At 47.1% G+C, this 144,179-nt stretch overlaps 3 protein-coding genes and 2 long non-coding RNA genes across 6 annotated transcripts; 4 read left to right on the top strand and 1 right to left on the bottom strand.

Moving 5' to 3' along the window:
* Positions 1–44,407: 44,407 nt before the first annotated feature.
* Positions 44,408–68,245, top strand: LOC123087611 (uncharacterized). The gene is made up of 3 exons (XM_044509648.1): positions 44,408–54,603; positions 54,706–54,772; positions 67,495–68,245. The coding sequence occupies exons 1-3, from the start codon at positions 53,593–53,595 to the stop codon at positions 68,094–68,096; spliced, it is 1,680 nt and encodes a 559-aa protein (XP_044365583.1). The 5' UTR covers positions 44,408–53,592; the 3' UTR covers positions 68,097–68,245.
* A 459-nt stretch (positions 68,246–68,704) lies between these two features.
* Positions 68,705–74,705, bottom strand: LOC123082640 (uncharacterized). Of its 2 annotated transcripts, XR_006439086.1 has the most exons (7): positions 74,370–74,705; positions 74,091–74,262; positions 73,109–73,306; positions 72,325–72,540; positions 72,098–72,207; positions 71,116–71,277; positions 68,705–69,981 (listed from the first exon to the last, which is right to left on the bottom strand). It is a non-coding gene; the product is annotated as an uncharacterized lncRNA (long non-coding RNA). The 2 variants fall into 2 exon arrangements; XR_006439085.1 differs by having other exon boundaries at positions 73,109–74,262.
* A 2,571-nt stretch (positions 74,706–77,276) lies between these two features.
* On the top strand, positions 77,277–83,250 carry LOC123084077 (sucrose transport protein SUT5-like). The gene is made up of 8 exons (XM_044505869.1): positions 77,277–77,357; positions 77,444–77,509; positions 77,973–78,255; positions 78,323–78,501; positions 78,819–79,004; positions 79,094–79,598; positions 82,050–82,181; positions 83,015–83,250. The coding sequence occupies exons 1-8, from the start codon at positions 77,292–77,294 to the stop codon at positions 83,248–83,250; spliced, it is 1,653 nt and encodes a 550-aa protein (XP_044361804.1). The 5' UTR covers positions 77,277–77,291.
* Positions 83,251–94,122: 10,872 nt separating this feature from the next.
* Positions 94,123–96,571, top strand: LOC123082639 (uncharacterized). The gene is made up of 4 exons (XR_006439084.1): positions 94,123–94,251; positions 94,331–94,439; positions 94,517–94,974; positions 95,149–96,571. It is a non-coding gene; the product is annotated as an uncharacterized lncRNA (long non-coding RNA).
* Positions 96,572–134,980: 38,409 nt separating this feature from the next.
* On the top strand, positions 134,981–140,010 carry LOC123084076 (aspartokinase 2, chloroplastic). The gene is made up of 13 exons (XM_044505868.1): positions 134,981–135,115; positions 135,246–135,369; positions 136,810–136,964; positions 137,074–137,166; positions 137,435–137,530; positions 138,005–138,132; positions 138,298–138,406; positions 138,499–138,589; positions 138,676–138,788; positions 138,824–138,838; positions 138,939–139,055; positions 139,202–139,264; positions 139,405–140,010. The coding sequence occupies exons 1-13, from the start codon at positions 134,987–134,989 to the stop codon at positions 140,008–140,010; spliced, it is 1,839 nt and encodes a 612-aa protein (XP_044361803.1). The 5' UTR covers positions 134,981–134,986.
* Positions 140,011–144,179: the final 4,169 nt, after the last annotated feature.

Genomic DNA, 144,179 nt, shown 5'->3' with positions numbered 1-144,179 from the left:
ATCCCGCAACTAACTCATTAGTTGGAATGCTTGCAAGGCTTATGTGATGTGCATTACCGAGAGGGCCCAGAGATACCTCTTCGACAATCGGAGTGACAAATCCTAATCTCGAAATACGCCAACCCAACATCTACCATTGGAGACACCTGTAGAGCTCCTTTATAATCACCCAGTTACGTTGTGATGTTTGGTAGCACACAAAGTGTTCCTCCGGCAAACGGGAGTTGCATAATCTCATAGTCATAGGAACATGTATAAGTCATGAAGAAAGCAATAGCAACATACTAAACGATCGGGTGCTAAGCTAATGGAATGGGTCATGTCAATCAGATCATTCAACTAATGATGTGACCTCGTTAATCAAATAACAACTCTTTGCTCATGGTTAGGAAACCTAACCATCTTTGATTAACGAGCTAGTCAAGTAGAGGCATACTAGTGACACTCTATTTGTCTATGTATTCACACATGTATTATGTTTCCGATTAATACAATTCTAGCATGAATAATAAACATTTGTCATGATATAAGGAAATAAATAATAACTTTATTATTGCCTCTAGGGCATATTTCCTTCAGTCTCCCACTTGCACTAGAGTCAATAATCTAGATTACACAGTAATGATTCTAACACCCATGGAGCCTTGGTGCTGATCATGTTTTGCTCGTGGAAGAGGCTTAGTCAACGGGTCTGCAACATTCAGATCCGTATGTATCTTGCAAATCTCTATGTCTCCCCCTTGGACTAGATCCCAGATGGAATTGAAGCGTCTCTTGATGTGTTTGGTCCTCTTGTGAAATCTGGATTCCTTTGCCAAGGCAATTGCACCAGTATTGTCACAAAAGATTTTCATTGGACCCGATGCACTAGGTATGACACCTAGATCGGATATGAACTCCTTCATCCAGACTCCTTCGTTCGCTGCTTCCGAAGCAGCTATGTACTCCGCTTCACATGTAGATCCCGCTACGACGCTTTGTTTAGAACTGCACCAACTGACAGCTCCACCGTTTAAAGTAAACACGTATCCGGTTTGCGATTTAGAATCGTCCGGATCGGTGTCAAAGCTTGCATCAACGTAACCTCTTACGGTGAGCTCTTTGTCACCTCCATATACGAGAAACATATCCTTAGTCCTTTTCAGGTATTCCAGGATGTTCTTGACCGCTGTCCAGTGATCCACTCCTGGATTACTTTGGTACCTCCCTGCTAAACTTATAGCAAGGCACACATCAGGTCTGGTACACAGCATTGCATACATGATAGAGCCTATGGCTGAAGCATAGGGAACATCTTTCATTTTCTCTCTATCTTCTGCAGTGGTCGGGCATTGAGTCTGACTCAACTTCACACCTTGTAACACAGGAAAGAACCCTTTCTTTGCTTGATCCATTTTGAACTTCTTCAAAATCTTGTCAAGGTATGTGCTTTGTGAAAGTCCAATTAAGCATCTTGATCTATCTCTATAGATCTTTATGCCTAATATGTAAGCAGCTTCACCGAGGTCTTTCATTGAAAAACTCTTATTCAAGTATCCCTTTATGCTATCCAGAAATTCTATATCATTTCCAATCAGTAATATGTCATCCACATATAATATCAGAAATGCTACAGAGCTCCCACTCACTTTCTTGTAAATACAGGCTTCTCCGAAAGTCTGTATAAAACCAAATGCTTTGATCACACTATCAAAGCGTTTATTTCAACTCCGAGAGGCTTGCACCAGTCCATTAATGGATCGCTGGAGCTTGCACACTTTGTTAGCTCCCTTTGGATCGACAAAACCTTCCGGTTGCATCATATACAACTCTTCTCCCAGAAATCCATTCAGGAATGCAGTTTTGACATCCATCTGCCAAATTTCATAATCATAAAATGCGGCAATTGCTAACATGATTCGGACAGACTTAAGCATCGCTATGGGTGAGAATGTCTCATCGTAGTCAACCCCTTGAACTTGTCGAAAACCTTTTGCGACAAGTCGAGCTTTGTAGACAGTAATATTACCGTCAGCGTCAATCTTCTTCTTGAAGATCCATTTATTCTCAATTGCTTGCCGATCATCAGGCAAGTCAACCAAAGTCCATACTTTGTTCTCATACATGGATCCCATCTCAGATTTCATGGCTTCAAGCCACTTTGCGGAATCTGGGCTCACCATCGCTTCTTCATAGATCGTAGGTTCATCATGATCTAGTAGCATGATCTCCAGAACAGGATTACCGTACCACTCTAGTGCGGATCTCGCTCTGGTTGATCTACGAGGTTCAGTAGTATCTTGTCCTGAAGTTTCATGATCATCATCATTAGCTTCCTCACTTATTGGTATAGGTGTCGCAGAAACAGTTTTCTGTGATGTACTACTTTCCAATAAGGGAGCAGGTACAGTTACCTCGTCAAGTTCTACTTTCCTCCCACTCACTTCTTTCGAGAGAAACTCCTTCTCTAGAAAGGATCCATTCTTAGCAACGAATATCTTGCCTTCGGATCTGTGATAGAAGGTGTACCCAATAGTCTCCTTTGGGTATCCTATGAAGACACATTTCTCCGATTTGGGTTCGAGCTTATCAGGTTGAAGCTTTTTCACATAAGCATCGCAGCCCCAAACTTTAAGAAACGACAACTTTGGTTTCTTGCCAAACCACAGTTCATAAGGCATCGTCTCAACGGATTTTGATGGTGCCCTATTTAACGTGAATGCGGCCGTTTCTAAAGCATAACCCCAAAACGATAGCGGTAGATCAGTAAGAGACATCATAGATTGCACCATATCTAGTAAAGTACGATTACGACATTCGGACACACCATTACGCTGTGTGGTGTTCTGGGTGGCGTGAGTTGCGAAACTATTCCACAATTTTTCAAATGTACACCAAACTCGTAACTCAAATATTCTCCTCCACGATCAGATCGTAGAAACTTTATTTTCTTGTTACGATGATTTTCAACTTCACTCTGAAATTCTTTGAACTTTTCAAATGTTTCAGACTTGTGTTTCATTAAGTAGATATACCCATATCTGCTTAAGTCATCTGTGAAGGTGAGAAAATAATGATATCCGCCACGAGCCTCAATATTCATCGGACCACATACATCGGTATGTATGATTTCCAACAAATCTGTTGCTCTCTCCATAGTACCGGAGAACGGTGTTTTAGTCATCTTGCCCATAAGGCACGGTTCGCAAGTACCAAGTGATTCATAATCAAGTGGTTCCAAAGTCCATCGGTATGGAGTTTCTTCATGCGCTTTACACCGATATGACCTAAACGGCAGCGCCACAAATAAGTTGCACTATCATTATCAACTCTGCATCTTTTGGCTTCAACATTACGAATATGTGTGTTACTACTATCGAGATTCACCAAGAATAGACCACTCTTCAAAGGTGCATGACCATAAAAGATATTACTCATATAAATAGAACAACCATTATTCTCTGATTTAAATGAATAACCGTATCGCATCAAACAAGATCCAGATATAATGTTCATGCTTAACGCTGGCACCAAATAACAATTATTTAGGTCTAATATTAATCCCGAAGGTAGATGTAGAGGTAGCGTGCCGACCGCGATCACATCGACTTTGGAACCGTTTCCCACGTGCATCGTCACCTCATCCTTTGCCAGTGTTCGCTTAATCCGTAGTCCCTATTTGGAGTTGCAAATATTAGCAACAAAACCAGTATCAAATACCCAGGTGCTACTGCGAGCTCTAGTAAGGTACACATCAATAACATGTATATCACATATACCTTTGTTCACCTTGCCATCCTTCTTATCCGCCAAATACTTGGGGCAGTTCCGCTTCGAGTGACCAGTCTGCTTGCAGTAGAAGCACTCAGTTTTAGGCTTAGGTCCAGACTTGGGTTTCTTCTCCTGAGCAGCAACTTGTTTGCCGTTCTTCTTGAAGTTCCCCTTCTTCTTTCCTTTGCCCTTTTTATTGAAACTAGTGGTCTTGTTAACCATCAACACTTGATGCTCCTTCTTGATTTCTACCTCCGCAGCTTTCAGCATTGCGAAGAGCTCGGGAATAGTCTTATTCATCCCTTGCATATTATAGTTCATCACGAAGCTCTTGTAGCTTGGTGGCAGTGATTGGAGAATTCTGTCAATGACGCAATCATCTGGAAGATTAACTCCCATCTGAATCAAGTGATTATTATACCCAGACATTTTGAGTATATGCTCACTGACAGAACTGTTCTCCTCCATCTTGCAGCGATAGAACTTATTGGAGACTTCATATCTCTCAGTCCGGGCATTTGCTTGAAATATTAACTTCAACTCCTGGAACATCTCATATGCTCCATGACGTTCAAAACGTCGTTGAAGTCCCGATTCTAAGCCGTAAAGCATGGCACACTGAACTATCGAGTAGTCATCAGCTTTGCTCTGCCAGACGTTCATAACATCTGGTGTTGCTCCAGCAGTAGGCCTGGCACCCAGCGGTGCTTCCAGGACGTAATTCTTCTGAGCAGCAATGAGGATAATCCTCAAGTTACGGACCCAGTCCGTGTAATTTCTACCATCATCTTTCAAATTTGCTTTCTCAAGGAACGCATTAAAATTCAACGGAACAACAGCACGAGCCATCTATCTACAATCAACATAAACAAGCAAGATACTATCAGGTACTAAGTTCATGATAAGTGTAAGTTCAATTAATCAAATTACTTAAGAACTTCCACTTAGATAGACATCCCTCTAATCCTCTAAGTGATCACGTGATCCAAATCAACTAAACCATAACCGATCATCACGTGAGATGGAGTAGTTTTCAATGGTGAACATCGTTATGTTGATCATATCTACTATATGATTCACGCTCGACCTTTCGGTCTCTGTGTTCCGAGGCCATATCTGCATATGCTAGGCTCGTCAAGTTTAACTTGAGTATTCTGCGTGTGCAAAAACTGGCTTGCACCCGTTGTAGATGGACATAGAGCTTATCACACCCGATCATCACGTGGTGTCTGGGCACGACGAACTTTGGCAACGGTGCATACTCAGGGAGAACACTTCTTGATAATTTAGTGAGAGATCATCTTATAATGCTACCGTCAATCAAAGCAAGATAAGATGCATAAAAAGATAAACATCACATGCAATCAATATAAGTGATATGATATGGCCATCATCATCTTGTGCTTGTGATCTCCATCTCCGAAGCACCGTCATGATCACCATTGTCACCGGCGCGACACCTTGATCTCCATCGTAGCATCATTGTCGTCTCGCCAATCTTATGCTTCCACGACTATCGCTACCGCTTAGTGATAAAGTAAAGCATTACATCGCGATTGCATTGCATACAATAAAGCGACAACCATATGGCTCCTGCCAGTTGCCGATAACTTGGTTACAAAACATGATCATCTCATAAAATAAAATTTAGCATCATGCCTTGACCATATCACATCACAACATGCCCTGCAAAAACAAGTTAGACGTCCTCTACTTTGTTGTTGCAAGTTTTACGTGGCTGCTACGGGCTTAAGCAAGAACCAATATCACCTACGCATCAAAACCACAATGATAGTTTGTCAAATAGACTCCGTTTTAACCTTCGCAAGGACCGGGCGTAGCCACACTTGGTTCAACTAAAGTTGGAGAGACAGTCACCCGCAAGCCACCTGTGTGCAAAGCACGTCGGGGGAACCGGTCTCGCGTAAGCGTACGCGTAATGTTGGTCCGAGTCGTCTCGTCCAACAATACGGCTGAACCAAAGTATGACATGCTGGTAGGCAGTATGACTTATATCGCCCACAACTCACTTGTGTTCTACTCGTGCAAATAACATCAAACCATAAAACCAGGCTCTGATACCACTATTGGGGAACGTAGTAATTTCAAAAAATTTCCTACGCACACGCAAGATCATGGCGATGCATAGCAAAGAGAGGGGAGAGTGTTGTCTACGTACCCACGCAGACCGACTGCGGAAGCGATCACACAACGTAGAGGAAGTAGTCGCACGTCTTCCCGATCCGACCGATCCAAGCACCGTTACTCTGGCACCTCCGAGTTCTTAGCACACGTACAGCTCGATGACGATCCCCGGGCTCCGATCCAGCAAAGCGTCGGGGAAGAGTTCCGTCAGCACGACGGCGTGGTGACGATCTTGATGTTCTACCGTCGCAGGGCTTCGCCTAAGCACCGCTACAATATGATCGAGGTGGAATATGGTGGCAGGGGGCACAACACACGGCTATGGAACAATCTGAAGGATCAACTTGTGTGTCTAGAGGTGCCCCCCTGCCCCTGTATATAAAGGAGCAAGGGGGGAGAGGTGCGGCCAGCCTTGGGGCGCGCCAGGAGGAGTCCTACTCCTACCGGGAGTAGGACTCCCCCCCAATCCTAGTTGGAATAGGAATCCTCAAGTGGGGAGAGAGAGAAGGGGGGCCGGCCACCTCTCCTAGTCCTAATAGGACTAGGGGAGGGGGAGGCGCGCAGCCACCTTGGGCTGGCCCTTTCACCTTTCCACTAAAGCCCACTAAGGCCCATATGGTTCCCGGGGGGTTCCGGTAACCTCTCGGTACTCCGGTAAAATCCCGATTTCACCCGGAACACTTCCGTTATCCAAACATAGGCTTCCAATATATCAATCTTTATGTCTCAACCCTTTCGAGACTCCTCGTCATGTCCGTGATCACATCCGGGACTCCAAACAACCTTCAGTACATCAAAATGCACAAACTCATAATAACTGTCATCGTAACGTTAAGCGTGCGGACCCTACGGTTCGAGAACAATGTAGACATGACCGAGACACATCTCCGGTCAATAACCAATAGCGGGACCTGGATGCCCATATTGGCTCCTACATATTCTACGAAGATCTTTATCGGTCAGACCGCATAACAACATACGTTGTTCCCTTTGTCATCGGTATGTTACTTGCCCGAGATTCGATCGTCGGTATCCAATACCTAGTTCAATCTCGTTACTGGCAAGTCTCTTTACTCGTTCCGTAATACATCATCCCGCAACTAACTCATTAGTTGCAATGGAATGGGTGCTAAGCGATAGCAACATACTGAACGATTGGGTGCTAAGCTAATGGAATGGGTTATGTCAATCAGATCATTCAACTAATGATGTGACCTCATTAATCAAATAACAACTCTTTGTTCATGGTTAGGAAACATAACCATCTTTGATTAACGAGCTAGTCAAGTAGAGGCATACTAGTGACACTCTGTTTGTCTATGTATTCACACATGTATTATGTTTCCGGTTAATACAATTCTAGCATGAATAATAAACATTTATCATGATATAAGGAAATAAATAATAACTTTATTATTGCCTCTAGGGCATATTTCCTTCATGTTCTACTTGGAGCTATTCTAAATTGTTGCTCCATTATACGTATGCGGTATCTCTACTCAGAGCTATCCGGATAGGTGTTAAGCTTGCATCGATGTAACTCTTTATGTCGAACTCTTTATCACCTCCACAACCGAGAAACATATCCTTATTCCTCTAAGGATAATTTTGACCGCTATCTGGTGATCTACTCCTAGATCACCTTTGTACCCTCTTACCAGACATGTGGCAAGGCACACATCAGGTGCGGTACTCAGCATGGCATACCGTATAGAGCCTATGAAAAAAGCATAGGGGACGACCTTCGTCCTTCCTCTTTCTCCTACCGTGGTCGAGCTTTAAGTCTTAACTTCATACCTTACAACTCAGGCAAGAACTCCTTCTTTGGCTGATCCATCTTGAATACCTTCAAGATCATGTCAAGGTATGTGCTCATTTGAAAGTACCATTAAGCGTTTTTGATCTATCCTTATAGATCTTGATGCTCAATGTTCAAGTAGCTTAATCAAGGTTTTTCATTGAAAAACACTTTTCAAATAACCCTATATGCTTTCCAGAAGTTCTTCATCATTTCGGATCAACACTATGTCATCCACATATACTTATCAGAAATGTTGTAGTGCTCCCACTCACTTTATTGTAAATACAAGTTTCTAACAAACTTTGTATAAACCCATAAACTTTGATTACTCTATCAAAGTGTATATTCCGACTCCGAGATGCTAGCTCTAGTTCAGGAAAGGATCGCTGGAGCTTGCATACCTTTTAGCATCCTTAGGATCGACAAAACCTTTCTGATTGTATCAAATACAACCTTTCCTTACGAAAACTGGTAAGGAAACTTGTTTTGACATCCATCTGCCAGATTTCATAAATGCAGCTTATGCTAACATGATTCCGACGGACTTAAGCATCGCTACGGGTGAGAAAATCTCATCGTGGTCAACTGCTTGAACTTGTGAAAAACTCTTCGCCACAAGTCGAGCTTCATAGACGATAACATTACCGTCCACGTCCGTCTTCTTCTTAAAATCCACATGTACCTAACAGCCTTACGACCATCAAGTAGTTCTTCCAAACTCTACACTTTGTTTTCATACATGGATCCTCTCTCGGATTTTATGGTCTCGAGCCAATTTTCGGAATCCGGGCCCACCATCGCTTCTCCATAGCTCGTAGGTTCATTGTTGTCTAGCAACATGACTTCCAAGACAGGATTACGTACCACTCTGATGTAGTACGCATCCTTGTCGTCCTATGAGGTTTGGTAGTGACTTGATCCGAAGTTTCATGATCACTATAATAAGCTTCCACTTCAATTGGTGTAGGTGCCACAGGAACAACTCCTGTGCCCTGCTACACACCAGTTGAAGTGACGGTTCAATAACCTCATCAAGTCTCCACCATCCTCCCACTCAATTCTTTCAAGAGAAACTTTTCCTCGAGAAAGGACCCGATTCGAGAAACAATCCCTATTGCTTTCGGATCTGAGACAGGAGGTATACCCAACTGTTTTGGGTGTCCTATGAAGATGCATTTATCCGCTTTGGGTTCGAGCTTAACAGCCTGAAACTTTTTCACATAAGCGTCACAGCCCCAAACTTTTAAGAAATGACATCTTAGGTTTCTCTAAACCATAGTTCATACGGTGTCATCTCATTGGAATTGCCTGGTGCCCTATTTAAAGTGAATGTGGTTGTCTCTAATGCCTAACCCATAAACTATAGTGGTAATTCGATAAGAGACATCATGGTATGCATCATATCCAATAGGGTGCAGTTATGATGTTCGGACACACCATCACACTATGGTGTTCCAGGCTGTATCAGTTTGTGAAACCATTTCCACAATATCTTAATTCTGTGCCAAACTCGTAATTCAGATATTCATCTCTATGATCATATCATAGATATTTTATCCTCTTGTCACGACGATCTTTCAACTTCACCCTAAAATTACTTGAACCTTTCAATAATTCAGACTCGTGATTCATCAAGTAAATATACTCAACATCTCCTCAAATCATCTGTGAAGTAAGAACACAACGATATCCATCATTGGACTGTACACCCCAAGATGTATTACTTCCAACAAGTTGCTTTCTTGTTCCATCTTACTGAAAAACGAGGCCTTTCAGTCATCTTGCCTATGTGGTATGATTTGCATGTCTCAAGTGATTCAAAATCAAGTGAGTCCAAAGATCCATCAACATGGAGCTTCTTCATGTGTTTTATACCAATATGACTCAAATTGCAGCGCCACAAGTATGTGGTAATATCATTGCTATCTTATATCTTTTGGCATAAACATGTGTATCACTATGATCGGGATTCAATAAACCATTTATTTAAGGTGCAAGACCATTGAAGGTATTATTCAAATAAACAGAGTAACCATTATTCTCCTTAAATGAATAATCGTATTGCGATAAACACAATCCAATCATGTCTATGCTCAACGCAAACATCAATCCCGATGGCACACGGGGCGTGCGATGTTTGATCACATCAACCTTGGAAACTATTCCAACACATATCGTCGTCTCACCTTTGGCTAGTCTCCGTTTATTCTGTAGCCTTTTATTTCGAGTTACTAACACTTAGCAACCGAACAGGTATCTAATACCCTGCTGCTACTAGGAGTACTAGTAGAGTACACATTTATAATTTATGTCCAATACATACTTCTGTCAACCTTGTCAGCCTTCTCATCTACCAAGTATCTAAGGTGGTTCTGCTTCAGTGACTGTTCCCCTTATTAAAGAAGCACTTAGTCTCGGGCTTGGGTTCAACTTTGGGTTTCTTTACTAGAACGGCAACTGATTTGTCGTTTCATGAAGTATCCCTTTCTTGCTCTTGCCCTTCGTGAAACTAGTGGTTTTACTAACCATCAACAATTGATGCTCCTATTTGATTTCTACTTTCGCGGTGTCGCGAATAGCTCAAGGATCATATCTATCCCTGATATGTTATAGTTCATCACGAAGCTCCAGTAGCTTGGTGACAGTGACTTTGGAGAACCATCACTATCTCATCTGGAAGATTAACTCCCACTCGATTCAAGCGATTTTAGCACTCATACAATCTGAGCACATGCTCAACGATTGAGCTTTTCTCCTTAGTTTGCAGGCTTAGGAAACTTTTCAGAGGTCTCATACCTCTTGACGTGGGCACTAGCCTAAAATCCCAATTTCAGTCCTTGGAACATCTCATATGTTCTGCGATGTTTCAGAAACGTCTTTCGTGCCACAATTCTAAACCATTTAGCATTACGCACTAAACTATCATGTAGTCATCAAAACATGTATGTCAGATGTTCGCAACATCCACAACTGACGCTTCAGGTTCAACTCACTGAGCGGTGCATTAAGGACATTAACCTTCTGCGCAGCAATGAGGACAATCCTTAGTTTACGGACCCAGTCCCCACAATTGCTACTTTCAACTAAATTTTCTCTAGGAACATATCTAAAACAGTAGAACTAAAGCGTAAGCTACAACATAATTTGCAAAGTCCTTTTGACTATATTCATGATAATTGAGTTCATCTGATTATTTCATGAACTCCCACTCAGATAGACATCCCTCTAGTCATCTAAGTGATACATGATCCGAATCAACTAGGCCGTGTCCGATCATCACGTGAGACGGACTAGTCATCATCGGTGAACATCTCATGTTGATCGCATCTTCTATACGACTCATGTTCGACCTTTCGATCCTCCGTGTTCCGAGGCCATGTCTGTACATGCTAGGCTCGTCAAGTTAACCTAAGTGTTTCGCATGTGTTCCGAGGCCATGTCTGTACATGCTAGGCTCGTCAACACCCGTTGTATTCGAACATAAGAATCTATCACACCCGATCATCACGTGGTGCTTCGAAACGACGAACCTTCGCAACGGTGCACAGTTAGGGAGAACACTTTTCTTGAAATTTTAGTGAGGGATCATCTTATTTAAGCTACCGTCGTTCTAAGAAAATAAGATGTAAAAACATGATAAACATCACATGCAATCAAATAGTGACGTGATATGGCCATCATCACTTTGCTCCTTTTGATATCCATCTTCGGGGCTCCACGATCATCATCGTCACCGGCATGACACCATGATCTCCATCATCATGATCTCCATCATCGTGTCTTCACGAAGCTGTCTCGCCAACTACTACTTCTACTACTACAGCTAACGGTTAGCAATAAAGTAAAGTAATTACATGACGTTTATGTTGACACGCAGGTCATAAATAAATTAAGACAACTCCTATGGCTCCTGCCGGTTGTCAAACTCATCGACATGCAAGTCGTGATTCCTATTACAAGAACATGATCAATCTCATACATCACATATATCATTCATCACATCCTTTTTGGCCATATCACATCACACGACATATGCTGCAAAAACAAGTTAGACGTCCTCTAATTGTTGTTGCAAATTTTTACGTGGCTGCTATAGGTTTCTTAGCAAGAATGTTTCTTACCTACGCCAAAACCACAATGTGATATGCCAATTTATATTTACCCTTCATAAGGACCATTTTCATCAAATCCGATCTGACTGAAGTGGGAGAGACAGACACCCGCTAGCCACCTTATGAAACTAGTTCATGTCAGTCGGTGGAACCTGTCTCACGTAAGAGTACGTGTAAGGTCGGTCCGGGCCGCTTCATCCCACGATGCCGCCGAATCAAAATAAGACTAGTAATGGCAAGTAAATTGACAAAATCGACGCCCACAACTACTTTGTGTTCTACTCGTGCATAGAAACTACGCATAGACCTAGCTCTGATGCCACTGTTGGGGATCGTAGCAGAATTTTAAAATTTTCTACGCATCACCAAGATCAATCTATGGAGTCATCTAGCAACGAGGGAGAGGGGAGTGCATCTACATACCCTTATAGATCGCTAAGCGGAAGTGTTCAAGTGAACGGGGTTGATGGAGTCGTACTCGTCGTGATCCAAATCACCGATGATCCTAGTGCCGAACGGACGGCACCTCCGCGTTCAACACATGTACAGCCCGGGGACGTCTCCTCCTTCTTGATCCATCAAGGGGAGAGGAGAAGTTGAGGGAAACCTCCGACAACACGATGGCATGGTGGTGATGGAGCTCGTGGTTCTCCGGCAGGGCTTCGCCAAGTACTACGGAGGAGGACGAGGTGTTGGAGGAGGGAGAGGGCTGCGCCAGGGGAAGGGTGCGGCTGCCCTCTCTCTCCCTCACTATATATAGGGGGAAGGGAGGAGGGGGAGGCGCCCTAGGGTTCCCTAGGGGAGGGGCGGCGGCCACAGGGGAAATCCTAGATGGGTTTGGGCGCCCCCACCCCCTAGGAAACTTGCCCCCCAAGCTGGGAGGGGCGGCTGCCCTAGGGGTGGCGCCCCCACCTCTCTTGGTTACGTGAGATGGGGTGGGAGAGGCGCTCAGCCCCTTAGTGGGCTGATGTGCCCTCTCCCCTTGGCCCATAAGGCCCCCCAACGCTTGCCGGGGCCTCCGAAACCCCTTTCGGACACGCTGGTCATCACCTGGTACCCCCGGAACAATTCCGGACTCCAATACCCTTCGTCGAATATACCGATCTTCACCTCCGGACCATTCTGGAGATCCTCGTCATGTCCGGGATCTCATCCGGGACTCCGAACAACCTTAGGTAACCACATAGTATTTCCCATAACAACTCTAGCGTCACCGAACCTTAAGTGTGTAGACCCTACGGGTTCGGGAACCATGCAGACATGACCGAGACGTTCTCCGGTCAATAACCAACAGCGGGATCTGGATACCCATGTTGGCTCCCACATGTTCCACGATGATCTCATCGGATGAACCACGATGTCGAGGATTCAATCAATCCCGTATTCAATTCTCTTTGTCTATCAGTATGATACTTGCCCGAGATTCGATCGTCGGTATCCCGATACCTTGTTCAATCTCGTTACCGGCAAGTCTCTTTACTCGTTCCGTAACACATCATCCCGTGATCAACTCCTTGGTCACATTGTGCACATTATGATGATGTCCTACCGAGTGGGCCTAGAGATACCTCCCCGTCATATGGAGTGACAAATCCCAGTCTCGATTCGTGCCAACCCAACAGACACTTTCGGAGATACCCGTAGTGTACCTTTATAGCCACCCAGTTACGTTGTGACGTTTGGTACACCCAAAGCATTCCTACGGTATCCGGGAGTTGCACAATCTCATGGTCTAAGGAAATGATACTTGACATTAGAAAAGCTTTAGCATACGAACTACACGATCTTTGTGCTAGGCTTAGGATTGGGTCTTGTCCATCACATCATTCTCCTAATGATGTGATCCCGTTATCAACGACATCCAATGTCCATGGTCAGGAAACCGTAACCATCTATTGATCAACAAGCTAGTCAACTAGAGGCTTACTAGGGACATGGTGTTGTCTATGTATCCACACATGTATCTGAGTTTCCTATCAATACAATTCTAGCATGGATAATAAACGATTATCATGAACAAGGAAATATAATAATAACTAATTTGTTATTGCCTCTAGAGCATATTTCCAACATGTAGTTCATACGGTGTCGTCTCAATGGATTTAGACGGTGCCGTATTTAACGTGAATGCAGTTGTCTCTAATGCATAACCCCAAAACGATAGTGGTAAATTGGTAAGAGACATCATAGATCACACCATATCTAATAAAGTATGGTTACAACATTCAGACACACCATTATGTTGTGGTGTTCCAGGTGGCGTGAGTTGTGAAACTATTCCACATTGTTTTAAATGAAGGACAAAATCATAACTCAAATATTTGCCTCCGCGATCAGATCGTAGAAACTTTATTTTCTTGTTACGATGATTCTCCACTTCACTCTGAAATTCTTTGAACTTTTCAAATGTTTTCGACTTGTGTTTCATTAAGTAGATATGCCCATATCTGCTCAAGTAATCTGTGAAGGTCAGAAAATAACGATACCCGCCACGAGCCTCAACACTCATCAGACCGCATACATCAGTATGCATTATTTCCAATAAGTCATTAGCTCGTTCCTTTGTTCTGGAGAACAGAGTTTTAGTCATCTTACCCATGAGGCATGGTTCGCAAGTATCAAAAGATTTATAATCAAGTGATTCCAAAATCCACTACAGGAATCAGGTAATTTGCCGTCTGTGGATCCCAGACGGCAAAGACCTAAATACAGACGGCAAAGAATTTGCCGTCAGGAAGCAGACGGCAAAGTCAGACGGCAAAGATAAGTCGGCAAAGAATACTTTGCCGTCAGCATTTCATCGGGCAGACGGCAAAGATTTTGCCGTCAGCCAACTATAGATTTGTCGTCTGTCACAAAAATAGTAGATGGCAAAACCCTGTTCTTTGCCGTCAGTCAAAACTTGTTCTTTGTTGTCATCTAGACTAAATTACAGACGGCAAAGATTGTTTTTCAATTAAAAAAATGACGTCAGTGCAGAGCATCTTGCCGGACACATGAACGTTAAGCCAAGACAGCAGGTTCAGCTCAAGTAACGGTGTGCTACCTTTCATTCATCGTAGCTGGAGTTACAGAGAAGAAACAAAGCTGTCCTAAAAATTTACACAAGGGACCCTAGAAAGTAAAAATAAAAGCAATCAAGTCCTCCACTTCAGCACCGTCGGCCATCCTTCTCAACTGTAGCACCGCCGGCCGTCCTTCTTCTGGCCAGGGACAAAAGCACAGGGATTCCACTGCCGCCGCCTTGCCCTGCCCACGCCGGCCCGCAGCACCAATAGGAGCCGTACGAAGGAGACACTATCCGCTTTACCCGCGCCGGCCGGAAGCCCCAACCGGAGTTGTTCCCCTGCCCGCAGTGGCCTCCCGCGTTGGCCGTGTCATGCTCACACCGCACGCCCGCAGCCCGCTCGCGCATCGCATGCAGCGGCCTCCCGCGCCGGCCGTTCTGCCTGCACCGACCATGTCCTGCTCACCTCGCTGGAGAAGCTATTGCGGCCTCGCGCGCCGGCCGCTCTGCCCGCACTGGCCAAGCCTGGCTCGTGCCGCCCGCGCCGCTAGAGAAGCTAGTGCGACCTCGCGCGTCGGCCGATCTGCCTGAACCGGCCAAGCCCGGCTCGCGCCGGCCGCTCCGTTGGAGAAGCTGATGCGGCCTCACGCGCCGGCCGCTCTGCCTGCACCGGCCAAGCCTAGCTCGCGCCGCCGCCCTGCTGGAGGAGCCGAAGCGGCCTCCCGCGCTGGCCGCCCTGCCCACAGCCACACGAAGGGGAAGGAGGGAGCCGGAGGAGGATTAGCATAGGAAGGGGAGGATGAAGGTCTGCCGGCGGTGGCGGAGGGTTTGCCGGCCGGAGGAGCCGCGGCTGGTGGCGCCGGCGATTGGATCTGGATGCGGGCGAGGTGGTGGGTGTGGGCTGCCTGCGGGCGTCAGAGAGAGAGACAGGTACGAGAGAGAGGGAGAGATCGTGTGGGAGGGAGAGAATCGTGCGGGATATGGGAGAGAGAGCGTGGTGGGGTCGGGCGTGGGAGAGTGGTTGGGTGGGCTGCGATTGTGCCCGGGGCTATGTGGGTTGAGATGCTGCCACGTCATCGATCCGCGTGGTGTGCTTTCTCTTTGCCGTCTGTATTTTTTATTACAGACGGCAAAGATCTCAGTTTGCCGTCTGCAATAAAAAAACAGATGGCAAAGATCTTTGCCGTCTGCGTTTAATACTATAGACGGCAAAGTGAGCTCTTTGCCGTCTGTATTTTTTTGCAGACGGCAAAGTAAGCTCTTTGCCGTCTGTAATAAAAAAAATATAGACGGCAAAGTCTATTTTACCGTTACTTTTTCTTTGTCGTCTGCTGATGACGGCAAACCCTTTCTCTGCCGTCTGCCCCGACGAAATGCTGACGGCAAAGAAAGTACTGACGACAAATCTCCTGTTTCCCGTAGTGATCCCATCTGTATGGAGTTTCTTCATGCGCTTTACACTAATATGACCTAAACGGCAGTGCCACAAATATGTTGAACTATCATTATTAACTTTACATCTTTTGGCATCAATATTATGAATATGTGTATCACCACAATCGAGATTCAACAAAAATAGACCACTCTTAAGGGTGCATGACCATAAAATATATTACTCATATAAATAGAGCAACCATTATTCTCTGATTTAAGTGAATAACTGTCTCGCATTAAACAAGATCCAGATATAATGTTCATGCTCAATGCTGGCACCAAATAACAATTATTCAGGTCCAAAACTGATCCCGAAGGTAGATGTAGAGGTAGCGTGCCGACGACAATCACATCGACTTTGGAACCATTTCCCACGCGCATCGTCACCTCGTCCAATCTTCGTTTGATCCGTAGCCCCTGTTTCGAGTTACAAATGTGAGCAACTGAACCAGTATCAAATACCCAGGCGCTACTACGAGCATTAGTAAGGTACACATCAATAACATGTATATTGAATATACCTTTGTTCACTTTGCCATACTTCTTATCCGCCAAATACTTGGGGAAGTTCCACTTCCAGTGACCAGTCCCTTTGTAGTAGAAGCACTCAGTTTCAGGCTTAGGTCCAGACTTGGGTTTCTTTCCGGGAGTGGCAACTTGCTTGCCATTCTTCTTGAAGTTCCCCTTCTTTCCCTTGCCCTTTTTCTTGAAACTAGTGGTCTTGTTAACCATCAACACTTGATGCTCCTTTTTGATTTCTACCTGCGTAGCTTTGAGCATTGCGAAGAGCTCGGGAATTGTCTTCTCCATCCCTTGCATATTATAGTTCATCACGAAGCCTTTGTAGCTAGGTGGCAGTGATGGGAGAACTCTGTCAATGACACTATCATCTAGAAGATTAACTCTCAGCTGAGTCAAGTGATTATGATATCCAGACATTCTGAGTATGTGTTCACTGACAGAACTATTCTCCTGCATCTTGCAGCTATAGAACTTGTTGGCGACTTCATATCTCTCAACTCGGGCATTTGCTTAAAATATTAATTTCAACTCCAGGAACATCTCATATGCTCCATGACGTTCAAAACATCTTTGAAGTCCCGATTCTAAGCCGTAAAGCATGGCACACTGAACTATAGAGTAGCCATCAGATCGCGTCTGCCAGACGTTCGAAGCGTCCACATTAGCAGGAGGGGGCTTGTCACCTAGCGGTGCATCAAGGTCATAATTCTTCTGTGCAGCAATGAAGATAATCCTCAAGTTATGGACCCAGTCCGTGTAGTTGCTACCATCATCTTTCAACTTAGCTTTCTCTAGGAGCGCATTAAAATTCAAGGGAAGGGTAGCACGGGCCATTGATCTACAACATAGATATGCAAAAACTATCAGGACTAAGTACATGATAAATTAAGTTCAATTAATCATATTACTTAAGAACTCCCACTTAGATAGACATCCCTCAAGTCATCTAAATGATACGTGATCCAAATCAACTAAACCATGTCCGGTCATCACGTGAGATGGAGTACTCATCAATGGTGAACATCTCTATGTTGATCATATCTACTATATGATTCACGTTCGACCTTTTGGTCTCCAGTGTTCCGAGGCCATGTCTGTACATGCTAGACTCGTCAAGTTTAACCCGAGTATTCCACATGTGCAAAACTGTCTTGCACCCGTTGTATGTGAACGTAGAGCTTATCACACCCGATCATCACGTGGTGTCTCGGCACGACGAACTGTCGCAACAGTGCATACTCAGGGAGAACACTTATACCTTGAATTCTAGTAAGGGGTCATCTTATAATGCTACTGCCGTTCTAAGTAAAATAAGATGCATAAAAGATAAACATCACATGCAATCAAAATATGTGACATGATATGGCCATAATCCTCTTGTGCTTTTGATCTCCATCTCCAAAGCATCGTTGTGATCTCCATCGTCACCGGCTTGACACCTTGATCTCCATCGTAGCGTCGTGGTCGTCTTGCCAACTATTGCCACTACAACTATTGCTTACTCATAGCGATAAAGTAAAGCAATTACATGGCATTTTCATTTCATACAATAAAGAGACAACCATAAGGCTCCTGCCGGTTGTCAGATATCTTACAAAACAGGATCATCTCATAGAGTAACGTATAACTCATCACGTCTTGACCATATCACATCACAACATGCCCTGCAAAAACAAGTTAGACGTCCTCTACTTTGTCGTTGCAATTTTTACGTGGCTGCTACGGGCTTCTAGCAAGAACTGTTCTTACTTACGCATCAAAACCACAACGGTGTTTCATCAAGTTTGCTATTTTAACCTTCAACAAGGACCGGTCGTAGTCAAATTCAATTCAATTAAAGTAGGAGAAACAGACACCCGCTAGCCACCTTTATTCAAAACTAGTTGCATGTCTGTCGGTGGAACCGGTCTGATGAACGCGGTCATGTAAGGTTGGTCTGGACAGCTTCATCCCATAATACCGTCGAATCAAAATAATACGTTGGTGGTAAGTATTATGACTATCAGCACGCACAACTCTTTGTGTTCTACTCGTGCATATCATCTACACATAGACCTGGCTCTGATACCACTGTTGGGGAATGTAGCATGCAGATTCAAAAAATTTCCTACGCTCACGCAAGATCTATCTAGGAGATGCATAGCAACGAGAGGGGGAGAGTGTGTCCACATACCCTCGTAGACCGAAAGCGGAAGCATTTGTTAATGCAGTTGATGTAGTCGAACTTCTTCTTGTTCCAACCGATCAAGCACTGAACGTACGATGCCTCCGAGTTCTGCACACGTTCAGCTCGATGACGTCCCTCAAACTCTTGATCCAGCAAAGTGTCGAGGAAGAGTTCCGTCAGCATGATGGCGTGGTGACGGTGATTGAGGGAGTCCTGGATTAGGGGGTGTCCGGATAGCCGGACTATACCTTCAGCCGGACTCCTGGACTATGAAGATATAAGATTGAAGACTCTGTCCCATGTCCGGAAGGGACTTTCCTTGGCATGGAAGGCAAGCTTGGCGATACGGATATGTAGATCTCCTACCATTGTAACCGACTCTGTGTAACCCTAACCTTCTCCGGTGTCTATATAAGTCGGAGGGTTTTAGTCCGTAGGAGAACATAACAATCATACCATAGGCTAGCTTCTAGGGTTTAGCCTCCTTGATCTCGTGGTAGATCTACTCTTGTACTACCCATATCATCAATATTAATCAAGCAGGACGTAGGGTTTCACCTCCATCAAGAGGGCCCGAACCTGGGTAAAACATCATGTCCCTTGTCTCCTGTTACCATCCGCCTAGACGCACAGTTTGGGACCCCCTACCCGAGATCCGCCGGTTTTGACACCGACATTGGTGCTTTCATTGAGAGTTCCTCTGTGTCGTCACTTTTAGGCCCGATGGCTCCTCCGATCATCAATAGCGATGCAGTCCAGGGTGAGAATTTTCTCCCCGGACAGATCTTCACCTTCGGCGGCTTCGCACTGCGGGCCAATTCGCTTGGCCATCCGGAGTAGATCAAAAGCTACGCCCCTGGCCATCAGGTCAGGTTTGGAAGTTTAAACTACACGGCTGACGTCCGCGGGGACTTGATCTTCGATGGATTCGAGCCACAGCCGAGCGTGCCGCACTGTCACGATAGGCATGATCTAGCTCTGCCACCGAACAGTGCCCTGAAGGCCGCACTCGCGTCGGCTCCGACCCTTAATTTGGAGCCAACTGCGTCGATCGAGGATGGGTGTTTGGACGCCGCCTCGGGGGCTGCGATCCCAACGGCGATCGAGCCGAACACTAGCCCCACGCTCCGCAAGGCCCGTGACTCCGGGAGGGCGGACTCCTCTCCGGACTCCGAACCCTCCGTGCCCCTGCTGATCGAATCCGATTGGGCGCCGATCATGGAGTTTACCGCCGCGGACATCTTTCAGCACTCGCCCTTCGGTGACATTCTGAAGTCACTGAAGTCTCTCTCTTTATTAGGAGAGCCCTGGCCGGACTACGGTCAGCAAGGTTGGGATACGGACAATGAAGAAATTCAAAGCCCACCCACCACCCATTTGGTAGCCACTGTCGATAATTTAAACAACGTGCTCAATTTTGACTCCGAAGACATCAACGGTATGGACGACGATGTAGGAGACGCACATGAACCAACGCCTATAGGGCACTGGACAGTCACCTCATCTCATGATGTGTACATGGTGGACACACCTAAAGGAAGCGACGACGAGGAACACAGGGATGCAACGAGGGATCGTTCTCTCGAAAAGTAATCAAAGTGGCAGCATAAACGCTACTCCAAGCCGTGCCTCGATAAAGACAGCAGCCATACAGACCCAGCCACAGAGCAGGACGAACCGGTGGACGACAAATAGGACAACTTGGATAAACAAACCGAACAACCCGCCCCCGGTGAGAAGAGCATTCCAGACGAACTTACGCCGGACAAGCTAATGAAGCAGAACAACCTCCACCGAAGGCTCGTTGCCACTGCACGTAGCCTGAAAAAGCTGAAGTGGAAGCTCAAAACTGCGGAAGATGCACTCAGAATCAGATGGAGCAAAGTACTCAACACCGCAGACAAATACGGCGGCAGTCGCCACACCAAAAGCTATCCGAAGCGAAAGCTACTGCCTGAATTTGATGAGGAGGCTGTAGAACCCCCGCAATCAAAAAATAAGAACGCCACCAGGTCGGATAGACGACCCCATGGCCAGCATAGAGCGGCAAATGGCGCCGCACACAAGCCGGCATGCGATCCACTTAAGGATTTGCATAAAAAAGATGGCCCAGCCATATCTATCTATGGGCCAAGAAAGCAAGCTCTCGTAAGCAATGCAACACAACTAGTATCCGAACATCACGGCACACCCAGATACAGGGGTGCCGCACACCCCCTATGTTTCACCGATGAGGTTTTGGACCATGAATTTCCAACAGGATTCAAGCCCGTAAACATAGAGGCGTATGACAGAACAACAGACCCTGGAGTCTAGATTGAGGATTATATCCTCCACATACATATGGCAAGAGGAGACGACCTCCACGCCATAAAATACTTACCCCTCAAACTTAAAGGGCCAGCTCGGCATTGGCTCAAAAGCCTTCCTGAAAACACCATTGGAAGTTGGGAGGAGCTCGAGGATGCTTTCCGGGCAAATTTTCAAGGGACTTATGTCCGCCCTCCGGACGCAGATGATCTAAGTCACATAACTCAACAGCCCGGAGAGTCAGCCCAGAAATTCTGGAACAGATTCCTTACTAAGAAGAATCAGATAGTCGACTGTCCGGACGCCGAAGCCTTAGCAGCTTTTAAGCATAACGTTCGAGACGAATGGCTCGCCAGGCACCTCGGCCAAGAAAAGCCAAGAACAATGGCCGCACTAACAAGCCTCATTACCGCTTTTGTGTAGGAGAGGATAGCTGGTTGGCAAGATGTAGCACCAGCGACCCAAGTACATCCGAAACTAGGGATGGAAACGGAAAACCATGACGCAACAAGGACCAGAAACGGACTAAGGAAAACAGTCCGAAGAGCACGGCAGTCAATGCCAGATTCAAAAGCTCGCGGCAGAATCAGAAAAAGCCGTCCCTCAAGGATAACAGGGACAAGCTATCCAACTTAAACAAAATCTTGGACAAGATCTGTCAAATACACAGTACTCCCCGGAAGCCTGCAAACCATACCCACAGAGATTGTTGGGTTTTCAAGCAATCCGGCAAACTCAACGCCGAACACAAGGGGCTCGACACACCAAGTGAAGACGATGACGAACCCCAAAAGCAGCGCACCAGGAAACAAAAGAATTTTCCACAAGAAGTAAAAATAGTAAACTTACTTCACATAACAAAACGAGCGGCGCCCATAGAGGTACGCGCCATATGGCCTACCCCAAAGGAGTCTCGCCACTGGTTGTTAAAACCAATCACCTTCGATCATCTGGATTACTCTAGAAGTATCAAGAACGCAGGCTGGACTAGCTTGGTACTTAATCCAATAATCAGCGGACTCCACTTTACAAAGATCCTGATGGACGGCGGCAGTGGTCTAAACTTGATATATCAGGACACAATCCGTCACATGGGGATAGACCCAACAAAAATTCGCCATAGCAAAACCTCCTTTCAAGGGGCAACGCCAGGTCCGGATACCCATTGCATGGGTTTTCTCCGGCTAGAAGTTATGTTCGGATCATCCGATAACTTCCGTCGCAAAAAGCTAACTTTTCACATCATCCCATTCTCAAGTAGCTATCAAGCACTGCTGGGACGCGAAGCTTTCGCCCGCTTTAACGCAATACCACATTATGCATCTCTTACGCTTAAGATGCCCAGTCCACGAGGCATCATCTCACTAAAGGGAAACATGGAATGCGCCCCCTGCACGGAAGATTGTGCGGCTGCCTTAACAGCCCCACAATAAAACGGCTTCACCAGCCAAAACATCCAAACAGGTCGTTAAGACCACGGACATGGCTAGACAAGTCCGGCATAAACATATAATTGATAACGGCTTAATAGTCGTATACCCCTGCACTAGGGGCTCCATGCATATAAAATACGAGACAATCAAGCTCAATTTTACCCATTTCAATTTATACTTTGTTTATTTAGTATAACTACTGTTCGACATGACCCTTTTTCAACCAAGTTCCTCTCTTTTACAGATGAACACCGTGCTGCGCCCATCCAGGATACGGCACAACGGAGACACAGGCGCAGACGTGCAGCAGGGACCCGTTCCAAGGATTCTTTTCAGATTAAGACCCTGCGTAAACCTTTTTTACTGTCTCTTGTTGATACACATCCTCCGGATTTTTGGTATAATCAAGGAGGAGGCTGGCGTCTTGGCATGTGGCCACATCAGAATTTTGCGCGTACCTGGACACTAGGGGCTTATAACTAAGGGCGTTGTCCCGCCCGCACTCATAAAGACCAAATACCTTAGGGAGTGTTCGGCGTCGCGAGTTTGGCCTTATATGCATCAGCTCCGAATCATGTCTTTGGTCAAATGTTGGGTTGCCCAGCTCCTGTGTTTTGCTGCCTTACGTTCCGCTCTATCGGCTAAGGCGGCACCAGGAGAACTACTTCGATTGTGCCTCCGTTCGGCCAGGCGAGCACCTTAGTAGAGAAAGCCGAAAACTGACTATCATGATATAACGTGAGACTGGTCAACCACTCGATGACTTACCGGAATCTATAGGATTCCTCCGTATTAACGAAGAGCCGTTTCTCGGCCAGGCACATACGCGCCCCGAATTCGGGTGAGCGCAGGCGCCACCAGGGGCTATCTAAGTAGCCTCACTATCAAGCTCCTATGGCTAAGTGAAAGTGATAAAGCATTATAGTCCGATTGCCTAGCTCGCTGCGCTATCACCTCCTTTGTAGGACCAAGACGTTGGATCAAGTGTGAAAATGCGCCTTTTGCGAACACCCCCACATAATTTGCGTGGGGGCTGAAGCCGACGACTGCCATCTTTCAGGTTATACATATTTCTTTAAAAACGGCCGCACAGGAGGTGTTACAAATACTTGAAGGCACAAGTATAAAAAGCTTCTACAATTTATTAAAATATTGTTTTACAATAACATATGCTATTCGAACATAGCATCCTTCGAGCACTGCGTCTCTATTACACGAGCGCCTTGAAGGACTTCCTCAAAATAGTGCTCGGCAGGTACTCGGCTTTCGTCCGAATCTCGGGATGCAACAATGGTGGTCTCCATCTCCGCCCAGTATGTCTTGACACGGGCAAGAGCCATCCGTGCACCCTCTATGCATACTGACCTCTTTATTGCACTAATACGTGGCACCGCACCAAGGAGCTGCTGCACCAAGCTGAAATAACTTTTCGGCTCCGATCTCTCCGGCCACAGATGACTCATGACGCACTTCATGGCGAGTCCAGACAACCTATTCAGCTCAGCCCATTCGGCCAAACGATCGGCCACTAACAGTGGACGCTCTGGATTGTGGAACTGCAACCAGAAGAGTTTTTCCACTTCGCGATCTTCTTGATCTCGAAAGTGTTCGGTCGCATCAGCAGCACTCGCTGCCAAATCCAGATAGGTATCCGTCGTACTCCACAACTGGTCTAATGGAGCATGCTTCGGATCACAAAACTTCCTCCGCAGCATAAAGGGCTTTCCAGCCGCGATCTCTCCGGCCTGACGCAGCTCCTCCTTCGTAGCTCTCATCGCAGAGCGAGCATCCTTGGCATCGGCAACGGCCTTTTCCAAGTTCGTCTGTTCCGCACGGTCTTCTTTTTCAAGAAGCATGCAACGGTCGGCAGTGCTCTTCAACTTCACGGCCATCTCGGCCATATCTTTCTTGCTTCAGCAGTGAGCAGCCTGTTCGGCTCTCAGCTCTTCAAGGGCCTTCACGGCAGTCGCATCACTTTTTCTGGCTTGCTCCTTGGCTCGGGCAAGTTCTGCCAGAAGACTCTCCATGGCAGCAGCACCGTCTGCATCAAGCCCACACACTGTAAGATAATGGCATAAAAAGCTCCTCTTACCAGGTGCCACCGGAGGGATTACATACCTTGTGCCTCGTCAAGCCGCTTGTTAACAAGCACGATGTCGGCATCTGTCACGTCAAGTTGCCGCTTTAGCTTGGCAAATTCATCAGTCCAGCCGGACACTTCGCCACCTACACACAAAGGCGGCATTTTAGACCTGGGGTTATGATCCTCTGCGCGTTGTCACTTTTTGACAACGCACAGAGTCTCAGGGGCTACTATCTACACAGGGCACATCTTATTTATGCGCAAACTGTCAAAAAGGGTGCGTTATTCCGCGTACCTCAAAACCCGTCAGTAAACTTCTGACGACCTCATGCAATCTGCTTTCCGCGGACGAAATCCTTTCAATCACCGTGCCCATCAATGCACGGTGCTCCTCTGAGATAGATGCTCGCCCTAGCAGATCCTTCAGCTCCTCCGACCGCGCACCGGACGGTGCCGGACTCGTCCTATGGCCTTTTTTGAAGGCCGGACGCGGAGAGCCTTGGGGGGCCATATGGCTGCCTCCCGGCCCTGCCGGATTCAGAGAAACCCTCGGCAACGATACCTCAGGGTCGCCTGCCTCGCTAGGCGGTTCGGCGGGGGGAGGCGTTCCGCTCTCCATCATCTCCGGAAGAAGATCCCCCGAAGACGAGCTCTGCTGAGAAGGGCTGAGGTCCGAACTACAAGGTAAATTTTCGGTTACTCTTCTCAGATATAAAACAAGGATTCCTCTCAAAGAAAAAAAAACCTCTCTCTACTTACGGCTCGGTGGAGGGCTGACCCCCTTGAGGGCATAATTCGGCCGAGGTATCCCCCGGCGCAGGACCCTCTGACAAGGATTTCTTCCCCCGTTTTGGGGCCATGGTCTCCGGGTCTTCAGAGGCGGTCCTCTTCTTTCCCTAAGGAGAGGAATTTTTGATTCCTTCCCTCCGAACAGCCTCCTTCGAGGAGGCCGTAGTTTCCTTGTCCCCTCCCTTGCTTTCCTCCAAAGGCACAATCTTCAACATCCTGACCAGCACGGGATCCGACGTGGTCTCGGGGAGGGGAGTCGGACACCTGATAAGCTTTGCTTTCGCTATCCACTCCTGTTTAAGGAACATCTCTTTAGAGGCAAGTTTTATGACAAATAGCGAGTCCGGGCACAAGGCTACTTACTTGAGCATCCGGGCGGTTGTAGCTCAGACTTGCGTCCTCGGTCAAGTCCGGACACGTTGCTCGTGATCCGAAGAACAATTTATACATCTCCGCGGGCATTGCTCCCATGAAATGCTGGAGACCTCGCGGTCCCTCCGGATTAAACTCCCACAGGCGAAGGCAGCGATGTTTGTCGGGCAGGGTTCGGCGGATCAGCATGACCTGCGTCACTTTGACTAGGCTGAGGTCTCTTTCTAAGAGATCCCTGATGCGACCCTGCAGCAAGGGCACGTCCTTGGATGACCCCCAGTCTAGTCCTTTATTGACCCATGATGCTAGCTGTGGTGGGGGATCCGAGCGAAAGGCAGGTGGCGCCACCCACTTGGTTCCCCTGGGAGCGGTGATATAGAACCACTCTCGTTGCCATAAGCCGAGCTCCTCTTGAAAAGAGCCCTCGGGCCATGGAGCATCGGCATTCTTGCTTATAACAGCGCCTCCGCACTCTACGTGCCGCCCCTCGATCATCTTCGGCACTACTTTGAAGGTCTTGAGCCATAGTCCAAAGTGAGGAGTAACATGGAGGAAGGCTTCACACACGACGATGAAAGAGGAAATGTGGAGGATGGACTCCGGAGCTAAGTCATGAAATTCCAGCCCATAATAAAACATGAGCCCCCTCACGAAGGGATCCATCGGGAAGCCTAGCCCCCGAAGGAAGTGAGACATGAACACCACGCTCTCACTAGGCTTGGGAGTAGGAATGACCCGCCCTTGAGCAGGCAACCTATGCGTGATTTCGCCGGTCAAGAGCCTGGCCTCTCTCAGCTTTAGCACGTCCTCCTCTGTAACGGAAGAGGGCACCCATCGGCCTCGAAGTTCGGAACCGGACATTGTCGAAGATCCGAAGCGCCTGAAATCTGGAGCCTTGGGTGTTGGAACTCGAGGCGAAGGGCGAAATCGTTTGAGATTGAAAGAAAGGAGTAAGGCCTTGGTCTCTTTATAAGAGGTTGAATACTAAGGGCCCTCCCCGTAACCGTTTGGGACTCACCTTTAATCGAGAAAACATGCCAACGGGTACGATTGGGTTACCCACGTCCGTATTGATGAGAATCCCGTAAATAAAGGGGACACGACCTCCGCTTTGACAAGACGTGCCAAGGTAACCGCCTCGCAAAACACGCTGAGGTGGGGGAGTAAAAACGATTCGAATAAAGGCTTGGCTGTAGTGTGATGTCACGCTACGGAATACGTCAGCAGATTAGATTTGTGTAAATGTTATTCTCTCTATGGAAATATGTGGAAACTTATTTTGCAGAGCCGGACACTATCCTTAGTGTTCAAAATCTTCTATGAAGTACTTGGAGGAGGAACCCGCCTTGCAATGCCGAAGACAATCTGCGCGCCGGACTCGTCGTCATTGAAGCCTGGTTCAGGGGCTACTGAGGGAGTCCTAGATTACGGGGTGTCCGGATAGCCGGACTATACCTTCAGCCGGACTCCTGGACTATGAAGATATAAGATTGAAGACTCTGTCCCGTGTCCGGAAGGGACTTTCCTTGGCGTGGAAGGCAAGCTTGGCGATACGGATATGTAGATCTCCTACCATTGTAACCGACCCTGTGAAACCCTAACCTTCTCCGGTGTCTATATAAGACGGAGGGTTTTAGTCCGTAGGAGAACATAACAATCATACCATAGGCTAGCTTCTAGGGTTTAGCCTCCTTGATCTCATGGTAGATCTACTCTTGTACTACCCATATCATCAATATTAATCAAGCACGATGTAGGGTTTTACCTCCATCAAGCGGGCCCGAACCTGGGTAAAACATCCTGTCCCTTGTCTCCTGTTACCATCCGCCTAGACGCACAGTTTCGGGACCCCCTACCCAAGATCCGCCGGTTTTGACACCGACAGTGATGGTGAAGTGATCCGCGCAGGGCTTCGCCTAAGCACTACGTGAATATGACCGGAGGCGTAAACTGTGGAGGGGGAGCGCCGCACACGGCTAAAAATGTTTCATGTGTGTTCTAGGCGCCCCCTCCCCACGTATATAAAGGAGGGAAGGGGAGGGAGCCAGCCCTAGGCGCGCCCAAGTAGGAGGAATCCTACTTGGGCTCCTAGTAGGATCCCCCCCCCCCGCTTTCCTTTTACTAGAAGGGGAAAGAGGGGAAGAGAGGTGGGGAGAAGGAAAGAGGGGGTGCCGCCCCCTCCTCCTAGTCCTATTCGGACTCCTTCCTTGGGGGGCCCTTGTGGGCTGGTGTGCCTCCCTCCTATGGCCCATATCTTCCCCCGGAGGATTCCGGTAACCCCCCCCCCCCCCCGGTACTCCGATATGTACCCAATACATCCTGGAACACTTCCAGTGTCCTAATACTATCATCCAATATATCAATCTTTACATCTAGACCATTTCGAGACTCATCTTCATGTTTGTGATCTCATCCGGGACTCTGAACAACATTCAGTCACCAAATCACATAACTCATATAATACAAATTGTCATCGAATGTTAAGCATGCGGACCCTACGGGTTCGAGAATTATGTAGACATGACCGAGACTCCTCTCCGGTCAATAACCAATAGCGGAACCTGGATGCTCATATTGGCTCCTACATATTCTACGAAGATCTTTATCAGCCGTACCGTAATGACAACATACATTATTCCTTTTTTCATCGGTATGTTACTTGCCCGAGATTCGATAGTCGGTATCTTCATACCTAGTTCAATCTCGTTACTGGAAAGTCTCTTTACTCGTTCTGTAATGCACCATCCCGCAACTAACTCATTCGTCACATTGCTTGCAAGGCTTCTTATGATGTGCATTACCGAGAGGGCCAGAGAAACCTCTCCGATACTTGGAGTGACAAATCCAAATCTTGATCTATGCCAACCCAACAACCACCTTCAGAGATACCTGTAGAGCATCTTTATAATCACACAGTTACGCTGTGACGTTTGATAGCACACAAGGCATTCCTCCGGTATCCGGGAGTTGCATAATCTCATAGTCAGAGGAATATGTATTTGACATGAAGAATGCAGTAGCAATAAAATTGAACGATCAATATGCTGAGCTAACGGATGTGTCTTGTCCATCACATCATTCTCCTAATGCTGTCATCCCATTTATCAAATGACAAAACTCTCTGTTGTACTCTTGTACAACTCTCTTCTTCCTATATATGAATGATACGCAAGCCGTTGCGTATTCGCGAAAAAATATATTGACGAGCTAGTCTAGTAGAGGCTTACTAGGGACACTGTGTTTTGTCTATGTATCCACACATGTATCAAGTTTCCGGTTAATACAATTCTAGCATTAATAATAAACATTTATCATGAATAAGGAAATATAAAATAACAACTTTATTATTGCCTCTAGGGCATATTTCCTTCAGATCTCGCCGGCGTGGTGGCGGCGAAGACCGTGAGCGCAAGCGTTGTATCATCGCTGACGCGGCGCGCAAGCGCTCGGCCAAACGATACACCAACTACAGGCTCCCGCGTGTGCAACTATGCTAAAGAGAGTGTGCAACTCTACGGTTGTGCGCGATCTAATAATATGATGAGAGTGAGCACCTCCATGGCACGTTTGTGCGACTGCGCTGACCAGATTGTGTAACTCTCTGGCTATGCGTGTGCGACCATGTACACAAGTGTGCAACTCTGCGGCCCAACTCCATGGCCATGTGTGAGTTACTATGCCAACGAGAGTGTGCAACTTCATGGTCCTATGTGTACAACCACAAATCACTAGTCAATCTATAGAAAAAATACAAGAAAGAACAAACATGCACATATCACAAATGCACATCGGTCAAAAGAAAGAGCAGATCTGTGTCTGCATCGCCGGCGCAGGTCCGCCTCGTCTCCGGTGGCTCTAGGCCATGGAGGCGCGGTAGATCCTGGCAAGGGCCGGCGGGAGGGCTCCATTTTTAGTCGTTTTTTTCAATCTTGCTAGGGTTTGTGTCATACTCAGGAAGGCGAGACGGCGGCGGCTCCCTGAAGATGGAATAAAGGTCTCCCCGCCTAGTCCCCGTTCCGGCGGTGCGTCTAGCAAAGTTGGTGGGCGTGTGGAGGTGTGTCTCCTATCTTTGGTGGATTTGCTCGGATTTCGTCATTGTTCGTCTACGTTCGTGTGTCTTCGGTTTGGATCCTTCCGATCTACGTTATTTTTCATCGGCGGCGGTTGCTGTTCTGGGGTGCTGGTCCTATGGGGCCTTAGCATGACGACTTCCCGACTGTCTACTACAACAAGTTGTCCCCGGTTCTAGCGATGGAGGGGTGATGACGGTGGCGCGCCTTCGGCTCGCTTCGGTGCTTGTAGTCGTTGCTAGGTGGTTTACGAATCTGGATGTAATTTTTATTGCTAGGTGTTCGCTGTTCTGCCATGATTGAAGATGAATAGATTGAAAGTTTTCAAAAAAAATCTGCACACGCATCACGCATGAGACTAAAAGATCTGAACAGTCATGTGAGAAATACTAATCTGAATTTCTGAACGCAGCCACACGTACACATGATTACACGCATCAGTACACATCTAGTACACCTCGAATCAGCCGTGAGTTGACAGACTCGATGCGCCGGAGAACGACGGCAACCTTGATGCAGCCACACCCCCTCAACGCAACCACTCTTTGGAAGGAAGCAGACAGCATGCAGGTCACCGGAGAGGTACACGACGACGAGTTTAATGCGGCAGAGGGGACGAGGCGCGGCGGACAGGGATTAGGCCGGAGGCAGAGCGGCCGCGGATAGAACACACCTTTGCAGCCGCTGCCGAGACATCCATGGGGGATACGACTGGAGGAGCGACCGGGTATTTCGAGGATACAGAGTCACCGGGACGGGGAAGAGATGGACCAACGGCGATGGGAAGAGGAGGAGGGAGTAGTGACGAAGTTCATCTGGTGGTGGCCGCCGAGATCCATGGTGGTCGCCGTCGAACTCCTTGGTGTGGTGGCCGCCCGGTCGTCGCCTGAGTTTGCGGCTGATGCGAGGGAAATGGGTACGATGGATGGGAACGCATGCGGGTGGGCTGCCTTCCGCCCGACCAGGTAACACCTGAAGCCCGTGGCCGCACGATTCGCTTGCATCGGGCGGTCACGACGCGGCTGCTCGCTGTAACGAAATCGTGCGCGCGCAATTTTTAGGTCTTAGGAAGAAATATAAGAGCGACTAGTGATCTAAACGTTTTTATATTTGTTTACAGAGGAAGTATTATTGTAGATGGGATGCCGAAGTGTTCAATAGAGATTATGCTATGAAGCGGAGTCCGTGGATCCCCAGCAGGCGAGGAAGTGGAGGGAGTTTCGCTTTCGCCGTCGAGACCCCACTGCTTCGGGAGAGTTCGAGGTGGGTCCCATCGGCGTGGACAATGGCGGGCCGACAAGACTGATGACCTGGTTTGGTGGCGAATTTAATTAAGATTCGGGTGCATGGTTTTCGGACGGTGGAGGTGTTAAATGATGGACTGTACCGGTGACAACGGGAGGACTGTCCAGAACGTCAAAATCGGTGTGTGCCTGTGGGCCCGAAGCAAGTTCGTACTCCAGGGAGAAGGCCAGTTGGCAGACTGACTCGAGAGAGGCGTCGTCTCCTGTCCTCCCTCAACCCTCAGTCCCTAGTCCATTAATATTTCACACGGAGATCTGCAACACCCTGCCTAGGGCGTACGCATTTTTTGAAGCCTAAATCCGCCTCTGAAGAATCCACCACCATGAGCACCCAGTCAGACTCCGTGCATGCCCTGTACACAAAACTAGCGCCCGAACAACGGCCCCGTCGGCTGCCTCGCTCGGCCCCGATGCCGGTTTGTCGGTCTGGTGAGCACCGCCTAGAGGAGGACGGCGCCGTTGTCCTCCTCAAGCACGTCCAAGGCTGCCGGCGCCCACACTGCGCTCCCGCATCGGCATGGACTTCCCTGGCCAAAACTGTCCGCGCTAGTAAGTTCACCTTCTTGCCTTTTAATTACTACCTCTATCCGGGTGTATTAGCCCTCATTGTATTTTAAATCCAACTTTGAACATGTATTTAACTAAAAATATATGAAGTATATACTATAAAAAGTATATTGTTGGATTATGTATTTGAAAGAGGTTTCTTTTTTTTTTTACGGGTGAAAGAGGTTTCTATGACATCAGGTTTATGAAATTTAGTTTATATTTTATTAATAAAATTCATGATCAAATTTTATTTTAACATAAAAGAGGTCTAATAAACCTAGACGGAGGGCATATGACTTCGCAAGCGTTTAACTCAACCCCAACGTTTTTTCCCCTACGCGCCCGTTCCACGCCGCCGCTCGCCATATTGTCATTTGCGTGCGAGCGTGCGACCATCTACATAACACCGCACTGGATCACTCGCACGCACACGTTTCAGTTTCATCAGGCCTCGCCCAGTCGCCAGTTCCGCCGGCGTCGAGCACGATCCACTGCTCGGCTATGGCTGTTCTCCTGTCCTCCGTACCACTACCAACCGGCAGCCGCTCAACGCCCAAATAAATTGAGGTTTGTACAATTATTAAGTGGGGACAGATCTGCAGAGCGATTATACTACCCTCACGTGATCTTGTTGCGGCGCTATCTTTAGGCTAGTTACAATCACGGTGATAATGTAACTACCAGATTTATGTGTGGTTCACCCGCAAAAAAAAGAGATTAATGTGTGCTAAACTTTTTTAATACTTCTTCCGTTTCAGTTTACAAGTCCTACGTGTATAGCTAGGTTACCAATTTTATCGCTCTAATATAAACTATATAACACAAAAATTAGACCATCTGAAAATAGAACATATAAAGTTTATATTGATATATTTTTTGTAATATATGACTTGTATTAGGTTCGTCAAATTGACGACCTAGAGGTATGCGCACGCTCTGTAAACTGAGAGAGAGGGAGTATTAGAGTACAATCGTAGATGTTTGCATACACTCACCTCTATAAATGCATGCACGCACACTCTATTTTATGAGCACCCTTGAGATATTGAGCCGGCACAACATCTTAGATTGCTGAAGTTACCATATCTCATAGTCGACTGGGACGTCTCCTCCCACTAAACGAACAACAATAGCAAATCTGAAATAATTTCAAGAAAATGCAAACATCAATGTCTAGTCTAGGACTTGAACTCTGGTGTGCTTGTTCCACCACCTAACCATCGCAATTATATCTTAAGTTGGTACACATGATACAATAATCTTCTACTACTCCCTTCGACCCATGACATAGTGCACATCTTTTTTTTATCAAACGGTAAGTTTCAAAAACTTTGACTGAGAGTGGAATTTTTGATCTCCGGCTCAATTGAGCCTGACATTTTCCAAAAAAATAAACTTTTTAAGTTTAAAAAAATCCAAAAATAAGTACGCAAGTACTTTTATATGTATAGTAGATGCACCTGAAATTTCATCACGAAATACACTTAGTTATGAGTTATAAAAATACAAAAATCATGCATTTTTATAATGAATAATACATGTGCTAGAAATACATGATTTTGTCATTTTTGCGTAGCTCGCATAAAAACGTATTTCACCATAAACTTTGCAGACAAGTAGTATACATCCATATGTATGTGCGTATTTTTTGCAAAAAAATTCTAACCTAAAAATTTAAGTTTTGAACTTATCAAATAAAGGGCTCCATGGAGCACCAGCTCATTTTGCAATTTCCGAACATTGATCAATTTATAAAGAAAATATCTATATCTACAATACCTACTGCAATTAGCAGATGTCGTAGTCACCATGATGGTTAACATTAGTTAACACCAGGCTTTTGGGTATTGGGTGAAAATTTTGTATACCGTGTGCCAACCTTCGAATCCAACTCTTGTTTCTTCTGTGTTATATATAGTATACTGACGCTGAGGAAATGCGACAAAACTAAAAGTGGGCAAGCAAGGTTCAAAACTAGCGACCTTAGGGCATGTCCAACGCGGGCGCTTAGAACGAGCGATAGGATTAGATTCCCAGCCAATTAGCAGTTAATTCATTGAATCCTGATGTTCTATGAAGCGGTCGATGCAACATGAGGCGTTGAGCGCTTGCCTATTTTTCTGCCTGCTCTAAGTGCCTGATTGCTTAATTTACTGCACGAACTTGGCGCCTCCCGTTGTAAGCCTGGGCGCCTAGGTGTTTTTCCTATTTTATAATCTTTTTTTTCTAAGCACCTCTATAAGCAGCTGCCATTGTAGATGCCCTTAGGGCATCTCCAACGCTGATCCTCAAACTGGACACCACATCTGTCCGCGGGTCAAGGGATCAGTCTGCGGGTTGGAGGATCAGTCTGCAAACACTGACGAGGAAACCTGATGCGCTATTTTGTTCACGTCAGGTGGTTGCTGGGTTGTGGCACGGCTTTTTGCCATGGCGCTCTTGGCCGAGTATCATGATTTGGTTGTCTGCCTGGCATTTTAATTCCATGGTCTGTCCGGATGCTCTGGAGTCGTCTCTTCTGCCATGAGCTGCAAGTTTCAACTGTTCAGGTCATGTACTGTAGGGTGGTGTAGTCGGCCTTTCTATTAACCCATCTATTAGGCTTCCCAGATAGTTCATTTACCACCCATCTTATGTTTCAAATACGGAGTAGTTCACTTAATGTCCAGGCTGTAGCTGGTCTCTGAGCCAATGGCGCGGCGGTGGCCGCTCGAATGGGAATGACGGTGCAGACTTAAATGGGAAAGTTGATGGTTTCAGGTCGTCTCTTTTGTTCCGGGTAGGATGTTTTGGCATTTTAGGCCATCTACCGTAGGTGATTATGATCGGGCTTGCTATTGACCTAACCGTGAGGTTACCCTTTCGGGCCAGGGGCGGGCATGGGTAGGCAGATAGGGTCGCTTGCCTAACTTTTGGTAGTAGCTGGTCTTTCCGTAGTTTCCGAAAAAACTCCATCATGAAAGGAGTCTCATGTCATCATAAGTAGATCATGAAGGAAAGCATCGTCAAGGCAAATAAGAACGTATTATATGTATGATCATTTGCAGAAAGTTGAGGGGGAAATGCTTCAAATAATTAGCTTAACTTCTAGCATCCAGTTTATCTCCACGCCAATTGGCGCAATGGGTTGTCTAATTCAAATAAATACCGCCATATCTTGATGTAGACGTGAAAGTAACCACCCCCGGCTTAAGATTTTGCAAGCCCAAACCGGCAAGAAAATTGTGGCGGCTGGTAGAGTTTGGAGCCCATCCATGGCTCCACTCGAAGAAGTTGTTCACCAAGTACGCTGAAGTGTCTCGAAGGGACTCGGCGAGGTTGATCATGTTGCCGATGGAGCCTTCAAGGTTGTAGATGTAACCGTACGTGGTGTAGGACACTTCCTCTGGTACATCATCTTGGGGCTCCTCCTCCTCTTCATCCATGGCAAGTTTGTCTTTGCTCACCTCTTCCGGTGTGGACTCCTCTTGGTTGAACGCTTCATCTCCTTCCTGTGGGACCTAATGCAAAATTCCGTCCTCTATCGAGAAAGGATTAAGCATGGGAGTAGCAAACAAGTGCCAAACTTCAGGAATTCGAATAAAATGACGACCTTGGCAGCAATTACCATCCCCGCACTGGTAAGAACACGAATATTAACAAGGGTATTACCGACAACTGGGCGTAGGTTGGTGAAGTTCAAGCCAGGAGATTTAGCGAGCATAATGATCACTCCTCTGCAAGCGATATCTTCTTGTGCACAATTTGCTTGCTGTGGAAGGTGAAGCAAAACTATCGCACCCATGTTGGGCGAGTAGTTGATGCCTGGAATTGAGGTCTTCCCAAGAATGAGCATGGTCTCTTCGTTAACATTTGAAACTTCTCCTCCTGCCCGCAACGAGTTAGTGATAACATAGTACAAATAACGTACAACAAGATACTCAATGCAACTTGCCCTATGCTTATAGAATTGGTAACTCATTTAACCAAACAAGTCAAGTGGATGAGGTTTGAGCATGTCGTAAGCATAGTGGTAGTGCTCTTGGTCGTTGGGGAAGCCAAGTAGTCGCACCACTCCGTGAGAATGATGTCAAAATTTTGGTCCAAGAGACGTAAAGTGATCCACTCTTTCGTTTTCACAGCCTCTTTGGATTGAAGGATTTTCATAGGAATATTAGAGGATTCCAATCCATTGGATTTTTTCCTAAAAAAGCCCTTTGGATCAAAGGAACGGCACCTCCAAAATTCCTATGGATTGCATTCCTACACCTCAATCCTATAGGAATTTCAAATCCACTCTAACCTCGTTTTTACACTGATTCGTGTAGGATCGAGGCACTTTTCGGGCTTCTTTGGATCACAGGATTATAAAACACAGGAATTTAAAAACACACAGGAATTTGACGGGATTGTAGGTGCAAAACAGAGGATTACAAAACAGAGCAAAACTACATGAATGGTCATTTGGGTGGAACACAGGATAAACACAGGAAAAGTGCCTCGATCCTACACGAATCAGTGTAAAAACGAGGTTAGAGTGGATTTGAAATTCCTATAGGATTGAGGTGTAGGAATGCAATCCATAGGAATTTTGGAGGTGCCGTTCCTTTGATCCAAAGGGCTTTTTTAGGAAAAAATCCAATGGATTGGAATCCTCTAATATTCCTATGAAAATCCTTCAATCCAAAGAGGCTGTTCCTGTGTTTATCCTGTGTTCCACCCAAATGACCATTCATGTAGTTTTGCTCTGTTTTGTAATCCTCTGTTTTGCACCTACAATCCCGTCAAATTCCTGTGTGTTTTTAAATTCCTGTGTTTTATAATCCTGTGATCCAAAGAAGCCCTCGGTGGAGCTCATCCTAACATTATGCGAGAGAATGCTAAGAAACTCAAGAGTCAGCTGATGATATGTGACAAAGCCCTGAAACACAAAGTGTTGCAAACCAATATTAGCACATAACAAGTTGAAATCGTTACCTATGCCAAGCATTGCTATCGTGGACGAACACGCCCACTTGGTGGTTTTCATCTTCTTCTCATGAAGCACTAAGTATTTCTTCTTTCCATCATGGTCAGTCGACAAAGTTGATTCCCTGAAAATAAGCTTGTTGTTTTCATGCACGTTCATCGTGAAAGTAGTTGGCTACCATCATATGTTGTTTCATGGTGGTAATCTACCCATCTGCCTACTTGTGGCCAAGCTTGTGGCATAGGATTGTTTCCTATACTCCATTCATAAATCACGGGATGGCTTGTTCATGTGAGCACTGGTCAATGAGTTCCCTTTTTTTAGCGAGCGAGTGGTGAAATATCGCATTAGTTCTTTGTCTCCCTAGATGTAATAATGGAGGTCATATGCACTGTCTGGGAGCTGATATGTGCCTTCAATATTGTTGATCTAGACGTCATCAAGATCTTTCCATTAGCAGATTGTACTCGGGGGAAGCCCATTGAGCCATGTCTAGGCTGATCTAGTTAAGTAGAGAGGTACATATCATAGGGCTTTGCCCACATCGCCTCCCACTATGTTGACAGCCATGAGGTAATCGTTTAGCCAGCGGTCCCGCTTTGTGTCTCCGGTGTACTTATCGACACCACGTATGATGAACATCTTGGGAAAGAGTGTGTGATTACTTCGTAGGAGAAACATGGCGAGGCTATATGCTCATGGTGTGAGGTGTTGAGGTTGTTGTTGGCTCATAATTGTAGTTGTATCCTTCCTTCTGACGAGCCTGAATTTGATCGCGGAGATCAGGCCCATGGACGAGGTTCTCGTGATCTGTGGGAGGTCTAAGTGCCAGGAGTGGGAGGACCCCGGTCATGGCTGGGGTGAGTCGGATATTGGTTGAGATTTTTCGGCTTGTTCGCATATGTTACGACTACTCTGAGCTGGGAACTGGGGTGATTATGCTGTTGCGGCTGACCAGCCGCTAAAAGTACATTGTTTGTATTTCCAAGGCAGAGTCATGACTTGATGATGTTCTCCTGGAGCTCCATGGTGTTGCGCAGTAGGGTTTGCAAGGTAGTGATGAGATTAGTTCCTGTTTCTCCTATTGTGGCTTGAAGTTGACCTTCCATGACAGTTGCAGCTTGAAAATTGCCAGTTGAGGTTTGAAAGTGTAGGGGAACATGCTACGCAACAAAATTTTATGCTACATGATCACCCCCAGGAACACTATGAAGATGGTGCTAATGATCAAATTCTCCGGCGAGTAGAGTACCGAAAGTAGTGAAGAGTCAGTGTAGCACGACGATTTACCACAGCTATGTTACACCTCCCAACCGCGAGAAAGTTCTCTGAGACAAGAGTCGAAGTAGACAACCCCTCCAAGGTATCCATGCATTCCGTGGTAGTAGTGCGACAGACCTTCGACAACCAGGAAGAAGAATTGCGAGAGAACTTGAGAGAGAGAGAAAGCCTAGCGGCGCTTCTCGTATAGTTAGGAGTCTAATTCTAGCAGACCAATTAGACCAAGATTAGAGGCCGTCTAATTAGGAGCCTAAACACTTAGTCCAATTATACTGGAAGAGCATGGAGCTATGAGGGAGAGAGTCCCTTGTATATGATGTGCTTCAAGAGGGAGGCCTCCCACATATATATAGGTGGAGGAAGGAGGAGGGGGCACCAAGGAGGGAAATCCATCTCCCCTTCCACTTGGTAGGAGGGATGGTCTCGCTCGTATTCCAATTCGGTCTAGGGGCGTGCCATGCCCTATGGCGCCCCATGTAGGCCCAATGGGGCCCACTAGGGGTCATCATCTCATGACGGTCCTTCACAAGTTTCTTCAACAAGTAAAAAGCCAGATTTTCTGGATGTCTCTGGAACCCATTCCGATGACCCCGAAAACTTTCCACATATAGATCGTAACTCTCCAAAATCATGTTATGCCTTTCCAGAATTCCCAGAACCCTTCTAGAACCATCCAAAACAAGTTTGAAACCATTCGAAACACTTTCGGTGCTCTTTTAAGCCATTTATCATTTCTCTGGTAATCAGGACTAAAACCTGTTAAGCATGTGACTCTATAGGCTCAGAAATAAGTGGATATGACCCAGAACCCCTTCCGGTCAATAGTTAACAGCGGGATCTGGACACCCTTATGAACTCCCTCATATTCACGAAGTTCTCGAGAGAAGCTTTGATTATGAATACCATTCCCTTTGCTTCGCGATACGTTTACAAAACCCGAGGTTAGATAATTTGATATGCTTGTGATTCAACTCCTTGATCACTATACTTGTCCTTGTTACCAGTTTCGTTCTCTTTACTCGTGTCTGTGTTCTGGTATCCGTGATCTCCATCACAAGTGTCTGGCAAGATGATAATAATATTGTAACGTCGAGTGGGCCCAGAGAGTATCCCTCTATGAGAGGAGCAAATCCCAATCTTGAACTATCGATACCGAGACAAACATTTCAAGAATACCCGTAAGTCACCTTTATGTACATCCAATTACGGAGTGGACTAAACCCCAAAGTAACCATCTGGTATGCTAGCATATGATATTCTCATGGTCTAAGGAACTAAGTAATCATTAAATTGTTATATTAAAATACTCACAACACAACAAAGATAAATATCTCGGTAATTCATAACTTGGGTCTATCCTACACCATTGTTGCACCAACAATATGTTCTCATTATTAATAGCATTCTTGTTACTCCTAACAATGTTGTTGATCAGAAAATAATATCATCATCAATCATGAGCTAGTCCTAGAGGCAAAACTAGAGATTACTTGTTGTTTACATTTCCACACATGTATTTGGGTTTTCCTTTGAATCTCATATTCAAGAACCAATACAATTATTGCATATAAATCTATTAATAATGAAAATGGAAATATAATAATACAGTGTTATTGCCTCTAGGGCATATTTCCAACAGTCTCTCACTTGCACTAGAGTCAATAATCTAGTTACATAAGTTCTCTAACACCAATGGCATTTCGGTGTTGCTCACGTTTTGGTCATGGAAGAGGCTTCATCAGCAGATCAGACACCTTCAGATCTGTATGAATCTTGCATATCTTCACGTCTCCATGCACCACAAAATCTCGTATTATGTGGAATTGGCGTTCAATATGTTTGGACCTCTGGTGAGACCTTGGTTTCCTAGACCATGCCACGGCACCACTATTGTCGCAATAGATCTCCATTGGGTCCAGCGCACTAGGAACCACACCAAGCTCAGTGACAAAATTGTTGATCGAATAGCCCTTGCTTGTTGCTTCCAAAGCAGGCATATATTCTGGCTTCGTTGCATAATCCGCCACATTACTTTGCTTAGAACTCTTCCAGCTGACTGCGCCACCATTTAGTGTTAATACAAACCCTGATTGAGATATAAAGTTGTCTGGATTAGTCATGAAGCTTGCATCAGTGTAACACCTTACAATGAGCTCTTCATCTCCTCCAAACACCAGGAACATTTCCTCGGTCCTTTTGAGGTACTTTAGAATATTTTTAACTGATGTCCAATGATCCAAACCTGCATCACTCTGGTATCTTCTCGCAACACTTAGAGAGTAGGACACATCTGTTCTTGTACAAATCATGCCATACATGCTAGATCCAATTGTCAAAGCATATGGAACCTTAGTCATTTTGTTCCGCTCATCAGTGGACGTCATGCACCAACTCTTGCATAATGCAGCCATGTGACATAGGCAAGAACCCCTTCTTTGCATTATCCATACTAAACAACTATAGTATGTTGTCAATGTACATGATTTGGATTAGCCCTATTAGCCACTGGGATCTATCTCTATAGATCTTGATGCCTAATATGTAAGTTGCTTCACCTAAGTCTTGTATTGAAAAACTCTTCTTGAACGAATCTTTAACTGGTTTAAGAAATTCCTTGTCATTCCCAATAAACAATATGTCATCTACATAGAGTATTAAAAATGCAATTGTGCTCCCACTTAATTTCTTGTAAATGCAAGCCCACTTAATTGAAACAAAAAGTCTAACTTGTTGATGCTTGCTTCAGTCCGTAGATGGTCTCTGGAGCTTCCACACCTTTCCAGCATCCTTAGGATTGACAGAACCCTCGGGATGTATAATATACATGTCTTCGGTTAAATTTCCGTTGAGGTAAGCCATTTTGACATCCATCTACCATATCTCATAATCGAATTATGCAACAATTTATAGTAAAATCCAAACAGAACCACTACTAGGGAAAATCTTAGCAGTAGCGCGGGTCAAAGGGACATTAGTAGTGCGGGGGGCGGCGCTACTTCTACGGCGCTACAGCTAACTTTTAGTTTTAGTATGTTTTGACCTGCGCTACTGCTATGTAGGGCTAGCATAGCGTTTGTTATAGAAACGCGCTACTGCTAAGAGCACGCTGCTACTAAAGTCATGCCCCTTGCTACTGTTATTAGTTTCTGAATTTTTTCTGCTGCATATTTTCCTTTGTATTTATACATCGTTATACAAAATTTGGTCACATGAAGGAATGTTATATCATTATGATCATGTTGAGTTATTATATTATTAGGTGGAAGAAACACAGATTAGATTCATGTGACCAAAAGTTGGATTAGTAGGATGACTAATCCAACTTTTTTGACATGAATCTAATCCGTGTTTCTTCCACCAAATGACATAATAACTCAACATGATCATAATAACTCATCATCATATTCATATAAGAACTCATATATCATCATCATCATTATAATAACAACTCATCATCATAGTCATATATATAGGAATTAGCTCATCATTCTAGCACAAGGTAGCACATAACTCATCATCATCATCAAGATAACAACTCATCATCATAGTCATATAAGAACTAGCTCATCATTCTAGCACAATGTAGCACATAACTACCTAAGACCTCCTAATCTCTCGAAGGTAAAATAGCATAAAATAGGTAAGCCCCTGATTCTCCATTATGGAGAATATAGATGAACCCGTCTCCCATTTGTGGGCTGCGCTTGGTGTTGCCCCCAAGTAGTTCTCTGCAATTTTTCAGAACTTTTCTCCAATCTTTGATTGTGAGGATGTCATCGCTTCGATGAATCGTGTATGCACTGCGGTGAATCGTAGGCCAACTTGGCCGTAAGCTAACAACGTTCATGTCACCTTTCATTTCCATAAGATTAGGTATACAATCCGTTGGGAGTTTCTGTTGAAGAACATCATAATAACATACTTAGCAAAATGTAGTTTAGCTTAAAAGAATCTATGCAAAAAATGCGTTGATGGCATAATAGGAAAATCTTACCATGACATCTCGATGGATGTTACTGTAGTTCAACACTTGCACTAGTGGCACGCATTGAGAATAACTTGGAGGGATATGATAATTCACCTTAAAATTCTCAACATCTTTAGTCCATGAAACAAAATGATTTGTCTCACAATTTAGCTCAGACCCATAACTATAGTAGGTTTTGTCTACTACTTTCCGTACATTATAAACTATTTTTACAAAAACAATATAAATTAATTATTGAATATGTTTGAGAAACTCACATAGAGGTAGAAGTGGAAGTGTATGAACATCGACCCAAATGTCGATATTAGCTTCATCGATATTATCTCCGTCGACATTATCTTCATCTATGTCATCTTGAGGATCATCACCCAGATCGAAGGTGACATACATACCCTCCTGAAAACCATACGCCTTTCATAGTGTTACCTAATTCGAGCAACCAAAATGGGAGTACGTCACCGCATTGTATAGCTTTACGTTAAAAGCATAACCATGATGGGTCCTCAGGTGAACTCTCTTTATCTGCATATTCTCATGATCTTCGAAATCCAGCTTCTCCAAGACATAACATCTTGCATGGCAGGAGATGCACTAGTCGAATTATAGAAAGCGGAAATTATACGTTGAAGAAACATAAGTCATGCTTAATTACGGTAAAAGGCTTGTCGTCGTTGCATACCGTATAAACACCGAAGGTCTCGTCGAGCTAATACTGAAGCGCTGACCGCCTTCCAGGTGAGGCCTATCGCACAGACACCGGTCGTCGCCGCAGTACTCGCACTCAGGGATCCTATCATCGTCATCAGAAATTTCCTATGTTCATAATTCAAAGATTAAAGTTATGAAATTCAATATATGTACTACAAAAACTAAATTAGATCATTACTATTCATCATGGGTTGGCTATCAGTATGTCGGGTCTTTTCTTGAAAACTCTCAGCTCACTTTGTGTATATATTCAACCGTCGATGATGGTTGCTCCTCCCTTCGTTCCCGAGTGCATTACACCAAAATGTCCAGTACACCGAAACGAAGGAGAAGCGACCCCCACAACACCTATCGGGGTTCTTCTTCCTCTCTAACATTTGCGACCGTTGGTGATGGAAGCTCCTACTTTCATTCGAAAGTGCATTACACCTAAATGTCTTGCACCTTCGAATGAATAAGAAGCTCCCCTCACGACAACAGACGGGATTCTTCTTCTCTCATATATGGTGGACACTCTCCCTCATTGTTTTTTTTACTCTCATGTATGGAGCCCCGACAGACTTAAAGTCAACCAAAATGTCGTTTAATTCTATTTCCGGCAAATCCAAGGCACCCAATATTTCCTACATTCTAGCACAAGTCATACTAAAACTCACGGAAAAATCCAGCATGACCTTTGCTAAAAAGGACATATCGAGCGCCTGAAATTTGTCGGAATGGAAATTAATCAGCACTCTGACAAAACATAGGCCAGTAGGTTCGGAGGTGTTCCCTGGAAACATGGGCCACTTGGGCAAGCACTAGTACAACACCACACTACATATCCCATGCCTAAATCTCCATCATATTTGAAAGACCTAAATTGAAATAATCTATCTCCTATTGTATTGAAAAATCATTAAAAACTAGCTTCATCGCATTGTCACAGCTACTCATCTACTACTCTACTACATCTATCAAAACATCTACATCATCATCGACATGGGGATTTGGCTGGTCTCACCTCGAGGTCGGAGGGGGTCGGTGACGAGACGACGACGAGGATGATGCAGGGTCTCCTTGTTTTCTGCAAAAACAAAATATAGAAAAACATTATTATCCTCACTTTAGGACTTAGTGAAACCCTATAATCTATGAACTAAACATTACTATGCTGATTCAAAAGATCTACATTTACTAAAAAACTGTAAAACCAAGTTCTAACCCTAACAGCTATCCATCCATCCATCTATATATCCAAGGCTTTACTACAAAACCTAGTTTAATCCATCTGTTAATCCATCTATCTATCCAAGCATTACAAAAAAACCTAATTTCATCCACCCATATATATGAACACCTAGGGTTACATATATCTACATTCTATTGTACTCAAAAAACCTATTTAGTGCTCTAATGATGAAATGGGCTCATATCTATGAAAATAATTAGTAAAAAATCTGAACATATTGCATTTGCTAAATATTACTAGGAGCCCCTGCATGTCGATGATTGGGAGATGGTGGGAGGGGGAGGGAGGGAAGAGGGACAGGGTCAGAGGGAGGGAGGGAGGGAGGGGAGGGAGGAGGGACAGGGTCGGAGGGAGGGAGGGAGGGATGGAGGAGGGAGCTAGGGAGGGAGGAAGGGATGGAGGAGGGAGGACGGTCAGAGGGACGGGGAGAGACATACCGGGGCTGATGGCAGCAGCGACGAGATGGTAGCGGCAGCGACGAGAGGGATGGAGATGGAGAGTGGGGAGGGGAGAGTGAGGACCGCACGCGGGTGAAGGTAAGTTAGACTTACCAGTAGCGCGGTACTGGAAAACGTGCTACTGCTACTTCCTTAGCTGTAGCGCGTGTACTAGAATGGCGCTACTACTATACCTAGCTTGACGGCAATGGTATGGCCAAAATAGTAGTAGCGCATTGTCGGGGAGCCGCGCTACTGCTATGTATGTAGTAGTACCGCCCTAGGTAACCACGCACTATTGCTAATTATCAGTAGCGCCTCTTTATAACCAGCGCTACTGATAAGCCTCCATGTATAAGGTTTTCCCTAGTAGTGACCTAGGCATCGCTACGGGCGAGAAGGTCTCATCGTAGTCAACCCCTTGAACTTGTCGAAAACCCTTTGCGACGAGTCATGCTTTGTAGATGTAAACATTTCCATCCACATATGTTTTCTTCTTATAAATCCATTTGCATTCTACCAAGTTCCAAACTTGATTTTCATACGTGGATGCTATCTTGGATTTCATGGCCTCAAGCCCTTTCCCCGAGTCAGGGCGTGCCATTGCCTCTTTGTAATGCCTAGGTTCATCTTGATCTAGCAAGAATACTCCATCCTCATACCTCTATGATAGAGAAGGTATTCTTCCAATCCTACGTGGTTCAGTTACACACTTGACCGAAGGTTCTTCATCACATGAAGGTGCTTCCAGTTCAAGTGCAGGAGTAAGTTCTTGAAGAACTTCCGGCTCAATCCTTTGTTTCGTCAGCAAAGATTATCCAATCTTGTCAAGTTGTACTGTCCTCCCACTCACCACTTTTGCAAGAAATTCTTTCTTGAGAAATAATATGTTCTTAGCTACAAACACTTTGCCTTCGGTTCGGGTTTAGAAGTAATACCCAATGGTATCCTTGGGATAACTAACAAAGCAGCATTTGTCTGATTTGGGATCAAGCTTGGTTGGTTGTAAACGCTTTACATAAACATCGCATCCCCAAATATTAATTAAAGACAAATTGGGCTTCTTACCATTCCATATCTCATATGGTGTCATTTCAATAGACCTAGATGGTGCTATATTTAGTGTCAAAGCTGTAGTTTCTAAAGCATAACCCGGAAAAAAATAGTGGCAGTTCAGATAATGACATCATCGATCTAACATGTCCAACAAGGTTCGATCACGTGGCTCGGACACTCGATTCCTCTGTTGTGTTCCTGGTGGCATATGTTGAGAAACAATTCCGCAACTCTTCAGATACTCGCTAAACTTGTTAGTCAAATATTCTCCTCCACGATCCGATTGTAGAAACTTGATTTTTCTTGTTATGATGATTTTCTACTTGATTATGAAATTCTTTGAACTTTTCAAATGTTTCAGACTTCTGTTTCATTAAGTAGATATAACCATATCTACTCAAATCATCCATGAAGGTATGAAAGTAGAGAAATCCACTGCGCGTCGGTAGACTCATCGAACTACATACATCTGAATTTATTATTTCTAACAAGTCACTCACCCGTTTCATATGGCCTGTGAATGGCGTCCTACTCAATTTTCCCATCAGACAAGACTCACAATTATCAAATGATTCAAAATCAAATGAATCCAATATTACATCACTATGGAGCTTCTTCATGCATTTCTTTCTGATGTGACCAAGATGGCACTACCACAAAAATGTGGTATTTTTCTTATGAGTCTGTTTAAGACGTTTAGCGTGAGTGTTAAAGATTAGGTTCTCACTTTCAAGATTCATAATAAACAATCTATTCTAAATTGGTAAATTGCCCTAAAATATATTATTCATATAGATCGAACAACCATTATTCTCCGACTTAAATGAATAACCACCTTGCAATAAACATGATATTGATTTGATGTTCTTGTATGAGGCCGGAACATAGTAAAAATTTACCTAGTTCTAATATAAATCTCAAATATAGATGTAGTGGCAAAACGCTGACAGCTTTGACAGTAACTTTTACTCTGTTCCCAACGCATATCATCACCTTGTCATTTGCTAGACTTCTAGGCCTCTATAGTCCCTACGTCGAGTTACAAATATGAGCAACCGATCCTGTATATAATACACATGAATTATAGTGGACCAGCAAGGAACGCATCAATAACATGTATGACACTCATACTTGAGCTGGATTGTCCATTCTTCTTATTTTCTGCCAGAAACTATTTCAGTTTCTCTTCCGATACCCCTTTTGCTTACAGAAGAAACACTCTGCTTCAGAACTGGCACCTCCCTAGGGTTTTCAAGAAGCACTAGTCTCACTTGTCCTGTTAGATTTACCCTTCTTCTTGGATTTGCCCTTTTTCTTAAAATGTGTTGTTTTGTTCACCATCATCACATGATTGGTGTCCTTATACATTGCAACTTTCGCACTCTTGAGCATGTTCAACAATTCATTCACACCCTTGTCCATCCCATTCATGTTATACTTCATGATAAAGTCATTGAAGCTTAGCGGGAGTGACAATAGCAAAAGATAAGTCCCCAACTCCGTAGGGATCGCAAAACCAAGGGCCTGCAATATATGTCGATACCCAGCTAACTTGAGTATGTGTTAGCTCATTGGACTTCCCTCTTTCGTCTTGCAATCAAGAATAGCCTTGTTATCTCATAAGCGTCATAGTTTAAATCACTTTTGAAGTTCTGGCTATATGGTTGCAGGCATGATGCATTGTACTGTGATGTTGTCGTCATTTTTCGACTGATAAACATTGTTATCAACCTCAGTGGCGCTCTCACCAGGGGCTTCCCAACAAGTTGCTTCAAGAACATATTCTTTCTTAGCACTCTTGAGAACAATTCTCAAATTGCGAAACCAGTCTACAAAGTGTTTGGAAACATAGTAGAAAAGAATTTTTTTTGCCCTACGAACACCCAGGAACAATATGAAGACGCATATCAGGTTTGAATCAACGGTCATTACCGACTACATAGTGCAGCGAAAGTAGACGAGTCAGTGTAGAACGTACTTGGAGTCCCTCGAACATCGATGACGATACCATGAACCCCCCTCGAACAAACCCTCGAACGGAAGACCGAAAGCACGACCTCTCTACTTGGTTGCAAGCGTACAATCTTCATGATCCGGCAGCGCTTCGCCGTCCAGAGCTAATCATCGCCGGAGAATTAGAGGGAGGAGATTACAACCACACGGGGCTTCTAATTATGAGAATTAGAGGTCGCCAGGGCTAGCTCTACTTAGTCAACTAGGACCTACTAGAACTAAAACTAGATCAACTAGAGGAGGCTCCAAAACTTGTGTCATCATAGGGTGGAAATCCTCTAGTATATATAGGTTTAGGGAAGAGGAGCGGGCAGCCACCAAGGCTCCAAAACGAGTTCGACGCCTCTGATCACTTTGCTAATTACTGTGGTTGCTATGGTTAGATTGGCAAATTTTTACAATTCCTACACACCATAAGCATGGCAGTTCACGTTGTTGGTTTATCTTGCGAGGTGTATGAAACACGAGACTTTACTAGAAACCGCGAGCCCAATCTAAAACTTGTGAGGCCCCCCGACTCGACCGTGCACTAATCATACGTGCAAATACGCACGATCAGGATCAGAGACTCGCGGGAAGATATCACAACACATGTCTAATACAAAAATTCAAACACAAAGCTTTATATTACAAGCCAGGGCCATGACGGCTCGATTACATAAGTCGGTGAAAGCAACAATATCCGAGTACACACATAATTAGACAAGTTTTACTTAAGATGGCTGAGCAAAATAACAACGTCTAGATCGAAAAAGCGCAGGAGGCCTGCCTGCGAGCCTTCTATCTACTCCTGGTCATCGATCTCCATGTAGTAGTAGGCTTCGTCGGGATAGTAGTAGTAGTCAACGGTGCCATCAGCTGGCTCCGGGGCTCCCTCATCTGATCGGAGCAGCCGGGTAGAGGGGGAAAAGCTAGCAAAGCTACCGTGAGTACTCATCCAAAGTACTCGCAAAACTTACATCAGATCTATGCTAAGTATGCATCAAGATCAAAGGGGAGGGGCCCTATCTGTGGACTATACTACAAAATTTCTAGAATAAAGGGGAAGGCCTAGCCTATCGAAGACTAGCATCTTGCAGCGTCTTGCAACAACTGATGAGAGTAGAGTAACATATAATATATAGTAACAAGTATATATATTAGTAACGCCCAGAGATCCTTCCATGACTACCCTGTGAGAAAGTGATCCCGGAGCTATCATAAAAATTTAGTATCACAAGTATCCAGTTGTAGTTGTAGTAGATCGAGATAGAACTCCGAGCGTCCGTTACTGTGGACACGGCTATTCGAATAGATATACTTCCATGTAGGGGGTGCACCATCTTACCCATCACGCTTGATTACGTCTGGCCAGACATACTTTTCCAGGTCATGCCTGGCCTCGGATAATCAACACGTCGTAGACCTACCTAGGCTCCATAAAGAGGTCCCTGCCAGTCTACATCCTAAGCGTAAAGGGGTCATGGGCCAATCGTCCTAACCGCTCCGGGTCGTTGCGCCTAGGGCAGACCCAGGCACCACCTCTGTCCTGGATGGCGCCGACCCAGCCGTGCCGCAATGCTGAACTGGACGTCTGACAAAGCTTTCGGGGGAATCATACGACACCGAGTGCACTTAACTTATCCCATGTGGTGGTTAGTGCGAGGCGAGAGGCCTCTCAGATCTGATATCCAAACCCATTAGTGTGTTGGGATCTCGGTGACTATCAGTGCTCCTATCGCCCCGTATCGCGGGCTTAGGACAAGGGCCAGGGCCATCCCTCTCTAGGGTGGTCACTGCCTGCTCGGTCATGCCGCGTCATTATCTCACGGGTATACCCTCATGGTCAACCTGACTTCAATACCTATCGCGGGTACCCCTTGGGATGACCCGACTTCAACAAAGGACCGAGGTAAAGGTCAAGATATCCGTGGGTTCAGAACATCAAGGGGGAATCTGCGGAATCACCCTCGATGGATTCCTACTCGATGTAAACGTCAAGGTGACCTTGGAGGAATCACCCTTGGTAGGTCCACGCCTAGGGTAAAATGTCAAGGTGAACTAGGAGGAATCACCCTCAATGGGTTCACGCTTGAGGTGTTGCACGACAGAGTCATCATTTGGAGTGGTGAACGAGGGATCATCCTCTATAATCCATGATCGATTAGCTACGCTACAGAGATATCATCAGGAGTGAGATACGAGGTATCATCCTCGGCACTCGATAGTAGCTCTGCAGAGTCGTACATCTAAAGGGGGTTGCCGGTGATGTGACAGTCTCTGCACGTCAATCACATTGATCTAGTCATCCAGAAGCAAAGCATGGCAACACAGACAAGGGTGTGGGGCCACTGTTGGATCACTTACCAAACTATACTAAGCATATAAGATAACAGGTAAAGTAACAAAATCAGGTTACAAAAGCAGGCTATACATCAGAATATGAGCTATCAAACAACAGTAGCAAAATCCGATGCAAGCATGAGAGAGATAGAATGGGCGATATAGGAATGATCAAGGGAATTTTGCTTGCCTGGAAGCTCTGCTGAAAGGGGCTGGTCGTGAGGAGCGTAGTCGTACTCAAGGCGTCAGCGTCGGTCTCCGGGTCAACTAGGGAGAAGAGAGGGAAGAAACAATAGATATAAAGCAACCAAATGCATCACAATGCATGACATGGCAATATGTTGTGACACGGTGACCTAATGCAGTGCTACGCGTTACAGACAGAGCAGGAAAATATCTAGGAATACTTTCCCGGCTTTAGGCAGTTATCGGACAGACGAATCGGAGGGGAAGGTTCCATGTTTGCAGTGCTAGAGGCATGTGACAGGTATGTGGAGGGTATAAACAGATTCGTCTAATTTTTTTCTGATCGTTTTTCATATATAAATCATTTTCATCGGAGTTACGGTTACTTTTATATGAATTTTCAAAGTTCTAAATGAATTTCCAAAATTATTATTATGAATTTGAATTAAAAATAGAATATACTTTTGTCACCTAGTGCTATCCTAGCCTGAGTGTACGACAGTGCGGCCAGAGGGGTACCGACTCAGTAGTCAACAGTCAAAGTGTTGACTGAGGTGAAACACGAACATTGTTGTGGGTCCCACACGTCATTGACTAGACTTAAATTAAAAGGTTATTTTAACTGCGGGGGGCACCTGTTTGTGACTGTTAGTGAGGGGGATTAGTACTAATGGGGGTTAGCCCTAATTAAACTGGGGTCGGGCCCCTTTGGCAGGGAGCTAGCCGGCCAGCAGGGCTGTGCCACGCACGGGCGCACCCAGGGGCGCCGGTGGCCGAAGTCAGCAGCGGTAGCAGGGCCGGCTATAGTGGCAGGAGGCTGAAGCGGCAGCGGAGAAACAACAGCTAGCAAGCAGCAGCGCGACCGGAGTGCGGCAGGGCGCGACGAGCGCGGCTGCAGCGGGGCAGCAGGGACGAGCGTGGGCGTGCACGGGCGGCAGGGCACGCGCTGGTGGAGTGGGCTTTGGCCATCGCAGAACAGTGGCAGAACGGAGGGGGGAGAGGGGAACCGGAGGAGGACTCACCGGGAGGCACAAGAAGGCCCGGTGATGGCTTTGTAGCGCAGCGAGATTGCAGATCCAGGCGGAAATCGACAACGGCCGAAGGAAGAAGACGAGCTCGATCCCGTTGTTCGGCAGTTCCCTGGCTGGATCTGGACCTTGTAGACGACGTGGAAGATGACAGGGAAGCCGAGGGACATGCTAACTTGGTGCGGGGACGACGATAGCCGCGGCAATGACGACGACGAGCGCGGTCACCGCATGAGCTCCGAGCTCGTTTTGGAGCCGAGGAGGAGGGGGGTGCCGGGGTGCGATGGCGAGCGATAGGGGATCGGATGAGGATGAGGTAGGATTTCCGAGGGACATATTTGCAGGTCTAGTGGGGCTACGTTGAGTCCATCCATGGCCAAGGCACCATGGTTTCGTGACACGCGCGCCCTATGTCTCTCCTGTAGCAGGAGGTGAAGGAAGACCCAGTTGGGTTGTGCAGATGCACTTCGGCCACCAAAGGCCCAGTTGCACAGTAGTTTGATAGGCATTTTTCTATTTTCTGTTATTCTTTCTGTTTCTTTTTATTCCATTTGTAATGCATTTATTTTTAGTAATAAATGAGTTTTGTAAAATATGGAACTTGGCCACTTAATTACATTGCAATATTTGGCACTGCCACAAAAAGTTTGGGGGGGTAAATGAATGCCTTAGCCCATTTAAGCAAATAAGTGATGTTGTTTTCCTTAACAAATATTGTTATGGAATATTTGCTAAATGATGAACTATTTTACCATCATGTCTGTGAAACTTTCAATTTCACTTGCAATTTGAATTGATTTCAGAGGTGGAGTTTGAAATGAGATTTGAGCCCATAGTAATCAAGCATTGCAAAGCAAAGTGACTTATCACAATCGCGAGGGATTACTATAGCTTAATACATGGGGGTGTTACAACTTCGTCATTACACATGACCCTCGTGTTGATCGTTATCTTCCTTTACTATGAACGAACCCAATTTTCTGGGGGAAAGATTGGACTCTCGCGCACCTCTGTCTGGTGCAGGAACAGAGATGTTATGTGCCTATCTCCGGTTGTTATTGTCGAAGCCGAGGGGGGTGGTCGGGCCACCGTGACCTCGCAAAGCTCCGCGCGAGGTGGAACTCCCATCAACCTTCGGATCTGGATCCGTGTCCTCGTGCTTATACAAACCCACCTTTACCTTATCCAAATCGAGAGCAATCCTGTCGCAAATGTTGTCCACCCTCGCGGACATGAGATTGTCGAGGGTCGCGTTGTTTCCCTCGATGATTTTGCCCATGGATTGGAGAAGCGTCTCACCTTGTGCTTGCAGCTTCTGTCCAAGTCGCTAACGAATTAATGGCGCGGCGGCTCGTAGACGGCGCGGCCTTTGGTGCTGAGCTTCTCCATGACTTGTCGTCGTCGCCGGTCGCCGTACCTCATGCGGTGCGGATGAATTGGCAGTGCCAGGACGGAGGCTCTGATACCAACTGTGAGCTTCTCGCCGAATTCGTCAGTCATGCCATGAATTCATCCATCTCAAGCTATGAATTTGAAATTGGTAGAGGAATACTACCCAACCTCCCTCACCTCTATCCAGATACAGGACGACAGTTCTAAGCCGTCCCAATCGTTACCGAAACGAGAAAGAGAAGGATTGTGCTTATTTAAACGTTATACCCGCTAACAGGCTTAGTTCGGGCTTGCAAGCCACTGGGGAAGATTCTTGGGCCGCGCCAACTTGGGCCGAGGAGCCGGTACTATTCCAGTCTTGTTGTTGTCGACAATCTCTTCAACAGGTATGGTGCTCTGTATTGCATCTTCAGTATTGCTGTCCTTTGGGTCACTGACATGACCGGTCGATCGCTCGCATCAGTCAACCGGCGCATAGCATCGACCTTTCAAAATACAACAAAATAAAAATGGAAACAAAAAAAGGACAAAAGAAAATGAAAAATTAAAAGACAAAAAAATACAGAACGGAAAATAAGAAATAGAGGAAAAAAACAACTAGAATCCGGAAAAGGAGGAAAGGGGGGAAGGTCGGCTGCAAGTGGACTAGGAAAGTGCACGTCACGTCTACCATGTGCGATAAGTTGACAATTCGTAGCCAGAATTAGGGTTACCTAAGTGAGTGACTACCAAGCAGCGAGCACCATGCCATGGAATGTCCGAAACGGAAGTGCCATACGGCGGCCGTCCATTTTTGATAGCCGATCGGAATTCGTCGCTCGGAGGCGGAGAGATCCTTTATTATTATTATTATTATTATTATTATTATTATTATTATTATTATTATTATTATTATTATTATTATTTTATATTTAGGTAAAGGCGAGGTTGCTGCTGTCGATACGAACGAGGAACACAATCGTCCGGCCCATTAATAGTATGTGCGCGGCCCATCGGACAACTTCTCTCGGTTTCTCACTTGATGCCCTAAACTAAACCCCTGAAACTAAACCCCTGGTACAGCCGCAACGCGTCTAACTCTCCCGAAAGAAGTTGGCCATCCGAAACCCCTCAGAGCGCCGCTCCTCGCGCGCAGAAAGCCAGCTTTGCCCTCCATGGCCAGCGGTCACCTTGAGCGAGCTTCTCCGAGGAAGAGCAGGATGGTATGGCAGGCGGCGCCGGCTGCGGATGAGGCAGGGGAGGGGGACAAGCCCCTGACCGAACCCGTGGAGGAGGAGCTGGAGAGTCCGCGCAGGCGGCCTTGGGTGGTGGAGAAGGGGAAGGCGGCGCTGGTGGTGGAGAGTTCGAGCAGGCACAGTAAGTCGATGGTTTCTCGGCTCGCCAATAAGGGCAAGGCGTCTGCGGCTGAGGCGGAGAGGGGGAAGTTGGCGACGGTGGTGGAGGAGCTGGTCAAGTGTTCGCGCAAGCGGAGTAGGCCAGTGTCTTTCTGCCCCGCCCAGAAGGTGCCTACTAAGGGGATCAAGGCCGCTGAGACTAAGGTGGCGGATGTCGCTACGGCGGTGGGGGGGAAAGAGTGGGATGCGAAGATGTCCATGGCCGATCTTGAGCATTTCAACCTTCTCAAGGATTTGAACGCCGGATCAAGGCCTTTACTTCCCAAAGTTTACAAGGTGAACGTCCATTCTGCGCCCCCTTATGAACTCGTTAAAGGCAAAATGCATGCTCCGGGTGGGAAACAGGAATTCTACTATTTCCATAGCCATCCGGCACCAGGCACGAGGGGGAGACGATGCCGCTATGTTGACGGTGGCGGCATCTGGCGGCCGGAGAATCGCACGTCAATACTTGACGCGGACAAGTCCATTTTGTTGCTCAAGAGAAAGCTGTCCTACGTGCTCACTGACAGTGGTGGAGTACCTGCGCGTACCGGGTGGTGCATGGCGGAATTCTCGCTAGAGAATCAGCACGACAACGTCGACGAGATGGTGTTGTGCATTCTCTATCGGTCTAATCACAGCTATCCAGAAATATCAACGACAGCCAGCACCTCTCTCGTCGCAGAGTTTACATTGATTGCGCAGGGATGTGATGTGGCGGAGGAGGACGGAGTAACTATACACGAGTCACTGGGATCGCCCGGCAGCGACATGCCATCTCCAGGGCAGGTATCTTTTTTTAACTCGTCTGCTGTGTGAGGTGTTTCGATTAATTTGCTCGACACATCGATATTGCTATTTGATGATAAATGTGCACGCGTGGCTCTGCAGGCCATGGACGAGGCGGTGGGTTTGGACAATCTCCATGAGCGTGGATTGGATAAGCTGATTGTTTCAGGTATGCGTTATACTAGTATTTACGGTTGCTTTAGAAAAGAAAAAAAAGGCTTCCCTACTAGGGTACACTCATCGATAATAATCCGGCAAACATAGCACATCGGCAATTAAATTTGCGAGGCATCTCCCTGGCCTCTGCAACAGTAAGACACACACTGCCCATATATATAGCAAAACCGTTAATAAAGAAGCTTTTAGATTGTCACCAGCCCATATGACACCACATCCAAACTAGGACATTAATCCCGTGGTAACCAATACCAGCATCCTAGCACCAAACACCATGAACTCCTGCTCAATTGTTGCTTTTCTGGGATCACAGTCAAAATGGGTTCATACACAAGTAAAATATCCTGCAAAGAACTATAGTTAGCCTTTCTCTTGTTCCTTTTAATGAAGAATAAAATTTAAATCTCCAATGCTCTTAGGGAATCTCCAATGCTACGGACACTGATGCGGGAGTCGGCCATCCAACCGCATCCCCTAAACATCCGCCCTGGTCCAGGCAATTTGAATTTCAAATGCATAGCGCCCGTTCACAGCCAAAAAGAGACAAGTATACATATTTTTCACATCCCAGCCACAAATGAATCTCTGTCCGACGGTCTGTGCAAAAAAAAAAATGTTTTTTTGCCTTGCCGGACCGGCTAACCGAGCCTCCACACTTACTTTGTCACCGGCTCCTCCTCACCATGTGCTTCTTGGCCACTATGTGCTTCAACATCCTAACATGGACGGCTTGCACGATCATCCTTACATCGGTATCCAACTCCTCCACGTTATAGCTCAACATCTTTGTGTCCTCTAAAGCTGCCGTCGTCTCAACCTTCTTCTCTGCGAGCATTGTCTTCCTCTCTACGAGCTTGAGCTTGTTATTGGTTGGCGCCATCAAAATGTTAAACCTCTCGGCCTTTTTTCCTTCTTGACATCAGAGCGCTTGACACGTGCCTCCTCCTTCTTCGCCAATATATCCTTGAACCTCTCTGTCATCCTTGAACCTCTCTGTCATCTTCGCCGCCGCCCCTTCTCTCTTCTCCTTATCATCCTCCCACTTTTTTCCTTGAAACCCTCTTTTAACCTTCTTGGGTGGCTCTTTTGTTGGGTCAGTTGGATAACCCGCTTCTTCCTCGGTATCGATGCCAGTAGTCTTGATGGTGTTGGCAATGAATAAGCTTCACCTGGGCTGCCCACTCATCCTCAACCAACAATGCATGATGACAAAGTTCTTCTTCTCCACCTTCAAGAACAAGTTGCACACATGAGAAGGCCACAAAGAAAAATAATATCATCAAGTTGCATATCCGGTCAAATGACCAACACATATAACGACTTACTCGCTCAGTGATTTGCGCACCACTTGGCCACCAACCGATTACTTGTTTCAAATGGCTGCAATACATGGACATGGCGATGGTCGGGCAACTTTCCTCCATGGTTGTGCATTAGTTCGTTGGCATAGGGCTTGAAATGCTTGTGTTCATGGAACCAAGTACGGTGGTTGTCCCAAACTGTTGCACCCTTTTGCTCTGAGCCATGGATCAGATCGATGCTACTGGCCAACAACGAGTCGCACAACTACTCGTCATTTATCATGTTGAACCTTTATCCTCTACCCTTCTTATTTGGATCAGTGGAAAATTCATTTGGATCAAGGTCGTCATCGCCATCCTCCTTGTGTTCATGCTGGCCGGTGTACGAATCCGGCTGCTGGGTGTACATGCCCGGCTGGGTGTACGTGTCGAACTATGTGTACATGACTGGCTGCGTGCCCGACTAGGTGTATGTGCCAGATTGCGTGTATGTGCCACACTACATGGACTCCGAGTCATCCACCTGCACGTACTCTTAGCAGCCTCCACCTCCGTCATGCATCATCTCAAACATCTGCCTAGTCACGTCGTCGGACGCTAGCTCGCCCGGTTGAGACATACTGGTGAATTGAGAGCGTGAACCGACTTGCTCCACGCGCATGTTCCCACGGCATCCACGTCCGGAAAATCTGTGATGATGCAGACTCGGAGAAAAGGATCGGCACCATGTTGACGTCAACATAGTAAGGCACGTGCCCTGTGGTGGATGCATGGACTACCTACCGAGCTGTTGGGCGGTGTAGAAGTAGGGAGGCTTGTATTGATCTGGCAAGGCCAGCGTCTGGACGGATGGCGACGGCAGCAACGCCCTGCATCCCTGGCCCCGCACTGCACCACGCTCACCCCCTCCATGTCTGCCACAAAGAACACAGCCCCACCGCCCTCTTCTTTTGAGATGTGGTGCCTTATTCGCCTTCTGTCTGAGGCGGTGGTCTTGTCATGTCACCGAGTTGATCTTCTGGGCGTTCGCCTTCACCGGATCCTCCACAACAGTCGTCTCCGACGGCTTTTCAAACGTGTTCATTCAGTGATGGCGGCAAAAATGGGCGGGAACTTGGTGGAGACCAGTGGGATGGTAGAGAATTGGATTGAGAAAGTGGGGTTTTGCCACAGAAACAGTGCGGCCAGCTCCAAATGCACGGGCTCCGCCTCCTTCTGGGTGGGTCGGAGTGTCGGAGTCCTACGTGGCTCATGTTCATACTCCCACAAAGCCTGCGGGTTTGCTTCTAGTTTGTGGAAAAATGGACACCCGGACTGGTCCGCAGATCGATGCGGACACTATTGCATGGCTTGCAGGTCCGGACCGCTTGGTCCGAATGTGTTGGAGATGCCCTTACTTGTATAGTTGCATTGCGTACTGTCCCTACATTGCTCATTTTCACAAGCTTATTTTAAGCATTTGTCCAATGACAACAGCTGCGGACCTTGCTTTTGTGTGTTTACACTAACAACTTGAGTACAAGTTAGCAACTTCGTTGTATTTAGATTTATGCAAAAATCAGGTGGAATTTTTAATTGCTAGACTGCTCTCACAGTACATAAACGAATTGTGTTCATATAGCGGTGACCATTTTCTTTTGGAAAAAGGAGGTTGAAACCCTTGACCTCTGCATCAAAAGATCGCTCTCCAAGCATGCTTTCTCCCTGCTTTATATATAAAGCACAAACATAGTATACAACCAAACGATACAAGGTAATGAGGAGGCCCTCATACAAGCAGATCTTGGGATAATCGGGCAACATAAACTCACGCGACTACGCTGCCGCAGGATAACATAGGCAGACCTGAACAACTACACCATGACAAGCCCTAAGATACCTAAGCTCCACGACAATACCGTAAGGAGGGTGCACGGTGAGAATCGTCGCCACTGCCCAGTTTGAGATGGACAAGGGTTTTCACCCGAAACCTAGCATGGGGAGGGAAACAACGATGACGTCCTCAAGAGCAAAGCATCACTAATGGATGTCGCCGTCATGGGTGCCAAAGCGCGAAGCTTTTGCTCGGCAATGCAACCATGCCACCATGAGGTACCCAGGGAAACCATGACTAGTACAAGCCGCCACCACTACCACCGTAAGAAAGCGAGCCCGGGCCGCCCTCTGCTACACCCTTTGCCACCCAAACGACCAAGAGGGGTAGCCATCACCACCGCTATGGTGCCCGCCATAGAGCCGCCATGCAGACAACCATCAAAAGTCGGCGCCCTGGTGAGGGAGTCCTGGATTCGGGGGTCCTCAGGTGTCCGGTCTATTCGGTATGGGCCGGACTGATGGGCCATGAAAATAAAGCAGAAGACTATGCCTCGTGTCCGGGTAGGACTCCCCATATGCGTGGAGGCCATCAGAATAATCATAGGCTAGACAGCTAGGGTTTAGCCATTACGATCTCGAGGTAGATCAACTCTTGTAACCCCCATACTCATCGAATATAATCAAGCAGGACGTAGGGTTTTACCTCCATTAAGAGGGCCCGAACCTAGGTAAAACACCGTGTCCCCATCGTCCCTTGTTACCATTGATCCTTAGACTAACAACTTGGGCCCCCCTACCCGAGATCTGCCGGTTTTGACACCGACATTGATGCTTTTATTGAGAGCTCCACTGTGTACGTAGTCACGAAAAGCGATCCATGGCTCGCCTTGTCATCAACAACGATATCACCTCTGGAAGGAGCCTAGCTTCGGGACAGGCCCTCCAGCTCGGCGGTTTCATCGTGGGTGCCCGCATGATCATCAAGCCGACATCATCCCCCACGATCGCCAAACACCATCCCCGCATCAGTCTCGAATACTCCGAAAAGATGGATCCGGCGGACATCTCGTCCTAAAACGAGCTGCTAGATCGCATCGCCGCCCTGGGGCTTGCAACGGACTACTACCGGATCAGGCTCAAACCTGACTAGAGGGAAATCAATCTCCCGCCGATCACCCACCAGGTTGCGGTCGTCGAGGAACAAGTTGAGAACACTTCTTCCCCTAAATTGAAAACCATCTATGTTCAGATCCCCTAACCACTTGAGTCGGATACCCTTCCGCGGGATGAGACTCCGCGTCCCCCGAACTCAGGGTCGGACATGGGGTCCCGGGAGCACTTAGACCATCCCGGACCTGAACTGGTGACCATGGAGTTTTGTAAACTACGGATACAATCTTAGGTCGGGATTCGTGTTTTAACCCACCCACCCACCACATTCAATACTCTACAAGTAATTCAGGCCCTCCAGACATATATGACCTGATGTATGTACGACAGCAACCTCAGGAAACGGTCCATCACTTTTGGGCCAGGTTCCTACTTGTTAAAAACAAGATTAAGGATTGCTGCGATGATGACGCAGTTTCGGGTTTTCACCGTAATCGTACGGACGAGGGAATTCTGAACGCCCTCGACCGCCGTCGCATACAGAATTTTAAGGAACTATCATACTTAGTACGGAAGTACTACGCGATGGAAAGCACATGGAAGGCCCAGAAAACCCGGTTGGAACCCGTTGCCCTTAAGCAGTGCACTGCCCGGGCAAAACGGACATACCCTTACGAGGCATCCGATCACAAGCCCGTCGGCAGGGCAAACAAACCCTTTGCGGAATACAGGTCCGTTCGTGACAAACTCCTCGGCAAGCCCTGTCCAGTACATGCGACGCCGAGCACCGAACAAACTCACAGCCTTCAGGCATGTTGGGTACTCAGGCAAGTGGCTAAAAGTGGTGAGGCCATCCTCACCACTGCTACTCCAAAGAAGCATTCTCTGGAGGATGATGATCTTAACATCTTTACGGTTTTCGAGACTTTCTCTTCATCAGAGAAATCAAACACCCGGATTGGCTAGCCAATTTGTTCAGGGTACCGAAGAAGGATAAATCCTGGCGCCTTTGTGTCGATTTCAAAGACCTCAATAAGGCTTGCCCTAAGGACCCCTTTCAGTTGCCCCGCATTGACCAGATCATTGATGCGACCGCGAGACAGGACTCACTGTGTTTCCTCGACGCTTACTCCGGATACCATCAGATTAAAATGTAGGAGTCTGACCAGGCTGCAACGGCGTTCATCACCCCGTATGGGCCTTTCTGCTTCAACACTATGTCGTTTGGGCTTAAAAATGCCGATGCCACTTATCAACGCATGATTCAAACATGCTTGGAGAAACAAATCGGCAAGACAGTTGAGGTATATGTGGACGACGTGGTCATCAAGACTAAACATGTCGAATCATTGGTGGATGATCTCCGCCTCACATTTGATAACCTCCGAACATACGACATACGGCTCAATCTGGAAAAATTCGTCTTCGGCGTTCCAGCCGGAAAGCTACTGGGGATCATTGTTTCCCATAGAGGAATTGAAGCAAACCCAGCTAAAATCCGAGCCTTGTCATAATTGGCTATAGCAACAGACCTAAAACAGGTTCAAAAGCTCGCTGGGTGCGTGGCGGCGTTGAGCCGCTTCATCTCCAGATTAGGGGAAAAAGCATTGCCATTTTATAGGCTGCTTAGACGCACTGGCAACTTCGAATGGACGCAAGAGGCCACAACCGGATTGGAAGAAATAAAAACCTTGTTAGCAAGCAACCCAATCCTAGCCGCCGTAAGTGTTGACGAGCCTATGTTGCTTTACATCTCAGTAACTCACCATGTAGTGAGCGATGTACTCGTCGTCGAACGAGAGGAAGAGGGTCATAAATTCCCCGTCCAAAAACCAGTCTACTACGTGTCGGAGGTCCTTACACCATGCAAATCCCGATACCCTCATTATCAAAAGATAGCTTACACGGTCTTTATGGCATCCCGAAAACCCTGACACTATTTTCAAGAGTGTTTGATCACAGTGGCATCCGAAGTACCACTCAATGATATTATAAATAACAAGGACGCCACCGGCCGCATAGCCAAATGGGTCATTGAGCTCTTACCGTTCGAAATAACATACAAGCCATGCCGAGCTATTGAATCTCAGGTGTTGGCCGACTTCGTAGCAGAGTGGACGGAAGCCGAGCTCCCTAAAGAGTATGGTCATACTCTAACTAGACTATGTACTTCGACGGCTCTAAGATGCTAGCCGGATTGGGGGCTGGCGTCATTTTGACATCCCCCACAGGGGACACAGTCCGCTACGTATTGCAAATCATGTATACGGACTCCAACAATGCTGCCGAATACGAGGCATTACTACATGGTCTCCGCATGGCGGTCTCCATGGGCATACAACGCCTAGAGGTGCGAGGAGACTCGAACCTCGCAATATCACAGGTAAACGAAGAATTCGATGCAAAGGATCCAAAAATGGTGGCATATCGAAACGCCATATTAAAAATATTGGCTCGGTTTGAGGGGCTAGAATTTCACCACGTCGCTCGCTGTCCCGCCTAATACCTTCGTGGAAAGGCTCTTCAAGTCATCCGTAGTATGGCAGGACGAGAGCGGAGACGCCAGTACGGACCTGATCACGCCCCCAGCAGCCGAACACAATGTAGATATCATCGGGGGTTCGGATACCGAAATAACACCCTCTACTCATGAAATCATAGCCATTATTGCTCCATGGACCGAACCCTTCCTGGCCTACCTTAATAGGCAGGAACTTCCTGAGGATCAAAATGAGGCCCGTCGCATAGTTCGACGCTCTAAAGCCTATAAAGTGCGCGAAGGTGAATTGTACAAGAAAAGCACTACCGGAGTTCTCCAAAGATGCATCTCCGAAGAGGAGGGGCGGCAACTCTTGGCTGAAATACATGCTGGTCTGGGCGGCCATCACGCCGCAGCTCGGGCCCTCGTAAGGAAGGCCTTCCGGACAGGTTTTTCTGGCCAACAGCCCGAGCGGACGCACAAGCCCTTGTCCAACGCTGTGTGGGATGTCAGCTTTTCGCCAATCAAAATCATATGCCTCCCACTGCCTTAAGAACAATGCCCATCACTTGGTCCTTTGCGGTCTGGGGGCTCGATTTGGTCGGACCCCTCAAAGGACGAAGCCACAACAAGAAATATTTACTGGTTATGGTAGATAAATTCAATAAGTGAATAGAGGCCAAACCAGTAAAAACGGATGAAGCAGGGCCAGTGATCGACTTTATATCCGGTGTGGTACACCATTATGGTGTCCCACACAGCATCATTACTGATAATGGCTCCAATTTTACAACTGATGAGGTGAAAAACTGGTGTGCTAACTTGGGCATTAAGCTCGACTATGCATCCGTCTACCATCCTCAAACAAACGTTCGGGTGAACGGGCCAATGGCCTGATAATGAGCGGCATTAAACCCAGGCTAGTGCGCTCCCTACGGGAGTCAGATAAGCACTGGGTCGAGGAACTCGATTCCGTTCTTTGGGGGTTGCGGACTACTCCTAATCGAACGACCGGGTACACACCTTTCTTCATGGTGTACGGCGTAGAAGTTGTCCTGCCCTGCGACATTATTCATGACTCACCTCGAGTACGCATGTACGAAGAGAGAGAAGCCGAGCTCAATCGGCACGATGACCTAGACGGCCTTGAAGAGGAGCGTGATATTGCACAAGCCCGTTCCGCATTTTATCAACAATAGGCCAGGCGATACCAAAGCAGAGAAGTGCAGGCCAAGACATATAACATCGGCGACCTTGTCTTGCGTCTCCCGGAGAAGAAGAAGGACAAGCTCAAACCAAAATGGGAGGGCCCCTTCATCATAGATGAAGTTCTCACATGAGGATCATATCACCTTCGTGATGCATCGGATAATCACTTTGAGCCGAATCCATGGTACGCTGCTCGGCTCCAACGATTCTACGGATAGTTCGGTCACACTCTATTTTCTACTTTGACTAGGTTCCTCTTTCTCCTCTCCTTATTTTTTCCTTCTTATATCCCAGGGTATGTTCGGATCTACCGAACTGTTAGGGGTACACATCTTTAAATGTATGCACCCTGCTATATATGGGGGCTTCTTTGACGAAGCTTATTATTAAAGGCTTATTGCCTCTATTGTTTCCATCATTTGTTCTATACACCTTTTGCCATTATATGCACCTCTATGACTAAGTCTTTGCCAAGCTGGGTTGCCTTGCTCCTGTGTTGATACCCTATGTTCTCGATTGTTCGGCTAGGGTGTAAAGGGAGTACCTCTGCGATTGATACAACCGGGTAATCCGGATCTGTACCTCAGACGGGTGAAGCCGAAAGCTAGCATTCTTAAGGGAATAATTGGTCGGGAAGCAACGACAGATTATTTACGTTTGCGTAATTCTTCTAAAATAAGGGATAGGCTGCCCATAATTCTATCTTTTAGATCAAAGCCAAGGTATGCATAATTAAGCATGCCAACCCAAGGAAAGGGACCCTTAATGGAACTATTCTTCTTGGAAGATGTTTCTTATGTTAAATAGTAATATAACATAACTCCCGGAGCAAATTTTGTCTGTTTGAGCACTATGACCGGATTTCCTGGTTTCCGGACATAACGAATGTTTATTCTAAACATGGTATCCGGAAACACTCCAACTCCTCAGTTCGGAGGTTGAAGCCGAAGGCCTGCGATGACAAATTTTACCAAGTTCGGCTGGAGATAAGGTTGATGATAAAGTACATTGATACATCGAATCGAACGTCTACTCTTTATCTATGCCATCTATAAGACTATCTAAACTACAGTCTTCCTGCGAATACTTCGGAGCTATCATGACTTGGTCATATGCCAAGTTCACGGTAATTTCTTTTCTGTCCGGTCCCTGAGGACCAACTCGGGCCATATGATTCGGATCGAGCCCGGTGTAGCATGTTTTCACCATTGCCCATGCCTCCCGGGCACCTTCCTGGCATGGTGAGGCCTTCCATAGCTCAAAACGGCGCCGGGCACCTTTGAATGGCCATAAGGCTTTGACCATACTCTTCATGGTTTTCCGGGCCAGCTCGTGCACTACGGACAGCTCTTTTAGCACGTCGCCTTGGAATCCGGATACCTCCTCTTCAGGACGCCCGGTTAACAGAACTGCAAGAACAAACATTATCACACTCTGAATTATTGGATAATATGAATCCCTCGGATGGTCCAACAGTCATACCGAATATGCCGCTTTTCAGCTTTTATTCACTTTTTCTGCATCCGATAACTGAGCCTTTAAGTTCTTTATCTCTTCGGCTTGATTATCCTTTTCCTCCTCTAGTTTGTTCTTTTGCTCAGCGTTCATCTTGGCTTTCTTCATTTCCTCCAGCTCTGTGGTGGCGGCATGTAGCTTTGTCCGACTGGTTTCAAGCTCCTGGGACAGTGTGTTGTTCTTCTCTTTGAGAACTTGCGGTGATAAACGATCCTTAAATCGGTTGGTCTAGAACGCTTCAAGTCTCGGGGGCTACTGGCATATATCTATTAAACTTACACAAACCATTACCTGCATATCTTTTGAAAACAGGTGAGCAACCCCAGCAAGTCCGTCCCGGGCGGCTCGGATATACGCATCCATGGTGCTGAGGGCAGCGAATTCCTTCTCAGTAAAAACTAGAGCGCGCGTAGTCTCTTTCAGTCGTTGATGATTCATCACGCTCTCCACTTTGGAATTTGTGATGGATACTTCATCCGAATCCTCATGAGGTGGATGAGCTGGCGCCTCCTCCGTATTGGCTCTTGTCCTGGTTGATGAGTCCGACGTCGGATTAGTTGATAATCGGCTAACTGGGATTTTGGACACGGTTCGTCGTGTGCTCCTCCTAGAATAAAACGGGAGGAGATATATGACAATCTGGTCTTATGCCTAGGCACATATTAAAAGATATACCTCTTTGTTTAAGGAGGGGCTCGACCGCACTCTCGGTTTCCTTCCGTTTTGAAGACTCACCCTGCGTAGATGCTACCTTCTTGGGGGCCGCCCTAGGGGCGCGGCTCGCTGAGCGCCGACCCTATGAAGCATGATTTAGTGTGATGGGTGAGACGCAAGTGGGGGGTTCCTTTTTGAAGATGATCTCTGAATACTTACATTGGAGAAAGAGAGGAGGTTGAGGTAGTCGGCCATAATAACCACTTCCGAGCCATCAAGGCTCGCTTGATAAAAGACCCCATCATCAAATTTTATAAATGTATCCGGATCCTCGCGGGAGCCGGGGTCCTCATTGCGGCCATAGTCCTCTGGTTGCGGGGAGGGGCAATGATTGTTTTCGACGCCCTCCTCCAAGTCCGCTTTAAAACTACCAGAACAAGTTGATTAGCATACCTTGATAACAAGGTAGGATATTGCTGATAATCAAAAGCTTACCCATTCAATGGGGTTATACATGGAAAAACCTTCCCGGCAATTTAAACGGATGAAGTCTTCTTTCTCCCCCTTATAAAGATCAGCCAGGATCACGGCCAGCTCGGTTGGGGTATCCGGGCCCTTGCGCCTATGACGAGATGCGTCGTCCTCTCCGTTATAACACCATAAAGGAGTCACTCTGGACTGGAGGAGCTGGATGCATCACTTTATTGCAATGGCCATAACTTCAATTATCGAGAGTTCAGAATGAGCAAGTAACCTGACCTTGCTAGCCAACCTCATTACCTCCGCACTGTCTTCTTGCTGGGGGCTCCGGGGACGCCAGTTGAGGCGTTTCTTCAGAAGAGCGCTGGAGAATTCGGGAAGGCCACGTCGAACTGGGTCCGAAAGGGGAACATCCTCAATATAAAACCATTCTGAAGTCCATTCCTCGGCTCCTTTTCTGGGAGTTCCGATGAGGTAGCCTAATCCGGCTATGCGACATAGTTCGGCGCCGCCCACTTCAAATATGGAACCCCCTCGATGACGAGGAACGAGGCAAAAGAACTTTCTTCATAGTTCAAAATGAGCCTCGCATCCTAGAAACAGTTCACAAAGAGCGACAAAACCCGAGATGTGCAGGATAGAACCTGGGTGAGATTGTGCAGCTGGATCCCGTAGAACTCCAATAGACCCCTGAGAAAGGGGTGGATCGGGAATCCTAAGCCCCTCAGGAGAAACGAGATGAAGCACACCCTCTCCTCTTTGTTGGGATTGGGGAAATTCTCCGCTAGCACGTCATTGACAATCGAGGCCAATCCCGCCTGCACGGGGACTAGATCTGCGGGAGGGACATATCCCTGTGTCTGAAGTTGATTCAGCTCTAGGAGGGATACTGAGCAGCTTCGCCATTCACCCACTTGAGGGCCATGAGGGCGCGAGGAGGAGCCAGGAGCGCTTGCCATGTTATGAAGTTTCTTGTGGTTTGTTCTGATGCTCTTTGTGCGATGTGGGATGGTACTTGAGGATCTATTCTCTTTATATAGATGTCGTCCGTGTGTTGTAAGGGGCTTATTTGCAAAAAATTATGGACCGTTCGCATTCGCCCAACGCGTGGAAATCGAGGCGACAACAGGAAGGAGTCATAAAGGTAGAAGATGGAGGTCAAAATCGGACTGTTGTCAATCCGGAGTATGATGAAGAATCCGCCTTGCAAATCCGAAGACATAAGCCGGATACTACGTCGTCATTGAAGGCAAGTTCGGGGGCTACTGAGGGAGTCCTGGATTCGAGGGTCCTCAGGTGTCCGGTCTATTCGGTATGGGCCGGACTAATGGGCCGTGAAGATAAAGCAAAAGACTATCCCCCGTGTCCGGGTAGGACTCCCCATATGCGTGGACGACAAGTTGTGTATCCGGATGTACTATTTCCTTCGTATGTAAACTGACTCTGTACAACCCTAGGCCCCTCTGATGTGTATATAAACTGGAGGATTTTAGTCCGTAGAGGTCATCAGAATAATCATAGGCTAGACAGTTAGGGTTTAGCCATTACGATGTCGAGGTAGATCAACTCTTGTAACCCCCATACTCATCGAATATAATCAAGCAGGACGTAGGGTTTTACCTCCATTAAGAGGGCCCAAACCTGGGTAAAACACCGTGTCCCCATCGTCCCTTGCTACCATTGATCCTTAGACTAGCAGCTTGGACTCCCCTATCCGAGATCTGCCGGTTTTGACACCGACACCTGGTATCCATGGCCTGAGTCACCACCAACCTTCACATCACAAGGTGCCAACCACAATAGTATGAATGGAAGGTCGTCCTTCCATTCCTGGCCCGACATCAACCAAAATATCATCCATTTCCCGAACAGAATTGTCAAATGAATTTTGAAGTAGAATTCATCTGGAGTGCGAAAAAGAAGCAATGGAACCCTTTACTCGACGTACTATAGCTTCCCTTGCCCAGTGGTTTATGCTTGTGTTCTTGTGTTCGAATCTCCTTGAATGCAATACTCTGGTAATTGGAGGAGTGATATACTACATGTTTTCGGAACAAAAGGGTCTACTCTTTTTGTTAACATATTTTATTTCTTTTATATCTATCAAAAATTACTAATTCCGTTTTATGTCACTGAATCACGACCACCCAGAAGTTTCACCAGGAGCGCAACTTGATGTTGAGCTCCTGCAGCTCAATGAACTCAACGACTTCCTGCTGGCACCCGTTCAAGTTGAAGCTGAGGAGGACCATGCGGATCTTGATCGTCCAGACAACGATCCGATAGTCGAGTTCACCGTTCCGTCGCTTGATGTTGCCGACTACCTGCAGATGCAAAATGGAGTAGAGTCCTACCTGCAGATTCCCAATGAAATCGATGAGAACTGTACACCTGAAGCTGAGGCCCAACATCACCAGAAGCAGAAGCAGAAGCAGGGACTCCAGGTGGGGGTGGGCGGCAGTGAATCTAGCAATGCTCTGGAAGAGGTCGGCTGGGAGCTGGACGGGTTCTGGGACAGCATACTAGAGGGCGACGACAACATCTACGACGCTGGGGTGCGTGTAACTGAGGAGGCTGCAGGACAGGGCTACCGCATTTCATCTCAAGTGGCACCGTTTGTGGGCGAGCTTTTCCAGACGGAGTGGGAACCAACTGACAATGGCCAGTACACATTGTTGTCAGAAGTACGGCCGCTCCACAACCAGGACGACTCCTTGGATGATTTGACGTCCTTGGCGAATTTCCACCCATAATGGTAGGTGACATGCATACACCAAATGGCTCCTGGATACACTCGAAGACATGAGACATTAACCTTGCTTGAGTTGCAGGCTACGTACTGAGCATCGTATAGCTGTGTTGTTGTTTGTCTGTTCATGTTTTGTATCTGAAGTTTTTTTTACCTCCATTCGTGTGCAATGTACTGTATGAACTGCCTGTTTTTACCCTAGGTTCCATTTTAAATGGAACCGGGGAGATTTTGATTCCGTTTATCAAATAAGCGAGGCAAGACATTAAACATTACTTCTTGTCAAACAAACATGTTATCAATGATTTGGGCAGTATTATTGCTTTTCTAGAGCACTAACCACATTAACATCAGAATCAACGCTTTTCTTTTATTTTTGTGGGAAAACTTCCGCTCAATTCATCTTCAATTAAGGTAGTACAACGAACATAAAAAAAAAGTTGTAAACATGCCCGTGCGTTGCAACGGGAAAAGAATAATATCACATGTCTTTAATCCAATATAAAGACACCACATCCATATTAATCTAGACGGTGCTGGCGTGGATGAGCGCAAAGCCTGGACGGATTTGAAACAACCTCCGGCTTGGCATCACGTGAGCAGCCGCGCCGTGCACCGGCCGACCTGTTGATGTATTTGCCTTGCGAGCTCTACATCAACTTTTTCGACTCGCTTCCCATAGGGCTCCTCCGTGCTTGCTGCCACTGATCAGGAAAGTCGAATTCCAGGAGGTGCTTGTTTGCTGAAGTTGGCGAGGGTCATGACTATGATGCTCGCCCAAGTGTTGTATCAGGATACTTAGCGACCGAGGTGGAGGAATTTTGCCATATATTTTGAGGTTTTTGCTTGGAGGGACCAGACCAATTTATAATAGATGCCTGACAAATCACTTGACAGACCGATAAATCTGCCCCACCGATTAACATAACTGATATGACATAATTTTAGTTCTGACCCCACACTGCGATAAATTGGCCTGACAAAATTTATATCTTTTATACAAAAAAGATTCCCTGTGAGGTGAATGAAATTTTAATTACAATTTTGAACACTGGCGTATTGTATATTTAGTTATTTACACAAAACGACTGCTCACGCATTAAAATAAGTGGCATGTGCAAAGTAATGTCATTTCCATGCAAAGTATATATTTCCCATCTCGTCACATCTCACTGGCAACATACAATCTATGACCCACAAAAATTATCTAGAACCTCAAATATATGTCCCTACATTACATTGCTTACTAAGTGAACTGTCTCGCTGTGATCAATGGGATTGCTTGTTTGCTATTTATATTTATATAAAATGTCTCAAGAATAAACACCAGAGGAAAAAACTAAATCTTGTCGGAACAACTGAGCTAACTTGAACCCAGTTAAGCAACAATTGTCTAGCCTCAACCTGCACTGGCCGGTATTCTTCTTATACAACCCAAATAACTCTATTGGCGTACTCTTCTTCACAATTAGGCATGACTGATGTTTTCTTTTGTCCTTGTTGGTAAGTTGCTTCCTGATACAACATCTAGAGAGAGAATAAATATATGTTGCCTCAGATGTAACCCCACTATGAAAGAAATGTGGTATGGTGCTGTCACTGCTATTTGCAAGAACCACATTAGCTAGCTGGCTGGAATAACTGAATTGAACCAACTTTTATGGTCAAATAGTTGATGTTCTACTGTGCAGGTAACGATACCGAGATTACCAGGCATGTTCTCCACGAATACCATTGTTTAAGTTAGCACAGTCAGAAATTCCCAGGTTTTCAATGCTCAGCGAAGAACACAAGTTAGTGGTCTCACCTTACACCAAAATGTATAGCTAAATCCTCCACAACATGCTTGAAACCAGTTTACAAAACATCAGGGAGATCATACTCCACATCTGCAAGAATAAAACAAAACAAATCAACCTAGGAACCAAGCAACGACAGGCCAAAGCACGGGTAAAGAAATGAAATGAATGGCATGGAAAACTACATTTTCATATATAATTGATAAGCAAGAAAGCTACATATAATATAAATAATTTGTTACATCTAATGTCGATCTTAGTGACTTCTCATTGCTCAAGCAGTATCGAGGTTTGACTTGAAATTTAGGATCAGGAATTCCAACGTCATCGATGATTTCTTACTTATATACTTGTTTTTATGGTATCTTTTTCATTATGATGCTTGACAGTTAGAGTAGTATGCTCATTGAAAAAATCTGACAAGTTTAGCAAAAAGAAGTTCCCACCGACTCATGGTCAACTTTCCCTGTGGTGATTCGTATGCCTAGTATGATTCTCGTACCATGTCGAGGATAGAAAACAGCAATCTATTCCTCCCCTTTTCTTCTAACACCTCTCCCATCAAAGTATTCTATTGGCACTGAACCATCAGCACACATTTTCTCCTGCACATCTCTTTGTTTATCTACTAAATAAAATATGTTATTGAACACTGACTGAAGTCCTGCTCGATGCATCACTGCCTAAAATTGACATTATATACTTTAGAAGTGTGAGTGTGTATAAAAGAGAAGGCATGAATCAATAATTAACTACAGGGGTGCAGTTTACAACCTGAAAATAAAATGTAACTTTTGATGTGAATCATTTTCTACCAAACTGCACATGAAGCAAAATAGAGCGGCATCCAGTAGTTCAAACAATCGCTGGATGTACAATTGCGACAAACTTGTCAGTGGACAAGTACGCACTGCTCAATGGCATTGAGCCTCTTTAGATGCTATCTGTAACGTTACGATAAGAACAATAGAATGCAGGAAGGGATCCTACAACTTGGCATGGGCTGATTTCTTCTCTTCCAAGGCCCTCTCAACTAAAAACCTCTCTGTCAGATACTCATGTGCTTCGTACCAACTGAACATAAACAATAGTCACCAACCAGCTTCAGAGCAAGAATATATGTCAAATAAACATCTCTACCTATGTGTTTACACAGGGAAGAAACAAAAAAAATCAGCAACTAATCAACAGAAAGGAAGAGGGAGCTGGCAGTGGAAGAATAACCTGCGGGATGAGCAGCTCGCATGGCTCGGCCGCAGCAGACGAGGAGAATCCGAAGAGGCTAGAGGTCGCCCGCGTCATTGATGTGTACCAGACTAGATGCATTGACCAACCTCCGCACAGCCATGGCACTGAAGGTAAGCTTGGGCTGCAGCAAAGCCTCACCTAAGACCAACCAGAGCAGGAGGTAAACACATCAGCAAGGTCTACCCAACAAGGCCTTTCATAAGAGAAGTACACGTTTAAGTATCCTATCTTTCAAATGAAAAAGGCTCAAGCATACAAAAGGAACCAAAATTTCATGTTGAGGATAAAAGACAGCAATCTAGTTTCCCCATTTTCTTCTTTCACCTCTCCCATCAACCTGCTCTAGTTGCATTGAACCATCTGCACATTTTTTTCTTTTGCACATCTCCACATTTATCTATTAAATAAAATCATGATTTTGGATACTAGCTGAACTACTAGTCGATGCATCATTTGAGAAGTGTGACTGTATAACAGTATAAAAGAGAGGGCATGAATCAAAAACTAACTACAGGGGATGCAGTTTACAGCCTGAAAAAAATATAACTTTTGGATGGAAAACATGAATAGTTTTTTACCAAACTGCACATGAAGCAAAATAGAGCAGCACCCAGTAGCTCAAACAACCTTCTGGTATACAAATTCTACAAAATAGAGCTGCCTGTTCCTCTATGATAAGAACAGTAGAATGCAGGGAGGGATCCTTAAACTTAGCACAGATTGATTTCTTCTCATCCAAGGCCCTCTTTAACTCAAAATCTCTGTCTCAGCTACTCCTGCAGTACGTACTAACTAAACCCATAACAGTCATCACTAGCCACCTTCAGAGCAAAGATTGTATGCCAAAGAAACAGAATTCTCTATGTATGTGCTCACACAGGGAAGAAGAAACTGCCAAAAAAATCAGCACCCAATCGACAGGGAATTAGAGGGAGCAGAGCGGGCAGTGGAAGGAAACCTGCGGGATGAGCAACTCGCGTGGGTCGGCGATGAGGTCGAGGAAGAACTTGATGGGCAGAAGAAGTGCATGTCCGCAGCAGACAGGGGCAGAAGATGTGATGCTTCGTCCTGCACATTTTGCACAGCAAAGAAACATCTATATGATGTGTTTACAGAGGGAAGAAACAAAAAAAATCAGCAACCAATCAACAGAAAGCAAGAGGGAGCGAGAAGTTGAAGAACAACCTCCTGGATGAGCAGCTCACGTGGCTCGACGGGGAGGTCGAGGAGGAGCCAGAGGGGAAGAAGAACTGCACACCCGCAGCAGACGAGGAGAAAGCAAAGATGCTAGAGGTCGCCAACGCCGTTGATGTGGACGGGACTGGCTGCATCGGCCAACTTCCGCCCGGCCATGGCACTGAAGGTCAGCTTGGGCTGCAGCAACGCCTCACCTGCGACCAACTAAAGCAAGAGGTAAACACATCAGCAAGAGATAAAAGACAGAAATCTAGTTTCCCCATTTTCTTCTTACACCTCTATTATCAACCTGTTCTATTTGCACTGAACCATCTGCACACTTTTCTTTTGCACATATCCACGTTTCTATTCAATAAAAATATGTTACTGAATATAGACTGAACTACTGCTCGATGCATCATTGCCTAAAATTGACAATATATATTTCAGAAGTGTGACTGTATAAAGGAGAAGGCATGAATCGATAACTGACTACAGGGGTGTACTTTACAGGCTGAAAAAAAATATAACTTTTGGATGGAAAACGCGAATCATTTTCTACCAAACTGCACATAAAGCAAAAATAGAGCACCATCCAGTAGTTCAAACTATCATCGCAGCAACTGAAACCCATAAACAGTCGTCACCATACAGCTTCAGAGCAAGATTGTATGACAAAGAAACAAAATTCTCTATGTATGTGTTCACACAGGGAAGAAACAACAGAAGAAAGAAAATTCAGCAATCGATCAACAGAGAGGAAAAGGGAGGGAGCGGGCAGGGGAAGAACAACCTGCGGATGAGAAACTCGCGTGGCTGGGCAGCGAGGTCGGGGAAGAACCGCGCTTCCGCAGGAGCCGAGGAGAAAGCGAGGTCGTCTGTGTGGACGAGACCAGCTGCATCCGCCCGACCATAACACTGAAGGCTAGCTTGGGCTGCATCCGCCCGGCCATGGCACTGAAGGCTAGCTTGGGCTGCAGCAACGCCTCACCTGCGACCAACCAGAGCAGGAGATAAACACATCAGCAAGGCCTTTCATAAGAGAAGTACACTTTTACGTATCCTATCCCAAAAGAAAAAGGTGTCAGCATTAAAAAGGAACCCAAAATTTCATGTCGAGGATAAAAGACATCAATGTAGTTTCCCCACTTTCTTCTTACGCCAATCCAATCAGCCTGTTCTATTTGCATTAAACCATCTGCACACCTTTCATTTTGCACTACTGACTGAGCTACTGCTCGATGCATCATTGCCTAAAATTGACAATGTATATATTTCAAAAGTGTGACTGTATAAAGGAGAAGGCACGAACCAATAACTAACTACAGGGGTGCAGTTTATACAGCCTGAAAAAATATAACTTTTGGATGGAAAACGTGAATCAATTTCTACAAAACTGCACATGAAGCAGAATAGGGCCGCATCCAGTACTTCAAACAATCGTCGGATGTACAAATGGTACAAGCTTGTCAATTTCTACCAATTCCTTTACGGAACGCGCAATAGATCCTTCAACTTACAAGCACGGGCTGATTTCTTCGTCTGTTACAAGGCCCTCTCTAACTGAAACATCTCTATCAGCTACTACTACTCATGTACTACTCCTACTACGTACCAACTGAACCGCATAAACAGTCGTGACCAGACAGCTTCAGATCAAGATTGTATTTGTATGCCAAAGAAACAGAATTCTCCATGTATGTGTTCACACAGGGAAGAAACAAGAAAAGAAAGGAAATTCAGCAATCAATCAACAGAGAGGAAGAGGGAGCAACGTGCGGATGAGCAACTCGCGTGGCTCGGTGGCGATGTCGGGGAAGAAGGAACCACTCGTCCGCAGCAGACGAAGAGAAAGCGAGGTCGCCCGCGTCGTCGATGTGGACGAGACCGGCTGCATCCGCCCGGGCATGGCACTGAAGGCCAGCTTGTTCTGCAGCAACGCCTCACCTGCGACCAACCAGAACAGGAGGTAAACACATACATCAGCCGTGGTGATGGATCGGTTTAGGATCGGAGTGGGATTGGAGCGGGAGAGGCGCCGGGATGTAATGTACCGTCCGGGGTGAGCGCCATGAACGCGCTGGAGGCCTGGAGCAGAGGAGGAGGAGGAGGACGGCCGCCCTTGGCGCAGAACCACCCGGCCCGTAGGTCTCCTCTCCCGGCGTGCGTGCGACTGATTCGGAAGCCCCACGGCCTGCTTGTTCTGGGACCCCCTAGATTTAGTGAGAGAAGGAGGTGAGGGGAGGAGGAGAGGGTGGGGGCCGGTGGCGGTTGGGGAGACAGGCGTCGAGATTGCCGCCGCCGGCGGCGGAGGCGGCCATGTGGGAGGCAGACGAGGGGGCGGCGGCGCGGTTTGAGGGAGGAATGAATGAATCGGGTGGGGCGAAAACTGGAGGAGTCTCTCGTTTCGTCTTTCTTCGCTGCCCCCTTGTCATCTCATTGGTGAGTCACCGCCTCTCGCGGATCGACGTTCTTCTCTAACTTATCACAGCCGTCCATCTATATCCATCCAATAGAAGAGAGCGAGCTGGTTACTCATTGATGGATGGGTGGGATTCTTGTTTCTTTTTTTAAAATTAAAATGAAATGGTGGGAGTCTTGTTTCGATAGGGCGGGTTCTTCTGTGATCCAATGAAAGTTTTGTTACTACTTGCTCATTGGTCAATCGCCGCGTCTCGTGGATCGATGCCCTTCTCCAATTGATCGCAGCTGTTCATCCACATCCGACGAAAGAAAATCTTCATTGCATGCTTTCTCGATCCTAGACTTTGCCCGAGGACCCTCGCTAATTAATTAGGCGGCTTCATCCAATACGGTAACACATACTCCCTCCTTCCATCTCTAACTTTTTGGCCTTGTATAGATGGAAAAATGAAATTTGGGGTTAGACCTTATATAGATGGATGGAGGGAGTATTTGTTTAGTGGATGTTTCGTCCTCCTACCGACTGATGTTAGGATGACGGAATCTCTTTGTCTCTCATTGGTGAGTCACGACCTCTCGTGGATCGACGTCCTTCTCTAACTTATCTTGTTCCTCTCTCCAATTGATCATAGCCGTTCATCTACATCTGACGAAAGGAAATCTTCACTCCAATTTCTTTCATCGCTTTCTCAATCCCTGACTCTGCCTAATGCCGTCTCTGATTAATTAGCCGGCTTCAACCGATACGCTAACACATATTTGTTTAGCGAGTCCTTTCGTCCTCCTACAAACTGATGTGTAATCTCTTTCATCTCCCTTTTTCACTGACCCACCTAGGGCATCTCTAGCAGATCCTGGAAAACCCGTTCCTGCAAATTTCACTTACGGGCGGCCAGTAACTTTTTGCTTTGAGATGCATGCACAGATTATTGTTTGGGACCTAGTCGGTGGGCAAATAGCCCCGGGGTTGATATCGCACACACAAGAATATTTTGTTTAGAAAGCCAACGGTGTCGCCCCGTACGCCGCCTGTTCCAGCATCGATCGGTGCGGCTCCCCATCCTTGATGCCCTTGTGGTCGTCGGTGGGTGAGGACCACCGGGATCCTCGTTCGGATCTCTAGTGGATATGTAAGTCATGACGGCGGGGGTGAGTAAAAGAATTTCTCAAGGTTCCCTAAAAAAATTTATTTTCTCGAGGTCTTCTTCTTGTTGTTGTGGTTGTTCCGGCACGGTGGTATTTCTCGTTGGCGGTATTGAATCTTGGCGGGTTATGGTTGGCGGCCCCTTGAGGAGGGTTCGGTCAAGATCACGACGGACGGCGCTTTGGAGCTGGTTGAAGGTCGGGGCGGTGCTGGAGGAGTAGCCAGATCATCCTCGGCTCTCCTAGGCTCATGGTGTAAACCATACACGGGAGTCTCGGATCCCCTGATGATGGAGTGTTTGTCACTGCGCGATGGAGTCCGCTTTGCTTGTCTTCGTGGATTTCAGCATGTGATCATGGAAGTCGACTGTTTGGAGCTGGTGAAGTTCTGGCAATCTCACCACCGTTCTTGTTCAATTGTGGATCCTTTACTTTTAGAAATAGGAGAGCTATGTACCTCTTTTTGCTTCTTTTGATATTCTTCATGTAAATCGAGGGGCAAACGTTCCGGCGCATCTGTGTGGGAAGCGAGCTTGCACACTGAATGTGACCGATAGCTGGCTCGATGAAACCCCTAGCTTCTTGGTGACCAGCCTTCTGGCTGACTGCACCGAGTGTGCTTTCATGAAATAAAGCTCTCCAATTTTCCCGCCCAAAAAAATTGGTGTTCTCTCTCTAAGAAAAAGGATGGAACATTTTTTTGTTTGTCATCGGAAACGTACAGTAATTAAGTCTTAGAGAAGAAGAGGAAGTCGCGGACCCCCGGGAAAAAAGGCTTGGAAGTCGCCTGAAAAATAAAGGGAAAACGAATCGTCCACGACCTGGACGTTTTTCCGTTTAAAAAAAAGGGAAAACAGAACAGGACGTGTGTGCGGTTATGAGATCACGCCGACGTCATGCAACGCCTTCTTAAGTCAGTCAGTTTTTTTAAGTTGGACACGCGCGACTATATATTGACTGATCGAGTTCCCGTTTTCAAACACCACACAAGGAAACAAAACAACCTGTGGTTGAGTTGGTTAGGTGGACAGTGGTATCCCCAACCCACCAAGGTTCAAATCCTGGTGCTCGCATTATTCCTGGATTTATTTCAGGATTTCCGGCAATGCGCTTTCAGTGGGAGGAGATGTTCCCGTCGACGACGAGGCGCCTACGGTGACTTCGTAAATCTCAAGATGATATGCCGGCTCAGTCTTTCGAAGGTGCTCATAGGGGTAGGGTGTACGTGTGTGCGTTCATAGGGGTGAGTGTATGCGCGTGTATATGAGCGCTTGCTCAAAAAAAAAACACCAAAAAGTCATCCATCAACGATCCATGCATCCACAAAATTAATTAACGGCCGCGCCCCAGCGTTGACCGGAAGAGCCAAGTCATACGGCCTGGTGAGGCTGTTCTTTGCCTGCATCTGCATGGTCGCCGGCGGCATCCAGTACGCCTGGGCGCTGCAGCTCTCCCTCCTCTCCCCCTACTCTCAGGTCAGGTCAGGTGCCTCTCCGTGGCTGCTTAATTCTTGATGATCTATTACCTCATCCTTGGGTCGTTCGGTGGTTTGCATATGCAGAGTCTTGGGATCCCACACCAGCGCGTTTCCCTCGCTTGGATCTGCGGACCTATCGCTGGGTTTGTTGTGAGTGCCATCTCTTCTCATCCCATTAATTCATTCCCTTCCCTTTCCAAAATACTCTCTTCCAAAAACAGATATTTACATGATTTCCCCCCAATCCATGTAAGTAGTTAACATGAGAAGATCCTCTTTCTCATATCTGCATGCATTTATCCTCGCTCACCCTTTTTTCTTCAAGCCTGTGAATGATCTCCACTGGAAGGAAGACAAAATAATTAAATGGTATTACCTCTTTTCTGGTTTATTAGGCACACTCGTTTTCCTAGATTGATGATTTAACCAAAATAATACGAGTTATATATTGCAAAAATTATACCATGAGAAAATTTCAATTGTTCTGTACAAAATTCATATTACATTGGCTAAAATGGACAACCTAGAGATACGCGTGGGACCTATAAACCGGGAAAAAGGGAGTACTAACAGATGAAGTATTAACATGAGTGTGAAATGATTCACCGGCTAGGTGCCACCCATCGTGGGTTACTACAGCGACCGGTGCACAGCGATGATGGGCCGGAGAAGACCCTTCATCGTCGCGGGATGTCTCGTCATCTGCCTCTCCATGATGCTCATCGGCTTCTCGGCGGACATTGGGCGGCTACTCGGGGACACCAAGGAGCATTGCACCACCAGCACGGGCCCTCGCTGGGCCGCCATAGCTGTGTATATTGTCGGGTTCTGGTTCCTCAATTTCGCCAACAATGCCGCCCAAGGTCCGGCTCGTGCGCTGATGGCTGATCTCTCTGGTGAGAATATGCATACATCATCCATCAAAACTTGGGAATTAAAACGACTGACTAGCTTTTTGACTAGCGGGAAACTATATGCCCAGCGTCGGGCAGGCCATCTTCTGCGGGTGGATGGCCATCGGCAACATCCTGGGCTGTATGGCTGGTGCCGACGGTGAATGGCACGTGTGGCTCCCTTGGCTCAAAACTACGGCGTGCTGCGAAGCCTGCGCAAATCTCAAGGGCGCCTTCCTCACCGCTGTGGTAAACCGTCAGAGCAACATTTATAGTTTTCACTTTAAATATAAAATGTCATCGAGATTTCAAAGATTTTACTCATTCCCATAGCTACTGAAATAATTGCTTTTCCATAGAAATATTTCTGTTATTATGGTAGTATACACAAATTCAAATGATTTTTTTAAAATTCGAATTTAAGTCACAGATTTCGGTCCATTAATTGGCCGAATGGAAACCCAAATCACCGAAATTCGAAACCAGTATTGTCGAAATATTTTCTAAACTGAAATTCAGAACCACTTATCTCATGAACGGCTGCTTATTCAGCTCATGTCATTCAGATCGTCATTATCATCAGTACGTCCATCACCATGTATATTGCTGAAGAGAAGCAGCTCGACAATGCCGACGTGGAGGCCCCCTTTGGCCGACGTGGATGCATATGCGGCTTTGGCGACTTCTTCAAGAGCTTGAAGAACCTTCCCCCATCTATGTTCAAAGTGCTCGCCGTCACGGCTGTAACCTGGGTAATGTTTTGTGCATCCACAACCTCTTAAAACAATGCATGCACCTCACCCATCGAGGATTGACTGACTATTCTGACATGTTTTCTCAGCTGGCGTGGTTCCCCTTCATCCAGTATGGCACTGACTGGATGGGCAGGGAGATCTACCACGGCGAGCTGCAGGGGCCCAAGGTGGCCGTCTACTATGCCGGCGTCCGCGAGGGCGCCGTTGGCCTGCTGCTCTCTTCTATATGCCTCTTGGCCGCCGCCTTCAACACCCCCCACCTTTGCGGTAGGCTCACGTCAAGGGTCGTGTGGTCCTTAAGCAACTTCATCCTATTTGGCATCATGACGGCCATGGTGATCCTTGGCTTGGTCTCTACCAAGGGGTACAACGCGTCTTTTACGGCTGGCCTCACCGGCCCTGACCCCAAGCTCAGGGTCATCGCGCTCTCCCTCTTCGCGCTCATCGGAATCCCACAGGCCGTGTTGTTCAGTGTACCGTGGGCTGTTGCTTCTAAGCTTGCCGACGACAGTGGCCAAGGCCTCGCCATTGGTGTCCTCAACATTGGTGTCCTCTGTTTTACGATTTCTCTTCGTGAAAATTGTTTTGCGCGTGAGTACCTTCGTCGAGATTGGTTTTCTCGTGCTGGGCCGCAAGGTTCAAACCCTCTACTTCGTGTACATCGCGTGTGCGGGCGAGAGGTTGCTGCTATTGGTGGTGGAGTGTCGTGAAAGGTCGGGCCACAACAACGGATCGGATCTCGCCACGGGGTTCGGTTCACATCAGGTGGTATTCAGAGCAAGGTTGTTCACGACACTATGAAGAAGATGGCGAGCGCATCGTTATTCAGTAAGATAAGCTATGGTTTTCAGTTGAAGGAGGAAGGCCGTTGGACTGGACTATTTCACACCCGTGTGGTGGTGAGAGAGAGATCATGTGCCATGACGATCGATCACATGAATTTGATCAACGCCGCAAGCATCGAGATGGTGGAGAAGCTGAATCTACCAATGACACCACGTCCACAACCATACCGTTTCCGTTGGGGTCATGAAGAGCTCACTGTCACGCAACAAACCAAGGTACCGTTTTTGTTGGAAAATTATTTTTGTGAGGTTTTGTGCGACGTGATTCCAGCACTGATGGTTTCATGCCACTTGTTATTGGGCGAGCCGTGGTACAGAGAGCATGATGTCGCATACGATTGCAATACACATAGATATACCGTCCAGAGGGGTAAGAAGTGCAGCCTCGTGCCAATGGGTGAGGAGCGTTTTATTTCTTGGAGGAAAGAACATCTTGAGAGGATAAAAGAGCAGGAAGAAGAAGAAAAGAAGAAGGCCCAAGTTGCTGAATTTTTTTCATGCATCGTAAAAACTGCAAATACAAATATTGTTGAAGAGATTGATTCGAAAACCGAGGACGGTTTCGTTTCAAGGAGGAGAGGATGATATGTCCGCGACTAATGTTAGTGTTTTTGATGATCGCAAAATAGTACCGCATGTCAGTGGGTTAAAGGAACTATTTTCTGTTACAAGAAAACAAGATGTTGCTTCATTTGATCCCAACGAGAAGAAAAAGAAGTTCCTGGACGTGCATGTATTGAAGGGGGGTAATTGCATGCGAGGTAAATTACTAAGTCAAGACAGGAGATATGCATGCAATATTTACCAAGCTCGGTTTGGCAAGGAAATACAAACGTGCATTGATTCTTTTGAAGAAAAGGCAACCTATGCTAATGGAAGGAATCATGTAAGATCTGATTTGTTTGTATCGGTCAACAAGATAAAAAAAAGATATGTTTCTGTTTATTCCGCTCCCACGCAAGAGGTGTACAAGCAGAATTAGAGACACCTTCCCCTGGAGAAGTCGTACCAACCATGTAGTCCTAGTTTGTTATACGGTGCTAGGTGATCAAGGCTGCCGGATACTTTATTAGTTAAATCTTTGATTAGTTTAAATAGGAGAGAGAGAGAGTCCGTTTCAATCTAGAGTTGTTGGGTCGGTTTTGTTATTTGTGTGTTGCTTATAAAAAGGGCCACTACGGCCAATGTACGGAGGTTATTTTTATATGAAATAGACACGATGTGTTTTTCAGGGTAGACACACCCGTATCAAGTTTTGGAGGGATCTTTAGAAAATCTCTGTTTTACGATTTCTCTTCGTGAAAATTATTTTGCGCGTGAGTACCTTCGTCGAGATTGGTTTTCTCGTGCTGGGCCACAAGGTTTAAACCCTCTACTTCGTGTACATCGCGTGTGCGGGCGAGAGGTTGCTGCTATTGGTGGTGGAGTGTCGTGAAAGGTCGGGCCACAACAACGGATCGGATCTCGCCACGGGGTTCGGTTCACATCAGGTGGTATTCAGAGCAAGGTTGTTCACGACACTATGAAGAAGATGGCGAGCGCATCGTTATTCAGTAAGTTAAGCTATGGTTTTCAGTTGGAGGAGGATGGCCGTTGGACTGGACTATTTCACACCCGTGTGGTGGTGAGAGAGAGATCATGTGCCATGACGATCGATCACATGAATTTGATCAACGCCGCAAGCATCGAGATGGTGGAGAAGCTGAATCTACCAATGACACCACGTCCACAACCATACCGTTTCCGTTGGGGTCATGAAGAGCTCACTGTCATGCAACAAACCAAGGTACCGTTTTTGTTGGAAATTATTTTTGTGAGGTTTTGTGCGACGTGATTCCAGCACCGATGATTTCATGCCACTTGTTATTGGGCGAGCCGTGGTACAGAGAGCATGATGTCGCATACGATTGCAATACACATAGATATACCGTCCAGAGGGGTAAGAAGTGCAGCCTCGTGCCAATGGGTGAGGAGCGTTTTATTTCTTGGAGGAAAGAACATCTTGAGAGGATAAAAGAGTAGGAAGAAGAAGAAAAGAAGAAGGCCCAAGTTGCTGAATTTTTTTCATGCATCGTAAAAACTGCAAATACAAATATTGTTGAAGAGATTGATTCGAAACCGAGGACGGTTTCATTTCAAGGAGGAGAGGATGATATGTCTGCGACTAATGTTAGTGTTTTTGATGATCGCAAAATAGTACCGCATGTCAGTGGGTTAAAGGAACTATTTTCTGTTACAAGAAAACAAGACATTGATTCATTTGATCCCAACGAGAAGAAAAAGAAGTTCCTGGACGTGCATGTATTGAAGGGGGGTAATTGCATGCGAGGTAAATTACTAAGTCAAGACAGGAGATATGCATGCAATATTTACCAAGCTCGGTTTGGCAAGGAAATACAAACGTGCATTAATTCTTTTGAAGAAAAGGCAACCTATGCTAATGGAAGGAATCATGTAAGATCTGATTTGTTTGCATCGGTCAACAAGATAAAAAAAAGATATGTTTCTATTTATTCCGCTCCCACGCAAGAGGTGTACAAGCAGAATTAGAGACATGCTAAGCTTGAGAGGATGCGGGTGGGGTCCACCTTCCCCAGGAGAAGTTGTACCAACCATGTAGTCCTAGTTTGTTATACGGTGCTAGGTGATCAAGGCTGCCGGATACTTTATTAGTTAAATTTTTGATTAGTTTAAATAGGAGAGAGAGAGTCCGTTTCAATCTAGAGTTGTTGGGTCAGTTTTGTTATTTGTGTGTTGCTTATAAAAAGGGCCAGCTACGGCCAATGTACGGAGGTTATTTTTATATGAAATAGACACGATGTGTTTTTCAGGGTAGATACACCTGTATCAAGTTTTGGAAGGATCTTTAGAAAACCTCTATTTTACGATTTCTCTTCGTGGAAATTGTTTTGCGCGTGAGTACCTTCGTCGAGATAGGTTTTCTCGTGCTGGGCCGCAAGGTTCAAACTCTCTACTTCGTGTACATCGCGTGTGCGGGCGAGAGGTTGCTGCTATTGATGGTGGAGTGTCGTGAAAGGTCGGGCCACAACAACGGATCGGATCTCGCCACGGGGTTCGGTTCACATAAAAAGTCGACCATCCAAAATATGCCTACTATGGACAGAAGGTCATTTTTTTTTTGGTATGATGGTGTGTTTGCAGAGGTCGGCGGTGACTGGCGTGAGGACTTGCTCGCCGCCGTGAGCGAAGCGCGGCCATGTGAGCTGCTTGTGCTTATGCACGCTGTACCAGCGGCTCGACCTCCCTCGATGCCCTCCATGACCCACATATCCTCCTTGTTCATCGCCTGCGAGACGTGGCTAATGGCGATGCAGAGCCTCCATTTGGCGACGCCAGATATGATGGAGGGTATTAGGCGACAGCACGGACGGCAGTGACTCGACGGGCGAGATGCGCTCGCTGTGGAGATCCAAAGACATGACCCTTGTCTCGTCGCACCTGTCGGTCCAGCACATTGTGCCATTTACTATGATTGTGCTGGCTGCGATAGTCTCGTTGTCGGGGCCACGGAGTACGGACACGCTGCCACGACGCCTCTCCGAGCATGAACACCCAGATCCGGTCACGGTCGTATGATACGTGCACGACCTTGTACTGGCCTCTCGCAGGGTTGTACGTGAAGCTGTACGGTGTTGGAAATATGAGCAAATTACTACGACATTTAATCTACATAAACAAAAGATAAATCATGACCACAGCAACAAAGATTAAACTAATCATGCAAACTAGCATAGCAGATGAACATATCATATCTAGGGCACATACTAGAAGCATGAATTCTACCACGATCTCGAACAAGAAGGGTAGAATCACATACGGTGCAGCGGGTGCAGCACCGCCGGCGTTGACGTTGTCGCCCATGTCGTCGAGGACGAGGTTGCCGAGGTCGGGGAAGAAGTCGTCGTTCGCAAAGTCGTTGCTGCCAGCAGTCGCGCGACTGCGCTCCCCAAAAACCTGATCGCCCGTCTCCCGTACAGTATCACGAGAGGCGGGGTTCCGGAGGCCTGCTGTCCCTTCTTGCAGTGCACGCCGGAAGGAGGGATGGAGAAGACTTGCTTGGCGGCGCAATGATCTGGAACGGTGGTGAGAAACCATACGAAGCGGCAGCGGCTAGGGTAGACGTCTGCCTGACTATATAATGCGGGCCGGGTAGGTCGTGGGAGTAAACCCACGTCCGAGTCGTCACGATCCAAAAGAATCGGAAACGGTTCAGTAATTAACGCGTCCGTTAATTATTAATTAATGACTCATTAATTTTCCATGCAGCAAAAATATAGACAACGTGCATAGCTCTGTCCTCGGCTCGGCTCAATCCCGCAACCCGCTGCGCGGCGCGGCGCGGCGCGGCGCGTCGTGACGAGGCGTGGTGAGCGAGGAGGAGGAGCGCGTGTGTAGGTCCCCTCTTCTCATGCTTATACAAGTGGTAGAAGAGCTCACCTTATAAAGAGGTGCTACTCTCTCTCAACTTCCGGGGTGGGACTAAACTTTAGCCTCACTCACTCCACTCACATGTGTGCATGAATGGGCCAAGAGAATTTCAGAATTTTAGTTGGGCTTTGGGCCAAAGGCCTACTAGCAAAATTCCAACAATCCCCCACAAAGTCTCATTGGCACATCTCATCATTTAGTTCCAAAACATTGTTTTATATATCGGTGCTTAGTGGAGACTGTGAAGTTGAACTTCCACTTAGAAATTTACGCTACACTAGATCACAACTTGAATAGTGGACTATGCCTTGAACTACAAGTTTTCTGTGAAACTTGTTTCACACGAATTATTGACCGATACTGGGCTGCCGCAAGGCTTCCCCGCGGGTGGAGCGTATACGTCATACTCCAGGGCCTTTCATGAATTTATTAGAGAACACCCGATTCTCACAGACTGCGATGTTAACAGTCAAATTCATATAGGTGTGTTCCTCAGAAGATGTTCTGCAGGACAACATCTCTGCTTATCCGAATAAGCCACTTGGAACACATTAAGATAAGTATCAACCTGCCATGCAGATCAGGAGAGTATTGCATCTTCACGGAGTGGGATAATTAATATAGGGATACTCTCCTCCTAGCTGACCAACAGCTTGTATCCCACTTCTACTTCACGGGATTTCCGATCACATAGAGTGGGTTACCACTATGGACAACTCATGCGGTGGGTCTCAAACCCATCTCCATCGATGCATTATCTATCACATTACGTGATAGACCCTTTGTGAAGGGATCTGCCAAGTTTTCCGACGTTTGGATATAATCCAACGTAATAACTCCAGAGTTCCTCAGTTTTCTGACAGATTTTAGTCTCCTCTTCACATGCCTTGAGGACTTCATATTGTCCTTAGAACTGTTTATCTTGACGATCACAGTTTGATTATCACAGTTCATCAGGATAGGGGGTATTGGTTTTTCAACCATAGGTATGTCCATCAAGAGTTCACGAAGCCACTCTGCTTCAACAGTGGCAGTGTCTAATGTTGTGAGTTCTGCTTCCATAGTTGACCTCGTTAAGATGGTCTGCTTGCAAGACTTCCAGGAAACAGCGCCACCATCAAGTGTAAAAACATAACCACTTGTGTCCTTAATCTCATCAGCATCAGATATCCAGTTTGAGTCACTATAACCCTTCAGTACCCTTGGATACCCGGTGTAGTGAATCCCATAGCTCGCGGTGCCTTTCAAATAGTGCATAACTCTCTCAAGCGCATGCCAATGACCATCTCCCGGTTTTGACACAAACCGACTCAGCTTGCTCATAGCAAAAGAGATGTCAGGCCTCGTGGCACTCGCCAAATACATAAGTGAGCCAATAATCTGAGAATACCTCAGTTGATCTCTAGCAATCCGTCGATTCTTTCGAAACAACACACTAGCATCATATGGAGTTGGAGAAGGCGTGCAGTCGCTATACCCAAAACGACTCAAGACCTTTTCCACATAATGAGACTGAAGCGGTGTGATCCCACCATTCTCATCTCTCAACAGCTTGATGTTTAAGATAACATTAGCTACTCATAGATCCTTCATCTCAAAACAGCGAGATAAGAAATCCTTAACCTCCTTGATTAAATCAAGTTTGGTTCCAAAGATCAATATGTCGTCGACATACAGACAAAGAATAACTCCTTCACCCCCACCATAGCGATAGTACACGCACTTGTCACCATCGTTTACTACAAAGCCGGCAGCAGTTAATGTTCTTTCGAACTTCTCATGCCACTCCTTAGGAGCTTGTTTAAGGCCATATAAAGACTTTAATAACTTGCACACCTTTCCTTCCTGACCAGGTACTACAAAACCATCTGGCTGATCCATGTAAATTTCCTCCTTCAACTCTCCATTGAGGAAAGCTGTCTTAACGTCCATTTGATGAACAAGAAGACCATGTGAGGCAGCCAGTGATAGTAGCACCCGAATTGTGGTCAGTCTAGCCACGGGTGAGTAAGTATCAAAGAAGTCTTCACCTTCTTTCTGGATATAACCCTTGGCCACAAGCCGTGCCTTGTACTTTTCAATCGTACCATCAGGTCTAAGCTTCTTCTTGAACACCCACTTACATCCTACAGGTTTGCACCCATAAGGATGGTCAGTGATCTTCCAGGTACCGTTAGCTAAGATGGAATCCATCTCGCTACTTACAGCTTCCTTCCAGTAGTCAGCATCAGGAGATGCATAGGCTTCTGAAATAGTCCTGGATGTGTCATCCATGAGGTACACAATGAAATCATCACCAAAAGACTTTGCAGTCCTCTGTCTCTTACTCCTCACAGGAGTTCCATTGTTACCCTCAACATGATTCTCAACGTGTTTCATCGCAATGGTGGGTTCAGGAATTACAGTGAATTCCTCACTAGATGGAGTAGGTATCTCCTTATTTGATGAACTTGACATATCCTTCATAGGAAATATGTCCTCAAAGAAAGTTGCATCATTTGATTCCATAATCGTACCAACATGCATGTCGAATACCTCAGATTTTATTATCAAAAATCTATAGCCGATGCTATGAAAAGCATAGCCTAGAAAAACACAATCCACGGTTTTTGGTCCAAGCTTGCGCTTCTTGGGAATTGGTATATTGACTTTCGCCAAACAACCCCAAGTACGTAGGTAAGAGAGTTTCAACCTTTTCCTTTCCCATTCCTCAAATGGAGTCATGGTCTTATGCTTTGTGGGAACTCGGTTTAGGACATGACACGCAGTCATTAGCGCCTCTCCCCATCATTCCTTGGATAGACCCGAAGTGTCTAACATGGTGTTAACCATATCAGTTAGAGTTCGGTTCTTTCTTTCGGCTATCCCATTTGACTGGGGTGAGTAGGGAGGCATCCTCTCATGGATTATACCATGTTCCACACAAAACAGATCAAATTCATTGGAAAAATACTCTCCACCACGATCGGACCTAAGCCGTTTAATTTTTCGATCAAGTTGGTTCTCTGCCTCAGCTTTATAGTTTTTAAAGAAAGTCAAAGCCTCATCTTTTGATTTCAGAAGATACACATAACAATATCTAGTGGAGTCATCAATCAACGTCATGAAGTATCTCTTTCCACCTTTTGTCAACACGCCATTCATCTCACAAAGATCAGAATGTATAAGCTCTAGTGGCGCCAAGTCTCTTGCCTCTGCAGTCTTATGTGACTTGCGAGGTTGCTTAGCTTGCACACATACTTGGCACTTGGAGCCTTTGACAGTAGAGATTTTCAGAATTAAATTCATATTGGCTAACAGCGTCATGCAACCAAAGTTAATATGACAGAGTCGTGAATGCCAAATATCAGACTCATTATTGTGGCAAACATTATTAATAACTTTAGTGCAAATATCTGACAAAGATAGGCGGAACAAGCCTCCGCACTCATAGCCTTTTCCAACAAATTGTCCACACTTAGAAATTACAACTTTATTGGATTCGAAAACCAACTTAAAACCATCTCGACATAAACGGGAACCGCTAACAAGATTTTTATTGATGGACGGCACATGATGAACGTTCTTCAGACGCACAGTCTTCCCCGAAGTAAACTTCAGATCGACCGTACCAACACCTCGAACGATGGCATGTGACCCGTTCCCCATCAGCACGGGTGAAGTCCCTGTTGCCTGGTAAGAAGAAAACATGGAGGCGTCAGCACAAACATGTACATTGGCACCGGTGTCAATTAACCAATCAGGGGATTGAAATACTGAAAGGATGGTAGGAAAAATACCGTACCCTGATTCCTTCATATCAGTATCACCAATGACAACATTAGCGGACTTGCCGCTCTTCTCATGTTCGCGCTCCTCAAAGCGGTTAGGACACTTCGGAGCCCAGTGATTAGGATCACCGCAGACAAGGCAAAGTCCCTTCCCCTTCTTATGAGAATTCTTCTTGAAGTTGGTAGAATGTGATGGCTTGTTCTTTGTATCAAACTTGCCTTTGCCCTGAGTTTTGTTCTTATTGTTTTTGAACTTGTTGGGCTGGGAGTTCTTCTTCTGTACCATGTGGGCACTAGAACCTCCCTCAGCAACTCGAGCACGTGTGTCCTTTGCTCTCGCCTTCTCTTCAACATCAAGAGTACCAATGAGATCCGCAACGGAAAACTCCTGTCTCTTGTGTTTCAGGGAAGTAGTAAAATTGTTCCACGAAGGTGGAAGCTTGGCAATGATGCCTCCGGCAACAAATTTGTCCGGCAACACACACTTGAAGTACTCAAGTTCTTTTGCGAGTGACTGTATCTCATGAGCCTGCTGTACAACAGGGCGCTCATCAGTCATCTTGTAGTCATAGAACTGCTCCATGACGTACAACTCGCTGCCGGCGTCCGAGGCACCAAACTTGGCCTCGAGCGCAGCCCACATGTCCGTGCCGTTGTCAAACGGCATATACGAATCCACAATGGAGTCATCAAGAACACTCAGAAGAGCGCCTTTAAAGAGGGTATCGATCTTCTCAAAAGCTTCCAGCTGTGCTGGATTAAGATCGCCCTCAGGCTTGCCCTTGGTGGCATCATAGCAGCCCATGGTCTGAAACCAGTAGACTGCTCTCGTGCGTCACCTCTTATATTGCGCCCCCTTAAACGCAGGCGGCTTCAGATGCGCAGCAAAACCACTCGGAGTAAATTGTCTATAATCAAGTTTTTGGATTGTTGGAAATATGAGCAAATTACTATGGGATTTAATCCGAATAAACAGAAGGTAAATCATGACCACAGCAGCAGAGATTAAACTAATCATGCGAACTAGCATATCAGGTGAACATATCACATCTAGGGCACATACTAGAAGCATGAATTCTACCACGATCTCGAACAAGAAGGGTAGAATCACATACGGTGCAGCGGGTGCAGCACCGCCGGCGTTGACGTTGTTGCCCATGTCGTCGAGGACGAGGTTGCCGAGGTCGGGGAAGAAGTCGTCGTTCACAAAGTCGTCGCTGCCAGCAGTCGCACGAGTGTGCTCCCCAAAAACCTGATCGCCCCTCTCCCATACAGGATCACAAGAGGCGGGGTTCCGGAGGCCTGCTGTCCCTTCTCGCGGTGCATGCCGGAAGGAGGGATGGAGAAGACTTGCTTGGCGGCGCAATGATCTGGAACGGTGGTGAGAAACCATACGAAGCGGCAGCGGCTAGGGTAGACGTCTGCCTGACTATATAGTGCGGGCCGGGTAGGTCGTGGGAGTAAACCCCACGTCCGAGTCGTCACGATCCAAAAGAATCGGAAACGGTTCAGTAATTAACGCGTTCGTTAATTATTAATTAATGACTCATTAATTTTCCCATGCAGCAAAAATATAGACAACGTGCATAGCTCTGTCCTCGACTCGGCTCAATCCCGCAACCCGCGGTGCTCGTGACGAGGCGTGGCGTGGCGAGGCAAGCGAGGAGGAGGAGCGCGCGTGTAGGTCTCCTCTTCTCATGCTCATACAAGTGGTAGAAGAGCTCACCTTATAAAGAGGTGCTACTCTCTCTCAACTTCCGGGGTGGGACTAAACTTTAGCCTCACTCACTCCACTCACATGTGTGCATGAATGGGCCAAAAGAATTTCAGAATTTTAGTTGGGCTTTGGGCCAAAGGCCTACTAGCAAAATTCCAACATACGGCCGGTACCATCAGCGTAAGGCAGCAGCGGAAGGGCCAATGTCTCGCCGATGACGGGGTTGGCTAGGATGATGGCGCCGGCAGGCTTGATCCGGTCGTCGCAGAGGCAGATGAGGCCGTTGCACGTGCCGACCACCAGAGGCTCATGCCTTTGTAGAGCCTGTCGTCCGTGCTGGACTGCTGGTCCAGAGCTTCCTGCGGAGCCCCATCGACAGGTACGTACACGGTCTCCGCGGGGACCACCAGAGTCTTGGCTTGGCTCCACTGATTCACCACCCCGTGCGCGTCGACGAGATCGCACCCGTGCCGGCAGACGAGGCGGAGCCGGCGCTGGGAGCTCGGTGGGACGCGTAGCAGGATAAGCACGAGGGCGTCGTCCGTGACCAGGTCTTTTAGAAGGGAGTGAGGATTGGTGGAATGGTTTGTTCTATTGCTTGAGTCTCATGGGTATATATACTGGAGTACGTGATCAGATTGGAGTACAAGGCAAGTCAGAATACTTCCTAGTTTATTCTATGTTTGCTAATACAATCACGTTACTCAACATCCCTCGCAGTCACAACGGTAGCGACGCAGACGGTGAGACTGGAGAAGAATCCGACGAGGTCGCTCAAGCAAGGCGGGAGCCCTTTGTGCCGTTTGTCGATGTAGCCGAGAGTGTAGGAGACGGATTACAAATCCTAGACTACCAAATACAAGTAACCCAAATATATTTCTAACACCCCCCCTCCCCAGCAGTCGTAGCGGTACGTCGCAGACAATAGGAGCGTCGCAGATGGTCAGACTGGAGAGAATAGCAGCCGACGGGCTCACATCATCCTGCAGTCGTGGAGAGAGTGTTGTGGACAGTGTCGCGTCGCGGACGCGTTGACTGTAGAGGAAGCAGACGAGTTGCTCAAGCGGATGATAGCCATTTGTGCCGATGTCGAGAGAGCCGAGAGCCTAGGGTGGTGTAGCCGTGGTAGACGTACCCGTGCGAAGAATGCCGTGGTCGATGCCGAGTCGGGGTAGGCGGTGTCGAGGAAAACGCCGTGAAGCCGCGGGCGCAAGGAGGCGCCGACTTAGCATGGGCGTAGTGGTATTGAAGTAGGGATGCGCCGGGAGGTAGATGGTGTTGACGAAGCGCCGTGCCAGGTTTGCCAAGCCCCGGGACATGTCATGGACGAAGGCACACGTTGGTGTTGCTAGCACCGGGCATGTGTAGACAGACGAAGACGAAGTTGACGAAGTGTTGCTCCAGTCTTGCCAGGCCCAGGGACACGTCATGGATGAAGGCACGCACTGGTATTGCCAGTATCGGGCATGCGTAGACGAGGGACCTGCACGAGCTGTACGCCATGTCGGAGAAGTCAGAGGGGCCAACAGAGAAGAACTCGACGACGGTTGCGACGCCAATCGGCGCAGGGCCGGTGTCTCCCGCGGTGGTCGGAGTAGACGAAGTGGTCGGGGTAGATGACGTCGACGTTGGTGACGGGCTGGTGCTGGACGAAGACGAAGGGGGTGGGCGAACTACGGCGGCGGCTACAAGGGTAGCGGCGGTGGCGGCCGAAGAAGAGAGGCGGTGACGGCCTGGCGGTGGCGGCGGCGTCTAGGTTAGGAGTGCGGTGGCGATGCTCGAAGGAGGCAAAGAACTCGACAACATGACGAAGATCGGTGCAGACGGTGGCGTTCCCGCACCAAGAAAGACGGCGTGGCGCATACCACGGGAAGTCGACGCGCGGGGACGGTGTCATGGAATTGTCACGGCAGATGCCCTTAGTGTCAGGACTTAGTCGCGAGGCCAACGCATCTATGTGGTAGCTTGAGAGGGGTTGAGCGGGACAAGAGACGCGAGGTTTTACCCAGGTTCGGCCCCTCACGGTGGAGGTAAAAGTCTACGTCCTGCTTCATTGATATTGATGATGATGATGATCACGGTTACAAGAGTGCTCTATCTTGAGAGCTATTGTCTAAACCTAACTTGTCCAACTCGTGGAACTTGTCCCTCTTTGAGGAGCCCTACCCCTCCTTATATATGTTGAAGGGGCGGTTTACATGTGGAGTCCTATTAAAATTAGGACTAGTCTATCTCTAATATAAATCGGATACAAGTCCAGGTCTTAACTCCTTGTAAGATAATATTCCTCCTGCCTTCCTCTTAAACCGGCCCACCGCTCACGTGAACCGGCCTTCTAGGCCTTGGGCCTTGTCATCCGTCTGTCCTGCACGCCGGATCACCAGTGAGTCATAATGGCCAGGTGGGTTGCTTGTAAACCGCCAGGTCAGGGCGGGTCGCCAGTAACTCGCCAAGTGTCAGCGGGGTTTTCAGATAAACCGCCAAGTCCGGCCGGGTTAACTTCCGGCCGGTTTACACCGCAGGGTATATCCCCGACAAACGGCGAAGTAGCTCATGTTACAAAAACATCTACAACAGAGGTCCTGCCTGGGTGGTGCGGGGTGGCAGCCCGGCCTCCTTTGCTCTACTTCATCCCCAGTGCTTGCGCTGGTTCTGGTGCTTGGGCGAGGCCAGAGTATCTACGCCGGCTGGCTGTGCCTTTGAGGTCCCCTGCATCGACGACCAAGCACGCGTGCATCGGATCTGCCATGTGCAGTGTCCGACCTGGCCGTCTTCGCCCCTGCGCTCCATTGCGTGCTACCCCACCCCCTGCCGGCTCCTCGACTCTCCATCACCCCACGCCTGCCTCTCCTTCGACCCATATGGATGGTGGCCCGTCGGTCGTCAATTTGCATTGCTTCAGCTGCCGGAGCTGCTCTGACGACGTCGGCCTTGATTTGGTACTAGCTTTGGGAGAAATCCCTGCTCACCCATGTGTCAGCTGACCACGGCGGCACCAATCCAGTGTCGCTTTCCTTCCTGGAGGCGTGGTCTTTGAACTGTACCTGCTTGGTTTGGGCTCTCCCTCATGTCGACGGCGCGGTTTGCAACTTCATGTCCGTATGGTGAACTTCTCTGCACTCTATGTGACCTTTCCATTTTGCTTCAATCCACTTGTCTCCGCCCATCCTCCCCATATATACCGTCGCCAACATTGTCTCCTCATCGAGCCCTTCGCCGCCATCCATCCGCCCATGCCCATCATTTAGTGTGTCATCCATGTTGGTGTGTTCTTCATGTGATTTCTCTTCGCCCGTCCTTCGCGTGGTCTCCGTATTGTTGATGTGCACGCTCAAGACGCTCCCATGGTTGCCGTTCTGCTGTGGCGAGCTTCGGGCTCTTGGTGTTTTCTTGGTTCACCTTTGCTCAATGACGACGCAATGATGCCTTCCCAACCTACTAATCGTCTCGACCGCTCGTGGCGGATCTCCCAGTCAAGGTTCATGTTGTGGTTTGACACTCGTTGGTTATGGATGATCCTCTGTTGTGCCGTGAGGCTCAGTACGCACGCAGGTGCGGTGCGTTAGGTTGTTTGCTTAGTCTTAGCATTGTGATCCCTCAACAACACCCCACATCTACTTGTGTCTTTCGTGGTGTTGGTCTTTCTGCTTGCTAGCTAGGTCGTGCCTTCTTCTGGGCGTCAATTTTTTTCTCTTCTTCTGTAACCTTGTTACCTGTAGGGTTTTCGGCCTAGTTTCCCTCATAAACGGGGTCAACTTGTTTAGGTTTTCGATCCAATTTCTCTTATAAACTGGATCAGCCAAAGCTTAAGAGACGATTCTTGGCTTTGGCAGTTTTTTGAGCAATATATTCAGGTGGAGATTCTCTCCTCCCCGGTGACCGTTCAAAAAAAAGGTTTATAATTGATCGAGCCATCTTCCCAAACCCTAGACCCCGTCCGGCCGCCGTCGTATATAATCTTGTCGGCGTGGCGATCGCTCCTCGGTCGATCACACCACACCCTCCTCTTCCGTCGTCTCCGGCCTGTCCACCGCCGTCACACGTGCCAGCAGGGCCGGCCCTGAGGGGGGGGGGGGGGGGGGGCAGAGGGGGCGGCCGCCCCGGGCCCCCACCATTTAGGGCCCCCCACCCATGCAGGTACTAGGTACAGCAGGCCCAGGTAAGCCCATGTCAGAAAAAAAAAGTCAAAGGCGCTGGCCCTTGGGTGTTCCAGGCAGATGCATGCAAGCGCGCAAGCGACACGAGTAGCAGCACGATAGCAATCACTTCCTTCATCCTACCCTAAAAAAAACTTCATTCATCCTTTTTTCACGTATAAAAAATAAAGAGACAGCCATCCCTTCACGGCTTCACCTAAGAAAAGAGATCGTGATCCCCTTGACAGTTCGGTCCGTCCCTATTCATCGCGCAGCGATTGCCAGGCTCCCAGGCTCCCAGCCCTAGGTCGCCGATAACGACACGCCGTACTGCCGCCTGGCTCCTGCTTGTTGCTGATTTTCTTCTCCTAATCTTCTTCCTAATCAATTTCACAGCTGATTTCAGTTCAGGGGGTCTATCGTCACGCCCGTCTTTGGTCAATTGCTCTCCGACTCTAGGCGCTGCACACAGTACGCGGACGGACGCTCATCACGGACTCGACCATCAGGATCAGGTATATCAGTGATTTGCCGTTCCCTGATGCACGTGCGGTACCTTTCAATAACTGATGCGATGACCTTTTTTCCGCAGGGTTGTGTGTTATCATAACGTCGACAAACAGGAACTATGCATCAGGAAGAAGGCTGCGGATAAATTGATACAATCACAACACGGACATATGCATACATATTTCAGGGGTACTACTGATGCTTCCACTACTTTGATAAACCCAGATGATGAGTTGCTGAACAGACTAACGGGGATTGGGAGTTCGATCAGCAAAAAGAAAATGTTGACAATTTGATGAAAGTGATTGTCAAGAAGAAATTCGAGAAGCTGAGAAGGCTTTCCAAATTAAGTATAATTTTTTTGGTTGACATGATGATCACTTCTTTGAAGGATAGATTTAAAGAACTCATGATGTTTACAGATATATTTGGTTTTTAGGAGTTCGGGCACCCTTAAGTCATTAATTGATAATGAACTTGAAGAGTGTTGCACAAATTTGCAGAAACATTCTCCCGCTTGCTGGTTCATTTGATGTTGAGGTATATGATCTTATTTCTGAATTGAAGATTATATAGATTTTCAGACATGTTAAATAAGTTGATTCTTATCCGGATATATTCATTGCTTATCACATCTTACTGTGCGGTCCCTGTGACGACTGCATCGCCTGAAAGAAACTTTTTGAAATTGAAATTGTTGAAGAATTATTTCAGGACAACTATGACTCAAGAGACGTTAAATGGTTTGGCTACATTATGCATCGAGAAGAAATAATTGGATGAGATTGACATCGACCCCACATGAGTGACCTTGCATCGAGGAATGTTAGAGGAACATTTTAAGGTAATATGTATAAATTATTTAATACACATACTGATTATGGATGAATTTAAGTGTTTTTGGTAAATTTTCATATAAACATAATTCATTTTGTTACTATGATATATTTATTAAGGGCCCCGAATTTCATTTTCGCCCCGGCCCCCCGAAACCTCACGACCGGCCCTGCGTGCCAGGCAATTTGGTCCCATTCTTGGCCGTAGCAACCTGATCGGCTCACGAGGGTACGCCTCCAGCGCCAATGGCGATTCCCACGCAGAGGTTAACCGGCAGCATCCGGCGGCGCTGGAGACAAGCAAACGGCACCTATACGTCGTGCTGGATGACCACAAGGACAGCTACGGCATCCACAAACTGGACATGGACTACGACAAGGACGATGACCTGGACGGCGGCCAGGCAATCTCTCCGCAACGCCTTCCAGTTCTTCCGGTCGTCAGCGTGGCACTCACAACGTTCTGCGGATTTACTCAGTTCGCCGCGGCAGGCAGCAGCATCGTCGTCATAGGTTGTAAGCCAAACCCAGAAGATTTGTGGCCAGACGAAGTCCGCGTCCTCATCTACGACACCAAGAAGGCAGAGATGGTCGTCTCGCACCAGCTCTTTCAGCACAGCGAGCGGCGAGTGGCCGCTGCCAGTCATCGGCCACGCCCACTATGACAGCCAGCTGGATGCGTGGCCTCCATGCCCGTGCAAGCTACGATGGTCCTCGCTTCCTAGACGGACACCTCTGCGCCGGCCACATCGCGTCAGACCCAACGGAGTGGGAGGTCGGCGAGGATAAGCTCTTCTGCGGCGAAGAGGACAGCGCAGCAGGCTGGAGGCACGTCGACGCCAAGCTCGTGCCTACGGAGCCGGGTGTAGGGGGCAACGAGTATTGCCTCATGGAGCGCCTGCGACAGGAGGGAGACGACCAAGGATGCTTGGGGGACGGCGACAAGTGGCTGTTGCGGCTTACCGTTTTCCGTGTGGCGCGTGGCCACCATGGTGAGCCCGTGGTCACCGCTCGCCACCCGGCTTGCTGCTACACAATGTCCAGATACAACAAGTACTTTGACGCTCAAGCATTCTGGATCTAGTTCTCCAGCTAGGTAGGTGTGGTTTCAAATTAAATCTGGTTCGCGAAATACAAATTTTATATTGTTGCCAAATAAATTGTATATGCTACTCTAGGATACATTCAGTGTTCTTCCAGCAGTGTTTCAGGTTCAGGGATGTGACTGTAGCCACAGCCTCTTGTTCTCATCAGATCATCAGCTACCCATGCATCCTCAGGCTCTAGCTAATACTGTATTTCCGAATATTGAGCTGCAGTTTTGGCGCAGGAGGAGTCGTACAACTTATACCCGAGAGAGAGAACTATATATATATGGTGTGTCTAGCGCTCATTTAGACGAGATTTAACCAAGTCTCAGATCTACTCCCTCCGTTCCAAAATAGATGACTCAATTTTATATAATTTTAGTACAAAGCTAATACAAAGTTGGGTCATCTACTTTGAAACGGAGGGAGTAACTCCTACACAGCTTGATTTTTGTGAAGATTCATGCAGGTTTATTATTTATTATTTTTTGTTGATTACTCAAATGATTTGTAGGAGTTAGATGAAACTTGGTTATTTCTCATCTAGATGTGATTTAGTAAATCCGGCATATACATTCATGAATTTACCTATGAAACTAGATTTGTTGATTACAAATAAAACTATATAGTACGTCAACTCTTGATAAGAAATAATATGGTCTTCCTATTCACCGGAGTTGACCAAACTTTAAAATTTAGTCATTCCATAGTACCAATTGTGTTTTTGATTTCCTGACAAAAAATTTCCATGAGAAATGATTTCAAGCTAAGTTCAATGTTTTGCAAGATATTGTTAGATTTTTTAAGTACATGCATTAATAAATTTTGGAAGAAACCATGTATGTTAGTTACGGGTTAATGTACATGTATATAAGAAAAAGTATGACTAGTTGCTATTTGTCCAATAAAAAATATAATGTATATGTTCCTTTTGCACCGGAGGTAAACTGCCATAAGTTCTCCAAAATAAGTTACTTTTTTTTAAAAAAAAAGCAGGTTTGTCCTTGGTTCTGTCACGTCTCTCCCTGCCTAAAACCCTAGAAGGCTATAACTCGTTGGGAAGGCAGATGTACCCGCTTGCACGGCGGTGACAACTGCGACTCACTAGCTTCCTGGCTTTGTTTATCCAGACCATGGTTGACCTATGACGACACACCATGGTAGGGGAATAGTGGGGTTGCGATGGAACTGGTCACGGGGAAGATGGGTGCAACACCAGCGAAGGGCAAGACGAGAGGCGCTAGCAATGTTCGCTGCATTGATTGCCCCGGCGGAAGTGGGCCTCGTTTGCTTGGTTCATAATTTTTCTCATTTTATAGATATGAGCTTGGTTGTTTCCATTATAAGATAGATTAGTCCATTTGAAGCTTGGTTACTTCGACGTTATGTATGGATATACCATTTATACCATTGGTACAACCAATGTAGGATGCAAAAATGGATAACAAAAATCTCCATGTCCGTCAAACAGATTGTTCACAAAATGAGGTGAGAGGTACCCTAATAAATGTCATAAATTCGGTGTTTGAAGAAAAGTACCTTGGACTGCCTACTCCGGATGGATGGACGTATGTCTAAGGGAAGGTTTCAGAACTTGCAAGCTCAACTACTCAAGAGATTAATTCAGTGGGGAGATGGCTTGCTAGCTCAACCAGGCCGGGAAGTTCTAATAAAATCAGTTGCACAAGCACTGCCAACATATATAATGGGTGTTTTCAAATTACCTTTCTCAGTTTGTGATGATCTCACAGATTTGGTTCGTAATTTTTATTGGGGAGCGGCGAAAGGGAAAAGGAAAGTTCATTGAAAATCTTGGATCAAACTGCAGCAGCCAAAAAATAAAGGGGGAGCTGGTTTCCGTGATTTTCGTTTATTCAACCAAGCTTTATTAGCCAGGCAAGTGTGGAGACTTTTGGTCAAGCCTGACACTTTATGTGCTCAGATTTTGAAAGCTAGGTATTATCCAAACGGGAAACTGAGGATACAGTTTTTTCGGGTAATCCTTCTTCCTCTTGGCAAGCTATTAGCTACGGTCTAGAACTGTTGAAGAAGGGGTTGATATGGAGAGTTGGCAATGGCAGGAGCATTCGTATATGGCGTGACAATTGGATACCAAGGCCGCATTCTTATAAACCTATATCTCCACAAGGCGTGTGCAGGTTCCGATTTGTTTCTGACTTGCTAAATCCTAATGGTTCTTGGAAGGTAAATCCGTTGGAGACGTACTTCTACCCTTGTGACGTTGAGGAGATCTTGAAAATAAGGGCTTCACCAAGGCAGCAGGATGATACTATTGCTTGGGGTCCGGGGCATCTAGGATCTTTCTCTGTACGGCCGGCCTATAATTTTGCTTTTGATGATTCTGTCAGGTCGTCTGAATCAGCATCAAGTTCTTCTCCTGATGGTACAAGGAAGTGTTGGGATTTTATATGGAAAACAAATGTACCCCCGACTGTTAAATTTTTTGCATGGCGTGTGGCCACTAACTCACTCCCAACATGGCCTAATAAGAAGAAGAGATGTTTGGAGGAATCAGACTTGTGTCCGGTCTGCCAGAGAGAGCCGGAGCACACCTTCCATGCGTTGTGTAGATGCCAAAATTCAGTTAATCTGTGGAACTGCATGAGTACTATTTGGCCGTTGCCAAATCTGGGAGATGTACAACACAATGGTCCTGAATGGCTGCTGCATGCGTTGCAACCTTTCTCTGAAAATGTACGTTGTATGCTACTGTTCACACTATGGCGTTGTTGGCATGTTAGGAATGAAGTGGTCCACTTGAAACCAGTTCCGCCCCTCGAAGTTTCTAAAATTTTCCTTTCAAGTTACTTAAATTCTATGATGAGCATTAAACAAGATTTTATCTGCGGTCCAATCAAAGGAAAAGGGCCTGCTGTGTTGGATTATGTTGAAACTCCAAAGAAATCTCTGAAGAAGGATGAGAATTCATGTAAGTGGATTGCCCCGCCTCAGAACTGGGCCAAACTGAATACGGATGGATACTGGTCGGCTGATGGAAGTGCGGGAGCGGGGATGATACTTCGAGATGATACAGGAAATATAATTTTCTCATCCTGCAGAATCCTTTTCTCTTGTAGGGATGCTATGGAAGCGGAACTGTGTGCTTGTATGGAAGGGCTTTCTTTGTCTCTTCAACATTCAGATCAACCAATTTTTCCGGAGATGGACTCAATATCAGTGGTGAATCTACTAAAGGATGTTGACCATGATAGATCGGTGTTCGCTTCATTAGTGTCAGAGATTAAATATCTGATGTCTCTATGTAAAACTTGTATTACTTGTATTAAGCGTAGCCAAAATGCTGTAGCAGATTATTTGGCAAACTTTGCTAGAACCGAAAAGAGAACTGTAGTGTGGTTGGGCTCTGGTCCACCAGGAGCGCTTGGTCTTAGCAGAGTTGATTGTAATCCTCGTTTTGATTGAGTAATACAAGCTTTTACACGCAAAAAAAAAAGGTTATTTGGTACAATTAATCTTCTACATTAATTAGTTTGATAGAGATGAAAACATACCAACTTAATTTCCATCTGTATATAACAATTATATGTATATGAAATTAAATGTCCATTTGCTTACCAAATGCTTCAGTTATAAAGTTCTGTTGACAAATGGGGCTATCGGGTCATCTGCAACATGTGGGAAGGACACAGAGGCATCAATAATGAAATAGAGGGGCCTTATTCCCCTACATTAAAACTGCTGAGACGAGGCGGTTCATTGTCTCCCCAACTATGTGCTACAAAGGTTCAGCCTTGTCGTTTTGAAATGGGCTGCTCAAATCGGTTCAGAATGTTGTTTCAGCTATGGTGCTTCGCCGGATCTTGTTTGTGGGGTTGCTCATTTTTCCTATCTCCAGCGGTGCTTTAGCGACGATGGTGGTCAGCAACCAGTGAAGATGACAATGGATGCAAGGGTCTCTTAGGACTGCGTTTATACTTTGTTTCTTTGGAAGTCTTTTGTGCAATTCTAGAAAGGCACATGTGTTCTTGGGTATTTTTAGTGAATTTTGTGTGTACGTGTTGTGTATGCTATTTGCAATAAACAGGGCCGGCCCTGGGCCATGGTGGCGAGTGCAACGGCCTAGGCCCCAACCTGAGCAGGGGCCCCATACCTTATGGATGCACAACAGTATTTATTTTGGAAGAAAAAAAGTACTACCATGTTTTTTTGAGGGGTGCAAACAGTTTATTGATCTACTTGGGCATATAAAGGGATACATGTTGGGTCATGTGGAGAAATAAGCCACAAGTGGCGACCCTGATCAAGCAAAAGAGAGTGTTTGACAAGATTATGTGCATCAACGTTCGATGATCTACTTTCAAGAATGAAACTACATCTATTAAAATTGATACTGCAGAGAGAAAATTATTGAAGGATTTTTTCTGATTTTTTTATTTTGATTTTCAATTTTCTGAATTATTTGACGATTTGGTCTTTAATCACCCCTCATGACTTCCAAGTTCTATTCCCCCTAGTTTCCAAGTCTGCACTTGTTGTTTTCCTGACAATAGTAAGTTGTCAATCCTATTAACCCATAGGAGTTTAGCATGAGCATGAAGTCACACGTTTCACTGTTTGAGTTTGAAATTATTATTCTAAAAAAATTAATTATTTAGTAACACTAATATTTCTTGAATAAGTAGTTTGACCATAGTTTGACCAGATTTAACCAAAATTCAAAAAAACTGAAATAATTATTTAGTAACACTAATATTCTTGAATAATTATTTAGTAACACTAATATTTCTTGAATAAGTAGTTTGACCACAGTTTGACCAGATTTAACCAAAATTCAAAAAAACTAAAATTTGAGCATAACGTTTTTTCCTTTTAGGATTTGAGGATCCTAAAAAATTGCAAAACGGCCTACGGCCGTCGAAATCGGAACCGGATTTTCGTGCGGAACATTTTGATATATTATACATTTTTTTTTGCATCGTATGCAAAATATATAGTCGTTTTACTTTTTCATAATACTTTTTTGCAAGATATGTCGAAATTTATGTTTTTAAATTTCCCTAACTACTATATGTAGTAGCTTAACTACATCTCACACTATTAAATTTTTTGAAGTTTTTATCATTTTCTTTTGTTTTTTTTCAAAACTGAAAAGGCGATACCCGGGGGGGGGGAGGGGTATCATATACGCGTGAATATGTTTTTGATACACGTTGAAATTTTAAAAATATATGTTTAATCGGTTTCTAAATACATGTTAAACATTTTTTCAAGTACACATTGAACACTTTTTTCAATGGTCCGAAGGTTTTCACAATAACACAAACCATTTTATTATATTTTGTAAACATTCTTCAAATAGATGTTTGAAAATAAATGTAAAATATTTTTTCTAATACGTACTGAATATATTTTAAAATGATAAAAAATACTTTTGAAAATACGCCAACATTTTTTACATTGTATAAATGTTTACTAATTTTTGACATTTTATACACATTGTTTTTTAATACACCCACAAATTTTTGAAACACGTGATTTTTGTAAACATCACCAACAATTATTATTGTATGGAGATTTTGTAAAGTTAAGCAAATAACTTTCTAAGTGAGCGATGAGATTATTTTAAAGTTTAAGTAAAATCTTTTCTACTCAAAAATATAAATAAAAGTATTAAAACAAAAAGGAAAGAGAATAACATAGCTTACGGTGCTGCTCACAATGATCAGAAAATGGCGATGCTTGCATCCAGTAGATCGGGCACCCCTTAAAAAATGTAGTAAATCGGGCGCGTCTATGTTCCGGTCGCTGCGACTTTATCGCAGGGTCGCCACGGATGGAGTTGCTCCTGGGCCGGTCTAGTTCCCACGTTACTGTACCTGCTGATTTCGCAATGACATCTCCCATATTTTTTTTCACGTTGCTTTATTGCTTTACTCTTTTTTAGAAGAACTCATTACATAAAATTACAAAAAAGAACCAATCATGCATTTTAAAATGTTAATCATGTATAGAGAAATGTTAATCATCAGTAGAAAAAAAATGTTTGTGTTAAAAACAAATGTACATTCCATTAAATAAGGGTTTATTAAATATGCAATAAATGTTCACGTAAAATAAAACACTGATTCGTCATTCAGTGAAATGTACGTTGCAATAATGGGATGTTCACATGTTACAATTTTTTTCTGATAATTTTTAAAATTGTTAGTTAAAAAATAATCGCAGTATGCCAAAACAATCTGACCATTAAAAATTTATGTGAAATTCCCAAGAAAAATTCAGTTGATTCAAAATATGTTCATGAAGTTTAATAAAATCTCTATACAGTGTAGAAAAAATATCCCAATAGGTTAAAAAAACATGCTTATTTAAAAAATGTCTGTCACATCTGAAAGAAATACTCACGTGTTTCCAAAAAAATTTAAAAAATGTGTATACAATGTTAAAGAATGTACATATAGTTTAATAAATGTTTATTACCATTAATACAGGTGTCATGTGTTGAAACGCGATATCTCTGTATTTATTACTGACTAATTCTCCTATTATCTCTAGTCTTGTATAGTTGATTCCTAAAGATATTGTAGGGTTAGTTGACTTGTCATGCAGGACACCACATGTATATATTGTAACAGACTCGAATGAATACAATTGAGTTGCATCTTATAGTCTTCTACATGGTATGAATTTTCTATCGATCTCCATCTCTTCCGCCCTGGGCCGCCGACGCGTCTCACGCCACCGCCGCCTCCTCTCCCCGCCACCGCCGCCGCTGCACCAAACCCTACCCCTCCCACGCCGCCGCCGCCGCTTCCTCCCAAGCCGCCGTTGCCGCCAAACCCTAACCCTTCCCAACCTCCCGACCGCCGCCGTTTCCATCATCATGGTGGGATCCACCTCCTCCCTCGGCAGCTCCACCACCGTCATTGCCTCGACCTCCGACCGCCTCAATGACCTCCCCATCAAAGACCATGTCCCCGTCATCCTCGAGCTTGACCCCCCTCCTATAACGCTTGGCGCACCTACTTCACGCTTCTCTTCCGCTCCTATCGTCTCATTGATCATGTTGACAGGAGCGTCGACATCCGCGACATGAAAGGCGATGATGAGTGGCTACCCGTCGACTTGTGTTCTACTCGTGCATATAACATCTACGCATAAAACCTGGCTCGGATGCCACTGTTGGGGAACGTAGTAATTTAAAAAAAGTCCTCCGCACACGCAGGATCATGGTGATGCATAGCAACGAGAGGGGAGAGTGTCGTCCACGTACCCTCGTAGACCGTTAAGCGGAAGTGTTATGACAACGCGGTTGATGTAGTCATACGTCTTCACGATCGACCGATCCTCAGTACCGAACGTACGGCACCTCCGTGTTCAGGACACGTTCAGCTCGGTGACGTCCCGCGAACTCACGATCCAGTAGAGCTCGGGGAAGAGTTTCGTCAGCACGACGGCGTGGTGACGATGTTGATGAAGCTACCGCAGCAGGGCTTCGCCTAAACACCGCTACGGTATGACCGAGGTGGATTATGGTGGAGGGGGGCACCGCACACGGCTAGGAGAGATCTTTGTGATCAACTTGTGTCTAGAGGCGCCCCCTGCCCCTGTATATAAAGGAGCAAGGGGGAGGCCGGCCGGCCCTTGTTGGTGCGCCAAGAGGAGGAATCCTCCTCCTAGTAGGAGTAGGATTCCTCCCTTTCCTACTCCAACTAGGAGGGGAAAGGAAGGGGAAGAAAGAGAAGGAAAGGGGGGGCGCCGCCCCCTCTCGTAGTCCAATTCGGACCAGAGGGAGGGGGCGCGCTGCCTGCCCTAGGCCGGCCCCTATCTTTTTTCCTTATGGCCCAACAAGGCCCACTAGCCCCGAGGGGGTTCCGGTAACCCCTCCGGTACTCCGTAAAATCCCGATTTTACCCGAAACTCTTCCGATGTCCAAATGTAGGCTTCCAATATATCAATATTTATGTCTCGATTATTTTGAGACTCCTCGTCATGTCCGTGATCCTAACCGGGACTCCGAACTACCTTCGGTACATCGAAACATATAAACTCATAAAACCGATCGTCACAGAACTTTAGGCGTGCGGACCCTACAGGTTCGAGAACTATGTAGACATGACCGAGACATGTCTCCGGTCAATAACCAATAGCGGAACCTGGATGCTCATATTGGTTCCTACATATTCTACGAAGATTGTCGGTGTCAAAACCGGTGGATCTCGGGTAGGGGGTCCCGAACAGTGCGTCTAGGCTGGATGGTAACAGGAGGCAGGGGACACGATGTTTTACCCAGGTTAGGGTCCTCTTGATGGAGGTAAAACCCTACGTCTTGCTTGATTAATATTGATGATATGGGTAGTACAAGAGTAGATCTACCATGAGATCAGAGAGGCTAAACCCTAGAAGCTAGCCTATGGTATGATTGTATGTTGTGATTGTTGTCCTATGGACTAAAACCCTTCGGTTTATATAGACACCGGAGAGGGTTAGGGTTACACAAGGTCGGTTACAAAGGAGGAGATATCCATATCCGTATTGCCTAGCTTGCCTTCCGCGCCAAGTAGAGTCCCATCCGGACACGAGACGAAGTCTTCAATCTTGTATCTTCATAGTCTAACAGTCCGACCAATGGAGATAGTCCAGCTATCTAGAGACCCCCTAATCCAGGACTCCCTCAGTAGCCCCTGAACCAGGCTTCAATGACGATGAGTCCGGCGTGCAGTATTTGTCTTCGGCATTGCAAGGCGGGTTCCTTCTCCGAATACATCATAGAAGAATTTGAATACGAGGATAGTGTCCAACCCTGCAAAATAAGTTCCACATTCCATCATAGAGAGAATAATATTTTTGCAGATCTAATCTGTTGGCTTGTTTTGGCAGCATGACGTTATGTCATGGCCCGGTGATTATTCGAACCGTTTTTTTTCAACCAGCTCCACATATAACGCGAGGCAGTTTCTTGACACGTCTTGTCAAAGCAGAGATCGTGTTCCCCCAATTATGGGATTCTCATTAATGCGGTCGTGGGTAACCCAACCGTGTCTAGGACTCGTAGATTATAGGCAAGTCCCAAACTGCTATGGAGAGGACGCTTGATATTCACCCTCTTTATAAAGGGACAAGGTTTTCGCTTTTTTCCCCTCGTGCTCAATCGAATCCTTCCCCAGCCTCGAGTTCCAACACCCAAAGCCCAGGTTAGGTGCTCCGGATCTTCAATCATGTCCGGATCCAGCCTTCAAGGCCGATGGATGCCCTCCTCCGTGATGAAAGAGGACACCAAGAAGTTGAGGGAGGCCAGATACCTGACCGCCGAGGTTTCGCATCGGCTTCCTGCTCGAGGGCAGGTCGTCCCTACTCCCGAACCTAACGAGAACGTCGTGTTCGTCTCCCACTTCCTCCGAGGCCTAGGCCTCACTCTGGATCCCTTCGTCAGGGGTTTGATGTTCTATTACGGGCTAGATTTCCATGATCTAGCTCCGGACTCCTTTCTCCACATCTCGACATTTATTGTCGTGTGTGAGGCCTTCGTCCGCATTACCTCTCACTTCGGCCTGTGGCTCAAGACCTTTGAAGTGAAGCCGAAGATGATCGAGGGGCAACATGTAGCGGGCGGAGGTGCATCAATAGGCAAGATGGCAGGAGCTCCATGGCCGAAAGGTTCCTTTCCAGAGGTGTCCGAATTATGGCAGCGGGAGTGGTTTTACGTCACAGCTCCCAGAAGTGCCAAGTGGGCGGCTTCCCCTGCTTTCCTCTCGGGCCCCCCACCATGACTAATGTCATGGATTAGCAGAGGTCTGAGCTGGGGTCCAGCCAAGGACGTGCCTATACTGCAAAGCCGCATTCGAGATCTCTTCAAGGGAGATTTTGATTTGGTAGTGGTAATACAAGTTATGCTGGTTCGTCACGTCCAGTCTTGCAAACACCGGCCCCTTCGCTTGTGGGAGTTCAACCCAGAAGGACCGCATGCCATTCAAAGTTTCCTCGGCCTGACGCACGAGGAGATGTACAAGTCATTCTTCGGACCTCAAATAGAGTGTCCGGATGCTACTGAGGACGTGGGCCTGAGCAGTAACCGCACCGCCGAACAAGTAAGAAATCCTCTAACCGAACACACCGCCTTTTATTCATCATGAAGTTATTTCTGAGAGATCGCTCTTTGACCAGGACTGGCAAACAAAGGCGAAGATGATTCGGTGTTTAGCCCCCCTCCCCGAGGGTTTGGAAAATCCGATATTGGAAAAGATGCTCGAGCTCGCACCTTGCCCGGAGCCCTCGAAGGAAGATACAGGGGGGAATAATATGGGCGGAAGCGGGCCCCTATCGCTGCCAGTTCCAACCGAGGGAATGAGCGCCTCCTTAAAGGAGGATAACCGGGGGAGGAAGAGGATTGCTTCCGAGGATCCGGAAGCCGAGGCCTCCAAACGAGAGAAGAAGTCTCCAAGAGAGGGTCCTGCCTCGGCGGGTGCTCTTGCCGCACAAAGTCCACGGGGGGATCAGCCCTCGAACGAGTCGTAAGGGATCTTCTTCCGGAGATGATGGAGAGTGAAACGCCTTCCCGGGACTCCTCCGCTCAAGAAGGGGCGACCCCGAAGCGTCGTCACGGAGGGCCTCTCTGGATCCGGTGAGGCCAGAAGATAATCCCATAGACTCCCGAAGTCCTCAGCGTTCGGCTCCCGAAGAGAGCAAACAAAAGAGTCCGGCACCGTCTGGTATGCGGTCGGACGTTCTGAGGGAGCTGTTAGGGCGAGCAGCCATCTTAGAAGAGCACCGTACGCTGATGGGCACGGTGATGGAGAGAATTTCTTCCACCGAAAGCGGATTACATGAAGCCTTTATGAGTTTACTGACAGGAGTTGAGGTACGTGAAATAATATGTGATAGTACTGCACATGTTAGGTGTGCCCTGTGTAGATAGTAGCCCCTGAGACTTTGGTTGTCATCGAGAACGGCGGCGAACAGAGGATCATAGTCCCAGGCAATAACCAGACTGCCTTTATGTGCAGGTGGTTGAAGCTCCGGTGGCTAGCCGTACTAGTGAGTTTGCCGAATTAAAACGGCAACTGGATGCAGCAGACGCCGACATCGAGCTTGTTAATAAGCGGCTTGATGAATCACAGGGTAAGTAATGTTTTTTGGTGAATGTCTCACAATAAGAGCAGCATGATGCCAGTATCTTTAATATGTTGTGACTGCAGACGGAACTGCCATCGTGGAGACCCTTCGGGCGGAACTCGCCCGAGCCAAGGAACAAGCCGGTTAGTAATGCGGCTGCTTTGAAGGTGGCCGAAGAGTCAAGAGCCGAGAAGGCTGCCCATTGCGAAAGCAAAGAAAAGATGGCCAAGATGGCCGTAGAATTAAAAGGCATTGCCGACCGTTGCCAGTTCCTTGAAGAAGAAAACCGAGTGAAGGCAGCGGACCTTGAGAAGGCCACTATGGTGACCGAAGACAGTCGCTCTGCTATGAGGGCGAAGAAGGAGGAGCTGCGCGAAGCCGGGGATATTGCGGCTGGGAAGCCCTTTCTGCTGCGGAGGAAGTTCGGAGATCCGCGGTATGCCCCTCTGGACTTGGCGGCGAGCGCTATCGATGCGGTCGAATACTTCCAAGATCAATCAGATCGTGAAGTGGACAAGCTATTCTGGTTGCAATTCAACGTTCCAGAGCGTTCGCTTCCCTTGGCTGATCAGCTAACCGAATGGGCCGAACTTAATAGGTTGTCCGGACTCGCCATGAGGTCTGTTGTAGATCATTTGTGGCCGGAGAAGCCGAAGCCGAACAACTATTTCAGCTTAGTGCAGCAGTTCCTTGGTGCGGTGCCGCGCATCAACGCGATGAAGAGGTCGGCGTGCATAGAAGGCTCGTGGATGGCCTTTGCCCGTGTCAAGGCATACTTGGCGGAGATGGATGCTACCACTGTTGCGGCGCAAGGTTCGGCCATAGGCCGAGTAGCTGCCGAGCACTATTTTGAAGAGGTTCTTGAGGGTGCTCGTTTGATAGAGTCCCAGTGCTCGAAGAATATTATGTTTGAATAACATGTATTCCCATTGTAAACACAATATTTTTATGAAATATAGTAAGGTTGTATTTATACTTTTGCCGGAAAGTAGTGTGATGCCTCCTGTGCGGCCGTTTGTGTGTATATGTATATAACCTGAAAGATTGCAGTCGTCGGCTTCAACCCCCACGCATATAATGCGGAGGTGATCACAAAAAACGTGTGTTCACACTTAACCCAACGTCTTGGTCCTATTAAGGAGGTGATAGCGTAGCGAACGAGGCAACTGGACTATAATGCTTTAACACTTTCACTTAGCCATAGGAGTTTGACAGTGGGGCCACTAGATAGCCCCTGGTGGCTCGGCACTCTCCCGATCTCGGGGTGCGTACATGCCTGGCTGGAAAACGGCCCTTCGCTAAGGCGGAGGAATTCTAACATTCCGATAGGTCATCAAGTGGTTGACCAGTCTCACGCTATATCATGACAGTCAGTTTTCGGCTTTCTCTACTGAGGTGCTCGTCCGGGTGAACCAGGGCACAATCGCAATAGTTCTCCTGGTGCTGCCTTAGCCGATAAAGCGGAACGTAAGGCACCAAAACACAGGAGCCGGGGAAACCCAACATTTGACCAAAGACAATGATTCGGAGCTGATGCATATAAGGCCAAACTCGCGACGCCGAACACTCCCTAAGGTATTCGGTCTTTATGGTATAAACCGGGGCTAAATAGTGCCCTTTGTAAGAAGCCCCTTGTGTCTAGGTACGTGCATTATTCTGACATGGCCACATGCCAAGACGTCAGCATCCTTCCCAATTGTGTTGAGAATTCGGTGGATGTGTATCAACAAGAGACAGTAAAAAAGGTTTACGCAGGGTCTTAATCTAAAAATAATCCTTGGAATGGGTCCCTGCTGCACGTCTGCGCCTGTGTCTCCGTTGTGTCGTATCCTGGACGGGTGTAGCACGATGATCATCTATAAAAGATAGGAACTTAGGTGAAAAAGTTGCCGTGCAAAAAGATAGTTTTTTAAAGAAACCATGTATAACTAAAAATGAGTAGAAATTGCCGCTTGTCTGCGCGCGTTGAGCCCCTTGTATTTGTAATAGGGGTGTGGCCATCAATCCGGTACAAATTACATATAGCAGCGCCGGACTCATCTAACCGCGTCCGTGGTCTTGACGACCTATCAAATGCTTTAGCACGACGGCGTGATGACGGTGATGATGAACTTACCGACGCAGGGATTCGCCTAAGCACTACGACGATATGACCGAGATGGAAATCTGTGGAGGGGGAACCGCACACGGCTAAGGGATCAACCTGTGTGTCTATGGGGTGCCCCCCTCCCCCGTATATAAAGGAGTGGAGGAGGGGGAGGGTCGGCCCCTCTATGGCACGTCCAAGGGGAGTCCTACTCCCACCGGGAGTAGGATTCCCCCCTTATTTCCCTAGTTGGATTAGGAGAGAAAGGAAGGGGGGAGAGGGGGAAGGAAAGGGGGGCCGGGCCCACACCCAATTCCGATTGGGCTTGGGGGGGGGCTCCTAGGCTTCCTTCTCCTCTCTCCCACTATGGCCCAATAAGGCCCATATACTTCCCGGGGGTTCCGGTAACCTCCCGGTACTCCGGTATATGCCCGAACTCACCCGGAACCATTCTGATGTCCAAACATAGGCTTCCAATATATCAATCTTTATGTCTCGACCATTTCCAGACTCCTTGTCATGTTCGTGATTATATCCGGGACTCGGAACTAACTTCTGTACATCAAAACAATAAACTCATAATGCCGATCGTCACCAAATGTTAAGCGTGCGGACCCTACGGGTTAGAGAACTATGTAGACATGACCGAGACTTATCTCTGGCCAATAACCAATAGCGGAACCTGGATGCTCATATTGGTTCCTACATATTCTACGAAGATCTTTATCGGCCAAACCGCATAACAATATACGTTGTTCCCTTTGTCATCGGTATGTTACTTGCCCGAGATTCGATCGTCGGTATCTCAATACCTAGTTCAATCTCATTACGGGCAAGTCTCTTTACTCATTCTGTAATGCTACATCCCGTAACTAACTCATTAGTTACATTGCTTGCAAGGCTTATAGTGATGTGCATTACCGAGAAGGCCCAGAGATACCTCTCTGATACACGGAGTGACAAATCCTAATCTCGATCTATGCCAACTCAACAAACACCATCGGAGACACCTGTAGAGCATCTTTATAGTCACCCGGTTACATTCCGACATTTGATAGCACACTAAGTGTTCCTCCGGTATTCGAGAGTTGCATAATCTCATAGTCATAGGAACATGTATAAGTTATGGAGAAAGCAATAGCAGTAAACTAAACGACCATCGTGTTAAGCTAACGGATGGGTCAAGTCAATCACATCATTCTCTAATGATGTGATCCCATTAATCAAATGACAACTCATGTCAATGGTTAGGAAACTTAACCATCATTGATTAATGAGCTAGTCAAGTAGAGGCATACTAGTGACACTCTGTTTGTCTTTGTATTCACACATGTACTAAGTTTCCGGTTGATATAATTCTAGCATGAAAAATAAATATTTATCATGATATAAGGAAATATAAATAACACATTTATTATTGCCTCTAGGGCATATTTCCTTCATCGACGCGTTCCGCGCCATCTCTGGACGCCCCTCCTCGACGGGTTCGCGGAGCCCTTACGCTCCCTCCACCCCGTCGCTTGGGCGCGGCTGCAACCCCGTCGGACTCCCTGTCCTCGGTCGTGGCCTCGCCGCCCTCGGCGTCACCCTCACCGGCTCGGGAGGATCCGGCCTCTTGGGCCTCGCTGTGCCCTCACCTCTCGGCTCTGCAGGAGCCGGCCTCCTCAGGACCGGCCCTGCTCCCGGCCCCGCCCCCGGCCGGGCCCTCGGGGGTCTCGTCCCCGACCACAGTATCGCCCTCGACTGGGTCTCTGCGCGCCTCGCGGTCCTTCTCGCCGGATCAGGAGGAGTTGGACCTCTCGGCTCTGTGGGTGCTTTTGTCGCTGTCCCCAGCCAGGCCCTCTGGCGCCTTGTCGGCCACACCACCGGCCTCGTCGACTACGCACTCGACTCCAACGCTTGTGGCCTCGCCCACGTCCTCCTCATCGTCCGAGCCGCCGGTTGTCGCCCCTCCGCGTGGTCCACTCCCGCCTCCCCCGCCGCCTCACCACTCCATGGCGACGCGTGCCAAGGCTGGGGTGCATCAGCCGAACCCGTGCTACCACAACCTCAGCGTCACAACCATCTCTCTCTAGTTCCAAGCTTGGTGCGTTCTGCGTTGAGTGATCCGCATTGGACCACCGCCATGTGCGTTGAGTATGATGCTCTTGTCGCCAACCGGACTTGGACCCTTGTTCCTCGTCCTCCTGGAGCGAACGTCATCTTCGGCAAGTGGGTTTTTCATCACAAACTCCTCATGGGCGGTTCTCTCGACAGGTACAAGGCTCGCTGGGTTGTGTGTGGTTTTGCACAACGTGTCGGTGTTGACTTCTCCGAGACTTTCTCTCCAGCTGTCAAACCCACCACGATCCATGTTGTCCTCCAGCTGGCCACCTCTCGTCGCTGGCCCGTACATCAGCTCGACATCAACAACGCTTTTTTGTACGACCATCTTTAGGAGCGGGTTCTCTGTCAGCAGTCGGCCGGGTTCGTTGACCCTCAGCGTCCAGATGATGTCTGTCTGTTGTCACAGTCGTTATACGGCCTCAAACAGGCTTCACGTGCATGGTACCAGCGCATCACGGCTTCCTAGGTCTTGTAGGGTTTCGCGGCACCACCTCTGACACGTCGTTGTTCGTGCTCCATCGGTCTGATCATGTGGCTATGCTTCTGCTCTACGTCAATGATATTGTCATCACTGCCTCCTGAGAGGATCTTCTTCGCGACATCATTAGTCGTCTTGGCTCTGAGTTTCGGCTGAAGGACCTAGGCGCATTTCACTTCTTCCTTGGCATTAATGTGTGACGCGATGCCTCTGGGTTCTTCCTTCTCCAGGGACAGTGCGTTCTTGATCTTCTGGACCGTGCGACATGACTGACTGCAAGCCGGCCGCCATGCCTGCCGAGGCCAAGCCGAAGCTCTCCACCTCCGCTGGCCAGCCCGCTGCTGACGCCTCCCTCTACCGCAGCATTGTTGGCGCCCTTCAGTACCTTACGCTCACCAGACCAGATATCTAGTTTGCAGTGCAACAAGTTTGCTTGCATATGCACTCTGCTCGTGATGTTCACTGGTCCTTGGTCAAGAGCATTCTTCGGTACGTTCTCGGCAAGCCAACCTACGGTCTTCGTCTCTGCACATCTTCCTCGACTGAGCTTATTGCTTATACTGATGCGGATTGGGCTGACTGTCCTGACACTCGGCGTTCCACATCTAGTTATTGTGTCTTTTTCTGTGACTCTCTTCTCTCTTGGTCCTCTAAACGTCAGCCTACCGTCTCCCCTTTGAGTGCCGAGGCCGAGTACCGAGCTGTTGCCAACGTGGTCGCGGAGACTTGTTGGCTTCGTCACCTTCTTGGTGAGCTTCAGATTCCACTTGTGGTCTTCTGCGATAACGTGTCGGCCACCTACCTCACGGCTAATCCAGTGCAACACAAGCGCACTAAACACATTGAGCTCAATGTTCACTTTGTGCGCGAGAAGGTTCAGTTGCGCCAGCTTCAAGTTCTTCATGTACCGACTACCCAAGAGTTCGCCGACATCATGACCAAGGGGTTGCCAACTGCTGCATTGTAGGAGTTTTGTTCCAGTCTCTGCATCGCCGACGCTGACGATTCGACTACGCGTGGGGGGGGGGGTGTTGAAACGTGATATCTCTGTATTTATTACCGACTGATTCTCCTATTATCTCTAGCCTTGTATAGTTGATTCCTAGAGATATTGTAGGGTTAGTTGGCTTGTCACGCAAGACACCACCTGTATATATTGTAACAGACTTCGATGAATACAATTGAGTTGCATCCAATATTCTTCTACATCATGTGTATTTGGAAATTTTACCATTAAAACATATACATTTTCATTAAAAAAATACATAATCCATTTGAGAACATGTACCAAAAAATGCAAAGGGGGCACACCCCCGCTATTTAGGGCTTGCCGGATTCGCTCCTGTTTACGGTTGTAAACGATGGGAAGACGTGAAGGTCACATCCCACCCCTCCTCCCCACGCGTACTTTTTGGCCGGCCAATGTGCGCGGCGGGCCGCTGTCGGTTTTTTTCATTTTGTTTTCTCGTTCTTTTCTTTATAATAATTCAAGACTTCAAAAAGGTTCCAAATTTCAAAACTGTTTGGGAAACCGCCAAAATAATGTTCATAAATTTTAAATTTAAAAACTGTTTGGGAAACCGCCAAAATGATTGCGGATTCACAAATATTCCTAATTTTGAAAAAAAATATTTGAATATTTAATAAACGTTTGCAGTTTCGAAAAAAAGTTCCCAAAATAACAAACTGTCCATGAATTTTCACAAATTTAAAAATATTCATGAATTTTTGATTTTTTGGGTGAATTTCAAGTACTATTCCCAAATTTTAGAAAAAGTTCACCGATTCAAGTGTTTGTTGATTCAAAACTGTTCTTGCGTTTCAAAAAATGGTCGCAAGAAGAAACTATATTCTCCAATATGAAAAAATGTTCACAAATTTCAAAGAAATGTTCACAATTTCGAATTTCGTAAGCAAAATTTTAGAATGGTCGTGAATAGGACAAATGTTCATGATTTGAAAATTTGAAAATTTTCATGATTTCAGAAAAACGGCTCATGAATTTAAAATACTATTTCAAAAAATGTTCATGACTTTTGAAAGATGTGCACAAGATGAAAGAGAAAAAATTGAAAAAGATGTATAAAAAATAAAAAAATAAGAGAAAAGGAAGAAACAATGAATTGAGAAATAAAGGAAACAAAAAAAATGGAAAGTACTAAAAAAACGAGATATAAATAAATAGAAAAGGCCGAAATGGTGCTAGTTAGGGCTGCCCAAGTGTATGCAGTAGGGGAGAAGGGGGTACGTGTTTGGTCGCTATTTGGCGTCCTTTGCGCGAACTAGAGTCAACCCTTTAAGCGGTGTACCGCCGCCCCTATAATTATTTTGCGTCGGGAATTGGACACTGGTTTTTAATACGATTGGTTTAGATTGAGACTGTTTCTACTAGGATGGTTTGTGTACAAACTAAACCAACCTAATAAAATAAATGAAGCCCAAACCGCATCAAATCCTATATAATTAAGTAGGCGATATCTACTAACATATTATCTCAACATGCAACTATGCCACATCAACATACAACCATACATGCAAAAAGGTTCACCTCAACAGCAACTATTTTGCAAAAGTGCTCAAATGTTTTAGTTATATTATGCTACCTATGTCAATAAATATTTCATAATTATGCACTAATCATATGTATTCTCAGTTTTAATTAGTTCGTATTATTAATTCAAATAGTCATTTTCATATAACCAAATCTAATTGTAAAATATTGGAAGCAATTCCCGCAGTCACGTGTGGGGTGTCATCTAATTATTTTAGGGGCTCAACCCATTTAAAACAATCTAAGAGCATCTCTACCAGATCCTCTAAGAAAAATTCCAACACAAATTTTTGTCACAAACTCATTTCAAATACATATTTAAACTAGTTCATTGCATAATTTGATTTAGGTACCACATTAACATCATGCCTGCTACTCCCTCTTATCCTTTTTACTTGGTGTATAACTCTTAGCCTGCATACCAAGGAGAGCCAGCCATGCAAAAAAGTTGACAACCATTTTGATTGGTTGTCGCCCCGCATGTCCCTCAGCCACTGCATGCATGCGCACCTTCCCTCTCCATCCTGAACTATTCGAGCTTTTCCCGCATGGCACTCAGGAAGTGATTAGAAACCCCGTTCCCCCAGCGTCGTCCGCTCTCGGGCGACTCGGGGGTGCAACCCTAGTCGCCCGCCGGTTCCCCGCCGCCCCTCCTCCTCCCCCGCCGCCGCCGGCAGCCGTCGCCGGGCTTGCCCGCGCGGCGGTAGGCGGCGGCGGGGCTTCCTCACACGCCAGTCTCGGCCTCTGGAGACCCCCCCTTCCCGTATCAGAAGACGCCGCCGCCCGCTTCCTACCGTCTCGCCCCCTCCCGATCCGGTGCGGGGGCCTCGGCGCCGCCCATCAGCAGGCCGGCTCGGCCCTGGATCAGGGCGCTCCTTCGATCTAGCGGCTGGTGAGCCGGGGTTCGCCGGTTCCACCCGGATCTGGCCGGCATGGCCCTGCCTCGTCCTGCCCGGCTTGGGTTGCGGTGTGGTGCTCCCTGGTGGCGGCGATATGGGTCTTTCTCCATGGTTCGACGGATGTGTGCGGTGGGTGGATGTCGAGGCGGCGGCCTCGGGTGGTGTGGATGGCGTTGCCTCTGCGGGCGACGGCCGTGGGTGCTGGTGGTCCGCGACTTCGGCCGCACGGGCGGCGAGGTCTCGGTGGACGTCTACTACAGTGGATCGGGGTGCCCCGTCACCCGGCGTGCCTGCTTCGATGAAGTCGAACGCCTTCTTCGGCTGCGAGCGCTCCTCTGGCCAGGTCTTTGGCCGAGTGGATGGGATGGGGGCGGGACTGGGGGAAACCCTTGGCCGTCGGTGGAGGCCACGACAATGGCGGCGCCTTTGCTGGGCGTCGGTTCCCTTCTTGGAGGCCTTGTCGAGGTCCTCTCCCATCTTTCACTGTGCTCTCCTTTTGGGCGAAACCTCTAGTTCCCCTTGTGGGCGACGGCGTCGTACCCTCGCCGTGCTCCTTCTTGAAGGCATCGCCTCGGGTTCCCGGAAGCACGGTGGGCGCTTTGCGGGGCGTGTGAGGCGTTTGGCGGCGGCAATGTGTGCAATGTTTCATCTATTCTACCGCCGGTCTTCATCTTGTGGTAGCGCTCCTTCGGCTTGGAGATGGACTGGCATAGGTGGTGGTCATCATTTGGCGTCATGGTGGCGTCGATGGCGGAGGAACCTGCCAAGGTTGGTACCTCAATCTGCTCTGAAGATGGACAAGTGGAAGATGGTGGCGATGACACATGTGAGTGCGTCGGACTGGATTGTGCCTCAGACCCGGTATGTGGCTCGGTCGGGGCTTCCAGCTTTACGTGTTAGGCTTAGGTGCGAGGACTGGGTATATGGCCCACCTTGCACCCCTTCATCATATGGATAAGAGTAGCGGCATAGGTTGCCAAGATGGCGGATTCAGACATATTGTTGTACTACTTTGTAAGGTCCTCAAGAATAATCAATAAAATGGCCGCATGCATCTCCCAGATGCAGAGGCTGGGGGTCATCCTCCTTTTCTAAAAAAAAAACTCAGCCACTACATGCGCACCACGCTTTTCCTCTCCCTCATAAACTTGCACTTCGGTTCCAACAGATGGAACAAAGGCGCCAAATATCAATCCCATCATCAATTAAACAAGGCGACATGTATTTGGAACTCCAAATAACCCCCTCCTCCCCCCCCCCCCCCCCCCCCCCCCCTTCACTAGTTTGTGCTTCCCTCCCTTCTAAAACGAGCAAGCCATGGCCAATTTCGACCTCAATTCTATAATAAAACCCATATTTTTAACGCTACAACGGCGGGGTTATGCCAACTTGAACAAGTATATTAATCGAACCATAGCAATTACAATTATAGCAGACAAGGATACAACGAGGTGGGGACAGAGGAAAGAGAGATAGAGGCGACGGTGTTACAAGATAGTCTACAATCTTTCAGCTAGATGGAGCAACATTGAACTCTAGACTCTTAGTAAAGATCCCTTTAGATCATTAATGTATCGATTAGACAAAAGCATAAGGTCATCAGCACATGCGCGAAGTAGTGTATGAAGACCGTGGTGCTCATTTCGGAATACTTTGGGCCGTCTCGCATCGAAATGCTCCGTAGTAGCGCGATGATGACCCTTGATCTTGTTTTCTTTGACCTAGCATCGCCCTAAAACATGGTTAGAGAGTTCAGGGGGGCAATCACATAAGTTTTTCAGCTGAACCCATATAAGAGTGATTTGGATACAAGGGGAAAATATGTGGTTTGTAGATTCAGCCGATGAGCATAAGAGGTAATCGGCAGAGGCTGCAATACCTTTTGAGGTAATCGGCAGAGGCTGCATGTACTTATATGTGAGCCATAGGAAAATTCTCCATAGAGATTCACCCATAGCCACTTGAATGTTGAGCTAGTGGTTAGCTGTTTGTTGTCGATCTTGCTGATCCTCCTACCCGTGACACCTTTTTTTTCGAAAAGAGGGTTTACCCTAGCCTCTCCATCAGAAAGATGCATACGGCTCATATTATTAAAAATAAAGTCCAGTAACAAAGTCGTCAAGTATCGAGGTGCGAAGATAAACAAAAAGCTCGAAAGAGCTAAAACCCAAAGCCACAACCGGCTGGCAAACACAATAGGAGCACTACATGCCTATCCTATTACATGACCGCCATCCAAACCGGTTGAAAATATCCCGCGCTACCATCTTCCATCGGGTAGACGCGGTAACCAAACGCTCCCTGGCCTCCGTCGGAGTGAGTAGCGACCACATACGGATGAATGCCGTGGCCCTGAAGATAACCTGCAAAAAGTGAATGTTTGTTGATCTGTTAAATACTAAATCATTTCTGCAGTTCCATACTGCCCAAAGTAAAGCACAAACGCCAACACGAGTGTGTCTTGCAATATCGGAATCAACCCCATCAAGCCATGTTCCAAATAACATGTTGATAGAGGTGGGCTGATTAATATTAACGCAATATGAATCGACCGCCACAGAATCTTAGCCAACGGACAATCAAGAAAGAGGTGTTTGATGTTTTTGTTATGATCGCAAAAGCTACACCTAGATGAGCCCATCCAGTTGCGTTTTGCCAGGTTATCCTTAGTCAAAATGACTTGTTTATGCACAAACCACATAAACACTTTGATAGGTAAGGGAACCTTTACTCTCCAAACGTGAATCGAGGAAGGGACAATGCAGTTAATGACATCCAGATACATAGACTTAACCGAGAACACACCGTTCTTAGTAAGTTTCCAATACAGCTGATCTGGTTGCTGGGTCAGCCGGACCTCCATTAAACGTCTAACAAGGTGGAGCCAGGCCTCCCAACGATTTCCAACTAGCGTCCTCCGAAAACTAATATTGAGGGGAGTGGATTGTAGAAAAGTTGCAACGTAGGCTTCTCTACGTCGCACAATGTTGTACAAAGTAGGATATTGAAGTGCAAGGGGAGTCTCCCCAAGCCACGTATCCTCCCAAAACCTCGTAGTGGCACCATTCCCGACAATAATTTTTGACTTGTTGAAAAAAAGTTATTTGACTCTCATCAAACCCTTCCAAAAGGTGAGTCGGAAGGCCTCACATTTACCTGAGCCAAGGTTTTAGCATAAAGATACTTATTACGCAAAATCTGTGCCCAAGTAGCTTCCGTCTCAGACGACAGTTTAAATAGCCACTTGCTAAGGAGACATATGTTTTTGACTTCCAAATTTTCAATACCTAGACCCCCTTGGTCCTTCGGCCTACAGATTATATCCCACTTAGCAAGCCTATACTTTCGTTTGAGCTCGTCATTCTGCCAAAAGAATCGAGATCGGTAGAAATCTAACCTTTTCCTGACTCCCACCGGAACCTGGAAAAAGGATAAGAGAAACATAGGCATACTGGTAAGGACCGAATTAATCAGAATCAATCGTCCTCTGTATGACATGAGCTTCCCTTTCCAACAGCTTAGTTTCTTTTCAAAGCGATCCTCGATGCATTTCCACTCAATGTTAGTCAGCTTACGATGATGAATGGGTATACCTAAGTACGTAAACGGTAAGGAGCCCAATTCACATCCGAACAATTGTTTATACGTGTCCTGTGTCCTGGTCATCCTTTGCTCTTCCAAAGCAAAACAATTCGCTCTTGTGGAAGTTAATTTTGAGGCCAGATAATTGTTCAAATAAGCATAACAGCAGCTTCATGTTTCTTGCTTTCGCCAAGTCGTGCTCCATAAAGATGATAGTATCATCAACATACTGAAGAATGGAAATCCCTCCGTCAACTAGATGTGGGACTAGGCCACCTACCTGCCATGCATCCTTTGCCCGACCTATCAAGATAGTGAGCATATCAGCCACTATGTTAAACAGGATCGGTGACATCGGGTCTCCTTGCCTTAGCCCCTTGTGTGTTTGGAAATAGTGACCTATGTCATCATTCACTTTAATTCCTACACTCCCTTTTTGCGTAAAGGAATCAATCTTGTTTCTCCAGGCCGGATCAAAACCTTTCATACGCAAAGCTTGTTGAAGGGAAGGCCATTTAACTTTATCATATGCTTTTTCAAAATCCACTTTAAAAACTACGCCATCAAGTTTTTTTGAGTGGATTTCATGGAGCATTTCATGCAAGACAACAACCCCTTCAAGGATGTTTCTATCAGGCATGAAAGCAGTCTGGGACGGATTAACCACAGAGTGCGCAATCTGCGTAAGTCTGTTCGTCCCGACCTTGGTGAATATTTTGAAACTCACATTAAGCAAACATATAGGTCTGAACTGCTCAATGCGAACCGCGTCTATCTTCTTAGGAAGTAGAGTTATCGTTCCAAAATTCAGCTTAAACAACTGAAGCTGTCCCTCAAAAAACTCCTGGAACATGGGCATCAAATCACCCTTAATAAAATGCCAGCACTTTTTGTATAACTCCGCCGGAAACCCATCCGGTCCTAGAGCCTTATTATTCTCCATTTGTGCAATGGCTTCAAACACCTCTTTCTCAGAGAAAGGAGCAGTCAGGAGCTCATTCTCGGCATTCTCAAGTTGAGGAACATCCTCAACCCTAGACTCATCTAAGGACACAAAATTCTCTTCCGGGAGACCAAACAACTGCTTATAATAATTGGTAATGTAGACTTTCAGATTGTCTTGACCAACTATCGTCCCTTCGTCTTGTTCTAGCTGGAAAATTCTCTTTTTACGATGCTTCCCATTAGCAATCATATGAAAGAATTGAGTATTGTCCTCGCCTTGTACTATCTTGCGAACCTTAGCTCGCAACGCCCACTTCAATTCCTCCTCGCGAAGAAGCTGTTTAAGTCGCATCTCCGCCTCTATCTTTGTTTCCAACTCACTGGAATCCAAGATAGAAGTTTCAGCTTTAACTTCAAGGTTTTGAATAAGTAGAAGAAGTCTCTCCTTCTCCGCCTTATAAATACCATGCGTGTGCTTAGCCCATCCTCGAAGGAACCTTCGGAGATGACGAATCTTGCATTGCCATCGCTCGATAGGCGTCCTTCCTCCTGAGTCTTTAGCCCACTCCCGAGCTAACAACTCAAGGAAACCTTCTCTTTCAAACCAGGCAAGTTCAAACGAGAAAATGTTCTTGTTGCCCACAAAAGTTTGAACTCCTGAATCAACTAGTAACGGTGTATGATCAGAGACACCTCTTGTCAATGCCTGCACGGTTACCAGAGGAAACTTCTGTTCCCATTCGACACTTGCTAGGACACGGTCAAGTTTCTCAAACGTCGGGACCGGTAACGAATTAGCCCAAGTGAATTTCCTACCCGAAAGCTCTATCTCTCTGAGATCCAAACTTTCGATAATAGTGTTGAACATAAACGACCATCGGCCGTCAAAATTGTCATTATTCTTCTCCTCCTTCCTACGGATAATGTTGAAATCCCCCCCCCACTAAGAGGGGGAGCTGTTCGTTACCACAAATACGAACCAGATCCGCCAAAAAGTCTGGCTTGAGCTCTGGTTGCGCAGCTCCGTACACCGCCACCAAAGCCCAATCAAACCCATCTGCCTTAGTTCGAACTCGAAACTTGACGGCAAAATCCCCCAAAACTACACTCCGAACTTCCAACGTTTCGCACTTAACCCCAAGTAAAACCCCACCGGATCTTCCTCGAGGGGGGAGGCAATGCCAATCAAAATCTACCCCCCCGGACAAAGTGGCAAGAAATTGTGAAGTGAAGTTGCTTCTTCCAGTCTCAGACAATGCAATAAAATCTAACTGATGTTCAAGAGAAGCCTCCGCTAGAAATCTTCTTTTAGCCAAGTCTCTAAGACCTCTGCTATTCCAGAAAATGCCTCTCATAATTCATCATGAAATTTTATTGCAGTGCGGATCCTAGCACTCCTACGTGCTGCCGAGATGGGATAAACCTTCCGTTTCCACATCCACTTTGGCTTAAGGTGACCATCAGCCTGATCAGCACAGTCATTCTCTGCTTCTATCGCCTTGGGCTCATCTACATGAAGAGACACCTCAGGAATGGTGTCCTCCTCCGTCTCAGGTAGTGCAGGGTCAAGATCGGCACACAAGCCATCAAGAACCCTAACCCCAAGCGCATCTATCTCTGAATCGTTCATAGGTTTAACAACAGCAATGTGACGGATCATATCTACCACACGATCAGCTTCTAAATCAAGAATGTCATTAACCGACCTAGAAACCTCAATATCATTTTTACCAAGTGAAACTCCTATTTGATTTGCATTATGAATAATTTCAACATCAGTAAAATGCAAAATGGAATTCGACTTATTAACCGACATACCAGTGGAGGTCTCGACGTCACGCAGCTTGGCAGCTCTCAAAGCGCACCTCAGCTGCATGTCATCAACGTCCGGCTGCTCCTGTAGCCTCCCGCTGACCCGCCTCCCCTGGGAGACCGGGTCCGGGATACCGCCAAAGGCGATGACCTCCTCGCGTGAAGCTCTGCTAGGGGAAAGGCCTCCTGCCCATCCCCCAACAGCGGCACCCCGGGCCGTAGCCACCGGGGCAGGAGAGCAGCACGGCGACGACTCCCGCGGCCTGTCCACGGGCGACCCGCCGGCAGCAGGGGCCAGGGAGACCCGTGCATGGTGCTCCAGAGAGGAAGCCGGTGAGACGGGCGCGTCACCTGACCCGCCCACCGCAACAGGGCAAAGAGTGACGGCGGCCTCCTGCACGGCCACCCCTCCTCCCGCGCGCGGCGGCGTGGGGAAGAGCGCCGAGTCCTCCATGGGTGCCGTCGGCGTCGGCATCACAGGGGACCGGGCCTCCTGCCCGTCACCTCTAGCCATAGCCGCAAGCGTAGCACCATCCACGGTAGTCATCAGCGAGGTAGGAGACGTGGGAAGGGCCACCTGCCCCTCGGTATCTCCCAACTCAAGAACCGCCGGCGCACAAAGAGGAGCCACGGGATCCACGGAACCCGGAAATACACCCCGCAGCCGAGGCGGAGCAGAGAACGGTCCCAAGGACCCAAGCTGCAAAGTGGACGTCGGAGCAACCCCAGAAGACCTAGCAGGAGGAATATCAGTAGACTCAGACGGACCTACCGGACCCTTGGCCCCGTCTTCATCACCCATCAAATCATCCTGGTTCCCTGGGGCACCTCCTCCCTCAGTCGTGTCCATAGGGTTATCATCCTCAAACTCATCGAACAAATTAGGATCCTCATACAAAACGTCCAGCTGATACATAACACCATCGTACGTCCAAGGCACCACGTTCAGCAAGAACTCAATATTAGCAACACTGACAAGTAAACGTGCCACCCCGTTGTCCCTAGTGAATGGCATATCCACCTGTTCAGTCTTGCCGATCAAAGACCCCAAACTCCACGTCACCAAGAAGCTATCCAAGGGATCAGATGGTGCCCTGGAGAAACGAACCCAAATCTGCCTCAATGGCGTGCCCTGCGGCTCCTTCTTTTTCCACTCATCAAACTGCAACACAAAACTAGTGCCTGTAACCCTGCTCATACCAAACTTGAGGATTCGCACCTGATCCTCCTTAGACGGAAAATCAACTTTGTAAGACGTATCATTTAGCTTGAGCAACGACAACTGAAAATTACCCCGAGCGAGTTCCCGCAGCTGCTGAATAATTTGCGCCTTGGTCAACGGTCCATGAACTACCTTCACCACCCCTGGGAAAGAAGTCTCTATCGCTGGTGCCAAAGGTGCCACTCTGGGAGACTCGAAGAACATCAACTCCGAGCAGCAGACCCCGTAAATCTGAACAGAAGGCTTAGGCCCAAGCATAAGAGGACACTCGGCAGCAGTATGCTTAGGTTTCCGGCACAGGTCACATAATTCCGCAGTGCACTCAGCCATAAAGTGTCCCGTGTCACCACAGCGAAAACAAGTTAGCTTCTTCTTCTTTGCCGCCCACTTGGACAACTTGTCAGCCTCAGATTTGTCCGTACCATGCTCAGAAGCAGAATCACCAGTCTGCATGGGCTCCGGCAACGTAACTTCGGCCAGAGTTTGAACCATCTCCACCGCCACCTGCGGTAGATTCGATCCACCGTCAGCCACCTCCGTCTCAACCGTAGTCTTCGGATGCCTTGGCTGATAGAAACGTCTGTTCCCGCCCCGCCCTCCGCGGAAACGACCCCGGAAAGAGCGGTTATTGGGGCCAACCGCACCCTCCACGAAGTTGCCGGGCGGTCCTTGGAAACCCCGGTTGGCATTGCCGTCATCCCCACGGCCACCGCCGGTAGACGAAGAGCCCCGATGCAGCCCAGAGCCATAAGCATCATATCCATCATCGCCCCACTGTCCTCGCGGAGGATTACGATCATCCCCCGCAGACGCCCCCGCCCCACGGCCGTACGTGCCATGGCCAGTGCCACCGCGTCCACCCGCCATCTGCCTCGGCCACGGCCGTTGGGTCGGCTATGGCTCGGCCCTTGGCGGCGGTGGTGGCGCAGCCCTAGGCTAGGGAGGCGGAGGAGGCGCGGCCTTAGGCGGCTGGGCCACCCTAGCCGGAGGCGGAGGAGGCGCTCCCCGAGGTGGCGGCGGAACGACCCGTGGGGGAGGCGCCGCACGAGCGGGGCCCGGCGCGGCAGCAGTCGCAGCCGGAGGAGCGGAAGCCCCCGCGGCCCTGGCCGGGTTCCTCACCACCGGCGCAGCCCGCGGCGGAGGTGGCTTGGGCGGCATCTCCGCCGGACGGGAACCAGGTGACGGGTGCCGTCCAACGTCGGCGAGTGCTGGGGAGAAACGGCGCAAGGAAGCCGAAGGGAAGCCGACCCTCCCACGACGGCGAACCCTAGCGGCAACGAAGAGAGAGGGGGAGGTAGATCGTGCATGCAGGGGCGATCGGTCCGAGGCCTCCTCATGCACGTCGCCCACACCCGTCGCTACGCAAACCTGGCCAGCCCTCTGGGCCTCTAGCCCAGTACTAGCCAGGCCCGCATCGCGAGCACTCTCAGGCGGCCCACCTGTGCCCAAAAGAGCATTTAAACGCTCAGATCTGGCCGCCCGAATGTCACACGCAGCGGCCACCGTCGGCGATCGTTGTGACACCATACGACCACCTTTCTTCTTTCTCCGAGTCACTCTCGTCCAGCACTCGGGACGAAAAAAATCAGACAACGTGATAGCCGGCGGCCCCTCCTTCGGCAAAGGTCCACTCCATGGTTTCACTTTCGACTTCTGGGAAGGAACCGGAGTACCGAACAAAACAGATTTCTTACTACTCACCAAAGGTTTAGGCACCAAGGTAGATGTAGCCACACCAAGCGTAGTTGGTGGCCGAACCGTCGTTTCCGGTGGATCATCATCGTCTTCATCCTCATCAGCAAGAATCCAGAAACGTCCTCCAACCCGCTGCGTAGGCTTGGGTCCGTCGGCGTCCTCCGTAAGATCCACTACATCAAGTTGCTCGTCGCAATCCATGGGTGCCTGCACACACTCAAGAACCTCGATATGGAAAAAATCGATTATTAAACGCTTACCGATCGCAAGCTCTTCATCAACATTGAGATGTCGTCCGGCCAAAATATCTCCATCTTCATCCCTGATCGTCATCCAACGAGACGGATGCGAGTAGATCAAGCCATTGATCCATCGCCCCGCCTCCCTATCATCTTGAAAACGCACACACCATTTCGTAGGATGCAAAAAGTTCCAATCCCGATCCGCCGATGAGGGAACTCGAGGGGAAGGCGGGGAAGGGAGTAGATCAGGCGCCGCTGCAGAAACAACCACGAGCGCCAGCTGCAGATCATCAAGAAGTGGCGGATCCGGTGACAACCGCAGATGCGGCGGCGGCGGAAGCACCTCCCCGCAAGGCAGGTCTGCCGTGCGGCGCGGCGGTGGGGAACACCCCCTCCCGTTGGCCCCCAATCCATCCCCATCGGCTATCGAGAGGGGCGGCGGAGGTTCCGGCAGGATTGGCAGCGCCGGGGACGCGCGCCTGTCGCCCACCGAGTCGCCCACCCGTGACACCTACCCGTGACATGTCCATTCAGGACAAACGCAGCGACCTTGAATAATGGTGAGATCATGCTTAGTAGCGTGGGTGAGGCGAGGTGTGAGATCAAATGTTAGCAGCGGTAGAGAAAGCACCCGAGAAGACGCATTAGGTCTCATGAAGTGACAACAAAGACCAGTGAATTGGGTGGCTAGTGTTGGATTGTGCTGTGGGATCCAAAGATCAGCAAGAACGAAGTAGAGGTGCCACTACCAATAATCACCTTGGTGATGGAGTGAAGCAAGGGGGGGGGGGGGGTCCTTTGGCGATGTCTCAACAAACAACAGTACAGAGGCGGCCCAAGTCGCCCAGATCACGAGAGGTGGTCTAAACATAGGTAGTAGATATGGGATTCTGAGCAGCCATTGGGATGTCCATGTGAACCTTAAGAAGATGTTTTACAAGTAGGCATTGGTTGAGCTGGTGTAAAGAAGGGAAGCCAAGGCCCTAGTGAGAAAACGACGTACAAACAATATCCCACGCAAACTTGAATTGACCCCCAATTATATTTTCTTACCTCGCCCAAACGAAGGCCCGACAACGTCTATCTATTTCCTAAACCGTACGAAGCGGAAGCAGAAGCAGAAGAGCACCATTGTATAGATTGGAAGCGCATGAAGGGAGGCACGAACCGTAATGGCACGTCTGGCCACAGATAGGAGGAGACCGCGCCTACCTGCCAACCTGCGGTCCACTTTGCCATTGATGAAAAAGAACGCAGATAGGGTGGTAAGACAAGAGAAGACCAATCTAACTTTTAAACGCTTCTCTCCCATCTAAAACGAGGTCGACAATATGGCGGTGCGTGAGACCTCTACGTGTATCTGGTAGAGGGTGCAACATCTTGTGCTCCTACCACTTCCTCAACCTCACACGGCTATGTTGCCGGCCACATCGGGGCTCATCGACGGTGGGGGCAGCGACTAAGATCAATCCGCTCGAACCTGGCGTTGGTGATGGAAACAAAGGTGGGCAAAGGGTGGGCAGGGACTGATTCCAGTGCCCTACTTTGACATTGTTTTTTGGCCGGTGGGACCCATCTGGCAGGGCCGCTCTGAAGCCAAAGTCCGCTAGGTAATGAGCGACCTTATTACATGATCTTTTACAGAAAGTAAATTGAAAAGCATCAAAGGATGCATAACAGAGACTACGAGCTTCCCGCAGCAGGACTCCAATGGTAGACAAATCATGCTGGCCGGAATTAATGGCATTGACCAGCTGTAGTGAATCTGATTCAAAAATCACATGGTGGATGCCCATCTCACTAGCAGCTTCAATTGCTTTAACATAAGCAGTAGCTTCAGCTTGTAACGGCGTGGCCACATGCTCCAGCTTGCCGGCACAAGCAGCAACAAACTCACCTTGGCTTGCCCGGGCAACACAGCCCCATGCTCCACGCCCCTCCTCCAGGTAAAAGGCAGCATCAAGATTGATTTTCACAACACCCTCACCTGGCTTACACCATATTGGCTCAGGGGCCGCATTTGCATCTGTCACTTCTGTAGCCATAGTTCGACGCCACTCATCAAAAAATCGTCTAATGCTGTAGGCCACCGCTTTATACGCCTTCAAATTATCTCCCTGGTTCACCCTATTTCTTGTATTCCACCAGTCCCAGAGCAAGCAAAACACTAAATCCCTCCGATCAGGTGTAAGCAGCCAGATTTGATCAAACATTGCCATCGGATTAGTACAATCAATCAAGGCAATTCTGACATCCTCAAGCTATAATTCTCTCCAAACTTGCTTGACCTTCTTGCATTTTAGGAACAGGTGGCCACCATCCTCATCTAGTCTCATACACACAGGACATTTTGTGTCAAGATCAACATGTTTCCTCTTTATGTTCATACGCAGTGGAAGAGAATTCTTCGCTAGCCGCCAAAGGAACATTCTAACTTTAGGTGGAAGGTTCAGGCTCCAGAATCTATTCCATCTCTGCGAGACAAATGGCACAGGCATAGACGAACTAGCATCTCTGTGATGGATTTCCTCCCTCAACCTGATCGCCAAATGATACGCAGATTTCACTGTAAAAATTCCTTTAGGCTCATAGTGCCATGCTGGAAGATCATCCATCCCAGACTTAACCGGGATCGCTAGAATCTGCTTTGCATCCTCTGCACAAAATAGATCAGTGACGAGCTCCTTGTCCCAAGTTTCTGTTGCAGAGTCCATGAGGTCACTGACCTTGTCTACCAGAACATTTCCACGGCTCGTTTGGGGTCTCCTAGAAGTGCCCCTGGGGATCCATGGATCCTCCCATATGCGTACATTTTCTCCCGTACCGATCCTCCATACTAAGCCTTGTTTCAAGAGCTCAATGCCTTTCAGGATGCTACGCCATGTGTATGACATATCCCTTGTAATTTCTGCTTCAAGAACAGAACAATTCGGAAAGTAGCGCGCCTTCAGTACCCGAGCACAGAGAGTATTTGGTTCCTGCAGCAATCGCCAACCCTGACGAGCTAACATTGCTATGTTAAACGTATGCAGATCCCTGAAGCCGAGTCCTCCCTCCTTCTTCGACTTCGTGAGCTTGTCCCACCCGATCCAGTGACATCGGTCCCAATTTTCCTGATTGCTCCACCGGGTGTTAAGTTGGCTGCATGCTTTTTTTCATTAAAGTTGTAGCGTGCATGCCATATGGGCATGTACTTTTAATATAGTATGTATTATGTAATACTGATACTCAAAGTACCGAAGTGTTATTCTCAAAAAGAAAAAAAAACTAACTATAGGTTTTTTAAACTAACGAAGGCAGTACCGTTAAGTTGCTTAATCTTAACGCGGCTTGGCTGATCCCGCATCTCTACCGCCTAACTACGTCGGGGATATCGACGGTAATGCAACTTTTGTTCGCATTATCTTTTTCTTTACCAGGAAGTAACCCCATGTCCTTGTGTTCAGACTCGAGCGCAAATCAAAAGTAGAGGGACCATGGAGTGCCGCCCTGGTTTCTTCGCCTTGTTGTGCTCTCTTGCTTTTTCCTCCTCCGCACCGCGGCATCCTCTTAAGCCTTCGACTAGCTAGATGGAAGCTTGTTAGCAATCCGGTCAGTTGAACATTATCACCTCGCCATTTATTTTGTTTTTGACATGGTAGCGTGCTTCTTGTACTTTGTTCAAAAACCTAATAAAACGCGGTTGTGATAAAATCAAGTGTCTAAAGATTGCTGATGCAGAGAGTTAACTTTTTGAACTCGGATCCATATAAATTTATAATTAAAAAAATTAACAAAAAGGGCATATATGTGCTTGTGTGTGTCGTACTTTTGTGCTACAGTTTGTGCTCCATGTGGATGCGTCGTGTATTTGTGTGAGAGGACTAGCAAATTTTATATCTAGAGAAAATTATGGAGACCGTATTATGACAATTTTGTGTTTGCGTTTTGCGTCGGCGATTTCTATAGCCATATAAAGCGTGTCTCATATGCGTAATGGATGATGTCCACTTCCACGTACATCACCCCGTACTTGCATGGCGTCAGCATCAGTGTCGGCATCAGCGTCACCGTATCTTCCTATGGGTAGCCCGCCTCATAGGGCAGGTAAAGACGACCGATAAAGAGAAAAATTGCGCCTTCGACGACGACCGATACAAGAATCGTTGACGCGGGCACACGTCCCTTTTATCAATCGAAAGCTAAAAGCCACGATAACATGTCTCTGGCTGCATGCACACGCCGCCGATCAGGCCGCGTTCCCACCTTCCTCCACTGCCGCCCTTGAGTCACTTTTTCCGGCACCAGCAAGGCACGATGCACTAGGGAAGGGAAGGTTTTCGTCGGCAAGGTACGTGAAATTGCCGGCGAGGCATCTCTTCGCGCCGACTGACGAATCTCAAGAGGTTGCATGGGCGTGGCTCCAAGACCTTTTTAATTCTCTTTATCCGGATTGAACATACCGTCCGTTCTAAGTGGTCGGTGTAGCGATTCCATGGAGATTGTGTGCATCTTTTTGTGAACAGTGGTATAGTCCCCCGGACTTCTATTACCTTCGTCTCAAATTAGTTGTCTTATATTTGTCTAGATACGGATGTACCTAAACACGTTTTAGTGTTAGACAAATTTACAACAATTAATTTGGACGAAGGTAAGGTTGTATGAGCATGAAAGTACATTTTACTTCAGGACCCGCTATGAAAATAGAGTTATAGAACAGTCCCGATGTTTCACAAAATAGTCGTCCTCCACTTCCCCGACATCGCCATGGCCATGGCTGACGACACTGCCAACATGGATGCTACTGATTCATGCTATTTGTTATTACCATAGATATTCATGTGTCAGGATTTTTTGTTGTTACCATAGATATTCATATTCTATGCTTAGTACTTGCTTACATGTTTAGATATTCATTGTACATATGGTGTCCCGATATGGTTGGTGCGGATATGGTCATTATTATAGTTTGCCGATCGCGATCTGGTCGCTTTATTTTATTTTCTCTCGCCTATGCATAACTTTGGCCTTATAGGACTTTGCTATTGGTTGGTATGTTTTTGTGTGTGTGGGTTGGTGTTGGTTGTGTGCATTCTAGCTATGCAAAGGTCAGGTGTCTGCTCTTTGTGTTATATATCTTCTTAATGCTCCATTCTGAGCTAATAAAATCCACCCTTTGTCGAAAAATCAGTATGAGCTTAATGTTGCCATTGCTATCATAATGATTTATTTATGGATTACATTAACTAGATTATTGCTAATATATCCTACATTTGATTCACAAGAATTTGAAAACACAGGCAATGTATGATTGAAGTGGCATGCCCACTAGAATCCTATAGAATTAGCAAACCATATGTTTGATATCATAGAAAAAGCAAAAAATTAAAAATAAAATAGAAAGAGTTTGGAGTGGATGTTAGATTTCCTATAAAATACGAAATGTGATATAAATGATTCCTTAGAGAGAAATAGGATCCAAGCCTACAAATCTAAGGACCAAGATAAGATTTTATATTTGGGGGGACTTAGTCTAATCTCTGAAAATCCTATGAAATTCGCTTGAATAAAGGAGCCCTGAATTAACTGAATATAATTATAACACTAATATGAACAAAAAAATCAGTGATACAGATATAACACGTTTGTTTCACACACAAAAAAAGAGACATAGATATAACACGTTTGCGTGCGAATAGGATCAAGACCTTTCTCTGTTTCCAGATATATGCCAACTAAGACGTTGCTCACTGTCACGAACTATAAAGACATGGACCGATTTCAGACCTGCTGATTTGTGTTTTGTCTTCTTGTTGGTTTGGATAAGCCGAGAGAACTCCTGTCGGCGGCTGACCACTTTTCTTCTTTCCTTCTCTAAAATAAAATTGAACGTAATTAATGCCCAGCCGCACACGGCACTCCACAAACTGTCCAACTCAAAGCAGCCGCGTGGATACTTACAGCGAGATTGTGCATTCGGCTCATAGACTTTTACCCTTTTCCTTCTTTATAGCTTGTCCCTCAAGCATCTATAACCGGATACATCAAATCTCACCTCTCAAATATCTCAGACACATACAAGCATGTCCATGAAATCGGACAAACCTCAAAATTTTGTTTGCACAACGGATACCTCAATTAACAAACCTCAAATCCTATAATAAACACATACAACGTAAACTATCTCTACCAAGATTTTTTTTCAAGCTACTATATCAGCACATGTCATCGGACTATCAAAAATTGATAAGTTCTGCCTACACTGACAAGTTCTACCTACATAGTAACTATAGACAAAGATCATCCACGACTTCCCTTTCCAACGCCCTCACCATCTTTCTCCCGAAAGTAGCATTCGTAAATGCAATATGGATCAAGCCGAATCTGCTCATCGCAGGAGCTCCAAGACCCGTTGATGTCCTCCTAGTCCTTTTTTGAGGGCAGACCGACCATGACACGGACCGCCCCGTTTTGCTCTCCGGCGAGGGCGCGCGTGTTCCTCCTCTGTCGCTTTTGTACGATGCGGGCAAGGATGGCTTCCTCCTCTGCGGCAGCGTGCGCCGCCGCATCTCTTGCCTCCACCTCGCTATGTCGGTAGTCAGGCGGGCCTGCCATCCGCATACTCTCCTTCTTATGGCGGGCACACCATTCCCTGTAGCACTCATGCACCGGCAGACTGGAGATGGGGATGGCTGACGGACCGCGAGCCTCCAGCCTCGTCGTCCGAGCGTCTGTTGCACCATCGTAATGCATTCGCACAGAACAGATTCCGGTGTCGATCAAGCGCACTCCCTCCGGCAAAGGCAGAGGGCAATGCAGACGACCATAGCCTCTTCCATCCTGCATGAGACGACACCCAGTCGGCGGATCCAGAGTGGTTGGAGTCAGATCCGCTACCTGCCATGCTGGAGAGGGCCAGAGATCCCCGGAAAGGAGCTTGGAGGCGGAGTGGAGTGGAGTAGACTGGCTAGGGTTTGGTTCAGGGATCGAATGCAGACGAATATATGTGGAGTCGGGGTGGGCCAATGTGGACCAGATTAGACGTGGCGGATGGACCCTGGCGTGCCCGGGCCTGCCCATGTCCATACCAGATTTGAGCTGGATATGAGGGGTGTCGGTCAGCCCGTGCGTATGGGCCGATATGGTGGCGCATCCGTCTGAGTCGCATTTTTTTGATCGTGATCTGCTTCCACAAACTTTGTTGAGCAACCATACATTTGTCATTCGCTATCGACCAGCGTCACTGGCATTGCCATTGCGCACCACCTCCGCAAAGCCACACTGCAACAAAGAATCATCGCTACCTACCGAAATGCATCATCTTCACCCAAACAGGATACTGGAGAGACATGGAAGCGTCAATTGCAGCGTAAATCTGACATCAACCACTAGTCTCCCTAGCCAATCCAACTCCAAAACGATGCTCCCTAGAGAGAAGAACAACATCAATAATATTAACGTCCTGTTTGAGATTACCTAGACCTATGGTTCCCCTGAGCAATAAGAGCAGGTGCGCGAGACAGGCACCAACGGCTCCTTCATCAATATCCGAGCAAGCTTTTGCCGACCATCTCACCTCTACTAGGGGCGCTTTAAGGGGCTCGAACACCCCCCCCCCCTCCAGGGTTACAATTTTATTACTACCAGTCTGAAGTCCTAAACAACCACTTGCCAGCCCAGCCCAAAATACATGTTCGCACGACACAGGCCGCCCCCTCCCCCTCTATTTTCTTTCAAGATTTGCAGTAGCCTCGCAAACCCTGGCTAACTAGCCACGTCGCAACCACATCCATGCACCTCCTTGTGTTATTATTGAGTAAGCTTTAGCCGAATAAAAAGGCGTCTGCTACAAATTAACCAGTTGATTTCCTGGGGAAATCAGTCGGGTTGCGGGCCGTAGGATTCATCCCCTCATACCCGTTGGATATGGTCAACACATCGTACTGGGCCTTATTATCTCATCACAGCCGCAACAAAAAGCAATGACCATGTCGCCGAGGGGAAGCAGAGCCGCCTGACTCGCACAAGGAGCCGCGCCCCCTCGCCAGCAGCGCAGTGACGCTCCACCGACGGGCGCAGGCAAAGCTTCATTGCAGCACCTCGACGGCGGCCGCATGCTTCGCCGTAGGGCCCCGCCGCGCGGTGATGCTCCATCGCAGCACCGGCTGTCGTCGCTTCTCCCATCGCCGCACCCGTTGGCCGCCAGCGAAGCTTCAGTGAAGCACCGCCACTTGCGGTGGTGCTCCATCGCAGCATCCTAACAGTCGTCGCATGCTTCACTGCAACGTCCCGCCGTGTGGGTGTTGCTCCATCGCAGCACCCGATGGCCGCCAGTGAAGCTTCGGTGCAGTGCCGCCACCAGTGCGGCGATCCTCCATCGCAGACCGTCTGCCTCCTTCCTAGCGTAGCAGCTCCATCACAGTGCCCCACGATGTGCCAGCGGCTTCACTGCAGCACTCCCCCCTGCAGTAATGACCTGGTTGTGTGACGGCAGGACACAAGCTATCGGAGCAGAGACATGGTGAGATCCACGAGCTGGAGAAAAAGGTAGGGGATGAAGCAGAGGGGAAAACGTGTGGTCTGTGTGACATGTGGTTCGTGCAAAGGGATAAGGAGAGTGGAGAGTGGTGCGTGGGGCCAGCACGACACATGTCGAGCACAAGGAGCGGTTTATGGGAGGAAGAAATCAACCGATTGAAAGCAAACATTTTCCAAATAAAAATCGTTGAGATATCAATTCCTTTTTCAAACCACTCGAGAAAATGATTTCCCACATTGACGACATATCTTGTTGCAATAAAAAGGAAGTAAGGAAACCGGTGTGTTAGAATAAAAGGAAGGAACCCGCAAAAAAAAGGAAGGAAAGAGTGACAAAGGGCAAAGCATATTAATAATTAGAAGAAAAAAAAAAGGAGTAACGATGGGGATTTTTTTCCTACTAGTTCAGTAGTATACTCGCTTCGGGCTCGGACATGAAACGGGCGGACCGTCATCGGGATAAAACAGGGAGCTGAGCGATCAGCAAGCGCTGCGAAATATACAGACTCTCGCAGTCGCACTGCCCTCCTTCCTCTTCAAGGCCGCCTCCGTCGACTAGCCGGCCAGCCCAATGCTGGTTACTAGGAGCGAGCTTCAGAACCTGACGCCGCAGTTGCAGGATCCTGGGGACGATCTCAACCAGGTCAGCCTTCTCCGCCACAGGGTCGACACCGGGGAGTCGTTCCCGGCCGACAGCTTCATCCGAGAGGCGGATGTATGCTCGGCCGCCCCCGCGGACCTCATCCGCGACCATGCTCTGGGCACGGACCTCGGGGAGGTGGGGTACTTCTGCAGCCCAGCAGTTTACCACCACATCCCGGGTGCGCGGAGGCGAAAGCTCAACGTCGGCAGCGCCGGCGCCGGTGACAACTGTCAGTGGCACCCGGAGACGGGAAAGTTGCCCATCCTAGGCCCGGACGAGAAACCCGTTGGGGCGTACAAGCGCAAGCTCTCGTACGTGCTCAAGGTCAAGAACCCGCCTGGTTCCGCAAAACCGTATGGAAGGAAAAGTCTTGGCTGGATCATGGTCGAGATTGGGCTCGAGCAGCAGCAGGCCGGCGAGCAGCTGGTGCTCTGCAAGGTGTACAAGTCACAGCGGCCTCGCTCGGACGCTGAAGCATCCACTACGGAAGCCTGCAGCGTGCCCGGCGGGGCCGGGGACAACGCATGTCCAGCGCCGCCGCCTGCTGCTGCTGCTCCTTCAAGTCCATCGTGTGATCACCAGGTAACGGAACGTAAAACGACGACATTAGGATACGATCTTCACTCCGCGGGCCCGGGGGTCGGCCGGAAGCCGCCTCTCTCCTTCAAGCATGGCACTCGGTGTAGGTCGATGGGAGGGAGCAGGGGTGGCGTGGCAATTGTGAAGAAGGCGTCGGCGGCGGCGGTGACCGTCGTGATGAAATTCGGAGGGTCGTTGACACGGTCGGCCGATCGGATGAAGGAGATGGCCAAGCTTGTCCTCAGCTTGGAAAATCCGGTGGTTGTTCTGTCCGCCATCAGGAACACCACCGACAACCTTCTCGAGGTAACTCTAACTCTAACTCTCTCTCTCCCTCTCTCTCTCTCTCTCTCTCTCTCTCTCTCTCTCTCTCTCTCTCTCACGGTAACTGTTAGCTGGATTGACGCATTACAGTGCATGCTAAATCTGAACGTAGGCTGCATGGAAGGCGCTGAGCTGCGGCTCCCAAGAGGTGAGCGAAATCCACGAGCTCGCCACGGTAAAGGAGCTGCAACTCAGGATGATCGGTGATCTTGGACTGCATAAGCCCATGTTTTCAGGTAGGTATATATACTACTAGTATGTTACGGCCGTTGTTTTTCGTGTATGTCTGTGTCGATACAAAAGAGTGCTGCTATGCCTATACATACGATGTTTGGAGTGCAGATTTTTGGAGGCCGAGCTCCAGTGAGCTCGGTATTTTGAAAAAAATCAAAAAGCGTATTTAAAGTTCTAAAAAAATCTGAAAAAAATATCATGAAAACTTATATGTATTCCGCAAGAACGTGTTAAATTTCGTCGAAAAATGTTGTGATTTGTAGGCTGTACAAAAGTAACAAATTTCTGGCCCAATAACAAAAATAAAAGGCCCATTAAAAAATGTATATTTGTCTTTTTCCTGTAGGTCACATGTAAACGTATAATACTGTGAAATTTTGCATATACATAGTATACATGTGCATGTGTGTTTAAAAAATAAATTTGGAATTTTTCGTGCTCCAGAAAAATAAAAAATGAAAACGAGCTCACTGGAGCTTGGCCTCCGATGGCATTTTCCGGTTTTTCATACTGCTTTTATACGATGCGGCACGGCGGCAGATCCGACCATACATGCATATGGCAAAATGCAGCAACCAGCAACCAAGGTCGGACACCAAGTACCGGATGTTCATGCAGTATTAACGGGTACAAAATTAACACACAATTAAGTGCATCATCATCCCCACAGATTCGTAATTATATTAGTGGCATGTTTCACTTCCACTTTCAACTGTTGTTGACCATGCCACTTATTGGTGGTCTCACTTTCCCCTCTCTCTTTTGGCTTATATTTTTGGTGACCCCAGTTGGACCCGGCCTCCAAAGTCACCAAAATGTCGTGCTTTCCCCAACAAACCTTGAGAGCCTGTCTCTAATGGCTGGTCCGGTCCTTCCTTCGATCTCTCCTCCAAGGCTCCAACACATCCTATCTCCTCTCTCCCTCCTGAGCCATCCTGCGCGGCGCTCCCAGGCATGGACGAGCTCGATGTCGGATGAAAACGCCGCGGCCATTTCAGTTTTCCAGCAGCGCGCAGCTCAATGTGACCATCAAGCCTTCTGTTCACAGATTCATCGGAGCGCCTCTCTTCCTGTGTTATATTATCTCTCACAGCGCAACTGGGAGCCTTACCTGGTAAGCAAAAAGGTCAGAGCACCTCCCTTTTGTGTGTTCAACAAGGACAACTTTTGTATGATACTCCCTCCGTTCCATAATTATTGTCGTGCTATATTTGCTTAGCGGCTTCACTCTAGTTTGTCTATTTCTATATCAGTAGATTGATCTCGATATGTAAGCAGAAGAAATTGGTAGTTCACCGTCCCCTCTGTTTTTTTTAATTCTGCGCTTTCTTTTTCTTCAGCTTACATATGTATGTTTTCCAGCACTATACAAGCTATGTTTTCCTCAGTCAAGCTATGTTTTGCAGCACTAACACTACCTTTCTCATTGTTAAACGAATCAGGTTCATTGGATGAGCTAGAAAACATTCTTATGGGCATTGCTATTATGAAAGAGCTGACCCCTAAGACACGAGATTACCTTGTTTCCTTTGGTGAACACATGTCTACAAGAATATTTTCTGCATATTTAAATAACTTTGGGGAAGGGTCACGGCAGGTACATACTCTTGTAACAAAAAAAAAATTGGGTCAACATACTCCTAGCGAATGCAATACATTAGTTGCTTGCATAAACCTTCTTTTTTGGTATTGTTGTTTTTGTCTAGATTCTAGACCCTTTTCGTGATCTACCTTTTCCTATTATGTCAAGATTTTTGTGTGCAGATGTGAAAGATAGTCAATTAGGTGATTTCCAAAATGTAAGTCAGTATCTTGCTGTGTACCATAGAAAAGTAACTACTGGACCAGAAAATGTGAACTTGCAATTTTGGCATTTATAGGAATAGTATTATTTTCTGACATCCATGTTTTTGCTTATTTGATCTATGGAACAGTAGACATTTTGTTGGCCACGCCAAGTTTTCTTTCTTACAATTGGAATGGAAACGTGAGCTCAAAACTTAAATTTAGTCAAATCAGCAAGTGAAACCTGGGGGCTAAATGGTGAAAATGTGTATGAAATTTCAGGAATGGGAATTGTATGCCGTCAATACTCGTCGAAAGGGTGGTAGTGATTTGACTGCCACTACTATCGGCAGAGACTTGGGATCAAGAGAAATCCAGGTATTTATCTAATCTGAATCAGTTACCTTTTGAAACTTGAAAGCCGTGTTGCCCTTGGAAACTCCCTTAGGCCCTAAGCTGCTTAACCATACAAGTTACAAAGCTACAAATCATCTATCCAGAAGCATTCTATTTGATAGGACCATTATGTTTCTGCGGTTGAGAAGTTGTCCATGTGTTCAACTTCAACCAAAGAAGTTTAGAAGTTACAAATAATAGGTTGTGCGGTGTCTCTGTACTCCTTTATATTTTTTAAATATGTTTCATTGTGTTCAACCAAAGAAGTCTAGAAGTTACAAATAATAGGTTGTGCGGTGTCTCTTTACTCATTTATACTTTTTATTAAATATGTTTCATTCTGTTCAACCAAAGAAGTTTAGAAGTTGCAAGTAAAAGGTTGTGCGGTGTCTCTGTACTCATTTATATTATTATATATTAAAAAATAGTATAACTGGCTCTCCTAATATGCAATAGGTATGGATGGATGTAGACGGTGTTTTGACGTGTGATCCTAATGTTTGTGCAAATGCAATACCACTGCCCCACTTGACTTTTGGTGAGGCTGCTGAACTTGGGTTGTTTGGTGCAAAGGTATTATCCCCATCCTTCTAATTTATATTTGTTTTGTGCATCAGGTGTTGGCTCGATAGTGAACATTATGTCATATATAAATTCTTTTGATATGTTACCAGAGTTACTTGTGATACTCGATGATTTAGCAAATCTGAAGCAATATTCTATTATTACCGTTAATCATTTTTACATCTGCAGTCAATGCAACAAGCAATGGAAGGTGGCATACCGGTTATAGTTAAGAACTTGTGCAACCCTCAAGCACGTGGCACCAAGATAGCTAAAACAAGATATATGAGCAAGGTTTGTTATATGAATATATTCCTAAATTACAATTAATCTTCCGTGTGTAGCAATTTTAATTGCTGGCCCTTAACCGTACAATTATTTTTCAGAATGTATTAACCAGCATTGTGTCGAGATCACAAATTACCATGCTGAACATAGAGAGCAGAAGGATCCTAGACCAGTCTGCTTTCTTAGCAACGTATCATAGCAATAGACTTGCATATTTTGGTTTATGTTTTGAGTTATATACATGACTATTGGTTGTCTGATTATAGTATTTGTGTAGTCATTCTCAACACTTGGAAATTTTGGCATATCATTCGATTGTGTGGCTATTAGTGACGGCAAGATCTCCTTGATAGTAATACCATCAAAGATGTCGAGTCATGAATTATTGGTAAACATCTGAATCATATTCCACTTTTAATTAAGTTATATTCCAACAACGTGTTCAGATACCCTTTTCTTGCCTATCTTACTATTATGTTATTCTATAATAAATATTGAACTCCTGGTTCATTCATTTGTCCTAATGATTTGGCAGGAGCTTGATAATGTAGCTGAAGAGCTTCAAAAGCTTGCAGTTGTTACTTGCCTACAAGACAGATCAGTCATCTCCCTGATAGGAAACAACACACAGATGTCGTCAACCATTTTTTTAAAGGTAAGAACCACAAATGTCGTCAATCAATGATTTTGGATTGTTACCACAACATTTAGGTTTGTATGAGGGAATGCTTATTATTATTTTATCCTGCCATGGGTCGATCACTTAGTATCTTATCATTCTTAATCGTTGCTACACGCCAGGCAGTCAATGTTCTACGGGGCATTAATGTTGATGTCCAGAAGTTCTCGCAGGGGTCGTCCGAGGTACATACATAACACTTCCACCAAAAATGAATATATATTTCTTTTTGTTTGTGCAATATCTCGCAAGGGTAGTTTTTTTTGCTCTTATCTGTTTAAAACAGATTGAACAAATGGTGAGTTGAACATTTGTGATTGCACAGGTGATGAAGGTGTCCTTAGTGGTCGCCGACAGCGAGACAAAACATTGTGTGCAAGTCCTTCATTCAGCATTTTTTGGGAATGTCTTTGTGCGAGAAGTCCAGGAAGTGGATCTGGAGCTTAATGGCTCCCAGGTGCAAGAGCCAGAGAACTCACCGCCGGTAGGAGCCAGCTCCAGCGACAAGAGAAAGACGGGTGACGAACATTTGGTGGCTCCACCAAACGTGCGTCAGAAACTGACGAGCACTGAGCCCGATGATCATATGGGGGTAACTGAACACCAGTGGTCCCTGGACGGCGATCCGATGGCCGTCGGAGGCGACAACATCAACAATCCTGAGGTTTTGCCCTCCAGAGGAGGGGAGCAATCCATTCCTCAACCCGCAACAGGCGATGTGCCTGACGAGGGGGCCGGAGAGGGTTTCTGGACGGAAACCATGATGTCTCAAGTGGAGCCGTTCATGGATAAGCTCTTCCCAACGTCGGAGTGGGACCCCACCAATAGTGGTCAATACGCATTGTTGTCAAATGTACCTCCGCCCCGTCGTGATGAGTCCATGGAAGATTTGACGTCCTTCGACGATTTCGACCCATTGTGGATGATATAAATGATGTAATTTAGACATGATGATGTACATGTTGTATGTATAGTATTGTAATGTCATGTAACTGTCTACGTACCATGGCCGACACCTTCGCTACCGCCATGTCGGCAACCATACTCGCTACCTCCAGCCAAAACTTCTTTTTATTCTACCTGTTTTCCACCCTACCCTACCAGCACCACGTAATGTTGGTTCTGCCGGTGCCACCAATAGCACCATAACTTATTTTCCACTCTACCTCTTTCCACACTAGTTGTGCCTTCCCTTCCATTCACACCGCTAGAATTATCAACTACATCTTGTTCAAAAGAGTAAATAGCATAAAACTACTACAATTTGGATTAGTGTTCCAAAAAACTACCAATTCTTTTCCGCGATAACTAACAAGTCAGGGGTCAGCTGTTTCAAAAAGCCTGACACGCGCATCGCTAGCGATTTAAAACGTTCTCTAACGACTTGGACCCACTGGTGAGGCCACGTGGCCCAACGCACTCACGGCGCGGCCGCTAACGACCGTTACATCGACCGGTCCGGTCGGAATCAAAGCCACTGGTCGGCCCCTTCCTCTCTCTCACTCTCTTGTCCCCTCACCCCATGCTCTCCTCTCTCTGGCCTAGATCTGGAGATGGCGGTGGCTAAGCCAAATGCCGGCAGCGGCGAGCCTTTGGGCCAAGGTGTTGGGAACGTTGCATGGAAAACAAAAAAAATTCTACGCACACGCAAGATCTATCCATGGAGATGCTTAGCAATGAGAGGGGAGAGTGTGTCTACGTACCCTCATAGACCGTAAGCGGAAGCGTTTAACAACGCGGTTGATTTAGACGAATTTCTTTGCGTTCCAACCGATCAAGCATCGAACGTACGGCACCTAGGTGGGGAGGGGGGGAGGGGAGGCACCCCAAGTAGGCTGAATCCTACTTGGAGTTCTCCCCCAAGTGGCGGCCCCCTTCCATATTTGGAGTGCGAGAGGAAGGAAAGAGGAGGTGGCGCTCCCTCCCCCTTTCCTTTTTCTCCTGAGCAGGGAAAGGCAGGAGGGGCCACCCCTCCCCTTTCCTTCCCCTAGGGCCGGCCAGCCAAGGGAAGGGGCGCACTAGCCCCCTTGTGGGCTGGTCTATCCCCCCCTTTGGCCCATAAGGCCCAAACACTTGTCGGGGGTGCCAGGAACCCCTTCCGGTGACCCGATAAGTACCCGGTTCACTCCAAAACTATTCCGGTGTCCGAATACCATCGTCCTATGTATCAGTCTTTACCTCTCGACCATTTCGTGACTCCTCGGCATGTCCGTGATCACATCCGGGACTCCTAACAACATTCGATCACCAAATCATATAACACTATATCGTCAACGAACGTTAAGTGTGCGGATCCTACGGGTTCGAGAACTATGTAGACATGACCGAGACACCTCTCCGGTCAATAACCAATAGAGGAACCTGGATGCCCATATTGGCTCCTACATATTCTACAGATATCTTTATCGGTCGAACCGGGTTACTTGCCCGAAGTTACCGACTATCTTTATGATGTGCATTATCGAGATGGCCCAGAGACACCTCTCCGATACTCGGAGTGGCAAATCCTAATCTCGATCTATGCCAACTAAACAAACTCCTTCGGAGATACTTGTAGAGCATCTTTATGATCACCCAGTTATGTTGTGACGTTTGATAGCACACAGGTATTCCTCCGATATTCGGGAGTTGCATAATCTCATAGTCGAAGGAATATGTATTTGACATTAAGAAAGCAATAGCAATAAACTGAACGATCAATATGCTAAGCTAATGGATGGGTCTTGTCCATCACAAGGTCGGCTCAATGGGAGCTCAAGTCCTCCGGGGCTAGATCATCGCGGTCTCGGCAACCGGAAAATCTCTCCTTCCCCATCACCGGTCGAGCAGACTATGAGTCCCACCGAGAACGGGCTGCCCGCCGTGGGAAGGAGAGGATAAGGGCTGTCGAGACCCGTATCGCGGCAGAAATGGCGGCGGCTGATGCGGCGGCACAGGCGGCCGCAGAGGAGGAAGCCATCTGCGCCCTCATTGTGAAGAAACTGCAGCGGAGGAACACGCACGCCTTCGCCTGAGAGCATAATCGAGCAGCCTGTGCCATGACCGGACTTCCACCGAAGGAGGAGAAGTAGGACAGCTCCGGCGATGAGCAGATCCGGCTCAATCCCTACTGCGTCTTTGACCCGTACTTCCGCGAGCAGGACATCATGGGCGCCAGGAAGGGCAAGGGCAGCCGTGGATGATCTCCACCATAGCCAAACATGCCAAATTTTGGTAGTCCGATGGCATGTTAGTAGTGATGGAGTAACCGGACGATGTGTGTAAAATACATCGACGTAGTTGCATGAGTTTGTATGGATTTGAGATATGATAATTGAGGTGTCTGGATGTGGATTGCATTATTTGAGGCGTGACCGGTCAGTGTCCGCGGACACGCCTGGACATGGCCGTGGGCGTTTGTGGGGCCAGATTTGCCCATGTAGATGCTCTTATGGCTTCATTCTCATGGTCGCGTGCTTCTTTTATGCATGTGTACTTTGTTCAAGAACCTAACAAAACTCGGTTGTCATAAATTAAGTGTCTAAAGAATGGTGATGCATAGAGTTAACTTTTTTGAAATTGGATCCATATGATTTTATAATAAAAAATTAACAAAAAAAGGCATATCTGCAAAAAAAAAAAAAAAAAAAAAAATAACACGAACATGAATTTCGGTTTTATAAAAAAATTATCATTTGTGGGCCACCTGCCCTCCTGCTCCGGATCGTGGAGCCCGAACCAGCCTGCAGGAAACGAGGATCGCGAGAGGAACCAACGAGGATCCGTGTAAAGAATAGGAGGCAAGTTACTCCGTCCACGCCAGAGCCTACCCTGCAGTTTGCGAAATACACGTTAATGGGCGCCTGCAGCGCCAAATAGGGTTTGCCGGCCCCAAGTATTAGACGATGCTACAACAACAACAAAAAAACAAAGTAAATGGGCCGATCGACGCATCACACAGGCCGAAACAAAAGACAAAGCGCCCAACGCGAATCTACAGGCAACTAGGAGATCGAATGGCTGGCCAGTCGACTGATTTTTAGCAGCTCCGTTCTAGAAATTGTGGCCGTATTGCTTCAGAGGAAAGCAGAGGAAGCTGGATGCTCTGATCCGTACATTCGGGCTCGGACATATCTCGGTCAACTGGAGCCCGAAACACGACAGTCTACTCGTCAGCCGGACCACAAGAAGCAGGCGCTTGTCTTGCATTTCCAAATTCCAACCCCGCACGCCAACTCCCTTCCTCGGTCAAGAACCGACGGCGACATGTTGGCCACCGGCGAGCTGCAGCCCCTGGCGACCCAGCCGGATTTCCTCGAGCTGGCCGAGCTTCTCCGGCGCAAGGTCGCCGGAGAGCCGTTGCCCATCTTCATCCACGAGGTGAACGCCTACCCTGCAGTTTGCGAAATACACGTTAATGGGCGCCTACAGCGCCAAATAGGGTTTGCCGGCGCCAAGTATTAGACGATGCTACAACAACAACAAAAAAACAAAGTAAACGGGCCGATCGACGCATCACACAGGCCGAAACAAAAGACAAAGCGCCCAACGCGAATCTACAGGCAACTAGAAGATCGAACGGCTGGCCAGTCGACTGATTTTTAGCAGGTCCGTTCTAGAAATTGTGGCTGTATTGCTTCAGAGGAAAGCAGAGGAAGCTGGATGCTCTGATCCGTACATTCGGGCTCGGACATATCTCGGTCAACTGGAGCCCAAAACACGGCAGTCTACTCGTTAGCCGGACCACAAGAAGCAGGCGCTTGTCTTGCCTTTCCAAATTCCAACCCCGCACGCCAACTCCCTTCCTCGGTCAAGAACCGACGGCGACATGTTGGCCACCGGCGAGCTGCAGCCCCTGGCGACCCAGCCGGATTTCCTCGAGCTAGCCGAGCTTCTCCGGCGCAAGGTCGCCGGAGAGCCATTGCCCATCTTCATCCACGAGGTGAACGCCTACCCTGCAGTTTGCGAAATACACGTTAATGGGCGCCTGCAGCGCCAAATAGGGTTTGCCGGCCCCAAGTATTAGACAATGCTAGAACAACAACAAAAAAACAAAGTAAACGGGCCGATCCACGCATCACACAGGCCAAAACAAAAGACAAAGCGCCCAACACGAAACTA

This window comes from Triticum aestivum, chromosome 4A, assembly GCF_018294505.1.
Source record: "Triticum aestivum cultivar Chinese Spring chromosome 4A, IWGSC CS RefSeq v2.1, whole genome shotgun sequence".
Taxonomy (NCBI): domain Eukaryota; kingdom Viridiplantae; phylum Streptophyta; class Magnoliopsida; order Poales; family Poaceae; genus Triticum; species Triticum aestivum.
This window is presented reverse-complemented; position numbering and strand designations above follow the sequence as displayed.

What these genes read in the sequence shown, in the direction of transcription:
- LOC123087611 (XM_044509648.1), top strand. Translation starts at nt 53,593, where the DNA reads ATGGCCAGCGGTCACCTTGAGCGAGCTTCTCCGAGGAAGAGCAGGATG. An exon ending in ACATGCCATCTCCAGGGCAG is followed by an intron (nt 54,604 to 54,705) that starts GTATCTTTTTTT and finishes GTGGCTCTGCAG; the next exon opens with GCCATGGACGAGGCGGTGGG. An exon ending in GGATAAGCTGATTGTTTCAG is followed by an intron (nt 54,773 to 67,494) that starts GTATGCGTTATA and finishes ACGACCACCCAG; the next exon opens with AAGTTTCACCAGGAGCGCAA.
- LOC123084077 (XM_044505869.1), top strand. Translation starts at nt 77,292, where the DNA reads ATGGTCGCCGGCGGCATCCAGTACGCCTGGGCGCTGCAGCTCTCCCTC. An exon ending in TCCTCTCCCCCTACTCTCAG is followed by an intron (nt 77,358 to 77,443) that starts GTCAGGTCAGGT and finishes TTGCATATGCAG; the next exon opens with AGTCTTGGGATCCCACACCA. An exon ending in GACCTATCGCTGGGTTTGTT is followed by an intron (nt 77,510 to 77,972) that starts GTGAGTGCCATC and finishes TTCACCGGCTAG; the next exon opens with GTGCCACCCATCGTGGGTTA.
- LOC123084076 (XM_044505868.1), top strand. Translation starts at nt 134,987, where the DNA reads ATGAAATTCGGAGGGTCGTTGACACGGTCGGCCGATCGGATGAAGGAG. An exon ending in TTGGGGAAGGGTCACGGCAG is followed by an intron (nt 136,965 to 137,073) that starts GTACATACTCTT and finishes GTTTTTGTCTAG; the next exon opens with ATTCTAGACCCTTTTCGTGA. An exon ending in AAACAAGATATATGAGCAAG is followed by an intron (nt 138,407 to 138,498) that starts GTTTGTTATATG and finishes ATTATTTTTCAG; the next exon opens with AATGTATTAACCAGCATTGT.